This window comes from Bactrocera tryoni, chromosome 2, assembly GCF_016617805.1.
Source record: "Bactrocera tryoni isolate S06 chromosome 2, CSIRO_BtryS06_freeze2, whole genome shotgun sequence".
Classification (NCBI taxonomy): domain Eukaryota; kingdom Metazoa; phylum Arthropoda; class Insecta; order Diptera; family Tephritidae; genus Bactrocera; species Bactrocera tryoni.
This window is the reverse complement of record NC_052500.1, coordinates 29590962-29733058: the sequence shown is the minus strand read 5'-3', so window position 1 is coordinate 29733058 and position 142097 is coordinate 29590962. Positions and strand designations below refer to the sequence as shown.

Genomic DNA, 142097 nt, shown 5'->3' with positions numbered 1-142097 from the left:
ATTTATATCGCTACCACGTCGCCGATGATGTTGACGAATACGCTCCTCTTCCTCATCTTCATCGTCTTCGTCATCCACATAATCATCCTCGTCCTCATCGTCATCATAGGCGTCATAATCAGTGCGGTTGGGCGAATAACGACCGCTGCGCGGTGGTGGTAAATGCCCACTACCACCACTGCCGCCGCTGACCGCACCCGGTGGTGGTGACATTAGACGTCCCAGTGGCGGTGGACGCATTTCACCCGGTGGCACAAATGGCGGTGGCATGCCCATAAATGGTGGCGGTGGTCCCATGAATGGTGGTGGCAGGAATGGCGGTGGTGGCAGTCTACCTAACAACGGCGAACCGGGCGATTCCATATGTATGGGCGAATTCGCATTATTTAACTCCCCAGCAGCCATTTTTTCAACTGAAAGTGGGAAAGAAAGCGTTTTAGTTTGCAGAACAAATGATATTTTCAGCGCATATATACAATTAGCTTCACCAGTCGCGCCCCCAGCCAAGGAAGTGAGCTTACGACGCAGCGCTGTGGCTTCGGCGCGCGCCTCCTCATACCGACGTTCTGATTGACGTGCCGCCAGCCATGTTTCATGTGCACGATTCTCCAAAGTCCCCGTTTGCGCTTTGTGTGCTGCTAGTTGAGCTTCGATTTCAGCGCGCAGTGCATCGTTTTGCGATCTGAAATGCAGACGTTTGGTTGCATGCAATAGTTTGAGTAAAAAAAAGAAAAAAACAATTCGATACACACTTTAATGCTTGAATTTCTTGTTGCATTGTGGTAACGCGATCCACGGTGCTGGTGGTTTCACCTTGTTGCTTCAGCCACATGGCTTCTTTCAGACTTAGTTCTCTATAAGCAAAAAATAAAAATATAAGATATTTCATATACATATACAGTTATAGTTTAATCGTACTTTTGCAGCTGGTTTTCCTTCTCCTTGAAGTAGTTGGACAACACTTCCAAACGCGTCTGTGCCTCTAATTTATCCTTTTCCGATTGATGGAAATCATGCTTCAATTTCTCATTTTCACTGTTAGCTAGCTGTAATTGCTGTTCGAACAACTTTTTGGCATCCTATATCGGGAAGAAATTTGTTAGCGTATTTTAAAATACAAAACAAGACAAAATATTCACTTCGGTTGCACCGAAGCTGTAATACCCTTCACAAATACAAAATATTCCTTATTAGCATTTGATTTTAATCGATCAGTATGTATGACAGCTATGTATATGCTACAGGGATCCGATCAAAACAACTTGACTTTCATCGTCCAGTTTATGTGGCAGCTATCTGCTATAGTGGTCCGATATCGACGGTTCCGACAAATGAGTACATTCTTGAGGCGAAAAGAACGTGTGCAAAATTTCCGATCAATATCACATAAACTGAAGAAGTAGTACGGACGAACGGACATGGCAAAATTGACTCAACTCGTTGTTGTTGTATCGGATACCTAATCTCCGTTAGGATGGTAAAGATTAGATAAGTAGTCCATGAGGTTTCTGTTTCTACAGGATCGGACCATAGGGAGAGCATGCTAAAGGTGGCTAGTGAGGGAGAGGGAATCGATGAAGGTCTTAATGGCTCCACTGTGAATGGCAGTCAGTGCATGTCGGAAATTGGTTGCGTCCGAAGTCTGCTCGGCATATTGTTTTATGTCATCGACGTCCAGATTTCTGCGAAAGCACCACAGCAGAAACTGCTTGGAAAGGAGTTCGTTATGCTCCTTAACTGGGAGCATACGGGTCTCACTGTGCAAGTGTTTGATGGGTGACATCAAGAGGCATCCTATACTTGTCCGAAGTGCAGTGTTCTGACATGCCTGTAGCCTCTTCGTTTGCGTATCACTGCATCTAGGCGACCATATTGGTGCGGCGTAGTTAAGGACCGGCCGGCCGATTGCCTTGTATGTTGCCAATAACATTTCTTTACCTTTTCCCCATATGCTGCCGGCTAGCAACTTGAGAATTTTGTTGCGGCTCTGTAATTTGACAATAATCGCGGTCGTGTGAGGTGTGAAGGAGCACAGGCTGTGAAAAGTCACAACTAAAATCTTAAGATTATTGACAGTCGGAATTTTGACGCCATCGACTGCGATATTAAGCTCAAGTATATACTCCTTCGTCCAGTTCGTAAATATGGTCGCTGTGGATTTGGAGGGGGAAAGTGTTAGGTTCCGTGCAGTGAGGAAACGAGAAAGGTCGGAGAGGTAGTTGTTTACTTTTGAACACATCCCATCGATTCCAGTGCCCGACGTCAATACCGTGCAATCATCAGCGTACGAGGTGACTAAAAGATTGACTCAACTCGTCATACTGATCGTTTCTACATATATTTTATATGGTGTGCGACCCTTCCTAATGGGTATTACAAACTTCGTAGTAAACTTAATATATTCTGTTCAGGGTATAAAACCATTTCACATTCATTACCGTTTCTGTATCTAATCGATCTTTTAAAGCAGCGTACCGCTTTTGCACATCCAACAGTTCGGCTCGTACGTTGGCAACATCAATAACGTTGTTGATATTCACACTTGGATCTCTACGTACTGTACGCAAACACTCCTCCAAAGCCTACAAATATGGAACACATTATATTCAATATTTTTCTAACAGCAAAAAAAGTGATTCGAAGGATAGAGATCTTTTACCTCTACTTTCGCCAAACTCGTCTGATACTTCGTGTGTTCCGCCTCGAGCTTTGAACTGAGCTCAACTAATTCACTTTGTAGACGTTTTATCTCAAAGTTCTTGCCTTCGAGCGCCTTCGTGATGTCTTCTTCGAACTCGCGCTTCACTTCCTCCAAACGTGTTTGTAAATTACTCTTTTCCACTTCGAGCTCGTCGTTATCTTGCTGCAACGACGCAATTTCACCGCTAAGACGTGCATTCTGCTCTGCAATCATAAGCTGTAGTTCGCTATTTTCGCGACTTTTCTCGGCCAAGTTAGCGTTTATATCGAGTATAGTTTCTAAATATACCAGAAAAATTCAAAAATTATTCAAATATTCACTGGCGTAAAATACAATTAACGGTACTTTGTTGTTCATTCAACTGCTTTTGCAATTCCTCAACGCTGCTGATAATAGATTCGTCACCGGTCTGATTGTTCAATAGTTCTGAAACGATTTTATTCAACTCCAGTCCGGCTTCGGCTGCATTTTCTAGTTCCTAAGTTAACAATAAATTTCAATACATATATTAAAGACCTAAGGTATGCTTAGTGCTTCTTACCTTTTCTAAACTTCCAACTTGTTCTTGCAATTGACGTTTTTCCAGCAGTTCCTCCTCCAATTCCTGCTTCAACGCTATTACCATATCGTTCGAACCGAAGGAATTATCTTCAATGCTCGACAATTTGTTACGCGTACCCATCAAATCTTCTTTGAGTATAGCATTCTCCTTGTGTGTCGCCAGCAAGCTGCGCTCCAACGCATTCAACCTGCCCAACAGCTCGCCTTCGCGACTGCTGTTGCAGAAACAATAATACACGAACAAAAAGAAAAGGCACGTGACCGACACTGTCGCCAGGCAGGCCAATAATTCACTCATTTCAAACATTTTATTACCAGCCACGGTCAACAACATATCCATGGACATGTTAGTTAGATCCAACTGACAGCCAGCTATTGAAGAAGACGATGCCGCCGCATTATTTAATTCACGCAACACTTGCGATGGACAATCGTTTGGTGAAAGCTTCTCACAATAGTCAGCATCTGTAACAAATAAAATTTTTACAGTTAATTTGATTTATCAAAGCACACTAACACATTTCAGAACTTACCGGCCTCCTTTGATGTTTTACTTGTTTTGGCTCGATCAGGATAGAGTATGCGTTGCAGTTCTTCATCCTCTACATTAGCATCTTCCTTTTTGCCATGCGACAAGAAATTATTGACAGTGCCTAGTATAGTAGCGAATAGGCCCTGTTCCTGCTCCTTAGTTTCTTGCTCTGGCACATTATTTGGCACAGCGTTTGTTATTATCCTTTCATTTTCTTCGACTGGCTCAGATGTTTTTGTTGTGGTTTCATAATCTTCTATTGATGGCAGTGGCATAGGTGTTGTTGTTTCATATTTCTCTACTGGTAGAAGTGGCACTGATGTTGTTGTTTCATATTCTTCAATTGATGGAAGTGGCACTGATGTTGTTGTTTCATATTCCTCTATCAACGGACCTGCCGCAGTTGTTGTTGTCTCGTATTCTTCTATAGGCGGTATTGGTGTTGAATGCAGTACTGGTTGTTCTACCTCATCAACACTTGGTGGAATAGGCGTGGTGTGGGACAAGTTTTCCTCTACCGCGGCGACATCTATAACACTGCTTTGACTATTTTCCTCAGCTGGTGTGGCTGTGGTTTCCTGGTCGGAACTTGCATATAAGTGGCTTTTGTGTCGACTTTCTTCATCTTTTTTCATTGACTCGACGTATTCATCAGATGCATCGTTGACTTCGTTGCTTTGCTGAGGATCATTTGATGAAGGGGTTACAGTATCTAATTGCTCCGTTTCCACTTCACTTGTCGATGATTCTGTAACCGTTTCGTAGGAATATACACCTGTTGGTGGCTGGTTTAACCTTTGCTCATCGATCGGTTTGGGATAATAGGGTGTATGTAGTTCTTCGTCTTCAGACCGTTGACTTGCTGCTACATCCGCTGCCTTTGTTGTAGACTCTTCCGACTCTTGAGGAATATTAGTTTGTAGCGGATCTAGATGTTTGTGTTGATCTTGTGGATTATTTTGCTGTGTACTCGTATCAAGATGTTGGTGTTGCTCTTGTGGATGATACTGATATGTATGCTGTTGCTCTTGTGAGTGCGTATGGACATGTGTATGTTGTTGCTCCTGTTTGTACTTATCCTGAGGTTGATGTTGAGTTGATGTTTCAAACATTTGTAAAGTAGGCACATTATGTTCAGCACTTGATGCATTGTCATCGACTTTTATCTCGCTCGTAGTTGCAGATGTTGATTGGGTGGTAGTTTCTATAGAGACGTTAGATTGTAACTCGGTTTCGAGAGCTGTAGTATCTGTCAATGTATTAGGAACTGGCAGCCTTTCACTTAATACGCTAGGAACTTCTTTGCCGGTTTCATTCGCAATTGCACTTGCCGACGACATTTCAGCGGAAGCTACTTCTTGTGGTACGGATAACTGTTCTTGTGGCAAAGTAACCGATTCGGTAACTGACTTCTCCGTTGTCGTTTCGGTTCCGATAGTCTCATTTATGACAGTTATGTTGTCGCCCAATGATTCGATCGAAAGCTTTTCCTCCATTGTATGAGATTCTGTGCCATCACTTATATATAAATTTGATTTCTCAGTTTCGGAGGAATCCTCTGCCTTATTATCTTCATCGGGTTTGTTAAAACCTTGCGCATTCAAAAGATCCATTTGTTCAGTCAGCGAATTTGAATCGTTGCTTTCTTTTTTAGTAATCTCATCACCATTTTCACCCAATATGGGATCATCTTCATTTTCTCCGCTATAGTCTTCCTCTTCGGCATATTCATCGTCTTCATCTTCAATATTACCGTCATCATCTGCGGATCCTAATGTAGGTAACTCGCTCTTTATATCTTTTGAATCCTCAGTTATTGAAGTATTCTGTTGTTGAGCAGTATTATTAATAATTTGTTCAGGTTTAGACACTTGCTTTTCAACCTCTGAGGTTTCGTTACTGTTTTCCAATGGTTGTTTTTCTGCTACCTCAGCATTATCAGGACTCTTTTCTAGGAAGTTATTTTGTTTTTCAATCACTTTTTCTAAAACCGGTATTTCTGTACCATCAATAATTTCAATATTAGATTGCACAGGTGTCGCTTGACTTATATCTTCCTTAGTAGGTTCCCTCTCCCGACTTGTTAGAGGAATTGATTTTTCAGTTTCTAATTGTGGCGACAATGGTGCTGTGGGGGTTATCTCCACGTCTTCTTTTTTTATTGAAATACTTTCTGAAGGTTTTAGCGTTGCAGCTGGTGTTGGTGTTGCAGTTGAAGATATTGTTTGTGAACCAGTGACAGGTACAGTATACAATAAGTACTTATCTTTCACAACTACTCTTTCTTCCAAAATATACTCCTTTGGTGCGTAACCTTCTCGTCCATTTACTTCGATACCCCAAAGCGTGGGATCTTTACCAGCACTTTTCGATTTAATTCGTATTTTAGAGTTAATTTTAAAAGACACCATACCTTCTTTCCCTGCTCGATAGGAGATCTTACCAGTTCCATGAGAAATAATGCCTTAAAAAATTTGTAATTACTATATATTTGTGTGCTAGAATAAAGTAAACCAGCCTTACTTTGACATTGTGGATCCGCACAAAGCCGTAAGTCAGAAAGACCCTCTACTACCCAATTTGTCGGCATAAGAATGCTGCAAACGCCCAGAAAAATTAGTGCAGAGTTCATTGCCGAGCATTTTCGTCTGCCAAACATTTTGCATTGTTTTTATCGAATACCGCACTTTTTGTGTATTACTTAAATTATTTATTACTTCTATTAACTAACTTATTACTTTAACGCAATTGGTTATTCTTCTAAGCAAATTCTCTTTAACTTTCTTCTAAAAAATCAGCTTAATTTGTAGGGAAAATATATGAAAATTTGCTTCAGTCGTTCTTCGCCACATCATCTGTAATCGTTTTGTCAAATTTGCCTATTTCCATACAGTGTTGCCAGAAATAAAATTAAAAGGATTTAATAATTTTTTTTCTGAAATGTAAAGAAGAATTTGCTATGAAAAATTTCTCGTTTTTGTAAATTGATGTCGGGAAGGAATTATATTTTCTGATAGTCCTTAAGGTTTCAATAGCAACAGAAAAACTTCATATATTTTGTATGAAATAAGTAATATTCGTAACTTCTTTGATGTTTATATATAGCCCCAAAATATAGAGAATATTAAAAGCCTGAAACGAGATAGAAATGGAGATTGCGACATTTGCCCCGCCACATATTAAGGCAAGTTCTCATCCGATTTTATCTATTTAACACTCAAATATATGTATGTATATATCTTAACTGTCAAAGCTATTGCTATTGCCAAATCTATATGTGGGCATTTGTTATCATAACATAATCATTTGCGCAAATGCGTAGGGTAGGTAGGTTCGAGATGATGTAGCGCATGTTTTCAGCTCTTGAACTGTTTAAATTTTTATATGGATGAAAAAAATTTATGTGGAAAATAAAAAAATGAAGAAATATATTTCTTCGATATATGTGTAAATAGGATATGTTGCCTTTTCGAAATTTTCATAGAAATAAAAGCTGCGCTGTCAAACTGCTGAAGTGACAGCTTATTGCTTTCAATTTATGGCATACTAATTAGTATTCCATATATTGCTTTCTTTAAGCAATATGGAGTCTCCATAGGCAATAGGCACGGCAATACAGTTAGTAACAATAAATATTTGCCTGTCGAGATGCACCGTTAATTCCTGATATATGTGAAATAAAGTCAAACGGAAGTTCGAGAATCTTTATATTATGGACACTTATGGGGCTAAGAACGTGACCATTTTTCTCCTCGTTTCAATAATAAATCTAAAAGGAAGACCGCTATTTTTGGTAAAAAGGTACTGGAGTCCCCATATTCGGAATAAGCAAGCTTAGACAGTATTAGTCGGATTTTGACAATTTTTAAACTCGAAATGACACAGCTTAAAGCAGAATTTGTGCAAAGTTTTATTATAAATTCAATGATTTGTATACTGGAAAGCGAAAGCATCAAATGAAATTTAAAGTTGTGTCACATGGGAAGTAGGTATGGTTATTATTTTATATCGATCACTTTCATACAGTAATATTTTAATATTTGGACAATGCTTTGTACCGAATTGGGTTAAAATCCGTTGATTCCGTCCGGAAATATGTTATTTCACCCAAAGGCCATTCACATTTTCCAAGTTTGAAATCGTTTCTAATTAAACCCTGTCTTACCATTCCGAGAGTACTTTTTAATGTATCTGACGGGTTTAGCTATTAACCATTATATGGGGACTGGGCGGGGTTATCACCCGATTTCACTCATTTTCACACTGTCGGAAGAAATGCTAAATAAATTCGCTCTGGGCAAATTCCATTGATATAGTTTAAAGGGTTTGTGAGATTTATTCATTCATTCATACATATGTGCATTAAGCTTATTAGTTGGCGGGGTCATGCCCACATTTTACAAGTTTTCAAACCACAAAAGCCCCTCACTGCTGCAATTCGCTTTGTATCTTAATTTTGGACTATCTGCAATATCAACCTCCCTTGGGTGTTAAGTAATATGTATGTGTACTACATTTCATTAAAATATCTTAAATTTTACTCAAGTTATTGTTGCACGGACAGACTGACGGACCGACAGCGCCATAGAACACCAATTTGTATAAATATTGTTATTTATTATAATTTCTCAAAATTTTTAAATTTCAGACACTCGGACCACAACCTATCGTATTTTTAATAAATTTATCGATTTCAGATTTTACAACGGTATCGAAAATTTCGCTACCACTTGTTAGTTGAATGTTTTCCAATTGGACTCGTTTATCAGTATTTGACTTGATTCCGATCAGAGTTCACTCAAATTTATTCCATTGCAAATTGCTGAACAGTTTATTAACAAAGGATCATACGCTACATATTTTTTTACCTATAATAGTGGATTTCAAACATAAATAAATTATTTCAAATAAAAATTAGAAAAAATATAATTAGAAATGGCGAAAAGTAAAGTATATGTTGTTGGTGTTGGTATGACAAAGGTAAGTAAGTTTTGAATTGTAGTTAATGCACTTATAATTTTTGCGACGATGAACTTTGTACGAGAATGCGATTAACCACGTAAATAATGGAACAAGTACTTGTGCAATTACTACCAACAACAAATAGCAGCATAATGAACATGGCATTTTCCACTACAACAAATGGGATTAGTGATAATCTGAATATTATTTATTTTTAATAAACACAAATATCGCATGTTTGTTTACAAAATTCTATGTATTTGTAGTATTTTTTCTACTTTACTCGCGTAGACACCGCCTACGCGATTATAGCGGAGTTAACATTTGTTTTATTTCCAGTTTGAAAAACCGGGTCGGCGTGCGGATGTATGTTACCCAGATATGGCAAAGGAAGCAATTACTAAAGCTCTACAGGATGCAAAACTTAGCTTTCCAGAGATACAGCAAGCGGTCGCCGGGTATGTCTATGGAGATTCCACCTGTGGACAACGTGCAATATATGGTGTCGGTATGACGGGCATTCCAGTCTATAATGTCAACAATAACTGTTCCACTGGCTCCAGTGCACTTTATTTGGCTAAGCAAATTATTGAGTCGGGTAACACTGATTGTGTACTGGCTGTGGGTTTCGAAAAGATGGAGCGTGGGTCACTATCCGCTAAAGTAAGTCAAATGTAAAACACATTTATACATGCATATGCTTGTACTATACATCCCAATCATAACCACATAACTTGATATGTCTTTGAACAGTACTTTGATCGCGTTAACCCCATGGAGCGACACATTACTGAAATGTCAGAACTTACTGAAATTGGCAGTGGCCCAATGGCAGCCCAAATTTTTGCTAATGCTGGAAAAGAGCATATGCGCAAGTATGGCACAAAACCGGAGCACTTCGGTAAAATCGCTTGGAAGAATCACAAGCATTCGGTGAATAACCCGTAAGTTTTCATTAGTTATTGTTAAACACTTGAAATCAAAGTACAAAAGTCAATTGTAACTTCGGTGTACTCCACTGAGTACTCTATCTATCTTATCAATGATACTATATATAGTTTGTACTTTAATCTTTTTTCCTTTACCCCCCATGAACTTTTTCCATGTGCAGTTATTCTCAGTTCCGAGATGAATACACGCTGGAGCAGATTATGCGTTCGCCGGAGGTGGTAGAGGGAATACTTACAAAACTTCAATGTTGTCCCACATCAGACGGTTCGGGCGCTGCAATTTTAGCGTCTGAACAATTCGTACGCCGGCATGGCTTAGAATCACAAGCTGTGGAAATCGTAGGCATGGAAATGGCTACCGACCCCGAATCTACTTTTGCTGACAAAAGTCTCATAAAAATCGCCGGTTACGATATGACACGTTTAGCAGCTCAACGTCTTTTTGCTAAATCGAACTACAAACCCCAGGATGTAAATGTGGTTGAATTGCATGATTGCTTCTCAGCAAATGAGCTGATCACATACGAAGCCTTAGGTTTGTGTGAGGAAGGCAAAGCTGGTGAATTAATTGATCGCGGTGACAACACTTACGGGGGCAAATACGTCGTTAATCCCAGTGGAGGATTGATTTCCAAGGGACATCCTTTGGGCGCCACCGGTTTGGCACAGTGTGCGGAGCTATGTTGGCAGCTGCGTGGTTTGGCTGACAAACGACAGGTAGCTGGTTGCAAGCTGGCATTGCAACACAATTTAGGTCTTGGCGGCGCAGTGGTTATAGCTTTGTATCGCCTTGGCTTTCCAGCAGCAGCCGCGGGAAACGTTAGTAACAATTTAACCGCAGCAAATACTGCTGCCAATGGTGAGGGGTTTCAAGTAACGCCATTGCTTAAACTACTAGAAATTGCCATGCAAGAAGACAAGGACAATCTTATTGAAAAAGTGCGTGCTGTATATGGTTTTAAAGTCACAAACGGTCCAAATGGCCAGATTGGCTTTTGGGTCATTAATGCTAAAGAGGGCAAAGGCAAAATTATCTTTAATGGCACTGGTAAGTAAAAAATCGATATTGATATTTGCATATAATTAATAATATTTGTTGTTTTTTTTTCATAGATAAATGTGACGTTACATTCACCATCAACGATGCTGATGTTACCGAATTGCTCACAGGCAAACTGCCGCCGCAGAAAGCGTTTTTCCAAGGCAAGATTAAGATTCAAGGCAATATGGGCATGGCAATGAAACTTTTGGAACTACAAAAATCAGCACAATCTCGCATCGATACATTGCGAGCAAAGTTGTAAGAGATCGGCTTTGGCTTGTTCGATTCAAACATCAACATTTTTTATTTCACAATAAGTTTGTGAAGATTATTGCGGATAAGGGTACAAAGCAATTCCATAGTTATACTCATATGCAATTGATGACAATTATATATATATAATTTGTCAGGGAGTGTTTATATATAAATGTTAGAAACATGTGTTAAACACGTCATATTTTCTTAACTGTACATTATACTTATTGTTTTTATGAACTACGATCAAGGTGAAATAAATGTTTTACGTAATACAAATCTATATAAAAACGTTAATTTTACTTTATGCAAATGTCTTTAGGTTTTTGATAGTTACCTTGTTTTTTTTCCATTTTCGATTAAAGTCCATTGGACTGAACTTATGAGCAGCTATTGTGAGGTGACATCAACGGAAACGAGTTTCCTGCAACAATTCAACTAATACCGTCAAAGTTTGTTAACACTACTTTACAACGTCAGGTGAAAGTAAAATACAAGCATTTATTGGACTTTATCTTAAAATAAGAATTTAACTTATACGTTCATCATAAAAAAATATCATTTTCAAAGCAAAATCGGTTAGTCATTATTCCGAAGTTAAAGACAACCCTCACTATTTATTACCAGATTTGCCTTTCTTCTAGCGATTTGAGCCCCTTTAGTAGTACAAATTACATTTCATCGACGTTCGATAAATAGGTGTTGGATGCTTAAGTCTGAGGGAATCGCTGAGGTGAATTTGCTTACAAGTGTAGTTGTTATAGCGATTATCTAATTGCCGCTTGCATGGTAAAATTCAAGTTGGTTGTTGTTGTTTTAACAGAATATCAAACCCCGTTAGGATGGTAAGGGTTATCCATGTTGTCGTCGACGTCATCTAGCGGGAGACCCAGGAAACGTGCTGTTTCGACGGGGTCGGACCAAAGGGGTGTTAGATGAGTGGCGTTGGCAGGGCATGCAAAGAGGTGGCCACTATCATGCGGAGACTCATTGCATGCAGGACATAGATAGATGTTGATAGCTCCACTGTGAATGACGGTCAGTGTCTGTCGGAAGTTAGTTGCGTCCGAAGGTTGGTCGGCGTACTGTTCGATGTCGTCGTCGTAGTTGAGGAAGGACCTCTTGATGTTCCTAGGGGGCGGTTCCGTTTCAAGCAGGTAGCTGCAAGGGTGATTTCTACGAAAACATCCTAACAGGAACTGCTTGGAGAGGAGTTCATTATGCTCCTTAACTGCTCACTATGTACATAGGTGTTCGATGGGAGACATCAAGAGTCTGTAGTTTCCATATTGGTGCGGCGTAATTGAGGACCGGCCGGACGATTGCCTTGTATGTTTGCCAACAACGTTTCTTTGTCTTTTCCCCATGTGCTGGCGGCTAGCGACTTGAGGATTTTGCTGCGGCTCTGTACCTTGGCGATAATCGCAGTCGTATAGGCAGTGAAGGAGCATAGACTATCAAAAGTTACACCTAAAATCTTAGGATTATTGACAGTCGGAATTTTGACGCCATCGACTGCAATATTAAGCTCAAGTCTATACTCATCCGTCCAGTTCGTAAAAATGGTCGCTGTGGATTTAGTGGGGGAAAGTTTGAGGTTCGGTGCAGTGAGGAAACGAGAAAGATCGGAGAGGTAGTTATTTACTTTTGTACACATGCCATCGATTCCATTGCCCGACGTCAATATCGTGGAATCATCTGCGTACAAGGTTATGGAAACCCCATCTGGTGGCTGTGGGAGTTTCGAGATGTAGAAGTTAAACAGTAGCAGGGAGAAGACACACAACCTTGAGGAACCTCCTGTTTAATTCTTCTCATTTTAGATGTTTCACCTCGAAATAGTACGGATGATTGTCAACCGCTCAGGTAGTTCATAGCCCACCTCTTCAGTCCTGGAGGAAGCGTAGTTTTTTTGATATCCTGCAGTAGAGTTGTGTAGTTGACTGTGTCAAAAGTTTTTCACAAGTCCAACGCTACGAGGATCGTTCGCTCACGGGGTGGTTTCTGATTAAGGCCACTAACTATCTGGGCATTTATTTCGAATAAATCAATGTTGGTGGCCCTTATTTGGGATCTGTGATCAGCATGGCGTAAGATGTCGCGCTCATTAGCTAAAACGACTGCTTCGGCTGCGAAATTGGAGCGGATTTCCGCTATTCTCCCAGCCGGGATGAAGCGAGCGGTAGCTGCTGCAATCACCTTGTGGAAACAACGTTCGCCAACGGATATGTCAGTACAAATGGATAGAGCGTTGAAGGTGCTCTCAGTAAATTCTGTGAAGCCGACCCAGTTAGCTTTGTTATAGTTAACGAAGGTGCGGTTGTCCACAGAAACAAAATCGGGAGGTTTCTCGATCGAGATAATTATAGGCAGATGGTCTGATGCGAGAGTTAGCATAGGTCGGCAGGTTATGCTATTTATCAGACCGCCACTAGCAATGGTAATATCGGGCGAGCTATTACAGGTGCCAATAACTCTGATGGGGGCTTCGTCATTTATTCTGTAGAATGTCAAATCGTCAATCTGTTCCGCCAGCTCCATTCCCCTACGATCGTTTGACAGGTAAGAATGCCAAAGACCATGGTGTGCGTTAAAGTCGCCTAGTACCAAACGGTTTTCACCACGAAGTAGCGCACCTTTATTCGGGTGATATACTGTAGGGCAACATGTAACTGGGCGGATGTACATATATATTAAATATTTCGAGCTCGACATCGCCTGACCGGATAGCTGTACCCTGACATTCTAGGGTAGTATCTCTGCGGTCAATGTCTTCATCGATTAGACGATACTGCACGGTATCGTGCAATATGAAGGCTAGGCCACCACCGTTATCTCGCTCGCGATCCTTACATAAAACGTTGAAACTCAGAAGATCTGAGCGGCTGTTTAACTTTTTTTTGGACTGCAGCTATCGATACGCGCTCCCGGTTCATAAGTGTAACTATCTCCTCGATCTTACTCTGGTCGCGGGTGTTCGTGGGTGATCCTGGGGGTGAGGGAGTGCCGTGTAGGTGGTGTTATACAGCTAACCCGCAGGGGCGGTTGTCGCGCCGTAGTGCTGCTTGGGCCTCTTAACTCGTAGGAGGATACGGAGCAACCCTGCTGCAAGGCATTGCTCTAATGACGACAAGCAAAGATTAACACTGACTGATCCAAACGGGGTTAGATCGCCGAAAAAACAGCTCTTGGCTGGATAAAATCCGGGTCGATTCCGGTGCGTAGAACCAAGTTCAAGTTGGTTGTTATCGAAGTCATCTAATGCACAGTAAACAAGTTGTTTTGACGGGGTATGAGCTTAGGGAGATAGTTATTAGATGAGTGGGATTCATTGACCATGCAATGAGGTAGTTAGAGTCATGCGGTGGGTATTTGATATGTCAATTTCGCAGAGCTACGAGCTTAATCTGCTACAATATTCAGAGCAAATTTGCGCATTGCGTCCAATTATGTTGCTGTTGTTGTTGTAGTGGCAGAATGACAGTCCTTGGCTGGATAAAAGGCCGAGTCCGTTCCGGTTATGTAGACCCGACTACCAAGGGTTGTTACTTCGGTCTAAAACGAAGCTATGATACCCTTCACAAGTGCATTTCTTAGAGCATAAAAGATAATAAAAAGATTTCTTCTTTCTTTTCTTCTTGATTAATAGGTCAGTTTTTATGGTAGCTACATACATACATATATGCTACAGCAGTCCGATCTGAATAATTTCTTTGAAGATTGTAGCTATACCTTATATAATAATCTATGTTAAATTTCGTAAAGATACAAAAGATCTCCATACTACGTAGGTATGGATTTTGTTCAGTCAGTTTGCTATATGTAATGGTCCGATATCAGCGATTCCGTAAAATGAGCACCTTCTATGGGGGAAAATAACGTGTGCGAAATTTCAGATTGATATATTGAAAAGTGAAGGGCTAGATATAGACAGAAAGGCCGAGAAATTCCCCATTACCAACATTCCTCAAAGACGGAACTTCCAAACAAAATCTATTCCTATACCTGATATGAGAACGTTGCAATTCACTCCTGTCCGACAACTCTAAGAATACATTTTAAATACTCCTTATGGCCACGCCCTCATATGTATATGGACAGCTACCTCAGCCGGTCAAAAACACTGCGACGGTGAGTGTTCGGTATAAGGAATTTAACTGTTTACTTACATATGTACACTCGTGGCCACGCAAACCTTACCACTTAATTTTTCAAGTATTGTGCGTATTTGATTACATTTTATAGCGGTACCTTTTGCGGTAATTTTTTTATTTGGAAATAAGTTAATGGCATGAGCTCGAAATGTAAGAGACTGATATGCGATGAAAAAATGATATTTTTTATTTTGTTTTTATTTTTTTTATTTATTTTTATTATTTTTTTTTATATTTTTTTTATTTTTTTATTTATTAATATTTTTTTATTTATTAATTTTTTTTATTTATTTATTTTTTTTTTATTTATTTATTTATTTTTTTTTTATTTATTTATTTTTTTTTATTTTATTTTTTTATTTGAAATTAATATTATATTTTATATATTTCATTTTTTTTTTTTGAAACACGAAGTTTAGTAGGTGTATCACTTTAAAAACAATAAAATCGGCCGTTTTGTATAAGCACAGAAAAGCTAATTTGTGTTTTACTCATTAAACGTAATAAATTAAGAACTATAATTATAATTATAATTTAGTTTACTTATGCGTTTTCTTGTGGGTATTACAAACTTCATGACAAACTAAATATACCCTGTGTAGGGTATAAAAAAAACAAGCATCTGTCATATTAATAAAACTTTATTTGCTACTCTTTCTTCTATATTTAATATATGTATGTAAGTATATGTATATGCAATATAAGTATATATGTATACGTAGGTCATTGTTTCTGTACAATATGTGAAAAAAGATGCAAGATTCATACATAACTGTTATAACATCTATTATGTCTGCACGTGTACGTGTACGTGTGTTTGTGTATTTTTAATTTATGTATATCGTGTATACAGCGAGCATTATATACCCAAAATATACAACAAAATATATAGGTACAATGCATATGCAAATGTAAACATACATATTTATACATATGTATATATGTATGTATATAAGTATGTGTGTCAATTAACTGCCACACAGAATATAACTAAAATTAAACAAAATATGATATTCTCATGGTTTTTAGCCGCTAATACATTTTAACAACAACTTAAAAGGCCTAAAAATACATATGTATGTAAGTCCTGCAGTAGCGACTTAAGAAGCCTTTGCCTAAGTAGCGCAATTAAACAATTTATTATTTTTACTTGGTCTGCATGTCAGCTATGTGAGTTTAACTTGGTGCAAGTGCGCTTATTAACATATTACGAGAAAAAAATCATGGACAACCCTCTGAATATACATACAATTATGCATGTAGATGTGTAAGTACACACTTGTTCATTTTGCAGCTGTTTGACTTTGCAGTTAATCATTACTGTTATTTTTAAATATGAAATTCGCTTGCCAAATATCCAGAGAGGAATTTTCAAAAGTTTTAAATCACTCTATACTTATACCGTTTTTCAACGATCAACTGGACTTGCAGATTTGTTTACTTTCGGAAGTGCTGCTGCTCACTGCCCCCGGTGCTAGCGAGTGCTAGCGTTAATTGCTTCTTCATTGATATCCTTATTCAAACTCCATTAAAATAAACTTTCGAATCCAAAATAAATCGGATGCATCTTTGCAATTAAAGAATCCACATTCTTCTCGCTCACAATGTGCAGAATAGCGTGTAGCTGCACATATGGAAATTCGCATGAATCGCGCGCAAATAAATTAAGGAAAGCTAGTATCTTACAATGCAAGCTAAACTATTCATAAATATGTTTGCATAGTATATGTGTATGTGAAAATTTTCCAAAAAAAAATAATAATATTTACAAAAAGGCTGCAAATTGTAACAATAGTTGTTTTTGTGTTGTTTGTGTATGCACGTATTGGTTTGCCAGACAAGCACCAAGCTCGGCATTAAATTCCCACAACAGCCGGTTATACATTACCCGGAAATTATCCGGTCAAGGGGCTGGTATTTCGCGGATCTAACCTCGTTTGGATGGTTAAGTATGGCGAATCTTGATTTCTGTAACTACTGCTCAGCGCTCAGCTGCTCAAACACACACAATAATAACGCTTTTCATGTTGACATTCTTAGTGGAAAAGTTCCTGCCTGTTGTAGCGAGACGCTTTAGTGTAACGATGATGAGTAGTTGTGTGTGTTTGTTGCCGATGTGGCTGCCGCATTGCTGTTATCCATACTGGCCATGATTGAGCTGACCAGATCAGCTGGGGCGGCGTTCGGCGGTTTGCTTATCGCACCAACCTTGATGATTTTGTGGTGTGTCTTCCGTTCAACTTGTTGTTGTTCTGTAGCGCCCGTTGACGCCACTCTTATGTTGACGCTACTGTTATTGCTCTTTGCTTTAAGTGACGCCTGCGGCACTATTACTACGGTTCGCGTCGTTTGATGGTTGCTGGTACTTGCCAGGGGTGTAGCTAACAATATTGTTTTGTTTTCCAGTTGGACTATTGGTGGCGGCGGTGGTAAAGCTGGCGTTATTTCCGGCGGCAATGGTGGGAAAGTCGCCCCAGCTTTTGCTGTCACGATCGGTAACGCCGTAGCTGCTGCTGCTACTGCTGTGTGTGGTGGTGCATCTTCTCTGAGTTCTTCGGAGACTGTAACCTCTTCTTCATGATCGATCACCAGTTGCGGTGGACAAATTGTTCCTGGTTCAGTTATGACTGAAAGTATGTTTACGTGGTCCGCGGTTTGAGCAGGTAGTGTGCTTTGTGTCACTGTTGTTACGCCTGTGCTAAACAAGGTCTCGGTTGCATAGTTTGTGGGGCGTGGTACGTTGGTCGGCAGTGATTGCACCGACTGAGGCATTTGTGGCGGCAGCGGTGATGGTGATTGTGGTTGAACGTTTGATTTTGCTGTCTTGGCGTTGGGAGTGTTGGTGATAGCAGAAGCGGTGGTGGATGAGGAGAGAGCAGAAGGCTCATCGGATATTATTTGTACTTGAATTTTGATCTCGGGTTGCTTTTGATTCAGGCTGTTAACGTAAGCCTCACGATGTGTAAAGGGCGTTTGAGGCACAAGTGGCAAGGGTGTTGCAGGCACTGTCGGCTCCGGCAGTTTGGGTATCTTTTGTGTAGCGGATGACGTGGACGCAACCGTTGCTGCCGTTAAAATAGTTGGCGTTTGAGGTGTCATTACCTTTAGTATTTCGCTGTTTGATTTTTTCACATTTTGTGCACTTGGTGTACTGGTTGGTGTTTGTGATTTTGCAACTGTGTTTAAGAAAGTATTTTTGGGTTGTGTATCATTTGGTATGTCGCCATTAGAATTAAATTTATGCGTCAAAGAACTGCTGATGTTGTTCGTGCTGCTTCGTCGTTCCTGTTTCATAGCCTCTGTGTTATCTGTATTATCCTTGGACTCTTTACGCTTTTTCACGTGCTTCTCAGCAGACGAAGCATCCGTAGCAGTAGTGCTAGTGTTGCTCGCGCCGCTGCTGTCGGTCTTCGTGGTGGTGGGCACATTTTCTTCTTCATTGCTTGCCGCCATTGACTTGTGTAACTTATGTTCCAACACCATTTTGCGCATATCGATTCTGGCATCGTCTCGCACGGCTTTCCGTTTACGGCTTGTGGTGGACCCACATTCCGAACCATCCTTTGAGTTTGAGTCCTCCGTGCCACTCTCGCTGGAACGTCGTTCTTTGCCGTCGATGTCAGTTAGTTTTGTCTTCTTTGCTTTACCATCATGAGACCGTTTACATGGTGTGCGCTTGCCGCCATGATGCTCATCTTGTGATATGGGATGAGGCAGCAGCGTCTGCTTCTCTTTATAGTGGGGTGGCTCTGCCAACACTGGATTATTCTTTTCATTGATTACCTCCTGACCTGGATAATACTGACGCAAACGTAAGTGCCAAGCTGTGGACATAATAAATAGTTAACATTTATTAGTTAAAGGGAAATTTAAATGTAAGAATTAATACTTCTGTGAAGGTTTTCAAATGCCGTTTTTCAGTATAAATTAGAACGAGACCAGAATAAAAACAGTCGAAATATTAAAGGTACTGAATACATTACAGATTTAAAAATTACAAGAGAACTATATATTTATTTGGGCCACTAGTTGTGATTTTGACCTGAACGACGGTAGTTGCTGTTGTTATGTTAGCGGCTGAAAGCATTTCAAAAAGTATTTAGGTTCACATTCCTTGGCCAAATTGGAATTGAGGTCCGCTAAGGTTATCGAGACCAGATTGTAAACAGGTGGTTGTTGTTATTGTAATGGTTACTCAAACCCTGTTTGGCAGGAAAGGCGTCATTTAATTTTCAGCCAAATCCTCTAACGAGAAACCCATGAAAAGATGCAGTCGGACCATAGGGAAAAGACTCCGAGATGAGTTGCCTATATAGGGCAAGTAAAGGTTTAAATCATGCAGAGACTCATTACAGGCTGGCCATAGATTAAGTATGTTGGGTCGATTCTGCATAAGTAGAAGTTTAACCCGCTACAGTACCAGAACTAATTGGCTCTGGTGTCACTCTAGATTCGCGTGGCAGTTCGAACTCTACTTCTACTATGGTTGGTAGGTCCGACTTAAGTCGTTTGGAAGAGATTTGATGAACCAGGAGAAAAGGTTGTAATTTCGGTGCCACCACCATCACTCGCGAAATCTCGATGCCTGCATAGAACACTATAGTTAATTTCTTATAGAAATAATGGGATCAGCTCATTATCTTAACAACATAACTAAGTTAAGTTACGTTAAAACTTCGATCGTAAAAGGGATCTCAATTGATTGATTGATAAACGAGGAATGCACCGCGACCTTAGGTCTATTGAGCCCTCTTCTAAACCACAAAGGCTCACCTAGCCCCTGCATATTGATAAAGTCCAATATTCTGCTGCGTGCTAGCGAAGCGATGTGATCCCTATTTGGAAACATGAATCGAAAGGCTATGCAGTCAATTAGCAGGTCTCCCGGGTTTTCAGGCTCCCTGGTTATTTGGTAAGCTCTATAAGTTTTCTCCTACCTGCAGCCGACTGAATTTTTAATGTTACCGCTTGAATGCCTATCGGACAATGTTAGTAAGCATTGAGGAGAGTACACAATATTTATCTTATCTTATCTTAGTAAGAACTCCCACGATTGCGACAAAATGAACTTTGCTAAAGACAAGTAGTTCAGTAAATCTTCTACGTTCCTCAGGAGCGGGTCGTTAAACAACTCCTGCTAAGCGCATGCGAAAACCCTAACTTAATTAGACAATAAACAATATTTATGACTCACCAATACTGGTAACTGCTGTAACCGTCCGAAATTGGTGTATAATATTTCTCGGCAAAAAGTATATGTCATTATCACATAGCTGTATGCGAGAGTAACGAATTCCCTCACGACGCAATTGATTTAGCTTCGCATCCTCAATCCACTGCACACATTGCGATATTGGGGGTTCATGCAAATCAAGCTGTAACATCTCCACCAAGTAGTTAAAGTCTTGAGCAGCAAACGCCACCACGTCTTTAGTGATACGATTGTTATTATATGGTTGGCCACAATGTACCGCTTTAAGTATACCTATAATAAGTTAGGTTATTAGAGGTGCAATAAGGAAATAACAATGCAACATATACTAACCCACAGCAGCAGTGGTATTTCGTTCATGACCATGCCCAACATGATCTGCATGCGCTTTGGTGCGATCTTCAATCATGGTCTCCCGTGCTTCCGACAATCGTGGAAGATACTGCAGATTGCGTAGCTCATTTATACGTGTACTAAAAGAATAGTTAAACAAATTATATTGTTGCTGGTTGAGATGTTATAGCAGAAATTTACCGTTGGCGTTTCATTGGCGTTTTACTATTCAGTTCAGCTGTAGGCACTAATTGCTCTCCCGCGCGCACCCACAATATTGGTCCATCATTAGAAAGACGAGGATCAGTTTGCAAAATAGAATATGATCCCCAAGGCATGGTCTGAAAGAGTTCAAAAAATATTTTAATTTATTTGTTATTAATAAGAATCAAAGATGCCATTACCTTCTTAAGAAATGGATTCGACTCAATGCGGCCCAATAAGTCGGGAAAATATCCACCCACTTCCTCGTGCACCTTACCAACTAAACTTATTTGATGCAATGGTCCATAACGAAACGTTCCTTGAGAATAATTTCGCACCACCTATGAAGATAAGCCAAACAATAAAGAAAAGCAATATATGAAGGATTCTTCTTACAAACCTGCTCATTGTATTGCGACATTGTACAAGTTTCAATATCGGAATTTCTCCCCAGAACACCAGCTTTTACCGTCAACGTTGAGTAATTCTCCGCCATGTGTTCCAATAGATCGGGTAGATAACGTGCAGCATCGTGCACTATTCCCATAACATGCAAGGCATATCCCTGATCGTCTTCTGCAAAGCATACATCGAAAAACTCCTCCACCAACTCTTCCATTTGTTCCGGCGTTAATTGGTTCAATTCGTCCTGATACAAATGTACCACGGAGGCGCCACCATTTGGATGCACTTCCACTTCAAATAATCGTCCATATTTCAAATGTTCCAATCCTTGAGGTGGACGTTCAAGCCGCCTTCGTGGGGTACTTATAGAGAATGGCTCACTCTGCTGAAACTGTGTTCCAATACTGGCACGGCGTATCTTTGAACGTTTGTAGCATTTAGAGCAATCGCGGCTGCGCGAAGATGACGATGTCGATGTAGACGCCGAAGCTGAAGTGGACGAAGATGAATGCTTCGTAGTTGAGGTTGTTGATGACGTTGAATTTTTGCGATGGTAACTACTACTTGATGAGGAGGATTTCCGTGCACTCGAATTATTTGAATTTATAGTCGATGAATGTGCACTACTACCAGATGGTTTTGATATCGGAGTGGTTTTTAATGGATGTGAGATCGAGCTACTATCATTAGTTTTTTCTGCTTTAGACTCTTTTGTTGCAGCACCCATGACCGGTTCACTGCTAAAATTCAGTTGACGTGAAACATCGTCGCGAGTTTTTACTACAGAACTATAAATGATGTCATCGCCGGCTGAGGCCCCACTCATTGCATTCCCATTGTATTCGGTTTTAACTTTTTCTATCACAGTTATATCAGTTTTTAAAGGTGATATTGATTTTTCAGTTTTAATGGTATTGGAATTTATCTCGCCGATACCGTTAGGTAATTTATGTATTGCAACATCATTATTCGTAGCAACGAACTCGGAAGAGGCCTTTTTATCGTCCATTACGTCTTCCTCTTTTTCGATTTTTATATTATTAGGTATTACATCAGTTGTTGTTGATGGGTTAGGTTCATTATCCATTTTCATGTTATGTGGGAGCATTTCAGTTTGTTTATTTTCAGGTTCTTTCATTTCCATTTTGACTGTATTCCCGATTGGAGGAGTAATTTTCTCTGTTTCAATTTGCATTGAATTGTTTTTCTCTGCTTCGGTTTTTGTAGATGACAACTTTTCTTGGGGTGTGAGACTAAATTCTTTTCCACTCACAATGCTATTTGATCGACCGTTCGATTTTGTACAACTTGTATGACTTCCGCGACTACTATCTGAACTACGTCGCCTATGCTCGTTCAAGGAACTTGCCGAAGATGTTGCTGAGAGTGACTGTTACATTATAAAAATATATGGTAATTAGGAAATTATATACATATATATTATTATAACAATCTACCTTATCTTTGTCTTTTTCACGTTTAGATGATACACTGGAGGATGTGGTAGGCTTAGGCTTCTCGTGCTTATTGCTGCCTTCTTTAATTTTATCACTGTTACTACCGGAAGAATTATGAGATCTCGAATGCAAACTATGCTCCTTGCTGGAACGTTCTTTGGTAGAGTTTTTATCCCGATTTCGTTCTCGTTCCCGATCTCTATCTTTATCACGTATTTTGTCCTTGTTACGGTCTCGGGCCTTATCACGATCCCTGTCGCGTTCTCTATCTCGATCACGATCCCGATTACGTTCTTTATCTTTTTCGCGGTCACGTTCACGATCCTTTTCTTTCTTTTTCTTTTTATGATTTTTATCTGTAATGATATATATGTACATAGTTATATCCAATTAATTAAATTCATGTAAGATTTCAAATTACCTCTTTCAATGCGACTTCTCATATCAACTTCCGTGGCGTTTATTGAACCTCCAGTTATTAGTGGTTGTGTATCGTTTTTTGCTGCCATTGGATTTTTTTGCTCTTCCGCTGCACCTTGCACAACATTTTCAACTGTTATATTCTTTACACCATTGTTTGCAATATTTAACTGCCCGTTTACAGGTTCTTGCAATTTCACCTGTGTTGATTTTTCTTTGTTTTCCTGTAGCGGCACAGTAATTTTAGCGCCACTTTCAATGTTTTCACATTGCATGGTTATTGCCTTTGCATTTATAGTTTCTATATTTTCCATTTGTTTTTATATTTCTGTATACGCATTTATAATGAAAGCTGTTTACTCTTCCACCTTGTTCATAGGTAAATTCTATAATTTGTAAATATACACGCAAGCCGTACGAGAGTTAAGAACAAAAAATCGATGAGTTTACCGCCACTACGTTTCTTTTTTCTCGGTCCGTATTTCTTTCTGCTGCTGCGCTTTTCACTGCGTAGTTTTTCAAAGCGCCAATATCGGGAACTCGGACGTGAGCGTTAACACGACGATATAAAACAATTCGCTACCCGTTTGACACCTCCGCTTGCCAAATAAAAATGCCACATGCAATACAACCACAGTTCTTTGTAATTACTTGCGCAAAAAATAGATTGAACTAACTACAACATATCTTTGGGATTTTCTCCCCACCAATAATTGCAGCTGAACTTATTTGTTCGAGAATTCTTTAATGCATTTGCGGCTGCTATGGCCCTATGATGCCGTACGTATGCGCTGCGTTGCTATAACTTCTGCTACGACCTCTGCTGCTGCATTGAATTGTTTTCGTTTTTGTGCCGCTGCTGATTCAGTGGCGCAAAATACTACAACAGTTTATTGCACCGAGAGATTAGTTTTTTTAGAATTCTTATTATAAAATGAATCTATACACTTTTCACCAAACTCATATGCTAATTTTATGTCTTTTACATATTTTTTAAACAATTTTCCACACGTTTTTCGCACATCAACACAATTTCTTGACCACGAACTTACGAAGCAAACTGCGATGTTCGGGTCACGTAGTTGGTATGCCCAGGATTGCATTTTTATGAAACCGAATACCCATAAATACTTTAAAACCAGTGGTGAATTTGATTAGATCAGATATTTATATGAAATCTTTTAAAATAATTTATTTATGGTAATTATTTTCTTTTAACTTTTTCTTTGATTTAAAAGTGTAGTTAGTGTAATTGTAATGTAAGATGACAACAAACACTGCTATTTGCGTCTTACTTTGAAGATATTCTCGACAATACGACATTTGTACAATTTGATTAAATAAATTGGAAAGATATCAGAGTCAGAGAGAAAAGACCCTATTTCATACAATGATGTCAAATAATGTATTTTTCTACAGCAGGCATTTAAATAAAAATAAACGGTACAGAAATTGTTAAAATCACAATACTACTGTGGCAATACTGTAGTGGTGAAAAAGTGGAGTATGTAGTGCGATGGGTGCGCGAGATTTCGAAGAAATTATTTAATGTATTTTTATTACAAATTCAATCGAACAAAAGTTGAGATTATTATATTAAGTTAAGAAAAAGTATTTTTATACATTTAAGTTTGATATGTAAATCGTAACGTTGGATTTTACGTCGCATCGATATTTTCTCGGTTAATGAGTTCACCCAACGTCCATCTACATGCGTAAATATGTGTGTGCTTCTCTCATATCACAACCTTCTTCAAATGTAGCAGCAGTAGCAGTAGCAACACAACAATTTTGCCATTTATAAATATCCATCTTGGGTCGTAGACGGTCGGGCTGCGGATATAGCAAATCAAGAGCAATAAAAAGCAACGTCCAAAAACATTACTTTCATGGTGCAAGTGTGTTTGTGAGTCTCATTTACAAAAATTTCATCATTCGCGAATTGTTGTTAATTTCTACTTAAACACCTATTATAAGCAACCAATTGAAATCAATGCTGTATGTTTGTAGTAAGGTGATCGTGGCCGACATCTCCTTAGAAACCAACGTCGGGTCGGTTACTCTGTGAGACCTCGAAGTAAAAATTTGTGTGTTTGTGTCATACATACCATTCCTTAGTTCCATAAAGCAACCGGTCAACAATTAGTATTTTGTAATTAATGTTCTGCATATATATACGTAATAATGGAGCGCAAATTGTGAATTATAAAATATTACAAATACGTGTTGTGACAATACACTTGTAAACCGGCATAAACAAACGGATTGCAAGGAGCAATCACAAGTAGTTGAATTGCAGAAAATGCGTTAATATTTGTGCATGTTCCCTTCACGATGATGTCAATGCAACAAGCTATCAGGTGAGTTTCGCATGGCAAGAGGGGTTTTATCATATACATATGTATATATGTACATATGTACATCGCTAAGTTCATTTCTTTATTTTTTCTTGTTTTTCCAAACTCCAAAGTTAAACGAAAATGGCCTTATGGTTGTTTATCTTATCTCTATTAAGAAACATAATTCGACTAGTACACAGACAAACTATGTATGCACTTCTGTATCTACATGTCAAGACTTACTAATCGTGCTAATTTTTAATTACGTTCATGCTACTAATCGCAAAATTATCTATCCACAATTATTTTTAAGTCAATAATAATAAAGCTTTTATATAAATTATTATAAAAAATCAATCCTAAGTATGTTGTTTCCTAAAAATATAAAAATTGCGAATAGGTATTAAGTCCGAATACCACAAATTATATAGAACACGTAATTTCTGCTTGATTTTGTATCTCAGTAGCTCTGCATTTTGTTTTATTTTGTGGGTATCTCCTCTTTTTATCTTTTGGAGCTTGTTTGCGTCAATTTGCCGCACTTAAAGAAAAAGAAAACATAAGAGACTTCTCACAAAAGATTGAAAACCAGTATTGCAGGCAAGTGAGTGATGAGTGTTTAGTGGCAGTTTTTTTTTCGGTGATTAACTTTATGAGTTGATGACTGGAAGACGCACATGTAGACATATTTATATACGTACATATGTATGTATGTACATATGTATGTGAAGAAATATTTATCATAGGCCAAATTTTAAAAAATTAGCTAGTAATATGTGCGCGTTGATGTTATAAATACTCACATTCAACAGCACATTCAGAAACATAAAACCTTAAGCATATACATATGTATGTAGGAAAGATGGTGTCGACCTTGTACACCTCTTTTAATTATGATACCTTATACTCGGTTCAGTTATATGAATCTTCGTTATATTTCATTGTTTGATAAAACAATGCAGCAGGGCAGTTTTACTTATACTCGTTTATATAGACATCACCACCCATTATGGCCATGAGGATTAGTTAGTTTTACAACTTCCTTTGAGGCAAATTCCGTAAATATTTACGCATAACGAAAAACTACGTTTATACATTATTTTAAATGTACACAGAGTTTTAGCAATCAATATTGTACATGAATATATCAAATCTACATATCTTCATTCATACAAATCCAATTAGAGCTTGCACTTGTTAGACACCTGGTCAAACTTGTCATCTTATTTGCAGTGAGCAACAAGTTTTTAACCGTCTGAGCATATCAAATTAAAATTATTTCAAATGTTTCTGTAACGGCATAAAATATTTTCCAAATAATTTTTGAAATGGTGCTGATAAATTGCGGTGACCGTTATTAGTCAGGTTTATTATCAAATTAGAACAGATTTGCTAGTTGTCATAACAGCAATCCATTCCCATTTTCAATAGAATTCATGGAACAAAACTAAGAAACTAACAATTTCAGAATTTTTAAAATTTATATACATGTATGTACATACATATGTATACAATATTTTTAAAAATAAGTACGCAATTCAGCGTAATTAATAATATTAAAACCTCATATATCAAATCTCTAGCACCATTTTCATGACAGCGAAAACCACTAAAAATTCTGATTCCAACAATAAATTCATAATATGAGAATAAATATATAATAATTGGGGTACTCACAACGTGTCATAAAGCATCGTAAAATCATAAAATCATAAATTTGTATACTAGTTTAAAAAATTTGTTGTTGGATTGCATACTAAAGTAAGTTTACGCAAATACAACTCTGAGCGCTATGTTTTCGAATCTTTATAACTTATAACTTTATGAGACCTCTATTTGAAACCCCTAAATATGTATTTTTGACATCTACAACAACTGTCAGATTCCTCGACCCTGAATGGTTCTCTCTATTTCACTAGAATGAATACGCTTATAAGAAATTTAAAATTATCCTCAACATTCAAGAGAGCCTTTCTACAAGGATTTCAGATAACAGCTTTAATGTAATATTCAATTTGATCATATTTTTATTATTATTAATTTTGATTTATTTTAATTAATATTACTTGGTGATATTTTATATAAATATATGTATGTATGTAAGTACATATATGTATACGAGTATATCTTTGACTGCTAATAACCTACTTTTCGTCAAATCTGTAATCTTTATAACGAAATAGGTATATTTAACTACCAGAAAGCAGTAGATAGTACAATAAAAAGATTGTACAAAATTCCTACAATAAAACCGTTCTTACTTTTTATCTTATAGTACACACTCTTATCAATGCTAAAATTTGCGTTTTTTAGATTTACTAAGTTCATTCTTAGTTGTTGTTATTGTTGTAGCGGCAGAAAAAATTTCATGAAGTAATTTCGAGGCATGGTATACATAATAATAGGTTGTCAAAAAAGTCTTGCGGTATTTTCGCTAGTTGGCGCTGAAAGGCATCGGGTCATGCTATACCTTTTTGGAAAGTTCATATCACGCGCTAACACGTGTTTGATTGATTGTCGTGTCTTTTAAGTCGTTCGTGAGTTATTGCGTCGCAAACATGGAGCAAAATAAAGAGAAAATACGGCATATTTTACAGTACTACTACGATAAAGGCAAAAATGCATCTCAAGCCGCCAATAAAATTTGTGCAGTTTATGGACCCGATACAGTTTCCATTTCCACCGCACAACGATGGTTTCAACGTTTTTGTTCTGGTGTAGAGGTGGTCGAAGATGCGCCAAAAATTCAATAAAAATACCGCAAGACTTTTTTGACAACCCATTATATTTTATAGGGACTTCCGACATCTTTTGTGGGCGTTTCAAACTTCAAGGCTGTTAAGTTTGCCTTGTTCAGGATATAGTAATATTGTTATTACCTGCATGTTCAATGATATTTAGGTAAATAAAATTAAATGAATCATTAAAGTAAATCATTAACGCTAAGTGAGTCGGTTGTTTTTACTAGTTTGAAATTTCATAGGATATGATCTTCAAAGTAAAAGAAGCTTACAAAAAGTAACTGTGATAAGCCGAAGGATTTAAAATATTTTTTAATATTACATAAAGTTCCTCATTTTTGAATATTTCTCCGCTTGATGTCAAATATTGAAGAAATCGTTCATATGTAAATATGTATGTACATTTTTGTGTGTATAAATTTTAAAATGAACGTGACAAAATGAAGAGAATTGCCGTAACATTTTGATTTAAAGTCGAGGGCAGAATTTGCACATTCATATAAACCCCAAAATATTTTAAATTTTTGTTAAAAACGAATTAAAACGATTACTCAGAGTTTATGGAGTTCTAACTTTCATCCGCTTCACACGTGCGAATACAACATAGAGCAAAATGTCGCACTCTCACAGAACGAATGTGCTTACTTTGATATGAAAAGCTGTGAATCGTGTTTCACTAGAAGTTTGTAAAGTGTAATAAGTACGTTCGGATGTCGTAGTAAGACAGGTTCGATGTAAATTTTGCGTACCCCGGTTGCCTCGGCTGGGATGGCTTTCAGTGTCTTCAGACGAATTGCTTCACATAGACGCCAAGTAATATTACTTATTACTTATTGACCGCTTAATGAATTCCGCTAAGGAACTAATTCATGGTGAACCACATCACAGCATCAATGTCGTTTTTTCGGTTGGAGCTCATTTTTGGATTCCGTAAATTGTTGGACAGGTTCGAAGTTTCGTTTGATGAATGCAGGCTCCTCAGTAACCTTAGCAATCATCTCTCTTGCGACCTTAATTCAGATCTTTTGGTACAAGTCTAACTTGTCACGGATGCATACCTAAAACATTAACCAAAATGGGTTGAATCAAACACAGGTTAATAAACGAATAAGTACATAAGAATATTCGATAAAAAACATCTCCGGAACATTTTCAACGATTCTGTCGACGTGATTTCATTGGAACACAAAATTTGGAGCAAACTCGTTTTTGTTTCTGACAGTAGTAAGAATCGTCAGACAAACTTTTCGTGTAGTTGACAGACTGTGCCATTTTCTTAAAATTCAATAATATTTGTATTTAGCGTCGTTTTCTGAAAGCATTGTTATCTATTTTCCAGTAGTAGCTTCATCATAATTGTAATCCATAAACATTTCCATTAAGTTGGCTTACTGGCGACCGAAGAATCAACAAAAAGTTCCAAACAACTGACTTCCAGGTTTTAATAGTTAACAGATAAAACTAATCGAATTAGATATAGGGTTATATCTTCTTACGCGGTTATAGCCGAGTTTACAGCAGCGCGCCAATCGTTCTTCCTTACCGCTGTTTGGCCCCAATTGAAGATTCCAAGTTGGAAAATGTAAATCCAACCAATGAATAATATATAAATGATCAGGTTGATGAGATGAGTAGAAATTAGAGTGATTGCCTGTCGGTCCGTCTGTGCAAGCAATAACTTGAGTAAAAATTCCGATTTCTTAAGGGATCATTAGGGTAATCTGGCCTGTTTTTTTGACATTTTTTTTTCATAGACATATTTATTCTACAATAGAACTTTTTTCAACTTTTTGGAGTGTATAAACAAATTTTTTCGGAATTTTTTGATGACATCTGTCGGAGAAATGGCTGGGTGAATTAGATCCGTTTTTTCACTGGAGTACACGATTTCTCATGTTTGGATCATCTGATACAAAATATATTCCAATTTATTCTTAAAAAGTACGTGAATGGTTATCGTTGCTACTAGAATCATGAAAAAATTTTGATAAATAAAAAAGTAATTAACGTTTTTTTTTTTTTAATTTTTCCCCCATGTTTTTTTACATAAACATTTAAAAAAATTAATCAAATCGGTTGAGTAGTTCGATCGGAATTATGTTCGCCAGTTTAAAAAAGTGTGTTTTGAGAAAAACGCGTGTGCATTCCGAGGGCTCCGAACGTCGAGCGGTATTATTATTTTTGGGCCTTTTTCGAAACCTTTTAATAGTAAAGTGGGTTTCCACATTAATTCTAAAAGGAAACAGAAAATACAAAAAAAAAAAATTTTTTTTGAAAAACAATTTTTTTTTGGAAAAAAAAATATTACCCTACTGACCCTTTAATGAAAATTGGTATTCTAGGCAATAAACAAAGGATGAGTTCGTATATGGGCGTAATCGGACCACTGCCACGCTCACAAAACGCCATTAAATGAAAATTCACAAAATGCCATAACTGAGCACTAAATTAAGATATAAAACTGGCCCTGCTCTCTAAGAGGTTTAATGCATATATCTCCTAACCCCTTTAAGATATAATGTCTGAATTCGCTCACGACTAATACTAGACTAATACTATAAGAACTTCTACCGACTCTGTAAAAATGGATCAAATCAGGTGATAACCCCGCGTGACACCGCCCACATTTCGGTGAAACCCCATATCATGGGGGCTGCTCGACCGATTTTAACCAAATTTAGTATACAATATTATCTTGAGATTCCTATGTTTCAATACTAAAATGAACAAAACCGGTCTACAACTACGCCTACTTCCCAAAAAACTAAATTGTAAAAGAAATTCGAAATTCTGGTTGACTTCATACCGTAGATATCGGCAAACATGTAAGTTATCTTAATACCTAAAATTGACAGAGCGTGTTTTTCTAATAACGGTTTATATTTTTGCCTATGATGAATAAAATCGAGTGAAAACTTGCACTAGACCCCATATAACTAACCAACCTTAAGGTATTTCCCTGCTTTTGATCCTGGCAAGTTGCAAGAGTATAAAATGTTCGGTTACATCCGAACTTAGCCCTTATTTACTTGTTGCACATACATACATATGTATCCCAGCTATCATTTTTTGTTCAGGTTCGTTTCAAATCGGTAGTCCATCCTTCCGTAAGTTTTGACGACTGGGCTCCAAGCGGAAATTGAGTAAATCATTTTATAGTCTACCATCAACCTTCAATTAAACTCTGATTTAGCTCTCTGCCAAATTGCGATATTTGTCTACAATTGCTCACTGCCTGATAATTTGTATAATATAATTTCCAAAATCACTCATATTTGAGCAACCGTCCACCTAACTAGGCATACTGCGTATTTTTGCAAAGATTATTTTCGGTGAATGTGGTAGATAGTATAGCAATGTTTCCTATAAGACCATACCTGCCTTATCGTTCGTATTGATACCAGCCATGTAAAGTAACTTATTTATCTAGCTATTTATTTAGCGAATTCAAAATAACCAAAAGTTCACAGATAATTTGTTGATTAAACCAACATAAAATTTTTACATACACATATACATTTGTATATAATATTTACATATACATATGTATAGAGTTTTCGGTTGAACACTTTTTTAGAATAACAAAAACTATTGCTGGGAGCTCGTAGTTCAGTAGTTTAGTAAAAAAGTTAAATCCAATTCACCGCGAACTGCTGCCTAAAAATCTAAAATATTTTTAATGACCTTGATTAATGCTAATACGTGCTATTTCAAGCTAAGACAGTTTAATATTTTTGGTTACTGCCTCAATTGCCCGTTAAAATTGTACTTATGTACTTTCTAAATACTTGTATATATATATGTGTGTGTGTGTGTGTTTAGAAGTAGGGGACGTTATTTCAATGTCTGGTTGCAACCATCTTAAAAAGTTCTGGTAAACTTTACCGAAGGAAGGAGACTTGGTTAAGTTAACCAGAACTTAAATAATAGATGATTGTTAACAAGACGTTGAGAAAACGGCTCAATATGACTTAATCTAAATACGCACTAAATGCTAAAAAAATCACAACTCCAAAAATGGCAAATGTTCAGGAAGTGAAAAAACAGTTCCTGTATAAGTTATTGACATTTTGCAGTCAAATCATTGTCCTTAAAGTAAAATATCTTCTTTGAAGCGTGTCTTACTCAAATATTTTTGATTTTCTAAAGGGTGATCCATTTCGAGGTACCCTAATTTTTAAAGAAAAAACACAGAAACATCAAATTTAATCAAGAATGTTTATTATTTTGAAGATTATCTCTTTCAAATGTTGGCCGCGGCTACGTCTTATGTAGATGGTCCGTTGAGTCCAATTTTCGATAACTCGTTCGAGCATTTCGACTGGAAACTGGTGAATGACACGCGGGATAATTCGCCTATATAGCGAGTTCTTGCATAAACTGCATTTTGTACGCTTTCAATTTCAGATCTCGGCGTAAAGTCGTTCCATACGTCAGTTCAAGTTGCTGAACGGCGCCGAGTCGACTTTCCACGGTCTTCGTGTACTCTCTTAGCGACGGTTGCTATATTTTAATCATTGCGTGTTAGGCGTGGTCTATTCGGTCGAATATTATCCAATAATGAATGCTGGGTATGAAGATGGTTGATGGTCTTGGGCATAGTGGGCTCAGTAGGCCGATTATTATGGAAGCGCGCGAAACACATTCTTTACAGAACGTGAATTTTCATAATAAAGTTAACGATTTGTAAACGTTGTTCAGGTATAAATCTTTCCAAATGCCAAAATATACTGGACAAAGATAGCATGACAGCAAGACACGACTTGCGATCTGTCAAAAACAGGCTATTAAAAACAGTACTTCTGCTTGGATCCCCCGTTTATTTAGCAGAAAACTTAAGAGACATTTTCGAGTTAAGACATCGAATAACAGTGTGATTATCACAATTATTTCACCAAAAGAGACGCATTTCAAATAATACAAATAATTAAATTCGTTTTTGTTTAGATAAAGATACAGAAATTCGTAGAATACAGCAGACAATTTACGATTTATTTCAGCAATAAGGACACAACTACAAACAGTATCTTTTGTTGATACTGCTCAGGCGCGGTAAACGACGTCATTAACTCAAAATAAACTTAACGGTGATTTTCCAGTTAAGTAAAGTAGCGATAACAACTAGCAAATTCATATCGCACACTAAATACCAAAGAATCACAACTCAAAAATTATCAATCATTTTGAACGATTGACGAATTGTGTGAGATCCAACATGAACAATCTTTTTTACAGTCAAATGTTCACGCTATATTGAATTTATGCTGGTCCCACTAATGCCTATAGTTGTTTCAATCCCATGGAAAGTCACGTGACGATCTTGCAGTATCAGTTTGCGCACAGCTTCAATAATTTCCAACAAAAACTGATTTTTAACGACCTTTACGAAATTCGTTTTGGAGTGATCTACGACCTCGATCCGTATACACAGGTATTTGAACGAGCTTTATCGCGAAAAATTTAATAAAGTTCATCGATGCACTTTTGCTGAAATAATCTTCATCGAAAGTTGTAAAAAATAGTCGCGGAAAATGTTCGAGCTTTAATTCCATTTTTCTGCCGAAGTGTATATTTTAAGTTACTGTAAGCAGTACAACTAGCGCTCGTGTGTCAAAACGTTCTGAGTATACACTTGTGGTCAATAAAAAGGCACCTCCAAACATAATTGAAATAAGATAAAGTTTATAAAGCTAGAATATTAGGGCCATTTTTATTTGTATCGTTCCTCCTTTAGCCTCAATAACTGCCTTAATTCCTGAAGTCGTGAAATTCACTGGGTCCTCATTTTATTTTCTTATAGGCCATACCAAACCAGTTCTAAAATCCTTAACAATTGTTTTTTATTTTTTGGCTTCTGTTTAACAAGTTCACATTTCATTGTGTGCCATAAGTGCTCAATAGAGTTTAAATACGACGAGTTTCCAGGCAAATTCCAGCGTTGAATCGTTAAATCTATTCAAGCTAATTAGGATCATATACACCTAAATTTGTTTCCAATAGAAGATAGTTTACAAAAATGGTGATGCGTTTTTATTGACCGCAAGTGTATATAAAATCAAAAAACTAGGGTTGTCAATACAACAGTTTGCTCATATAAATTACACTTCTACTCGTATAAGAAGTTCTCCAATTTTAGTAATTCTATCAATGAATCACCTAACTAACAAACTACCCAAATATTTCTTATTTATGTTAAGTTTCAGCCTAATCACTCATTCATTTTTGAAATGCTTACCCACGCCAAAAAAGCATTATTTTTTTATTATAGATTTTTTATCGTTACCGAATTCGCATGTGCTTGTTTATTATTGATAAAAAAGAGCGACGTGAGACCCCTTCACATTTCGTCCACATTAACAATGACTATTTTTAAAACAAACACTTGTGAAGGTAATAATTTCCGGCTCTTCAATGACTACTTGATATGTCTATGCTAAGAAATTTTATTGTATCTGATTACCAATGTTCATATATACAAGGTCTTTCGCAAAAGAAACGGAACTTTTTAAATATAACTGTTTCTGGTGGCGCCACCTATGGTGGGTATATGAAATAAAAAGTTTGATTGGATAACTACAATCGATGTTATCGATCAAAAAGTGACAGCAGCTTTCGGTCATCGGTCGTAAAATGCATTTTGAACAAAGAGCAAATATTAAATTTTGTTTTAAGCTTGGGAAAACGTTTACTGAAACATTTAAAATGATGAAACAAGTTTATAGTGATCAGTGCCTATCCCGTAATAATGTGCATGAGTGGTTTAAGCGATTCCAAGAAGGTCGTGAGGACCTCTGTGACGATCAGAAGTCGGTCGTCTTCAGAAGTCAAAAATAAAGACAATGCTGATTTGTTTTTACGATTCCGAGGGTATTGTACACAGAGAGTTCGTCCCACCTGGCCAAACGATTAATGCTGTGTTTTAGCTTGGTGTTATGAAGCGTCTTTTGTCACGCATTCGTCGTGCTCGACCACAATACCGTGAAGCAGGGTCCTTGTGCCTGTTGCACGATAATGCGCCGTGTCATCGGTCGATGCTTGTCACTGATTTTTTGACAAAAAAACTCCGTATTAACCATTAATCACTCACCCTACTTACCTGATCTGGCACCCTGTGATTTTTACCTATTTGGAAAACTTCATTTGCCCATGAAAGGACACTGGTTTGAGGACATTTAAGCTATCCAAAAGGCGAAGACCTTTATTCTCAAGAGCATTCCGAAAAATGACCTTAAACACGCATTTGAAATGCTAATTGACCTGGCTAAACGCTGTATAGAAGCACAAGAAAACTACTTTGAATAAAAAAAATATAACTTTTGAAAAATATTAATTCTTTGTTGTTTTTTTTAACAGTCCTGTTTCTTTTGCGACAGACCTTGTATATATATATATATACCATCCGATTAAATTTGACCCAGACTGCAAATAAAATTACATGTTTACCTATATTAATACAAATCTCTATTATCGTCTTCAAAAAAGGCCTCTAGCCAATACAAATATTGCTTACGCTTAATCAAATCTTCCATATACTTGTTATAAGCCTCGGATGGGATAGCATTCAGTGCCTTCAGCCGATGCCGGCGCATTATCCTGGTAGAAAATACATGTATTTTCTGCTTTATGTAGACGCCTCAAAACTGACAAACAGAATTCCTTACCGACCGCTTTACCTTTTGCAACGAATTCATGGTGAACCACACACGTACTTCGATGTCTGCGTTTCGGTTTCACAGTTTTTAGCTACATTGTCAAAGATCTCTTTTGCGACCTCTACTCGATGTCGTTTTTGCAAAAGATTAAGGTCTTTTGATACGAGTCTGACATTGACACGCTTTGTACCCAAAACATTAATCGAAATGTGTTGAGTCGATCTATAAGAGATTCTGCTACCTTCTAACGCCAACATGACACACTATTTCTGTAATTTTTTCGATGTTATCGTCTTTAAAAGAAGTGGAAGGATGATTCGCATGAGACAAGTTTTCGATGACTTTACGTACTTCACAAATACTTTGTACTACTCAACTACTTATGACCATGATAATGTAGACTCCCCAAAACATTTTCAACGATTGCGTAGCCTTGATTCTGTTGGAAACACGAAATTGACGACTCCAGGCAATTATGGAAATATTAATATTTATGAACCTCTCACTAAAGCTACCGAGCAAAGCAATTCTAAATTACTTATTATCTCTTTTGAAAAGAAAATAGTCAATGTACTTATATAAAATCTACACAAATGTTTCTCAGTGATAAAGGAATGCTTAATTACACCTGTTGAATACACGAAATTGACGACTCCAGGCAATTATGCAAATATTAATATTTATGAACCTCTCACTAAAGCTACCGAGCAAAGCAATTCTAAATTACTTATTATCTCTTCTGAAAGGAAAATAGTCAATGTACTTATATAAAATCTACACAAATGTTTCTCAGTGATAAAGGAATGCTTAATTACACCTGGTTTTTGTCTGTTATATTGTGAAGAATTAGATAATAGGTCGCTTAAAATATTATTGTTTGGAGTAAAACCATAGATGCATAGATGCAAAGAGGCCTAGTAATGATTTGGAATTCGTGAATTCCTTACTATCCCTGGTTATAAAACCTAAAACTTTGAAAGCCTGGAGGGTGATCTTATAGATAAGATGCTTGTTGAAAGTCAGTTGATGATGACCAGGTCTTTTACGTGCTCGACTTCGCTTATTGTCTCATTGTTTAAGTTACGCTATAGTTATCCGGCGTTCGAGAGTGCGATCGTGAGTACTACTTGGTGTTCAAATCTAGTTTGTTTTTGTAGCTCGATAGTTTGTCTATATCACTTTGGAAAACAAAGGTGTCTCGCTTACTAGTTATCGTACTGAGAATCTTCAAATCATCTGCATAAAGCAGATATTCAGACTGAAAGTTATCACCAATATCGTTTGCAAAAATATTAAAGAGAGTTAGACCCATGCTTGGTAAATAGATGCCCATCAACTTTAATTTGACATTGCCGAACAATTACTCGAATGCCGTATCTGCTTTGTTTATTTAGAAGGATAATATGGTCCACCCTATCGAATGCTTTGCTGAAGTCCGTGTAGACCGTATGAACAGCAAGACCATTATTTAGAGTTTCGGGTAGATAATTTACATAAAAGAATAAATTGGAGGTAGTGGACCTCAGACGAAACCTTTGTAATAGTCGCCATTGATGGTCCTTTTTCAGGGTAATCAATAAAAATTATTCCATGAGCATCCCAAATTACAGACTCCATAACATTGCCAGCCGACTGTGGCGTTTGTTCACACTTTAGAGCGGGTTCAATGTGCAAGCCACTCGAATGACTGTCGATTGGACCTTGGAGTGAAATCATGGAGCCATGTTTCATCCTTTGTCATATATCAACCTAAAACTCGGGTTTATTACGCTCGCACAGAGCTTTCTCATACTCGAATATTCTTGAATGATATGATGTAAACGTTCAGTGAATATTTTCAAAGTGCCTGCTATCTCGAACAACTTCACATTATGATCTAATTTATTTTGTGGACTTTTTTTTGATGCTTTCGTCGGTAACGTCTTTGGGCCGTTTACTGCGTTCACCCTCTTCGGAGCTCATTTCTTCACGTCTAAACTTAGCATGCCAATTCTTGATGGCCTGAGTCAGTATCCGGAAACTCGTCATCAAGTCAAGTTTTTATTTAAACTGTATTTTTTTTCTTCAAAAAGCAATATTTTATCAGCATATGTTTTATCAAGTTTTTCACAATAACAAAAGTTGATTCTCTCAAAATGATATAATTCACAATCTAATGGTCCGACAGATGTTAATTTTATACCCGCGCATTTTGAATTTTAGGGCTGACTTGAAATCATATCGATGAAATTCTGGTAGCAGCCTATTGTCGAAGTTGACCTCCTAAGTTTGTTCCCAACGCACACTCAAAGTACTCATCTAAGGTGATCGCCTAAAATTTAGACATATTTTTATGCACAATGTTTGTAACACCGCAGAAGGAAATTTCGAAAACAATATGAAGTCTATCAATAAATGATCAGCGTGACGAGATGAGTTGATTTAGCCAAGTCCGTTATCCGTATATATGTATGTATGTACATGAACTCAGTTTTTCAGATATCGATCTGAAAATTTGCATCCGTCCTATTTTCCACAAGAAGCTGCTCATTTGTCAGAACCACCGTTATCGCAAGACTACAACATATACATACATAGCTGCTATGTATATAAATCGGCCGATGAAGGGTATTATAGCTTCGCTGCAACCGAAGTTAACGTTTTTTCTTGTTATTTCCTAAGATCTTTTTTGTTTTACCTAAAATGTTTTTTGTTTGTTTCTTTAAATACACAGTCAAAGAAGCAATAATGTATAAACCTCCACTTCAAATTTCCACCATACATTTGTAAAAGGTGTACAATCTTGATTTATACATAAGTACGTACATATGTAGCTACATACATATGTATGTACAATTAATAGATACGCGTTCTTATAGCCTCATCAAATCAGATGGGGAAATGCTGGCAACGTGTAGATTTATCTGCGGTCAATGTACCAATAAGACCATGCGGGTGTTTTCTTTAGAGATTTAAAGTGGTAAATATACATACATACATATGTATGTATGTAAGTTCGATATGCCATATTATTTGCCAATAAGCTGATGGTGGGCTGTTATTTATATTGGAGTGAGGGCATAGAGAACTTAAAAGTTGGCGTTGAGGAAAGCATAAGGTTTGGCGTATTCAAACATGTAAATATGTATGTATACATGATGCATGAGTGTGTCTACGAGTATGTTTTTGATTGCAAAAAATCAAATTTTCTCAAAATCAATAATAGTTCTTAGCAAACACTATATCGTATTTTTTGTAGTATGTACCTAAATAAGAAATCATTTAATGCCTACTTTATGATTCTTATTCACTTTGACAGTTGACTGGTTCGGGTAGGCGGTAGTTTGACGTTTGGCAATTGCAACAACTATGTATATCGGTCAGATTGAAATTCTACCAGAAATGTATGAACGGAGGGATTTGTTGCCGTCGCTTAAGATCACTAATCAAAAAAGTAAAACTTTGAAAAATTTAGGAAAATGCGAAATTTAAATGTACAGTACCCCGCCAACCCATTAGAAACATGGTAAATAAATATAAAAATTTACGAATAACGTACTGGGGAAGCTTTCCACTGCCTAAGTATTAAATAGGCTGTGTACTACACACTATAATACTCTTTCAAATATAAAATAAATATACCGTTACAATTAGCGGAACTTAAATACGAAATCATATTGAAATGCTTGCTCCACTTGGAATTAGTATTTGTGATTTCTGGCTCATCAGAAGTAAATTGTATGGCGTAATGGAAGAAATCGAATTTTTTTCATACGTGTTTAACTATAATTTCATAGATTCCAGAGTTTTATTTGTTAGGTTAGTATTTTTTGAAGCTTTCTGAAGCTTTATAATACGAACAATGAAAAATATACTTTTTAGGAAATAGGTAAAAAATCGGGCATTTCAAAGAAAACACAAAGTGCTATTGCGGCACTTTTAAAAGATAAAAGTACATCCTACAGAAAAATAATAAAAAAAATTGGAGTGAGTGCAGCTACTGTTACTCGAGTAGCGAAAATTGTGCACACATTCAAATATTGGACCGTTGGTCGCACAAGTATGCGGCAAAATGCTGCCCATAATGGGAAAATCTCTGAGCGCATTACACGTAAAGTAAAGAGGTTCACTCTGTAATCGCGAGTAGTAAGGGTCAAACTCCATCAGAACTACACAAAGGTGGATTGAAACAAGGTAAACATAAAAAGTTATGAACGTCCCCCAAAAGCCCTCTATTCAAAGTTACCCTGCTATTTAACATTGATTTTAACATGATTTTCTCATTAACAAAGATTAACCACGAATGCTGGCTAGAACCAGTGACAGAAACCAGTCAATTTGTGCGACGTAGACCGTGTGAACGTTATGTGGGGAACTGCATTCAAAAAACGGTCAAATATTCCACCAATGTAACGATTTAGAGCTGCATGTTGGTGGAAGGTCCTGGACCAATTTATTTTGTTGAGGGAACGATGACTAGTGAGCAGTACACCAATGTACTTCAAGATGCTTTTGTACCATAATTGGCAACACTGAACCCTTCAGCAGCCCAGTACACTTATACGCACGACGAACCACTGATATTCTTCACAACTTGGATATCAATATATTACCTTAGACGGGCAATTCACCCGACCTAAACCCCACCGAAAACTGTTGAACGTTCCTTAAATCGAAGGTATATTTCCGAAGAAATCCCGCAATAGCCTCATTCAAAGATAACATAAAGGATGTGTGCCTAAATGATCCAGATTTAAAAATAATCCGATCCGGCTATAATAGAAAATGTTATAAAAATGCTAATTTTGAGGCGATCTCAAGCTGGAATAAGTTGAGCATCTCTTTATTCCTGCCTTGGTAACATCCGTGTTCACACAAAGCCTCTTTTTTGCGAATCTACGACGAACTCAAATTGTCGGACTCGGAGCGACACCAAAAGAGAATTTGCGGATAATGAGCGACAAAAGAGTCCACGTGTAAACGCAGTATTAAGGGATCTTTGCAGCAACAACTTGCTAAAATATTCTCTCACTACCCCTTTTTCTATTACTTACCCATCCCATGCTGGCAACCATTTTTATCGATGATTGAAATTTGCTTTGCATAAAAGCTTCATGGAAACCTTCGAATTTTATCGAGCAACTAAAAAATCAAATTTAATATTATCAAGCACTTCTTGTTTTCAGTATTTGATTGCATGATGTCAATAATTGTAGAAATGTGTTTATATTTACATACTACTATGCAAATACCAGCATAGGTACATAAATATAAATTGAAATTTGTACAAAAACAAATAAATTCCTTAAGTTCAGTGTGTAAATATAAACAAAAATACATACATATTGTATACACATAAATATGTATGTATAAAAATAGTGCATAAACAAATTTGCACAGTCTTTTGACTTTATACAGTCATGTGAAAAATAGTTGGAATAAAAAAAAATAAATTATTTGCGTAAAATCAGATTAGTGTTTTTTTTTACAAAATGATTGATGTTCATACTAAAAATTGTCTAAACATTTACACCCACAAGTGCAAAGAAAAAATGAACAAAATTAGCACTCGCAGAAAATTGACATGTTGATAACATTTGTCACCTAATTGAAGCCGATAAATTGCAATGCTACGGAGGCTGCTATATATATTTCTGGCCTAGGCAACACTAAGTGTTGCTAGGTGCAATCTGACATTTCCATTGGAAAGTTTGACATTTTTTAGCATAACATCACTCAGAACGTTTTGTCATTTAATCGTGAATTGTTTTATTTACAGGGAATTAAAAAATTCATCTCGGCTAAAAAATGGAATTAATTCGTGAACATTTTCGTGCGATCATTTTTCACAACTTTCGACGTGGATTATCACGACAAGAGTGCATCGATGAACTAAAATCTTTGTATGGCTATGAAGCACCATCCTATAGCACTGTGAAAAACTGGTACAACGAATTCAATCGTGGCCGACGCTCGCTCAAAGACGAATTCCGTGAAGGTCGTCCAAAAACAGCCGTTATGCCAGAAAACATCGATGCCGTACGTGAACTGATAATGCAAGACCGTCACGTAACATACCTTCAGATAGAGGCATGCCTATGCATTTCTCCCACCAGCATACATTCGATATTGCATGAACAAAAAAAGGCTCGTGTGGATTGGTGTAAATAAATGCTGAAAAAATACGATCGCGGTGCTCCAAAAGACGTTTATAAGATCGTCACAGGTGACGAATCACGGATCTATGCGTATGAGCCCGAAACAAAACAGCAATCGATCGTGTGGATCTTCCAAGACGAGCCAAATCCAACGAAAGTTGTTCGTGGAAGAAGCACTTCGAAGCAAATGGTCGCCTGTTTCTTCGGCAAAACTGGTCATGTGGCGACTGTTCCGCTTGAGCAACGCAGGACGGTCAATTCTGAGTGGTACACCACCATTTGTTTGCCTGAAGTCTTCGGAGAAATTCATTCAATTCGGCCAAAACGTCGTCCGCCGTACAGCTCTGACTTGGCACCCAATGACTTCTGTTTATTCCCACACATCAAGAAAATAATGCGTGGTCAACGATTTTCGTCGCCAGAAGACGCTGTTGAAGCATTCAAAAACCATGTTTTGGAGGTGTCTCAATCGGAGTGGAAAAAGTGCTTCGAAAATTGGTTTGAGCGCATGCAAAAGTGTATAAATCTTGATGGAGAATATTTTGAAAAACAATGAAACCATTTTCGTTGATAAATATTCCTATTTTCTTTATTAGGCCAGAAATATATATAGCAGCCCTCGTACTAAGATAATTGAGCGAAATCGGCTCATATACAAAATAATATCTATTTATGCATCTGCGTGTTGAGTGCCATGCGCACATGTCCGATGGCGGCACTCGAAGTCATGCTGGATCTCACACCGCTTTACCTAGTAATTAGTCGGGTTGCAGAACACACGCTGCTCCAAAAAATAGCAGAAGGGTTTGGCAGAGGTAAGGTAATCTCTTCCCAACGCATGAAGCAGTTAAGTGGCGAAATACCTTTTTGGCTCTTCTCCCAAGCAGTAAGGCTGAATGGAATGATTCCGCTCTCGAGCAACTGCTTAGGGATAGTACAATCAAATAGTACGCTGGCGGCTCGAAAACTTTGGAGGGAATTGTCGCAGGAGTCGCAGGACCACACACCAAATGGGTAGTTTTCCGAGCATATTCCAAGCAGAAGTCTTTGTTATAATTCGGTGTTTAGAGATTAACCTTCAACGCAACTATCGCAATGAACGTGTAGTTATACTCAGCGGCACTAAAAGCGATCTCTTCATACGATATCAAATCGCTATTGGTGCAGGAGTGTATATGTTTCCAAAAAGGGATCACAAAGCCTCAATAGCACCTAGCAGTATGTTGGAATTTATCGATTTTTCAGATCGGACCACTCTAGCATATAGCTGTCATACAACTGATCGATCAAATGAACTTAGGTTATTAGCCATAGCACCGCTATAATTGACGAACATTGAAATTGACGAGCTATTTTCACGAAATTTGTTCAGATCGGACCACTATAGCTTATACGAGTAGCTGCCATACAGACTGTGCGATCGAAATAAAATTCTTATATTGGCGTATCTGTGAAGGGTTTTATAGCTTCGATGCAACCAAACTTAACTTTTTTTCTTGAATTAAATATCCGATGAAGTACAATTGATACAATATGCATATACCTAGACACTTACTGTATATGTCCATATATAAATTATATAAAATCTGTATATATAATTATAAACGCTCAAGTTTGGTAAGCTTAATGCTTAAATTTGCCATTAATTTTTTCTCTTAAATGTTTCGCATTGCTTTTGTTACGCTATTTACTATTCAATACGCCTACTTTTGTAGTTGTGCAATCGAAATATTTTAAATAGTTACCATAACGGTACATGTACTGCTTAGTGCAAGGTAAATAACGTGAGTCAGTTAATTAGTTAACAGTTGTTCAATGAAAACATATTCGACACGTTGTGTTTTATAATAATATTATTGCCGATTTTTAGTGCTTACATATTTTAAGTTTGCTTCAAATAATCTGAACTGTTTTTCTTCAAGATGTATAATAGGAAAAAGCACCAGCTATACATCCGTCATGGTCAATTTAGACCTTCGCAAAGCTGGAAAGTTAAAAATATTGTTAAATGCCTTAAAGCGTATTCAACATTTAAAACTGTTGCTAATGTTGCACGCAAAAATGACCCCGGAAAACTTCAGCAAGACTAGACCGGTGGGTCATCTCCCGAAGACTCTCAAAAATAATTCCGCACAAGTGGTCCTTTCTTGCAAAACCTCAAGATGATGGTTGAAGATTCAATCCTCGATATGTTTCATGCAGTGGAACATGAAGGAGAATCAATATTGATGTGGGAATATTGCAGTGGGCTAACGAAATTGGCAAAGTCAACTAAAAGGGTTTCCAAAAAAAATTTTTCGAATTTTTTGGAATATTCATCTTCCAGTCCAGCAGTTACTACGGGATTGAAATAATATTTTAATATTAACTGTGAAATACTTGTACTACTAGGTGCAAAACATACATAATTTATTCAAAGTCTATGTCGTCCACCTCAAACTAATCCTCCTTCGCCCCAAAACAGTTGTGCCTTTTCTAACCCTCGAAACAATTGTTAAAGTCAATTTCCGGAATAGTCTTCAATGCGCCTAGCGATTCATGTTTAATCTCTTCAATTGACTCAAAACTGTTTCCTCGAAGCGGTCTTTTCAGTTTACTGAATAGCCAACACACGCAGTTAAATTAGACGAATATAGTGGTTGCGGCACGATATTAGTTGAAAATTTGTTTCACGAATCAATGCTTTATGGACAATGCATTTCGTGGTGCAAAAACCAACTGTCTTCGGCCCATGATTCCGGCCTCCTTTTACGAATAGCTTCGCGCAAACAATGCATAACACTCAAATAGTATTCCTTGTTGACAGTTTGGACGGTCGGAAGGAATTCGGAGGAGGATGGATGGAGTCGTGTGTAGAAGTTCACGCAAGTGAGGAAAGTTCTCTGAGCGTCATTCACTTGGAAGTGGCCATAAAAGGTTCTTTTACGCATGGTCAAGCATATATTATTCTAGTCTTAGACCAAGTATCCTCTGGCTAGCCAAACATATCCTGAATTTTTAACCTCCACAATATTCGGCCGACTGATCGTCTGCTTCCGGGTCGTAAGCATTGATCCAATACTCATCGTCACTAATAATACGTTTCATGACACCCTAGTAGTTGGAAAGCATTTTTTGCTCGCATTAGTATGTATGTATATATCAATAAATGTTTATTTTGTTGCAACTGTTATTGTTATGCATTAACGATCTATTACTGAATATTATACTGTGAAGTTTTTACTATAGTTAGTTTTGCGATGTTAATAGCCTTTGCCTTTGACCAGAAGTTTCAGAAAGTTCCAATTCTAGTCAGTGAATGTAGATGACGGGCGTAACAACCACCAAATTCACATAAAATTTATTTAAGTTTTTTATTTAAGACCAGGCTAAAGCTCTAAAAAAGCTTAAAGTATCATTACCATTTATTGTGGAAGTAAGGTATCGAATTTAATATTAACATTAACAAACCTTCGGAATCAACTTTTCATCTACGGGCGATATGACGACTGCAGACTCTTCACCTGCATAAGACTTGCGTATGTTTTCATCTTTACATACATTTTCCGTAACGTTAGGACACTAAAGTGCACGTTAACCAAAAAACAGTTTTGATTACTTGAATATCCTGGACTGGCCTCACCGCTTAAGCAAATTATTTTCTTCCATTTGTTAATTTGAATAAAAAAGAATGATCGTCAAACAAACTACTCTTGAAATAAGTAGCTAATTAGGGAACTACTGTTCAACATATTCACATGCGGTGTGGCCAACTATTTTTTTCGGAGGCTCTTTGCCAATATTATCTGAAGGAAGGCGAAGTGGATTCATCTCGTCTCTTTTTATTCTATATCCTGGCTCTTGCCAGACTGAGCTTGAAATATCCCAGTAGACACATCTTCGGCGAACCTAGCGAAGTGGTTTGGGCAGGCCGGCTTGGATTGATATTAACCGCCTTAGCAAATATGTGGAAACCTCAAAACGCTTCGTCGAACTAAGTATGAAGATGATGATGCACTTTTAGAAGTTTAAGGAAAACACAAAGAACGAAGATCTGTCTAAGTGAGATGCATCGATTAGGATCAACAATAACCGTAACCCTAACCTAACCTGTCAATATATGTATACATATACATGTGTGGAGGTGAACAAGTAATTAAATACTTAGAAACTTAGAGAAACTACAAACATAAATACAATATGTATACTTGTGGACACACATATATGTATGTATGTATATAGCGTTAGCCCGTCCCTCCTGTACGTTTTAGATGTACATATGTATATAGTATATTTATTGACTAATTAAATAACTAATTTACTCTGTTTTTATTTTCTAGGTAATTGGCATCAAGAGAAACCCATTCAGCTGCCGAATATAAAAATATTCGAAACACTTATTAATAATATGGAAAATGTTTTAAAAGCAGCTGGCTGGAAGCACTTAAGACTTGAAAGTCAAACGAAAGAATCCGCCGAAAGCGAATTCGATAACGCAGCTGAAAACTACGAAATATAGACGATTTAAGAAAATCTCCACAAAGAAGTCAGCGCTTGGGTTACATCATATCTAATTGAAATTCAACATAAAAGACAACGACATTCCGGCTCGTTAATTGAAAATTCAAAAGCAAACTCAGGATCACAAGATAAATTAAAATAAATACATAAATAAACGCCACGAAATCAAAGACTTACTACAAACACAAAAAAACAAACGCGAAACAACATCTCAGCACACGGCAATGTATGGAAAGTGTTGGAGTTTAAGTAGAACTATTTGTAGTTATAGCGATTTGAATGATCGCCAGCAGCAATAAATCTAGAATTAAATTAAATTCTGTGGGCCAAATTAATAAACGGAAAAACCACTTCTAAAAATAATTAGTAGCAAAGTAGCAAATAAAAACACCACCAGCAGCTATGGGCAGCATACATAATATAAGATTTGTTCGCTTTCTGCTCGTCGTAAGCATAGTCATCCTGACAATTTTCATCTACGCCACATATTCATCAAATGCGACGCTTACACCACCGCATTCGCACTCCATGCGTGCCAGTTCGGTGACAGATGTTGCGGGCGCTATTGCGCAACAGTATCAGCCGCTGATAGCAGCGAATAAAAGTAAATTTAGTAATGATGCTGCCGACAGTGGTTTTGAAGTAAGCAATCGCCTGGACGCGCCTAGAAGTGAAGGCGATATTTCGCTTTTGAAGTTGAATAAAAAGGCAGCTGTTATGGCTGGCGCCAGCACAGGTTCAGGTGCTGGCGTGGTGAAAGTGCCATTGGCGAGTGCCGCCAAGAAACAACATCAGCATCGCGAACCAACGATCGACGTGGATGCTCCAAATGATGAAGCGCCCGAAGACGATGAGATGGAGCGTTTCGGCAACGAATTGCTTGAGGATATGGAAGTGCAAAATGTTGACAACGCTTTAGGTGAGTTGAAACATATACATACATATTTATCTACATAATGACATGCATTGTCTGCTTTTTAGTTTTATAGTGCAATGATAATTATATAGTCCATGAAAATTTGTATATTTTTATATAATGTAATTTTAATCCCAAGCATGTAATTCAGAATAAAAAAATTAGAATTAACTTATTTCGTGTTTGCCTACTTCGTTTCTATACGTACCACTTCGAACTGACAGGTGGGCTGAAAAGTTTGTAAGTTGGTACATCGTTGGTACTACTAATATTAAATCCATATTATTTTTAGTCAGCTCTTACTTTTAATAGATACGTATACAAATTTGACAGCTGTCGAACTATCAGTTTATGCTATTTAGCATTTTGGGTGAAGAAACTTTTGTTAGTTTACAGAAATTGGATCAAAAAGAATTTCGTGTGTTATTAAAGCATTGCTTTTTTGGAAAAAAATACCGTTGAAGACAAGGTTTGGATTGATAAATATTTTTCTGCACCAGGGAAATCAACCGTTTAAAAGTGGTTAACTAAGTTTGAACGAAGCGAAATGGGCAACGAGGACAATGAATGCAATGAACGCCCAGAGGAGGCTGTTAGCGACGAAAACATCAAAAAAGTGCTCAATATGAGTGTTGATTTTGTGGAGTGTTTGAAACTATTTAATCATAATAAAGCCGAATTCTGGCTTCGATATGTGGCAATGGATGAATCATGGCTACATCATTTCACATCAGAGTCCATTCGACAGTCAGCCAAGTGAACTGCACATGATGAACTGACCCCAAAGCATGGAAAGACCTCAAGAAGATCGGCAAGGTTATGACATCGGTATTTTGAGATGCACGTGGTATAATATTTATCGACTATCTTCAATAGGTAAAAACCATTAACAGCGATTACAAAGCGCTTGAAGGAAAAAATTTGGGAAAAAATTTTCTCATTTGAAGAAGAAATCCTGTTTCATCAAGAAAAGGCACCGTGTCACAAATACAATGTAAAAATTGCATGAATTGGGCTTGGCATTACTTCCACATTCTCCCTATCTGGCCCTCAGTGACTATTTCTTGTTCTCAGACCTCAATAGAATGCCCGTTGGAAAGATATTTAGCAACAATGAAGCGGTAATCGGAAATATTTTGGGTTTTAAAACCCCCATTTTATTATAAAAATGGTATTAAACATTTTTTTGACCGCTGTAATCATTGTATCGCTCTCGAAGATAGAAAAAAAATTCTATGTTCACCTATGAACTTTTCACCTCACCTGTTAGAGTTTGCACGGAGCCATCATCTTCAATACTTCAAACTATAGAGCACTGGTCGGAAAGCATTCAAATAGAAACGACTCATATTTTATTAATTCTTAATTCGAATTTTGCGGTTAAAAACTAAATTTTCAATTTTTACTGTAAAATAAAAAAAATAATTTTCAAAATTAGATGTTCTGTTGTTGTGGAAAATGAGATTTTTAATCCAAAATTTTTGAAAATTAGCAATCCTGCATATATTGTATTATCTCTACTTGTGTTGAGTTAAAAACTCAATTTATGTTTGAAAATGCTTTTTTTTTACATTAAAAAACTTTTAAATGTGTATACATACATTTAATACTATTATCTAACATACTATAATCTAAATATTTTTTTTGATTATGTATTTTGATTATCTTCCAATTTCAGTGGTCGGTAGCATAGGTTACCCAAACGCTTCTAATGGTCAGCCAAATAATGTTGGCGCTCCCCTTGAGCAATCCAAATCGGAGTTGCAAGGACAGCCAGATCAGCTTAAAAGCATCAACGCAAAATCCAGTGATAACGCCAACAATATAAACAAAATACTAGATTCCGAGGTCATGATACCGACATCGAATTTGCAAAAGTTTATCGAAAATGCAGATAAGATATTGAAAAACATCACAGCAGCACCGGCGGCGAATGAGAAATGTGAGTAAATGAAATACAAAAACAAATGTGCAATATTATAACATTCTTATTTCATATTTTTTGCAGCTGTGACAAAAGATTCAAATGGTGGTAGCAAACAGTTAGCGGAGGAAAATGCGATCCCAAAGGTTCCTAAAGCAGAAGGCAACGTTGCTGACAACGAAAACGATGATGATGATAATGATGTAAACAGTGATGTGGCTTTGCCACCATCCGTAGTGATGACTATCAAACGTCCTGATGGCGCTGTAAAACCACAAAAACCGAGCGAAAATAGTGCTTTGCCCAAAACTATTGCAAATAAACCTAAAACTCCGCCGAAAGTGCCACCTAAGATAGTCCATCCAGTACCACCCAAAATCATCGATCATACTAAGGGTATAGCTACCAGTGAAATCTACGAGTCTGGACATTTAAACGAGGAAATAAATTTTGCTAAGATTTGCCCGAATGAGGGTGAAGACTTGAAGTTACTGATACTTATATCGTCAGCATTAAATCACGCTGAAGCACGCCTCGCCATACGACAGACCTGGGCACACTATGGTACACGGCGTGATGTATCTATAGCATTTGTGTTGGGGCGCTCTACAAATGAAAGTATAAGCAAGGAGTTGAGTATTGAAAATTTTATTTATGAGGATATGATTCGTGGAAACTTCATCGACTCTTATACAAATTTAACATTGAAAACGATTTCCACTTTGGAATGGGTGGATTTGCACTGTCAGAAAGCTAAATTTATACTGAAAACCGATGATGATATGTTTATAAATGTACCGAAATTGTTGCAATTCATTGACAGTCATATCAAAGATAAGCGTGTCATATACGGACGCTTGGCGAAACAATGGAAACCCATACGTAACAAAAAATCCAAATATTACGTATCAACCGACCAATTTAGTCAACCACTGTTTCCACCGTTCACCACCGGTCCGGCGTATCTCATTACAAGCGACGTAATACATTTGCTCTATGAACGATCGCTCCATCAGGTATGTAGCTCGGTTGGCTTTTATACATACAGTTGCCCACAAAATAATAGAAGTGTCAATATTAAGAATATATTTCGGTCCATAACTTTTTTGTTTTACATGCAAATGACGAGGTACTATAGCAGTACATATGTATAACGGGATATTGACATCAGACCACAAAACAATATTTTAATGCGATTATTGTTATTCTCGTTCAACTTTGCTTGTTCTCGTGTAATTCCTTTCTGCAATAAAGTAGGGATGTTAGACCTTTCTAAAATAATCTTGCATCCATTACGGGCAATGCATATACAGACATACCTTGCCGGTCCCAATATGGTCGCCTGGATGCAGTGAAACGCAGGCGAGGAAGGTGCAAAAATGTCAGAACATTGCACTCCGGACTACGACAGGATGCCTCTTGATGTCTCTCATCGAACACCTGCATAGTGATGCCCGTATGCCCACAGTTAAAGAGTATAATGAAGGAATTTAAGGAGCCGACGGCATAAAACAATACGACGACCAGACCCGTCCGTTCCCACGACAGTCGGGTCTACGTCACCGGAACGGACCCGGATTTTTATCCGGCCAAGGACTGTCAACTCGGCAGAATTCTGCCGCTACAACAACAACAACAACAACAACCAGACCTAACTTCAGACTTGCACTGACCGCCGCTCATAGTGGAGTCATTAACACATTCACCGACTCCCTCTCAGTAAATGGTGTACTTGGAGTCAAGCCACTACCCATTGCAGACGAAGAGCTCTAGTTGCCGCGAGAAAAGAGAGTAAGCTTTGCATAGTTTCGTTCTGGATACTGTAGCAGGTTAAACCCCTACTTATCCAGAATATACCCACACAGCTCAAACATATGTCCAGTGTGCAATGAGTCCCCGATCACACTAGCTAACTCTTTACATGCCCTGCTAAACCTACACATCTGACACACTTCTCTCTTTGAAACAACATGTTTCCTGGGCCTACCGTTGGAGGACGTCGATGACAACCTAATCCTTACCACAACAACAACATGCCCATCTAAGACACAACTGAGAAATTTGTGCTTTTTTTGTCAGTTAGGAGCATCAGCGATGAATCAAATAACTTTTCATATATTGGTGTTGGTTCAATTCTATTGATTGAACACGCTATGGATCAAGTGGTGTGTCAAAATATTAGATGACGTAAAGCTACCATGTACCTAATGGAATATATCATTTGTATGGACATACCAACAAGACAATGACTCCAAACATAGCAACAGGTGCACAAAGAAGTGGTGTAGAGTCAACGGAGTTCATTTTATGTCTCAGTCTGTTCAGTCTCCTGACCTCAATATTATAAAAAACCTCGGGATTGATTGAAAACAAGTATTAATTAATGAAAACGAGCCAATTAGGTGGATTTCTGGCAGTTAGTGAAAGAAGTTCGGGAAAGATCGCCATTTAAGCATTTGTAGGATCTTATAGACTTTATTAAAATACCAAAAGCTATTGAAAGAAATATCAAATATTTCAATAGTCTATAAAGGTTTGAAATAATTTTTCGTACTACATTGTTTTAGTTGAAATCCCAGAATACTATTATTTTTATGTGGAACTGTAAAACTGTTTATCTAAAATAAACTGTGATATAAAATATGGAAATATTAATACATAAGTTGAAAGATTATTTTTGTTAATGTGGTCACTTTTTTTTTGTTGATAACTGTACATAAATACATATAAATATGTGAATACAAACAACTAACTGTGAAAATAAATTTATTTCAAAGGTATACCTGAAGCTAGAGGATGTGTTCACAACGGGAATTGTTGCGCAACAGGTTGGTATTAAACGCGTACATGCCAATGAGTTCCTTAATCGACGTATTGCATTTAATCCATGCAACATACGCAAACTAATCAGTGTACATATGGTCAAGTCAAATGAACAATTTGACCTTTGGAAGAAGTTACTGGATAAGAGTACCAAGTGTAAATAGTATTTTAGATTTATTCATTAAAGTCATACAACATTTATTGCTAGTTGTAAAAGTATTAAATTAAGTATATATGTATAGCGGTAGGAAAAGACCTTAGAATATTTTTTATTTAAATATTATATTTAAATATATAAAAGTATAACATTAAATTTATCTATGTAAAAATATATATGTGAAAGTATACAATACACATGTAACAAGTAATAAAGTGACATAAAATATATACCTTAGGTTAAACCACTGAAAAATGCTACTTATACATGAATACATGAATGTGTATGTATTTGTTTTCTAGACTTAACATACTCGTAAATGCATTATAAATGCCATTACAATATTTATAAATTAAGTATATGAGTAAATCTATTTCATATGGTAATCTTATTTTAATTATGAAAAATGATGTGATGTACCAGTATATGTGTGTACATAAAATATACATACATATTAGAAGAAAGTGTGAAAAACGAATTTTTTTGAATGAAATAAATCCTTAAACGTTAATATACATATATTTGAAACGATGAACTTTTGTTTAGGGTTTTCACAAGTCTCATAAAGTTATAAGTTATAACGATTCGAAAACATAGCATTGAGAATTGTAAATGTGTAAACTCATTTTACAACAATTTTTTTAAACAAGTGTAAATATTTATAATTTTACGATTTTACGATGCTTTACGACGGGTTATGAGTACCCCAATTGTTAAAAAATATGTTGTTGTTTTTTTTTTTTTGAATTTGAATATGTGGATTTGGGATTTAAACTTCAAAATAATGCCGACTTAAACATTAATGGCTTTAGCGGTCTGACTTCTGCTAACTACCATCCACCCATAATTATTTCGATCGAACCTTTATTTCTGTGGACTAAAGCCACATATCTGTTAACTTCAACAAAGCTAACTGAGTCGGCTGCACAGAATTTACCCTAAGCACCTTCCCCGCACTATTTATGCCTCGGAACACAATTTAACTACCGCTTTACATGCCCAGCGAGCACCGTTCTCACCACCGTCGGGTCTAAGCAAACGTAACGGATCCGGATTTTTTTCTGGGCAAGGACTGTCGACTCGGCACCATATCTCGAAATTACTTCAGCGTGGTTTTCTTTTGCTACAACAAAAAAATGTTCCACTCATCCAACACCTTCTAATCATGGTCCGACCTCGCCGAAACAGTATGTTCTTGGGTCTCCCGTCAGATTATATCGACCTGAACCTTACCAACGAAGCAGGGACTAGATAACATACGCAATCATTCGCCATAATTATTCCCTCAAGGTGTTCGCAACTGTTACCGCCTCTCCTGGGTAGAAGAAGCGTGGTCTTCCGACCTAATTTCCCAGTAAAGCAGTAGTTTTCACAAATGAGCGCGACACCTTACGCCAACCCATGTGATACTCATATAAGTGATCTAATTTTGCAGATTCAGCAAATGGTCAATGAGCACAAGCGGACGAATTTGGTAGATCACTTGAAGTCCTCTAAACACTATTGTGGGTAAGCTCTGAAGTACAAAGCCTTGTCTATACAGAAGAGACATGACGATCGGATTGAAATTCAATTCAATGACCATGCCATTAGGTTACACTGCACCATTCTACTCACAAGTCTAAAAGATATGTTATGCGGGGGCTGTTTAAAGTTTCAAAAGACAGCGCGCCACTTGCTGTCACCGATTAAGAGGTTTATAGTGCCATCAGCAAGGGGAAATGGTCGAATGGAAGAAACATATTGACACTAAAGCATCGACGGGAGTAAAATACCGAAACATGGTAATTAATCTGTTGTTCACCACTCTTCATTTACCCCCTGCATGCAAAGCTGGATGAGCGTCTACCCATTTCCACAGTAGTGAAGACACTTGAGGTCCTGTCACCTTGCGATCCTATTAGCATTGGGCATGCCAAAAGCTTTTGACACATTCAATCACACAACGCTATTGAAGGGCTGAAGTGATGAAGTCAACCATGTCTGATCGTTCGCCAATCATCAATATTATTTCGAAGCGAAAATTCTAAGTGAGAAGAGTTATACAGGGGGTTCCTGGGACATCAAGATGTCATTCCTTAATTACGTTGGCAACAAATCACTACCAATAGAAGAAGAAGAGTTCGAGCTAACTCGTTCTGGAGTGACCATTACGCAACTTAGTTCTGAATACTGTAGAGTGTTAAACTCTTTCTTATGCAAAACCGACACATATGTATGTCACATCTTAACATACCCAATGAATCCCACTCATCTAACAACCCTCTCCCTACGGTCCGAAACAATACGTTTCCTGGGCGTCCTATAACATGATTTCGATAACAACTAACTTGAATCCTGCCAACCAAACGTGCTCTACGTAACCGCTACAACAATACTTAGCATTTAAACAATAACATCAATAATAATCTCTCGAAATATAGAGGAATAACCAAGCATATGAAAGGAGGAACGTAACGGTTTAATATGAATTCAGATTTGCCTCTTTTTATACATAATACCTTTCACTTTATTTGGTATGCTACTGTTAATAGAGTTTGTTGTACAAAAATTGCCACGTCTGTGATAAAAAGGGTGCTTAAGATTATTTTCGTTCTGTCTTCTGACTGATTATTGCTCTATGTATGTAGTTCTTAAATTACTATTGGTAATAAATGAATATTTTCTACCGCTTGATACTGCAAAAACCTAGTTTTTCTACCAATTATCACATTTGTAAATTTCATACACTGGCTGTTTTAACATGCCTGTTCTCAATCGCTTTATATTTTTCTTCTACACATCATTTATCCATATTCCTTTTAACGACATCTTTCAGTTAAACGATTTTCTTTCGTTATTCAGTTTGTCTTGTATCTCTGATTTGTGTTGCGGAAAACGGGAAACAGCGGAAAGTTCTTTCATAGTTGGTTGTCTACGTTTTATACTCACTGAAAAGAAAAACTATTGGAAAAAAATTAATGATAACATTTGGAATTTGTTAAAAACTTATTTAAATGGAATACAAAAAGCTTTGTAGTAACCAAAACAAATATTGAATCAAATTCGTGTAGTACCCTTGGAGAAAAATAATTTTCACATTTTGGTTATTAAAAAAGTAAAGGCAGAAAGTGCAAAAATGGAAGTGGCTAAAAAATTGGTAAGTGGTTACTAGTCGCTGAAAGAAAAAAAGTAATTTATTGCATTCGCAAAGACCTACGCAAACGTATATATATGTATGTACATAGAATATGGATGAAAAATCAAAAGACGAGTATTAAAAGATTTGGACTGAATGATTTATCAAATATCTAGCAATGGAGCTGTTTAGCTCGAAGATTTAGCTGTACTGTTATAATATTAATAGTGGAGGAAATAAGTGCATTCATAATCCACTATTTTCATAGGAATATTGTGAATGCATAGAGTTACCTTTTGTAATAGTCAATCATAAAACTGCTTGCGAGTAAGTTTTTCTTATCTAATGTACCTACACGTACTGTAATGTAAAATTATAATTTTAGCTATTTATCTAATTAAATGCAGTAGGCATGCATTAATATATAATTATTCTTATAAATCTAGAATTTTTAAATGGTTATGTGAATAAATTAATTAAATAGCCTTTTTTATAAAAAAAATGACGTAAGATTAATTACTTTTGTTTAGATATTTTTCATAGATGGAAAATTGCTTAAAATGTCTAATAAGACTTACCGGTAGCATTAAAATTTATCTATTCGTTCCGCCATCAATGCACCCTTTGTTATAATGTTCGTACATAAATTCTAGTGTTTATACTGTTTGAACCAAAGTTTAAAATATGGATTATTCAATGATCACGCTTGGCTATTATTGCGCGTGTAAAAATTTAGCAAAGGATAATAATGGGCTATTAAAGTAAAATTACCCACTTAAGACCAGCAAATATTTTTATGCCTTTATATTATATCTATATATAACATATTAAACAGGACTTGGAGCAAAGCAAAATCAAGAAAGCTTCTATTTTTATTTATTATTGACACGTTGATGACTACGCATCAGTTTACTCCAGTTATGCTTGCTTGCAAATACATATGTACAGCGGCAAGCTACGTCCATAGGTATGTACATATGTACATATGTACATATGTTTGTATAGTGGTATGTTGAGTTGATGCGTAGCTTTTGCTACATTTATATTTTCATGTGGTACGAAATTTTCGGCAATCAAATAAGACAATATAAAACAGTTGCATAATTGTATGTTAAATTAAATTTGCTCCAAAAACTTAGCTCTACGTGAATGAATCTTCATATTGAGTATTGATTCTAGGCTTGGAGATTTTGCCTGGAAGGCCCATGGCTTAGATGTCTTATACCACTAATGTTGGATGACTGCAAAGTCTAGGATTAAAACAAAACAAACGCTGCATTGAGCGGAATTAATTCAAAACAGAATAACATACTTCGAAATACATTTACGTTTATATTTAGTATAAATAACCGAATAATTTTAAAGCTTTTGATTGAATTTACAATGTTAAGAGTTAATGATAACAGCTGAGGTCGATTAGATAATGTATTACAGGGCGATTAAAGTAAATAGATTACGGTATTGACTAGTACTATTTCATTATTACTTGTAACTGTATACATATGAATAGTATCGCTCTACTCTAACGGCTAATCAGAAAGCCTGATAAAATTCACTATCCTTTTCTGCGTTAGGAGTTTACGATCGCACAGAATAATTTCACAATATTAAGAGTTTGGGCTTAGCTATTCTGCAATTATGTCTACCCTTTGTTTAATTGAATTATCGAATTTCGAGTTTTCCTTTTGAACTTTATTTTGGTCTTAGTGTAAAAACCTCTAGTACATTAATTTGCATGTATTAATTATTGAAGATATAACGGGTACAGGGTTTTAATGACCCGTTCCCACGGCAGTCAGGTGTACGTAAACGGAACGGACCCGAATTTTTATCCGTTCCCACGACAGTCGGGTCTACGTAACCAGAACGGACCCGGATTTTTATCCGGCCAAGGACTGTCAAATCGGCATGATTCTGCCGCTACAGCAAAAACAACAACAATGCCACAATGCTATTTGGGTATCTAACAGTCGAAGGGTAAAATGAGTTATAAAACCGCTGTTTGGTAACCCAAGTTCCTTTACTACATCGTTTTCTCTGCTTTTCCATTTTGGAGGTACAATACAAACTCACTTATACATTTTTTGTACCATATATTTATATGCTGCTATCTTTAATATAACGTCAAAAAATTGTGTTTTCCAAAGTTATGTTATTGAGAGGGTTTTTCCCAGAAGAATACTGTGATTCAAAACAAATGATTTCTTGCAGAATTTTGTATGGCAAAAATCGATTGAATTAAATGTTTTGCTTTTTGTGTTCATTTGTAAAAATTACATATGGTATATGTTTGTGTCTACATAGTTATTCATTGAGTTTTGTGATTGCTTTTCCGTCTTTCTAATGCATTCAATCATGACACAATTACCGTCAAAACAACGGACACGTTCATAGCGGGTGGAAAAAGGGTTACGCTGCAAGCCATTAAATCTCTTAGTGCTTATAGACTTAAAACTACGAAGGTTCGTCAAAAAGCGCTTCCCCGCAGCTTACATACAAAGTACGATTTGTATGATTTAGTGAATTATCTGATAATTTGATTGATTTCCTTTTGTGGCATGACACAAACTGCTATATGTACAAATGCAATGGATAACATGATGCGTACTGTTCCACATACAACCGTACACTACCACTAAATATTTGGAATTTTATATATGTGTTATAAACACTATAAATGTGGATCAGTTTAAACTCTTTTAGGATATTTATATTGTTTTCGAGATGGAAAAATTAAAATAAAATTTTAATAAAAAAAAACGTTTTAGAATTTAGGTTTTTTTCGCGTTAGCTTATTTATGATCTTGAATGATTTTGACTCAATAATGAATCATTTTATAAAATATATGCAAAGGTGAAGAATATAATCCAGCACATACTAATTTTAAATACGCAAGGGAGTACCATTTGACTTCACACATTTGTAAAAACACTTTCGACGATGGTGTACTATTGATTTGTTAAGAACTATGTGCACGCCATTGTTTTTTTTTTTGTTTTTGCTTTCTTTTTCCATTCAGTGTTATTCTTGCAAATTTCTAGTTCTTTTATTGCCTTTCGTCGACACTGTATTCGCTAACATTAGGCGAAATAAACATTTTAAGCTTTCATTTAGAAAAAAATACGCTTCACCGAGTCCGTGTCACTATGTCCTTAGGAAACACTTTTAACTAAGAAATTGAACTGTTCAAATAGTGTGGTGCATAGTTTAAAAGGTGCCTCATACATAATTGTCATTCAAGAATAAAATGTGTTGAAATTGGTAATGCTGATGTACGGAGGCAGAGGTCGGTGTCAGTTGATGTACTATTCTACTTGAAAAATGAATGAGAATTCTCATTTGTTGTGTGTACGTTTGATTGATTAAATATCACTGCGTTGTACGTATGTATACAGTCCTCACATTTATTTCAATATTATGATAGCAATTTTCGATTATAATTAGTTAGCTTAAAAATTTAAAAATTAAAATTTCCATTTAATAAATGAATTCTTCTAATTCGCAGGTATAATATGCCGCTAAAAAATGTCAACATAATGCCATACAAATTTTTAAAATTATATACTGAAAAATGGAAACAATATCCAAGATTTCCCTGATATTGGTTCTATTCTTAATTTTTGAAAATATTTTTGTTGTGGATGTGAATGCAGTTTCGCCGGCTGCCAATGCAAATGAGAACTACTATAAAACCACAAATGTCGGTCTTGCGGCTGCCGCTGTCGCCGCTCCCGCAGATTTAGTCGCAGATGAACCATTTTTGCCTAACCTTCAAGCTGCGCAACAACAACAAAATGCAGCGACATCCAAACCACGGCCACAGATAACTGATTCAAAATTACCGTCACTTTCTCTCTTTCAACAACAACAACCAGCCTCATGTATATCGACATTCGTAAAAGAAGAGCAGCAAGTGCAACGGTCACAGAAGAAGTATGAGCACGAAATCAACGTATTGGGCTATAAAATTCAAATACCATCCTTTGTAATGGATGGTATTTCTCTGCCATCAGCAGGAGATACAAATAGCAACGTAGTTAATAGTGCAGATGTAGCCACTACATTGGAACAGACTACTGGTGGCGGGGAAGATGTGAATGTATTCAAATTCTTCTGCGAGAATACCACTATTGCGACTGTCAATACGGAGTTGCGTTCGAAAATGTACATTAAATACGCTTATATACTTCTGCAGCATTGTTATCCTAATGAGGAAGCGCAGTCTCTGCAGTTGCAACAGTACGAAAGCGTGCGACACTTTAAGTGGACGTACAGTAATGTACATGACCTACAAATGGATACACTTTTTTCGAACTACAAATCCAATTTCGAGTACTTGGAATCTCTGGATCTAACCGCAAATCAATTGGAATGTGCACGCTGGGCTCAACCCCAAACTGTTCGCAGACTGAGAGTTTTGAAGTTAACCCGCAATGGCATAGACACTCAAAATTGCGCACTCTCCGAATTCCAGCACATGAATCATTTAGTTGAGCTGCGATTAGACGACAACCGCATACATATTTTGAATCAGCAATTCTTGGGTCACCTTAGCGAACTAAGAGATTTGAATTTGACAAGTAATCTGCTAAGCGATTTGCAGCGTAACATTTTCAATGGCGCAATGAAGCTGCAACGCCTTTATTTGGCGCACAATCGTTTGACGACTTTGCCCTTTCAACTTTTTCAGAGTATGCGTGAACTGCAAACGCTCGATCTCTCGTATAATGGTTTACTCTCCTTTCCGGATAATTTCTTCGCGTTAAATAGCGAACTACGAGAAATGTATCTGCAAAATAACGCCATGGAGACAATCGGCAAGAACACATTTCACAATTTGCGGAAGTTGCGCTATTTAGATTTGTCTGAAAACAAAATAAATAGCATAGACCGCAAAGCCTTTGAGTCACTCTCGAATCTATTTATGTTAAATATGTCGATGAATAGCATTAGCACCATTTCCTCGATACTTTTTCATCCGCTAAACAATCTACAACAGCTCGATTTGAGTCACAACAAATTCACCCAATTGCCAAGCGGCGTATTTATGTCGCAACGTGCATTACTTGTTCTGCGCATTGACTCGACACCACTGGAAAGGATTGGTAACTTTATTTCCCGCAACAGCGACTACGTCGATTCAAAGGTGTTGTCGAATTTGCGTGTCCTTTCCATGCAACACAACAAACAGTTGACACAACTCACGCGTACAATCTTCCGTAACACGCCCAATCTGCATGAGCTTCTATTGGCCGGCAACGCATTGCAACATTTGCCCACTGAAATCGGACAACTGCGTCAATTGCAACGCTTGAATGTGCGTAACAACAAGCTGACTTATATACCAGAGAGCGTGAAATATCTGCCGAATTTACGCTTCATTCACATACGACACAACGACTACATATGCGATTGCCGAATGTTCTGGTTGGGTGAATGGCTAACTAATAGCAGCTCAACGCTGCGTCGTCTACGTGCCACCTTATATAAGAGTAGTGTTATGTTGGCAGATACATCAGCAATGGATATGGGTGATGACATAGATGAACTCATTGAGTCACTGACTTGCCACCATGGTCATCCCGGCGATATGGTGAATGTGTTACAACATCTGCACTGTTTGAAACCGGTTATACTGGAGTCGTCCGACTCGAAAATGCACAAACTACACTCAACGGCGAAACTAGAGTGTATATTTTCGGGCAGTCCTACGCCAGATGTAATATGGGTAACACCCACAAATCAGATTTTACGACATCATGCTGATCCCGACAAGCGACCGGTTATTATTAACCACAATGATAAAGAGCTCGGGCTCGGACATTTGCCGCTCACATCGCTAATAATGGAGGATAATATGCTGAATATTAGTTTGCAGACAGCCGATGTGATGAATCGGGTGACTTTGATCGAGAACGGTTCATTACTGGTGCACAACATATCGCGTGGTGACAGTGGACTCTACACCTGCTACGCCTACAACATAATGGGTAATTCTTCGGCGTTTATGAGGTGAGTGCAAATGCCACAAACTGCATCCTCTTAAATCACCACTTAAATAATGTCACGGAATGTGTTTTAAGCATGACATGACATACATACATACATATGTATGTACTCTGCTGTTTAGCAGAAATGTTAAATATTCAGTGTTCATGTGTTGACGGACTTGTTTATGGTCCTAATTACCGAAACCTTAAAACATGATTTCTTGAAACAACATTGCTTAAAAGTATCAGAATAAATATTTCTTAAATTTGAGAGAGGTAATACACTGGACTTATTTAAAAACAAGAAATAACGTTAACTTCAGCTGCACCCAAGCTATAATATTATTTACTGCATCTCGTCAAATACAAAAGTTGTCCATACAAGGACTGAATTCCGATCGATCAGTTTGTTTGGCGGCTATATGATATAGGAGTTCCATCTGAACAATTTCCTATAACGCCTATAACAATAAGTTGTTCCAAATTTCGTGAATATATCTAAATACTGAATAGGGCTAAATCGACTCAGCTTATCATGCTGATCATTTATATTTACATTTATGGGTTCTCCGACGTTTCCTTCTGAGATTTCAATCGGAATCTATTGCATAAATTACGTTTTCAACTTATTGAGCAAATCCAAAAATGGGATGCAAGGGGGATATTGGTTGCAGCATGGTGTTAATCGTAAATTTAGAACATTTGCAAATCTTTTAATAGTTGCGTACTCGTAACACCTACCATATGAATTTAAGAAAATATTTGAATCTCTCATATACATATACATATCTAAATAATAACACTATGACACCATTTCACTAAGTATGTACATACATATGTATCAATTCTATAGTTTTGTCCCGATATTTATAAGGTGTGTGTTAATAATTACATTCACATGTTTATAGTTGGATTTACATAAGTATATAGTACATTGCCAGATGTTTGCAGTTATTTAGTAATTAATGTGACTCTTACAGAATTTACATCGATCCAATCGTCTTCTATCGTATTAAAATCGAGAGTCTTTTATCGGGTACCGCTGCTGCCACCGCCTTTCTTTTGTTAACGCTGATCGTGCAAGGGCTTCGTGCGCTCTTCTCCAAGTAAGTATGAAATGAAATCGCTTTATTTTGAGATTTATTGTCATTTTCGGCTTCTAATTTGTTCCTTCGATCAAATTTATTGCAGATGTGGTATATTCGATAGATTCTATTGCTGTGTGCGCAACAAACAGTCACCGAGGGCGCGCCAAATTTATGCCATGCTCGATAGCATTGAGTGCTACAAAAGTCAGCAATTGGAGCGACTGCGCGAGAATTATGCGCAACAAGTAAAGATTTACAATTTTTTCCGAAAACGTTCCTTATAATATTTGTATCGGTTTAGGTGCATCGTATACGAGAGAATTGTGTGCAACAAGTTGAATGGATTCAGAGTAGTTATACATCTCAGGCCAAATATTTAAAAGAATTTAGAGACATGGGTTCCACTCATCTAACAGCACTAAAGGATCAATATTACGATCAAGTAATTTGCGCATCATTTCTGCCTTTTTCTATTGCAATAAATCTTCTTTTATTTTACTTGCACATAGGTGAAAAAGGTTCGTGATTATTCCACGGGTCAGTTGAATTGGGTGCGCGAAAATTACGTCTTCCAGCGTAACAAAATTCGTAAATTTAGCGCACATCAAGTTTTGCGTTTGCGCGAAGGCTACAAATATCAACAACAGTCGCTGAATAAAGTATTGGAAAATCTTCCAAGTTTTTATTTTGAAAATTGTCGCGGTCGCTGCGAAGAGGATATAGCTGAAGGTTAGTATGGCTATATTTTTATTTGTAATTAGCATATTATGCACTCCGGTTGTACCGAAGCTAGAATATGCTTCACAAAGTTTGCGTGATAGTTTGCCACAAAGTTTTTAATACCCAACAAGAAACGTCGGAGACTCCATAAAATGTATAAATAACTGGTCCGCGTGTCGGGCTAAGCCGATTTTGCCATGTCTGTCGCGAACTAGTTCCTCAGTTTTTGAGATATCGATTTGAAAATGTGGACGCGTCCTTTGCCCCAAAGAAGCTATTTATTTCTCGGGAACACCGTATCGCACCACTATAACATATATATATATATATATATGTATGTAGCTGCCATACATACTGTTCGATCAAAATTCTGTTCTTGTATGAAAACTTATTTTATATGTGAAGGGTATTATAGCTTCTGTACAGCCGAAGATAACGTTTTTTCTCGTTTTTTCTATCATTAGATTTAACAAGAAAAACTTAATTAAACCTTTCACTCCCTTCTAGATCTTTACTTACAATTATTCTTCTTTGTAGATATTGAAGTGTATTTCAAGAGTCAACTAGGCGATCAGTTCAATCCTAGCGCAGCCAAGGTGAAGAGTTTGAAAAACAAATTGGCTGTAATGGCTTTGAATTCGGCGAGCAAAGCATCGGTATATTATACACCGCCCGAAGATGATCTAAGGCGATCAAGCCTTCAGTTGCAGACCTCTCCTATACACATCAATTATATTAATGAAAATTTGGACCATAAGAAATTCGAATTAAACGGAACGAAATTTGGCAGAGAATTCCTCATGAATACCCCCATGCTGTTTGGCAGTTGTGGCGACGAAAACTATGGCAACGGCTTGACATCACTATCCAGAGCTGAGATCACTTTAAGTCAATTGAAAATAAATGATAAGCATCCGGCGGGTGCGGATAGTATTGAAGATAATAATTGTTATGACGCCACATTGGCGATTAAGTTAGAACCAATGAAAACTGCCGAGATGAATCAAAATGGCCACAAGCATGAGCAGGCATATGAGCGACTGACAGCAAATGCAATACATGGCAGCAGCCGACGGCACGCAGACAGACATGCAGATAATGCTGCGGGCGGAGACAACAATATAGAATTGACTGAACTCTGCGATTATAAGGACATGAACGATGTAAAGAGCTCCAAGTCGTGTCCGGCCATTTATAAAGTTTCCAAACAACAAGATGGCTCAACACTGCATGAGCTACTGACTGATAACCAAAGGGGGGATGGAAATTCGAACAGCACACGACTAAATCATGTCGGCGAGCCGACTCACATACATGAAACGGAACTCTTCCATAGAGCAAGCACATCCGGCAGTAGTGGCAAAGGTGGACGCAAGCTTTGCAAGGAGAAGTTGAACATCATATTGGACGAGAGCGGTAAATCCACTCTTTATAATGGCGCACCACCATCTGAGGTGTGCGGTGGTGCGCGAATAAAGGATACTAAATATGCTTCATTCTCCACGATGGCATCGTCGTCACAAAGCAAAAACAGTTTGCCAGATTTGAAGGCGTGCGACGGTGGCGACAATGGAGCGGGTGATTGTAAGTACAAGGAAGAGCTAAACTGCAGCGATTCGGTTCCAGCTTCATCGTCTGGGTCGATAACAACATCGAACTGTGACAACATTAGCTTCAGCAGTAATTCCAACAATAGCAGCTGCAATGGCAACCAACGTAGTGTAGATGTAGTTAATCTTACTTAGAGATTCATATTTTTAGCCATTATCTAATGCATTAGAAAAGAAAATGTTACATATTTAACAAAAACAAAGCAAAAAAACCAGAAAAACTATAACAGGAAATCAATGAAAAATATTTATATTATGGAGGTGAAGTGAAGTAATTGTAAGATACAACTGAATGAAAGATTTATATTAAAATTTTTGCGCGAAAGCGAAGTTATTATGAATACAACATAAAGGTAATATAAAAGTAATAAATTAGATGATTTGTTTGCTCTAAAAATAAGACACAGATAAATTAAATACTATTTCGCAAAGTCACACAGCAAAAGTGTTGTTATACACATTTTAGCATGTATAAAAAAAAATTTTAAAATAAATGCAATCATTACATTATTTCCAACAATTGCGAAAATGAATGGCGAAATTATACAACAGAAAGCTAACAGCTAAATGTATGGATTTTGTGAATGAGCGTAACTTCATTTGTACTTTTCCTTTACATACTGACATATACTATATGTATATATGTATGCAGGCATATTATTCTAGATGAACTTTTGTGAGGTGCAAATGAGCCAAAACTTGTATGCCCATTTGTACCTTGATTTGGAAATCATAAACTGGCGTCCAATGAGGCCACTTCAATATAAACAAATAAATAAATTCAACATTCATCAGTGCTTTACGTTAGAAATCCAGTGTGAAGATTATTTTATTTGCGAAATAATGTGCGCTGGGATTAAAATCTAAAACAAAAATTGTTAAAGGAGGCTTAAAAATAGAAAAAATATAACGAGTATATCGTCACCTGAAATGCAAAATAACGTATCATCAAAAAATTCGAAATTGAGTGTCTTATTGATTTCGCTTCACTACTTCAAATTTCATACATAATATTACATATGTTCAACATTTTCAGGTTCTGCGGTCAGATATAAACCAGTTTTAACCAATATTAAAATTTTGTTTCACTCATGTTCCATTTTATTTCATGTTTCATTCATGCCACCGTAAATATCCGAAAATGTTGTTACGTTATTTTGCATTTCAGGTGACGATATAGTAAATTTCGATATCCGGACATAGTTTTGTTATATAGAGCATATGTGGCATATGACTACGTTAATTGTAGGCGATGCTGTGACCTGGAGGGAGAGACGCAGTATGTATTATTACTATAATAATTCGCCATGCCGAATTTTTTCTCACGGTTTTTCGTAAACCAATTTACCTTTTTAACGGTTTTACTTTTTTGCAATTGTTTTTAATTTTAATTATATAAATTTTTTGCAATAAAATGAAAATTCCATACGTAAATACAGGTACATTGTAGAACATGTTATCGTAATACGAGTTTGAAAATGGCGAAGGAACTAGAAAATCATGTGCTCAACCTGGACCCAAACACAACGGTCAGCGTAAATCGAGGCCTCGGACGCAACAAACCTTAGACATGCACTAACTGCCATTCACATTGGAGCCATTAAGGCCTTGGCGTACTTGGAGTTAAACCACCACCTACTGCAAACGAAGGGCTCATGTTGACGCGAGAATCGAGAGTGACACTTGCGCTGCTTCGGTCAGATCCCGTCGAAACAGCACGTTTCCTGAGCCGTTGTTTCACCTCGATGACAACTTATTTAATACTTACCATCCCCATGGGTATTTGGTACAAATTTTAGGAATAACCAAACAATTTTATTTAAGTATTAACTGTTATATTTTTAATAAATGATTTGCCAATCTACTTCCTGGTAATCAATATCACTAAACATACATATATACAAATTATTTGAGTTGAAACAATTAATACCAGCCGTTTCAAACCCTTTTATTTAAAATACATACTATTTATACTTAAACTCAGACTACATAGAAACATACAACTAGAATAAGCGATTGGAAACTTTCATAGCAGTTCATATTCATTTATCGTCATTTTGGCGTGCAACTCCACGTTGACGTATACGTTCGAGCAGTTCCGCTTTCCACCACTCTTCCGGCACTCCGTTGGCCCATTCAGGTACTACAGCATTAGGTAGTGTTATATTTGCCATGACATTTAAAATCTAAAATTTATATAAAATAAATACTATTTAACTTTTATGAATTTCAATTATTACCTGTGTGGTTTTATTATTATCTAATTCTAATTGTAATTCATGGGGACGTGGTTGACTCCAAACTTGTCTTTCGATTTCAGCATCAGCACTCTCTACCGGTGGCAAATTATCATTGATAGCAGCATTCTCAACAGCATTCACGTTATCAACATATTGCACTGTTTCTTCAGAATCCTCATCTATAGAGTCATTGTCATCCATTGATACATCGTTGAGATCGTTAACATCGTTGCCCGTCGCCAATGGCTGGTATCCATTATATGCATCCAGTGTGTTCATTTCATTGTCGCTATCATCACTAGGCACTGGAGGATGCTGAACATTTGTCTGTATTGCATGTACGTCTTCCTCGCCAGGATCTCCAGGCAGTTCAGGTGCTCCCATAGTTTATAAATGTATCTAATGTAATGAAGAATTGTTTGTAAATTAATAAATTATCTGAGTTGGACCAGCTGAATATGACATTTCAACTATTTATCTTTTGCCATCTCTGCAACCTAGTGTTGCCGGCTGATTCTTATTGGAATTGAACCATAGAGGATTAATAATTGGATTTACACAATTTGTTTTAAATAAATTATAATTTTTAAGGAGTTCCCAATACAAAAGGATTGTTCAAAGTATCGTAAAACGAAACATAAATAAATGAACTAATGTGTATGTTCGTAAAGACAATTTAAATTTCATCACGGAAAGATGTACACAAGAACAACTTTTACAAATTATTCAATTTTATTATCAAAATAATGTTCTCCAATTGCAACCTTTTGTGCGTTTTTGCCATTTTATGGTCGTAATAATCATCCACCTAAGCTCGCTATTCGTCGAATTTTTGAAAATTTAGAGCGTACATTTTTTATACCCTAAACAGGGTATATTAAGTTTGTCACGAAGTTTGTAACACCCAGAAGGAATCGTCGGAGACCCAATAAAGTATATACATATATAAATGATCAGTATGTCGAGCTGAGTCGATTTAGTGATGTCCGTCTGTCTGTCTGTCTGTATATACACGAACTAGTCCCTCAGTTTTTAAGATATCGTTTTGAAATTTTGCAAACGTCATTTTCTCTTCAAGAAGCTGCTCATTTGACGGAACGGCCGATATCGGACCACTATAACATATAGCTGCCATACAAACTAAACGATCGGAATCAAATGCTTGTATGGACAACTTTCACGGTTGACAAGATATATTCACGAAATTTGATATAGATTATTTTTTAAGGCAACAATGTAATCTCTAAAAAACTTGTTCAGAACGGATTACTATAGCATATAGCTTCCATACAAACTGAACACATACATATGTATGTAGTTACTAACAGAAATGCACCTGTGCAGGGTATTTAGCTTCGGTGCAACCGAAATGAAGCTGGTGACACCGTTACTGCCAATGAAGAGCGGTGTAGATCGATAATAACCAACTTTTCATAGCCGCAATTGGAAGAAGTTGATCTTTACAACATACGGTTCCAACGAGACGGAGATACGTGCCACACAGCACGTGCAACAACCGAATTATTGCAAGAAAAGTTTGGAGAATCGACTATTTCAAGAAATTGTGACATTGAATGGCCTCTAAGGTGTCGTGATTTAACACCTTTAGATTACTTCTTGTGGGGTCATTTGAAGTTATTGGCCTTTGGCAATTAACCAGAGTTTCTTCAAGCTTTCGAAATCAATATTGAACGTGCTATTCATGACATACATACATATTTATGTACGATTTGATTTAATGGAAAAAGTACTAGAAAATTATTCGTAAAATTCGTAATAATCATCAATTCGATCCAGCAAAAAAGTCGTTGAGTCATTTGAATTATGGTATATTCAGTATTGTAACATCACATTAAATAAATAACACATTTCCGATCACAGAAAAAGTTCCGACCCTCTGGTTGTCGTTTCTACATCAACCAAATATACATATTAAATTTAGTCTTTTCGGATGAGTTTATATCAGATATATCTCGGTTGGAGATGATTTTTATACAATTTTTGCTGATGAGAACTAAAAGTCTACCACCCTTAATAAAAGTAAAGAAGATACAAATTTGTTAATAACTATCCACGATTCCATCGAACAACGAATGTTGAATTCTTTCGCAATATTTTTTATTACAAAGTTTTGCCAACACCAATATTTCCCTGGCTTTGATGCTTACAAGTTGCGAGAGTATAAAATTGTAACTTTCTTTAAAGATATTCAATGTATCAAACTCCAAAATCAGAAAAATATCGTAGACAATTGCTCTTGAATAGCTTCCTGATCTTGCCCGTTAAACCTACTATAACAAAGGTTGAACGATAAATGGCGGCAGACGACTCAATTTCGCCGCATAGTATATATCGTCACCAGTCCAATATCCAAGGTCCAATAAAAATATTTTCGTCTCCTCGCAGAATTATTACACAGAAATATGAAAATTCAAACGCAATTAAATAACGAAAAATTCGCCCGAATGTAGTTTTGTTCACTTAAATATTGTTCATAACGTCTCAAACTAATTTAGATAGATTTAGAGTTATATATGTATGTAAGTATGGTATGGTAAATGATCAGGAGGACGATATAACATGATTCCTTTATGTCTCTCTGTTCATTCAAGCAATAGCTTAAGTAGGAATGTATATACAAGTATTTTAAGAAAAGTTGGCACAAGCGTTTTCCTTGGCGATTTAGGTTGGTAAAGAATATGCGAAGTTGAACTTTTGGCACGCCCACAAATTGCTGTTAAACGATGTCAAAAATGGTCGAAATCAAGTTGAAAAGGTATAATTTCGTCTAATACGAATTTTGCCACAGAGACATCGTGATCCCTCTTCAGAAACATGGATCCAAGAGCCTTAATCCTACCGCGCAGTCTATTAACAGGTGCTTTGGAGCTTCCGGTTTCATGTCGCAGAACTGACAGTTTGTACAGGAGTCTACGCCCATATTGAATAAGTGCTTCTTGAGTTAAGAATGGCCAGTGTAGAATGCGACAAGTGGTTTGTTCCGCGGGAGATTGATTACGTTTTTAAACCTTCTCAGATTGGAGTTATTTCCTCTTTGCGAAACAGCTCCTTTATGGTATGAGGACAAACCGTCATAAAGGGTTCTGGTCCCACCATTTTAGTGAAAGCTCCAGAACGGCCAAGCTCGTCAGAAAATTAATCAGGGGCTCTACCCCTGAGACCAGGCACCCAGATAAGGTGCACTCGGTTGTGAACTGATAGACTGTTCAGCCGTTCTATGCACTGCTACACCAGTAGCGATTTAACCGCTAGCTTACTTTGTTCAATCATCAATTAATTGAGTGCTTTTACATTGAAGACTAACACTACTTCCTTCACAATTCAATCAATAATGTAAACCAACAACAATAACTCAACCTAGAAAATTTATCGACAGCTTTTAACAACAGCTTTTATTTTCTATACATTTGTAACTTTAATTAAAATGAATGAAATGCAAGAAACAAGCCAAGTTAATACGGCTAAAACTCAGAGTTTAACAGAAGACCCGCCAAAAAGTCATAAGCAGCGGGTATTTGCGTGGTTAGAACTGATAGAAATAACTAATTTCAACGCCAACCAAAAAGACCCATATATGGAATTAACGCATTCCCGTGACGAGTTTTTCAACTCATCCAAGGAGCCTAAACATATGTTCAATAAGTTTTTAGCCGGTGAGGAAAAATGCATTTATACCATAATTATTGAACAGGATGACATGGAAGCTGCAAACTATTTCGCTGCAGAGCAAATTTGTGTGTTAATAAAACGTCACACGGCGTCAAATGAGAAATACTCCGTGGACGAAGACAGTTATGACTCCGAACGCGAAACGCAAGCGGAATTCGGTTATGACGTCGAATTCGAGAACAAAATCGACAATAAAAAGTACAACTATCTAGCAAAGGGATATATCGATATCCTTCAACTATTCTCCGATGAATGTATATCACTTCAAATGGTTGTATTCCTTTACTCCCCCAAATGGGCAAGCGGCCGCGGGGCAGTCAAAACTATATGGAATATTTATACCAAAATGCCACTTATGAAAACCTTGCGTATTACAAATCTGGCATTCATTAGTCTAGAATCTCTATATAATTTGCCTGATGAGTTGTTGGATATGGCAGATGATACGCATGTGGATGTACTTTTTCAAGCCAAATTTGAAAATGAAGATTTGGTATTTGATGAATTTAAGATTTGCACTTTTAAAGTATTTCGAAAGAATATAATCAAAGATCAGACTATTTACTTCTGTTGGGAAAATTTGCGCAATCTTAATGAACGAAGCCCACCCGACGTTAGAACCGGATGCACGAACAAACCGCAAAACTTTCTAAGGAATCTGTTTTGCACTGAAGACAGTGAATTCAATTTCCATTTCATAAATATTTTCCACGATTATGCCTTAACATCGAATTCGACTGTTCGATTTGTACTCACCGATGAGTTGACGGAAAAGCTCGAGCAGGTTATTGGAAGCGATGAACAGTGTTTAGCTGTAAAAGTTTATAACATTAAGGAACCGGATGAGATACTGCTTCAAGGGGTCTTAGAAGCACACATTTTTCTTTATCCTAATGGTAAGCCTTTTTCACTAAGATGAAGAATGTTTGCTCCTCTGGTATTAAACGAAAGAGAGAAAGAATTCTTAAGCCTACATCACACTCTACTTGTGTCACTTTATGACAGATAAAATTCGGGAATTCTTTAAAAAGAATATACGTACTTGTATAAGTCATTTGCTGCAAGAATGTTGTAAGTTAAATGATGGAAAGGCGAGAGAAACGGCTTTAAAGCTCTTAAATCTAGAAGTGATATTCAAATTTATTTCAATTTAGACTATTTGTTATATCTTTTAATATTTTGTTGGTCTGTCTACTCTACGGGTCTAGATTCCTTATATATTATGTATACTTACGGCTCATTTCCTTTGTGTTCACAGTGAATGCCTGTCGGTTTGCTGTCGCTCTGGATGCCCCGGCCTCGCATGTAAATTACAACGATGATCATGGCAGAACGTTCGCCACATTAAATATTAGTTTTTATTCTCCCATAACGGAAAGTAGGAGCGGGCAATCTATTATAACCAAAAATATTGATAATATTGCGCCCGCCGACGAAGATAAATATGTATGTAATTCGTTGCTGCAGGATAATCGAAGTCTCTCTTTTAAACGGGAGGATGCTTACAGAAAATTCAATCAAGAAATTAAATCCATAGCTATGAATATATTAAAAAATAATATTACTGATTATAATGACAGCAAATCATACGTGTGCTGTGAGCTGAAAATATTGTCTTGGAAAATTACTGATCTTATAGCTTATGATTTTAATATACGAGTTCCGACGGAAACTAGTATTGAATTCACGGTAAGCTTGAATGAATTTTACACCATTGTACATTATACTCATATATGAAATTATACCGCATTCCTTTATTTTTTCTTTTCTTTGGGGCTATTTTTACGTGGCGGGTCCCAAACCCAGCGCACAATCCTAGGGAGGTGTGTTTCGCCTTCTAACGGATGTTCTTTGCCTACCCAGCCTTAGTCTAAGACCGGAAGTCTTGAGCTGTTTGAGCCATATGTAAAAGAATCGTTACTGGCCATTCCCAAGGTGTTCAGAGAATTTTCCTCATTTGTGTGAACTTCTACACATGACTCCATCTTCCTGATTCTGTAGTACTGAACTCAAACGTTATGGATGTAACTATCCTGCAAGCCACCTATCGGTTAAATCATATCTTAATTATTAAGGCCCATTCACATTCAACTTTCGTCGTTTTGCGTGACAATTCATACTTTAATAACGAATCGAAGAAAGCAAAATGCCACAATGAACGCTTCGCTGTCAATGTCTATCTCTAAGATAAATTGCGACTGTGGCTTGACAAAGCGTTAAGAAATGAGTGTTGCTTAACATATTGCTTCGCCTTGCTGCGTTTCGCTTTGATATAAACGTACTCATGCAAAAACATCCATACAATATTTCTGTCAAAACAAATCTCTGACGCAAAGCGAAGCAAAGCTCTAAGATAATCAGGTCCAAGTGACAATTCTAACCGAAACCCTGGCGTTCGTGTGATAGCTCATCATTTTCTTAGGCAAAGGTCTTTTGAGTTGAACTGTGTGTATGTGTTAGTTTCCGGGCTATTTCTTTCATTGTATTGCAATACAATAGTCATGATTTGCTGGGTAGTGGCTATAAAGGAAGAGTAAAAAGCCTTTTTATTCACTGAATATTATTAAGTTGAACAAGAGCTCTAATCGCCGATTCTTGTCGTATGTTTACAGAATTTAATGACACTTGTTTATAAGGAGTTAACACAACGCGTTTATAATATTTTAAATACGTTTGATAATAAGGCTATGTCAATCGATCAAGGTACAATTAAGGAAGATACAAAACTTCAAAGAAGAATGAGTTATATAAAACTACTCAATGAGGCAGGGGACAAGAAACTTGCCAATTTTCTTTTGGAAAAGGTAAATAACATCTCTTTGTATGTAACTACGTATAAAAAATAATAACTATGTACATCAATATTATTGTACATTAACAAATGAGATATTTAATGTTTTTAATGATTTTACGTCTCCTCCATTTTATTAAAAACCTTTATAAGGTAAGACCGCAACCATTTCCTTAAATATATGAATATAACGGTTGAATCAAGTAGAGGTACTTTTTTCAATAGTCTTTTTTTGACAGATCACGCGTAAGTTGTGTCAAGCTGTCAAGTTGTCATGTTATTTCTGTTCAGTATTGCTTGGCATTTTATCATAGAAAGACTCATGCCTGTACAACGTTTACAAAGCGTTCAACTTTATAATCAAAATTCACATTCTGTAAAGAATGTGTTTTGCGCGCTTCGCTCAACTTATGGTCAACATAATCGCCCTACTGAGCATATTCGAAACACCATTACCCATCGGTAGAGCCAGCATTAATTATTGGATAATATTCGACCGAATAGACCACGTTCAGCACGAAGTGAATAAAATATAGCAGCCGTAGCTAAGAGTGTACTTCGAAAACCTTGTAGAGTCGATTCGACGCCGTTCGTAGTAACTCGCACTGACATATGGAACGACTTGGCGCATTTTATGTTGAGAGCTTAAATTGAAAGTGTACAAAATACAGCTTGTGCAAGAACTGAGCCCCCTCGACCTTCCGAAGCCACATAGCTTAGCTGTAGGCGCTCTTGAAAAGTTCCAAGAAGATCTGACGTTTTCAAGCTATATTTTGTTCAGCGATGAGGCCCACCCAGAAAATGGGCAAAATTGTCGCCTTTGTGACGAAAAGCAACCTGAAGAGCTGCCATTTCATCCAGAAAAACACCTGTTTTGTGTGGTTTGTTGGCTGGTGGAATTATCAGTCCATATTTCTTCAAAAATGTTGCCGGTAAGAACGTAACCGTCAATGGCGACCGTTATCGCATCATGATAACCAACTATTTGATGCCTAAAATTGAAGGTCGTGATCTCAGCGACATTTGGTTTCAACAAGACGGCGACACTTCCCAAAAATCACATCAATCAATAGAGTTATTGAGATAATAATGGTCTATTGCCTACCAAGGGGAAATATGAAAAGTCTAAAGTATATTCGGACAGCGCCGCTTCAATTCAGACCTTGAAGCAAAACATCACGTTTGTCATTCGTCAGTCTGTACTCAATGGACGGACTATCTGAGACGAAGCCGCGGCCAATATTTGAAAGAGATAATCTTCATAAAATAAATAATGAACTTTTGAATGATAATAAACATTCCTCATTCAATTCGAAGTAGAGAACCTCGAAATGGATCACCCTTGACTTTTCATGTAATAAAGAGATGTGCTATGGAAGTTTCGGAACCACATTGTGGTAGAAGTCCAGTGAGCTAACTATGAAAACAACCATTTATTGATGATGGACATAATTTTATATGACCATAAAATGGGACACATTTGAACGAAACGGATATTTTTTTTATGTTTTTAAAAATTGGCAATAGAGTCATTTTGTCCTCAGTACAGTACCTAGCTAGTTCATAAAACGAAATTGAAAGCGTATACACGAATTGATATTTGTCGATGATATCAGGACAATGGTCTGTAAAATAAGTTAGTCGATTGTTCAAGGATCAGAAAACAACTCATGAGTTGCACGATATGTACATATGTGTTAGTTTCCGCTATAATTCTTTGGAATGTATTGGAGTTTCGGTAGACGTGAATTGCTGAGTTATTTGAAAGTATCTAAAAATTATTTAATTTCAACACTATGGCGTTGCTCACTAGCCAGTGGTCTTACTTTCCTCTACTAACGAGAAAAATTGCTTACAATTGTTATTATTTTAACGCTTCCAACTTATTTGTAGTTCTCACAAACATATGCCGAAAATTCGACTTGGCACTTTTGCAAATTTCTTTACGACATTGAAAGCCTTAATTTCGACTCAGCGCTCGAGTACGCAAAGAAGCCAGTGAGAGAGGTTTACCATCGCGCGCACTATTATACGTAAGTATGGAAAAAATAATCATTTTATGAATTTTAGTAATTCTCGTTGTAATAACGTAGCGAATTGGCCGGAATTTACCTCAAATACATTCAGTTCAAAAGAAATGAAAAAAATTTTAATGAAGCTTTGCCATATCTGATCGAAATGCTGAATGAGTTTTCGATACAATTTCCACTGGAATTGGAGTCATGGATACTATTGCATTGTATATATAAACAATGCGGTTATTTGCCCGGTATTGAGTTCACTCGTCTGAAGTATGAAAACCTCGTCAGCCAACATTATTGGGACTTCCCGAACATACCATATAGTCGATTCTCGATTTATAACGACGTCTATGTACAATTTTACACAAAAAAGGGCCAATTATTATTTATAATCGTAAAACATTTCCTATGGCTAGGCACTTATATATTTGCCGATATTGTTTTTGATGCTATCTCAGACGAATGCACTCCCGCTGAGAAGTATATGTTTAAAAGCACGATTAAAATACTAACCGATGATTTAACAGAGGACTACACCATGCAGAGTTTTGACGACGATAAATCTATGGTGAGTTCGGTTAAATTTGGTAGTTGACACTAAAATCGTTGGAGCATTTGGACTCTAAGCGTTATAGGCTGATCTAATGTAATTGTTTGAGAAATTGTTTTTGTGAATTAAAAAAATGGGTAATTTTATTAAACAAACCTTTTATGCTCATCGTTTTCCAGAAGTTTCTTGTTGCATTCACGAATGGCAATATCGCGTATTATCGCGGCGAAATTAGCAAGGCATTAAGCTATTATCATCGAATTTTGGATAGTAAGGATAATGAGAATCAATGCCTAAAACTTGGGCTGCTGCGTTACGCCAATTTTCGTTATAATGAGCACAAACTTTTGGATGCCATAAAAGCCTATGAAAAATATCTATTTTTCGGTACCGGTGCCTTCGTGGCATATTACGGACTGGGTAAAGCGATGTACAAGGTAAGCGATTTACAAAACGGGTGGAGAAGTTTGAATTTATTAATTATTTTCACATATGTAGTTAAATCGTTTGCCAGAAGCAGAAGGACATTTTGCTAATGCTACAAACTATCCGCTACATATACCTGATATCTGGGCATATTTAGCTTTGATCAATTTAAAATTGGGAAGGATAGAAAATGCCTTGAAACTATGGAAATATGCTCATGTGGTGAGTGTACTAAACACGTAATGCTACAATAGTGGTTTAACTAGAAACACTTCATTTAAAGATATAATTGGTTAAAATTTGGATCAGTAGCGCTAAATAATTTCAAGGATTTCTACACGATAACCAAGATAACTCTCATAAACCACAATTAGCAATATGATTACCTCTAGCCCATGTAGGGCCCTAGCACAATACACTTTATAATAATTGTCGCAAGTGAACATTCTTTTGAGGGCTGCGAACAGGGTTCTGACCCAGAGAATACGGTGTCGATTTCATGCAATTTTTTCATCGTTTTCTTTAGTTCATGGCACAATTCCAGTGGCGAACGCAGGAAAACAAATTTTTAGGTAAAAAGACAATGTTTCATTATTTTATTCACAAATTGAAGTGTAAACTTCTTTTATTTTGGGCCATAACATTTAAAATCTCTTCCTCCGTCACGTCTATATCTCTATGGATATTCAAGAGAGCCATTATGTTGAGGCGTGCTTCTCCAGTTTTATTTCTTAAATATGTTTTAAGCCTGCGAAGTGAGGAAAACGAGTGTTCACTTGAAGCGCGCAAGTGAACATTCTTTTGAGGGCTGCGAACAGGGTTCTGACCCAGAGAATACGGTGTCGATTTCATGCAATTTTTTCATCGTTTTCTTTAGTTCATGGCACAATACAATTATGTCTCGAAATAATACCTTCTTCTTTTGAGTGTATAATCAACTTTCACAAAGAAGACATTATCTAGTCGTTAAGGTCTTTCAATTAGACCTCGCTGTATTCTACAAGTATCATTATTTCATAGCTTTTATAATGATACATGGTCTTTCAACAAATATTCATAATAATATCAGAAGAGCTATTTACAAAAAATATAAAAATTATAATTTTTAATTCTGTGCAAGTTTTCTTCAGTTTATTTTTTCTCTTCCTAGAATGAAAACAGTACTATTTCCAAGGAAATTCTAACGGAATTGGAAGCATTGGACCATAAAATATTGGATTTATTTATTTGATATTTTACACATTTTACACACAATACATAGTTATTGGACACGCATTTTTATCATCAAAATGTATTTTGAAACGTTTTTCATATGTAAAATATCAACACATTTAAATAATCCAATTAAATGACGATACAAAATATTTGTCATTAATTTTAACTTTTGCTTTGAAGGTAAGGCTGAGAATCGCAACAAATGAAACAGGACAGATAGATTTTGTCGTGATATTGCTTTGGTGAAGAAACTCTTTTATATTTGGAGAATATTGTAGAACCCTTAACTAAAGTGGCCCTTTCATAAATACATTAAATATTAGCTGACCACCGGAATTTTTTACCGGTTGTACTAAAAAATATCTTCATAGCAATTGGAAAAAAATGCATATGTAGAGGGTGATCCATTTCGAGGTATTTTTTTTTTTAAAGAAAAAGCACAGAAACTTAAAGGGGATGTTTATTAGCATTCGAAAGAACATTCTTTGGCATTTATTTTTTGAAGATTATTTCCTTCAAATGAAAAAAAAATTATCTGCCCACCGAAATGTTCTCTCAATAAATCCATTGATTGAAGCGATGTGTGGGCAGCGGCGTCGTCTTGTTGAAACGAAATATCGCCGAGATCATGAGCTTCAATTTCAGGCATCAAATAGTCTCAGCTATATTTTCTTTATTTTCTTCACTGCGTGCTGGATGTGGTCTTTTCGGTAGAATATTATCCAATAATCAATGCTGGGTCTCAAGAAGTGTAACGGTGTTGCGAAAGGTACGCTCAGTGGGTCGATTACCAGATCGTGAGTTTTCGTAATAAAGTTGAAAAATTTGTAAACGCTGTTCAGGCGTAAATCTTTCCATGATGAAATGTCAAACAATACTGAACCAAAATGACATGACAACTTGACACGACTTACGCGTGATCTGTCTGTTTTGTATTACCTTTGAATACCGTTACTTTCTCTACATGTTTAAATTCTTCTTTTAATAAGCGGAAGTAATCAATAGATATTTTGCAGGGTTTGATCGGAAAGTAATATTGCTGATTTTCTTCCGCCGCGACTGTACTTCGGAGCGTGCGCTCACCGACTGAATTCGGTAGAGGGTGTTTCTAGCTAACGAACGAGCACCTGGAGAGTCAGGACAAATATTTTCGCGCGACGTGCTTCTGTGAGTGGTGCAAGCCAAAAATGCAGCGTTCGTTAAAGCAGAGGTACGCGATTAAATTCTGTAAGAAACTCGGTAAATCTGCGACAGAGACGTTTGATATGATCAAGCAGTCTTACCCAGATACTGCTTTAGAAAGAAGAGGTCGCTGATGAATGAGCATTTCAAAGTGAAAACCATGAATTTCTTCCTACTGGACAAACCAAGATGGAAGTCCTCAAGATACTCAAACGAAGGGTCAATCTGATCAGACAAGACATCGCAGCCGATTGGAAGTTGCACCACGACAACGCCCCGGCTCTCACCGCCTTTCTTGTGAACAGCTACATAACCAAGGCCGGCATCCCAACGCTTCTGCACCCGCCCTACAGCCCAGATGTGGCCCTCCCCTAGACTTTTTTGTTTCCTTGCCTGAAAAGGCCGATGAAAGCGGATCCAAGCAGTATACACCTCGGCTCTCAATGCTATTCCGGAGAATGCCTTCCGTGACGCCTTCAATGCTTGAAAATCGCGCTGGCAGCACTGCATGGACGCAGAAAGAATCTATTTTGAAAGTTTTTAAAGAATTGTAACCATTGATTCAAAAAAAAAAAATTAAATCGACTCAGTCCTATTTCCTATTGATTGTTTCGGTAGCGAGGTAATTTATATTTATACTTATTTACTGGTACAATCTACTCAGTTCTTATTACTTCTCATCGAACAAATCTACTTTCAGTCAACACTTGCAGCAATTCTCAATTTCATACATTTTTTTTTTGATAGAGAAGAAGTTGATATTCCCGAAAAACGGCAAAATGTCAGTGCCTGAGGTAAAATTGTAATTTTTGCAAAGATTTCATGATATAAACATTTTTCAAATTTTTTGAAGAATAACTTGGAAATTGTGCCACATCCAAAACGCATATTTCTTTACATACAGTTGAAGATGATAGAGAATCTGCCGACTATGGATGGGAAACTTGAAATACATCTGAGTCAAGCAAAGAATACACTTACCAAATTAGTGGATGTTTATCCAACGGATAATATTATAGACTTGTCGATATTTGATAAATATAAGCCCACATTTAGTCTAATGGTTGAACAAGATAACATTGAAGATGCGAATATATTAAGTGATAATCCATTATTACTAACCCTTTACAATCGTGTAATGGTTCGTGTGCCACCTGACGAGGTGTCCGTGCGAACGAGATCGTTGGAAGATGAAAAAGTAAAGCGAAAAGAGAGTATTAAAGCAAATAAAAGACAACGAAGACGAACACCGAAAAGTATAGAATTAAAGGCTGACATTGAAGAAGAAAAAGTGGAAGAGGAAATCGAAGAACCGGAAATCTATGAGGAGGAATTACGTCCAATTGCACAGGGGCATATCGACCTATTAAGGCTTTATACCAAAAAGCGTGAGCTTGCCACTTTCTATACCATTTTGTATCAGATATCAATTTCGGAAGAGTCCTTCTCTTCATGCACTGCGGCTTGGGAGGTGTACGCTCTGTTGCCGTTACTAAAAGATATGACTTTCCATAATATGGTGCATGTCTCATTTGAGTCCATATTCAATGTTAAACCGAATCTGTCGGAAAATGTAGATTATTTGGTTGCCGATTTCTATTTTGAATCGAAAATTCCAAATGAAAACAATCAGTACGAAAAAGTAAAGTTTTGTACTTTCAAACACTTTAACAAACAACTAGTAACGGCTACTGATGTGCTGCTAGGTTGGGAAAACTTGAGAAGTGCTGAACCTAAAAACTTCGATTGCATCGGCATCTGTTGCCATTTTTCCATAAATACCTTCAATATATTTCGTCATCTGGTGTATGAAGAAAACTCAAAAATCCATGTCAAGAACGTCGATTTCAGAAATTCCGTAATATCCAGCAATGCAACTCACCGTTTTGTGCTCACCGAAGAATTCGCTCGAACTTTAGAGGATGTTTTAGCGTTCGATGAGCAACAAATACTAATTGAAATGTACCATATTGATAACCCAGATGATATTATTGTTAAAGGACATATTGATCCATCAATCTTGCTCTATCCAGAAGGCGAGTAACAACAAAACTCTAAACATTAACTTTTAATTTTAGCCATTTAAATATTTTTTTATTGCAGTTAGCTCCAAAAGGTTCGCGGTAGAGCTGTCTTCTACCGACAACAAACCTGTTAAACATTCCATAAAGCCCTCGTCCGCAAAGTTTAGTTCAATTCGAGTGCTTGAGGAGCCTACTTTTGCCATTATTTCCATATGTTTCGCAACACCGCTGACGGAATCGTTTATACTAACCACCTTGCAAGATACAAAACTTCCGAAGTTTCTGTCAAAGTACAATGAAAATATAAGCTCGCGAATGGAAGCTCATTACGCTTTTGAAAAAGAAATAAAAAAATTAATTTTGTATATCGTGAAAAATGATATAAAGAAACTGGAAGATGCTAAGGGGGTATTATGTTGTCACAAGGAAAATTTAACGAATCAGATTTTCAAGCTTATCTCCAGCGATTTTAATATCAAAAAACCAACAGAGAATGCCATAGAGTTCCATGTAAGTCTCATCTGGATTTTAGACTCAAAAACATCTATGCATACTTGCACAATTCTATGGGTTGAAGACTACTTTCTGCGTTAAAGATATTGGCCAATTATGATAAGCGAAATGTGCTCGCTAGATTTTATGGAAATATCCCGAAATCTGACCTATATGTTTAAAGTAAGGCCAGGGGGCCTTACCTTGTGTAATTATGGAAAGATTTGGTATCGTTTATTAATTGCTATTTGTGGATATATTTAAGAATATTTTATATACTTGTAGAATACAATTAATATATTATATTTGTTTGTTTTTCAGAATCTCATGACTACTGTGTACAAAGAAACTGTCCAAACCACTTATAATATTTTGCAAAATTTAAGAAATCATGTTTCAACATTTTCATTTCCTGAAACTGAAATTGACAATAGAATCCTTAACTACTTTTCGATTGCTCAGTATTTTTCGGTGCTTGGGGAAGAATATTTCGCTAAGATCCTTTGTGACAAGGTAATACGAGTATTTGCGTGTAGATTTTCTTAATGACCCTAACTGATTTTTGTTATCATATTTCCAATAGGCTGAAAAATTGGCTGCGGGAGACACTATTTTTAATTTCTTCAAACTTGTAATGGCTGTGGAAAAACTAGATTTTGAAAACGCGAAGAAATATTATTCGCTCCCGAGTAATAAACAATTTGAACTGGGTCTCCACTTTACGTAAGTTCAAAGTAAATGCATATCTACCTATATTTTTTATAACTTGCGTCTACTTTGTCTGAACCTTCAACAAACAGTTGATAAACCATTTTCATGGAAGAATTATTCCCTGAACAGGGTATATTAATTTTGCACTGATGTTTTTAGCACCCAAAAGAAAACGTCAGAGACCCTATAAAATATACATAAAGATTAGCATGACGAGCTAAGTCCATTTTGCACTGTCCGTCTGTATATATACGAACAAGTCCCTCAACTTTTAAGACATCGATCTGAAATTTCGCACCAGTCCTCTTCTCACCAAAAAAGTGCTCATTTGTCGGAACGCCCGATATTGGACGGCTATAGCATGTAGCTGGCATACTGTCTGAAAGATCAGAATAAAGTGCTTTTATGGAAATATTTTTCATTTGAAAATATATCTTTACGAACTTTTGGCTATTGAAAATCATTTTAAATTTTTATGCATGTTTGTTTCAAATCACAGAGAACTGATTAAATTATATATAAATTATGTGGAAACTTTGGCAAATGAAACGACGTTTAATCAAGCAATGGAAAATTTGATCGTCAGTCTTCGGGAAGAGGTTATTGCCTTTCCAAACGACCTCTGTTACTGGGTTTTGCTGCATTGTATTTTCAAATATTGCAGTTATTTGCCAGGAACTAATTACACCCGCTGGAAATATGAACAAATAGAATTAGAGGTGGAACCTAAACTACCTGTAATGCCACCGTCTCGTTTTATGTTAATTAATCCATATGAAATAAAGGCGCCAATTACGGTTAAGGAAACATTATTCCTTAAAGTATTTACAATCCTGACCAGATTGGGATTATATAAATTCGCTGTATTCGTTTTCAAAGAATTGGAAATGTCATGCCAACCGTTTGAACGGTACCTTACACTCACCACACTAAAGATACTCTCGAACGAAGTCCTTACCAATTATCAGCCAAAAACGTTTCCGGTTACCAAACCACTGGAAAAGTATTTCATAACAAACATAAATGGTCATCTGGAGTACAGTCGCGGCGCTATCGATTATGCAATACAAAACTACTGGAAACTTTTAATAAATGACCATGAAATATCAAGCAGACATTATTTGTTGGCCTTGCTACGTTACGGTTTCCATATGCTGAAGATAGGGAATTATCAAGAGGCCGTGGAGGCATTTCAAAAATGCGACAGCGATGACACCAAACTTATTGCCAAATTTTATTTGGCCAAAGCTTTATTCAAAGTAAGTTAAATTATATATGTATATATGTATATACATATACGTATATGTTTTCTGTATATGCGTATATACATATATTAGGTCTAGTAAAAAGAAATCCATTCTTTTTTCAAACGATGACTTTAGTAATATGTATCTCGCGACGTATGTGGTAAGTACCTACTAAAAAACCTCTTAGGATGTCCGCAAAGTGGACGCTCAAAGCCAAGCCTAGCATAAATGGGCGTGTTGTCTAGATGGGAAAATAAAGTCAATGCCAAAAAACCTCATTGACCATATTTCCATCTACGGAACGCTGCTGATTGCAACAAAATTGATCCCTTTCTGACGAGGATGGTTACTGGTAATAAAAGTGGGTCACTTACGACATCGCCAAGTAAAAATGGTCGTGGTTGAATCGAAGCTAGGCTTGACTGTTAGGAAGAGTTTGCAACGCTTTTTGTGTGATTGGCAGATAATCGCCTATTATAAACTACTCCTCTAAAACTCTTGATTCGGACTTGTTATGCCAACAACTGGACCGTGTAAAGTACGCAATCGTCCAGAAGTGGGCAACTTTGGGCAATCCAGTAGAAGATTAATTGGGTAACTTCAGGACATTTCCGGGTCACACTCATCGATAGTGGCTTTTCAGAAGCTACGGGACTTTGGTTGGAAGATCCTTATGCATGCAACTTATAGTTTGGACTTGGCTTCAAGTTATTACTACCTGTTCCGGTATATACCGAAAGATCTTATTGGTGGAAAATACGCGTAAAGCGAAGGTTATGAAAATCGACAAGTGATATTATTAACTTACCTTTAAAATGACAACAAATTAGCGAACACAACCGTGCATATTTAACCTCAAGCGGTTAATTCTAACTAAACTAAAAAAATTAAATGCAAAAAAAATGTTTCCTTTTACTAGACATTATATATATGTATGATATATGTATATAGGTATATTTACAACCGTTTTCCAGATGAATAAGCTTGAAGATGCGGAACGCGAATTGGCCACTTGTACAAATTTTAAAGTTCATATACCGGATGTGTGGGGTTATCTAGCGTTGATTAATCTTTTGTTGAAGAGAAACTTCAAAGCCCTCGAGTTTTGGAAATATGCCAAAATTGTAAGTAGCTTAACTATACAGAATATAATGTTCCGAACTAAATAAAAGCTGATTAATTTGCTTTTAGTATCCCGATATTGAATTCAGCAGAGACCTTCAAGAGGATTTAAGAAATGTTGATATCTATGATGTTGTGCTTTATGTTGATAAACCTCCTGTAATTCCATGCATGACATTAACGTCGTAAAAGAAGATTTTCATTATATTGTATGTATTTACATTTTAATTTTGTAATTTATTGTGTTTAATAATTCCTTATATAAATAAAAAAAATCATCTTCCACATTTTTTTTTTAATATATATTTATTTGCAATCTATCAATTGACAATCAGCAAATTTTTTAAATACATTAATAATGACAGGATTGATTGTTCTCCATTGAGACTAATCAATATATTCTTAAATTATTTTATTTGCTCAAACTTCCTAAAACTACTTAAAATCTATAGGGAAGATCCAAATATGAGTTCGTTTTAAGCGTCTAACATCCATACTGTTGTCTAGTAAATTTATTGCCAGTAAGTTTTCATGATTGGACAATCTATCTAAATACTTGTACTTTCGACAAGATTTGCTGATTTCGTCTTTAACAAAAGGTATATTTAATATTTATTGCTGGAGGGGACTATGACACTAAGCATCCTTGGTGGGGATCTAGACTGGGTAACCCCAAAGGAACTGAGCTATTTAAATGTATCTTCCACATGAAAAACTATTCTATAATAGAAATATTCATTACTACAATATTGAACGGCGATTGCTGCTAGCGAAGGTTTCTTGCTATAATTAAGAATCGTAGTCAAGAATTGTCAAGACGTTGCTGCAACTGGTACTTACATCCATGACTTAATAAGCGATATACTATATTCTGACAAAGGTGCACCCGGAAATTATAATAAAACTCTCCAGGTAAGTGATATTTCAAGACCAAGTAAGGAAGTAATAACCTCAGGTGCAACCGAACTTTTATACTCTTGCAACTTGCAAGAATCAAAGCCTGGGAAATACTTAAGGTGTGAAACCAATCATATAGAGTAGAGTCAGCCGTAAGTTCGAAAATTCTGATATGTGTTATATAGGGGCTAGGCCAAGTTTTCGCTCAAATTTATCTATTTTTGGCACAAAGATATACTTTTATGAGTAAAACACGCTCTCTTTTTTTATTGGGATAACTCACATATTGGTTGATACATTTGTATATGCGATACAAAGTCAGCCAGGGGGCCTATTCTGTAACTCGATTCGAAAATGTATTCTATTCGAAATTCGGATCTACTTTATCATTATGCGAAAGTTGTACCACCCTGTGTCAGAAAAAATACGTACAATTTTCGTTTTTGCTTTCTACAACTCAAAAGCTAACGAATATTTTATTCGAAAATTGGCTTGAAAATCCGAAAATCGAGATACAGAATATAAAAAATCTGAATTCGAATAAATTGATTTTCGAATCGAGTTACAGAATAGGCCCCCAGAAGTTCGAAAATTGTTATATTAAGTATGTGGGGGCTAAGGGAAGTATTGGTCCGATTCTATCCATTTTTGACATACAGACATACCATTATAAGAAAAAGATTATCCCTTAATTTCAGTTATATGTATGTACATATATATCACACATTGACTGACATTTTCGATCAAAAGTCAACTACAGGTACCGGGGTCTAAATATTCGGTGCCTAGGGGTTTGAACCGTTTTTATTGGATTTAAACAATTTTTGGTCATAAGGTGGCAAACACTAACGTTATATTAATTGCTTCTTGATTTGTGTACTGCAAACTGAACGAACCAAGGGGAATTTAAAATTGTGCTATATGAGAAGTAGGCGTGGTTGTTGTCCGATTTCGTCCATTGTCACAATGTGACATAAGAATGTAAGAGGAATGCCACGTACTAAATTTTGTCGAAATCGGTGGGTCGGGTGCCAAGATTTGGGATTTCACGAAAAAGACCGCGCAACTCTTAATGGCCAGTTATGGCCTTTATTTGTTTTCGGTTAATGGCGATTAATGGGCGTGGCAGTGTTCCGATTACACCCATCAACGATTTTTTTTTTGTACTAAGGAACCCACATACCAAGTTCCATCAATTTATCTCAATGTTTTCTCAAGTTAAAGCTTGCACGGACGGACGTACGCACAGACAGTCAATCGGATTTCTACTTTTCTCGTCATTCTGATCATTTATATACATATATATATCGTCACCTGAAATGCAAAATAACGTATCATCAAAAAAATTCGAATTGAGTATCTTATTGATTACGAATCACTACTTCAAATTGCATACATAATATTACATATGTCCAACATTTCCAGATTCTGCGCTAATATATGAACCAGTTTTAACCAATATTAAATTTGTTTTCCCCTCTTTTTCCATTTTATTTTGTGTTACATTCATGCCACTGTAAATTTTCGAAAATGTTGTTACGTTATTTTGCATTTTAGGTGACGATATATATAACACCATAGATAAATCGCTTAGTTTTAGGTGATACGTACAACCGTTAGGTGAACAAAACTATAATACTCTGTAACAACTGGTTGCAAGAGTATAAAAAGGTATTTTGCTAAGTTGGTAGGAAGACCTTCGACCTCTTCAACTGATGAAAAAATTAAAAAAGTGAAGTATATGGGCTTGAAAATCGTCAGACAAGTGTTAGTGAGATGGTAAGAGAGCCCGACATCTCTCACGAGTTCATTCCAATGAGTTTGATGGATACAGACGGTCAATAAGCAGTTCTGTATGGCCGTATTGAGGCGCTTGTGTGAGAACATCCGTCGAAAACGGCCGGATTTGTGGAAGGTCAATTCATGGACTTTACACGATGATAATGCAAAAATCCAAAAACGCTTCGTTTGGCTCTGTGTGATTTTTTCTTGTTCCTATTTCTATTTTCTATTCTATATCTACCTCGGTTGGTCCATTTCACAGTATTGATGGTGAGGAACTAAACAAACAGTTCGAGGCGGTCACAAAAGCCAATACGAAATGGGAAGCTTACAGCTTCGGCGTGAGATTAAGCGCTTTATTTTTAGATATACGGAAACACCCTTTACAAAACAAAGCAAACATGAAGTACGCTATGATTGAAATATTAAAAGGAAAAAATATATACAGAATAGCAAATACCGAACATTAATTCGGTAAAATATATTTTTTTTTATTAAGTAAACCATTATAGTAAGGGAAAACAGGCAAAATGGCATCAAGTTCACAATATAGAATTAAAATGGTTAGTATCCTTAGCGACAAGGAGCTGTTGCGATATCAGGAAGTCTTAAAGAAACGCACACCGAAAAAAGGTAAATCAAAAACACCATATCAGTCAGTGGAATCGAGCCCAATATTGGAACAAGAAATTGTGCCGGAGTCGAGTATTGAAAAGACGGGATCTCCTAAAGTGTTTATGTATTTACAACTTCAAGACATCATAAATGTTCCGTATGCTGATAATAAAAGATTCTTCATTAGTTTGCGCCACAATAATACAAATTATGCCGACGAAAAGGAGTTGGATGAAAACTCTAGATTAAGCGCCTTCGCCATACCGATCGAACAATACAATATGGATGTAGCTAATGCGTTTAGTGACGAGCCGGTCGCTATTATTTTAACGGTAGTTTCAGAAGAGGAAAATGACGCTACCGAAAAAACAATTGCCCAGGGCCAAATTGATTTGATACATTTTTTCACAAATAAGCGCACAGTAGTTAGTACCGAAATTTTATTGTACCCAACATCATTTGAGCATATTGATTTGGAAATGGGAACTTGTAAAACCGTCTGGCATGTGTATTCTCTACTGCCATTAATGAGATATGAAGATTTTAATAATATGGTCTTCGTAACAATCGAATCCATATATAATGCGAGCGCTGACATCATGGATATGGCCCAGAGCTTGGGTGTAAGCCTATCATTTCGTTCCAAATTTCCGAATGAAATGAACGAATTCGAAACGACAAAAATATGTACCTTTAATTATTTGGACAGAGGTCTAATCATTGACCAAGATACCACATATCGCTGGGCCAGTATTTCTATGGATGCATCACACAACTTGGGTCAATCAACGGATTGTAGTATATCTCTTTATAAATTATTCAGTGACTTATTGTGTACAGAGGGTGTAGATTTCAATTTTGACAGTATATCTATGTCTAAAGAAGAAGCATTAATTTGTAATTTGCTACGTCGCTACATCTTGGATGAAGTTTTAAATAATATACTGGAAGCAGTGATTGCTTACGACGAACAGGAACTTATAATTGAGGTGTATGACCGCGCTAAACCAGACTCTATTCTCTTAAGGGGCAGTATAGACCTATCAATATTTCTATATCCAGATGGTGAGTAGAGTATTTAATTTACAACTAGGAAATATGTAGAAAACTTCGGAACACTTATAATAATTTTAAACTTTCAATTCCCTGCTACCTTGGTTGGTACCTTTATTACTTTTAAAATTTATTCCTGAGGAATATAGATAAAGAAATACTAACACTGCTCTCACCTGAAATTTAGAGCCTAAATTACCCATCTGACTTTGAGAGTTGACTGAATCAAATAGGTTTGATATTAGCAATTGAAACGGTCAGATTGAAGTCATGCCAAAAATTAGGTGAACCGAGACATAAATCACCGTGTTAGATCACTAATAAAACATGAAACGCAAAGAACGTAACGGGAAAATTTAAATTTAAATATTCCTTGTCACAGTCAAATCTAGCCTAAATGCTTGCTATGTATCCGACCGTGTTCACACCCTGATTCTTTTATCGCATTAGTCGACCCCTTTTTCTGTATTCCTTTCATATCTCACTCTCATATTCTTCTACGCTTTGTTTACGGCTTCTTCCTTTTCCTTTTTTAAAATATTTGTATTACTTGTATAACGGGTGATCCAAGTAGATGTCCTTTTTTCAATAACTTTTTTTTGAAAGATCACGCATAAGTCCTGTCAAGCTGTTGTGTTATTTTTGTTGAGTATTGCTTGGCATTTCATCGTAGAAAGGCTTACGCCTGAAAAACATTTACAAATTAATCAACTTACGAAAATTCATGTTCTGTAAAGAACGTGTTTCGCGCGCTTCGCTCAACTTATGGTCAGTATAATTGGCCTATTCACAACAGCATCACCCATCTTGAGTCCCAACATTGATTTTTGGATAATATTCGACCGTAAAGACCACGTCCAGCACGCAGTGAAGAAAATAAAGCAGCCGTAGCTGAGAATATACAGAAAGATCGCGGAGAGTCGAGTCGGCGCCGTTCGCAGTAACTCGGTCTGACGTATGGAAGCACTTGAGGTATTTTACGTCGAAATCTTAAATTAAAAGCGTAGAAAATACAGCATATGCAAGAACTGAGACCGTTCGACCTCCCAAGCGACATCGCTTCGCTCCGACGTTTTCGAGCCAAATTTTGTTCCGCAATGAGGCTCATATCTGTGGATATGTAAACAAGCAAAATTGCCGCAATTGGGACAAAGAGCAATGTGAATTCTTCAAAAATGATGCCGGTGTGAACATGACCTTTAATGGCGACCGTTATCGCGCCATGATAACCGACTATTTGATGACTGAAATTGAAGCTCGTGATATCGGCGAAATTTGGTTTCAACAAGATAGCGTCACTTCCCACACATCGCATCAGTCAATGGGTTTATTGACAGAACACTTCAGTAAGCAGATAATTTCACATTTTAGGCCGGTCGGTTGGTCACCAAGATCGTGTAGTATCACAACGGTAGGCCTTTTTTGTCGAGATATGTAAAGTCTAAACTCTATGCGGACAATGCCGGTTCGAAAATTGGACTCAACGGATAAACCATCTGAAACGTAACCGCGGCCAGCATTTGAAAGAGTTAATCTCCAAAGAATAAATGCCAATGAATGTTCTTTCGATTGGTAATAAACATTCCCAATTAAATTTGCAGTTTTTGTGTTTTTTCTTTAAAAAAGTAGGGAACCTCGAAATGGACCACCTTTTATTAAGCGTATTAGCATATTTTACATACAAAAAGTAGATAATAAAATTAAAATTTCCAAACTTATTGTAAATATAAAGTTGAATTCGAGTGCAATTGTAAGAATGGGAAGAATTTCAAAATGGAAGAAAAGGAGGAAAAAGGAATTCGTCTTTCCTCGTCGTTCTATCACCTACAACAAACCGGTTTGACCGACAAAAAGTGTCCTTACCTGAAAGTAGTCAAAGAGTGCCACCCAAGCACGAGTGCCAAGTCTTTTCGTCTTTTCTTCCAACAAAAAACAGTTTGGGCGCCGAAAGAGTCCATGTGTGAAACGCCACAAAAAAATGGTCGATTTCGAAGGACATTTCATTTAAAATGGGAAAAAAATGATACTTCTCATCATAAACACATATTACTAGTGCGTAGATTCCGAGAACACCACTTAATGGAATTTGATATGAATAATATTTTCACTATAGGGTAAATAAAAGTAAAAAACCTACTTCGGCTTTTGGTGTAGGTGGTTTTAGAAAGAATACCTAAACATTTCCTTTGAACGAAAGTACAATGTAATTTGAATTTGTCACACACACTTTTTCAGTTCCGACGAAGCATCATATTTTAGAGTAAAATATTAATATTTCTTCGTTTTAATATACCAAAATACATTAATGTGTATGTATTCCTAATAGTGAACTCCTGTCGTTTTGCCGTACATTTGAAACCTGTCGAAGTGACGACCTTTTCCAACGACGAAACCCCTATAAATCCCTACCATGAGGAGGGCAAAATCACATTTGGGATCGTAAATATCTGCATATTGCAGCCCATAACGGAATGCCAAATGACACGCGATATTTTTAGAAAGCACTTAACACCTGAGGAAATGAAAACTTGCGCACCTAAAACTTCTGCGGCAGAAATAATTCCAGAAAAAGGCAAAGTGGACATTTGCGAAGAGAACTACAAACATTTTGATGCGCAAATATACACCCTTATTGATTACATAATAAGAAAGGAGATACAACAAATCGAAGATTCAAAGGGATTCCTATGTTGTCAAAAGAATGAGTTAACTCAAAAAATTATGAAATTGATTGCTTGCGATTTCAATATTCGTGTGCCAACCAAGAATAGTACAGAATTCGCGGTAGGCTATCTTAAACGTTTATTTACGCCAAGAAGATATTATCTTTATTTTTAGAATCTGATGACGTTCGTCTACAAAAATTTGGAAAAAAGATGTTTTGAAATTTTGCAAAAAACTCAAAAACCCAAAACCCCTCTCGAGGCCGGTCTCCATATCCAAAACATAGCGTTATACATGAGCATAATAAAAGTGTTGAATGAAGTTGGTGCGGAAAATTTGGCGAATATATACAAAACAAAGGTCAGACAAAAAGCCATATCTAAGTTTTTTCACTATTTGCTCCACTACTATATACAGTTATTAAGTACATTATCGAAAGATCAGTAGTTTTTGACTAGTAGTATGAAGTATTATTTGACTCTTTAAAAAATTATTGTTTTCTCGATATGCACACACATCAGGTATGATTTCTATAATCGATTAATCGATTAAGGGGTACATTTAGTGTGGCAGCCTAAAGAAGGCGACTTTCGGAAACTTAAAAAAAAAAAAAAAAGAAAAAACGGTCCCTTCGGTTGTATAGAAGCTATAATACCTTTCACAAATACAAAATATTCCTTGCAAGAACTTGATTTAAAAATGGTCAGCTTGTATGACAGCTATATACTGCAGAGATCCGACCTAAATTATTTCTTCGGATATTGCATAGTTGCCCTGAAATATATTACATGCCAAATTTCGTGACTATAATTCGCCAAATATCTGGGTGATCCAATTAGATGTATTTTTTTAATAGGCACTTTTTTGGCAGATCACGCATGAATCGTTCCAAGCTGTCATGTTATTTTTGTTCAGTATTGTTTGGCGTTCATCATGGAAAAACTTACGCCTGAACAATGTTTACAAATACCCCATCTTGAGACCCAGCATTCATTATTGGATAATAATCGACCGAATAGTCCACGGTCAGCACACAGTGAAGAAAATATAGCAGTCGTTGCTGAGAGCGAAAACCATGGAGAGTCGATTCGCAGTAACTCGTACTGACGTATGTAACGACTTGGCGCATTTTAACTCCAGATCTTAAATTGGAAGCGTACAAAATACTACTTGTACAAAAACTGAAGCCGCTCTTGAAAAGTCCCAAGAAAATCCGACGTTTTAGAAACAAATTTTGTTCAGCGATAATACCCACATCTGGCTCAATGGATATATAAATAAGCAAAATTACCTCATTTCGGACGAAGAGCTACCTGAAGAGATTCAAGAGCTGCCATTCAATCATCCAAAAAAAAAAGCAATGCCAATGAGAACGTAACCGTCAATGGCGACCGTTATGGTCTCATGATGTCAGTTATGATATTTGATGCCTGAAATTAAAGCTCGTGATCTCGGCGACATTTGGTTTCAATAAGACGACGCCACTTCTCACACATCGCATCTATCAATGGATTTATTGAGAAAACACTTCGGTGAGCAGATAATGTTATATCACACCGTTAGACTTTTCCCTGTAGGGATTTGTAAAGTCTAAAGTATCTGCGGACAATCGCTTCGATTCAGGTCTTGGAGCAAAACAACACTCGTGTCATTCGCCAGTTACCAGTCGAAATACTTGAACGCGTCATCGAAAATTGGACTTAACGGATGGATCATCTGAGACGTAGCCGCGGCCAACAATTAAAAGAGATAATCTCCAAAAAATAAATGCCTAAGAATGTTCTTCCGAATGATAATGAACATTCCCTATTAAATTTGAAGTTTCTGTATTTTTTCCTTAAAAAAGTAGGAAAACTTCGAAATGCAAATCTTTTGTTTTCAAGTAATTTCCGCAGCAAATTCAAGACAAACTGATGTAGTTGAGTGTGCTCCTTAAATTGTATTTGATATAATAGAAAATCAATCGCTTTTGGTATTTTTAATTTTGTAAGCTTGTCATGGTGTCTATCATTGCTTATTTGGATGTATGTATTCAATTGCAGCTGGAAAAACTGGAAACCGCTGAGTTTCATGTAGAAGGCTACAAATTCTTGTACAACATGGAGAAGCAGAATTTTGAGGAAGCTAGGGAACATCTTCGAAAACCGCTGGAGCAAAGATTCACCTTTGGAGATTATCATGAGTGAGTAGATATACTTTTGCAGCTGATTGATTCCAAAAGCTCAACAACTGTGTGTTCACAAATATTTAGAAGAAGTCTTACACTATGTAGTTACCAAAAATTCTACAACAATTTGTTCATTGGAGTTTCTTGAACCTAGCTTATCCATTATACAATGAAATTTCCTTGCTCTTAAAATTCATGAAACTTCAACTGATAAAACAATGAATTAATTGTTGAAGATTGAGGCTTTTATATTACATATTAGCCCTATGCTCTCCACTACTACAAAAACAACGGTTTCATTGGGATTATTGGTTCATAACATGTGTATTCCAAAATAGCAAAAATATCTTTTGAGGTGTTTTCTACGGTCGTTAACGTTGCGTCCCATACATTCGATTGATGACCGCACAAGTATTCATCTAATACAAACATATTAAATATTTACTATACATACATAGTTATTGTTTTAGTTATTCGCAGCTTTTAACGTTTGTCTTTACTTCCTGTTGATTTGCAGTGGTCTTTTTGATATTTACATTTCCTACGTAGAAACCTTGTTGACTGAAACTACCTATAACGAAGCTCTTCAATATTTACTTCGTGCGTTGGAGACCTACTCAAGCCGATTTCCCAAGGAATCTTCAACGTGGATTCTCTTATACTGTATATACAGCGAATGTGGCTATGTGCCAGGCATGAGTTATACTCGCTGGAAATTTGAGAATTTGAAAAAAGAGTTTACCAGAAATACTCAGCTGCCGTTAAGCCTTTGGGATCTTTATTGCAACCAAAGTCTTGAGTTTACATCTAAAAGGACAACGGAATTTTACAAAACCGTCCAAGAATTCTTGGATCTGGGATTGTATAAGTTTGTACAAATAATTTTTGGGCAAATTTTAATTGAATGTACCGAAGCGGAGAAGTATTTCGTTACGATCACTTTACAAATTCTACTTCGAGAAATAACGGACACATATTCGATGCGAACATTTCAAGGACTCCAAACGGTAAGAGGAAAGAGAGAACTTTAGATACGTACAGAATATATTAGATTTGTTCGTCTAACGGTAGATCGAGATAGATGTATGGTTATGTAAATATGTATATGAAGAAAAATCGGGTTGATAGAAGGGATTGATACTATGAGTAAAAATAATGAGTAATGTCTAATCAAATTTGACACGGATTGGTTCATTTGAACTGCGTGCGCAAACAAAATCGATAAGCATTTTTTTCCTAGAGTGGTACCACCTTTTTCATGTTCATGTGTAATTCCATATCTCAGTTAGTGCATGTGAGTCGACTTTATCCCGGACATAAGCATTTCAGTAGATCAAAATATTCGTTGGAGGTCGTGAAGTGATCGGAAACTTGCCTCATGCCAGTCGTCCATCAACTTTTGTTAAAGACGATAACAAAAGTTAAAGAAACTGTACTTGAAAACGTCTATTGGACAAAAGAGTAATAGCAGAAGATCTCAATATCTTTTGTGGTTGGGCTCAACACATTTTGATTAATGTTTTGAGAATTAAACTATTACAGAAAACGATGTTGATGACGAGTAGAGGTCGCAAAAGAAATGCTTTACAACGTATCTGAGTACCCAGCATTCATCAATGGCATCATTAGATAGATAGATAAAAAATAATTGAAGTTTTGCACTGCTATCTATGGTCTATTGTGCCCTCTCGTATATCACGTATGGTCTCAAAGATCCAGCACTCTGAATAATTCCAGGAGCTTGCTGGTTGCGACTTAGATAATGTAATCCCTGTCGACGTAGATGGGACCTAAGGCCTTGACTCTGCTTCTACAAATTGCTGGGCAATCTAGAATCTAAATAATCCAGGAGCTTGCTGGTCGCGACTTATGTAATGTGATCCCTGTCCACGTAGATGGAACCTAGGCCCTTGAGTCTGCTTCTACAAATTGCTGGGCAATCTAGAATAAGTTGTTCTGGAGATTCCTGTTCCATGTCGCAAAACTGATAGTGTGCTCAAAGGGCTATGATCATGTTGGACAAGTGTTTCCTGAGCCTGCAGTGCCCCATATAGAGCGCGACGGAACGGTTGTAACCTCCCAATAGCAGATTGGCTGCCTGCTGGCAGTGCCGTTCTCTCTCCCTCTCTCACCTCTGTGCGGAGCAACTCCTTTATGATGTGGGGCACCACCGCAATGCATAGTTCTGAAGTCATCATCCTAGAAGCTGTCGTAGAGCGGGCTAGTTCTTCGGCCAGCTCATTGTCGGCTACCGTTTTATGTCCCGGCACCCTGATCAGGTGTATCCGGTTGCAAACTGACAGGCGGTTCAGCTTTCCTATACCCTCCTGCATTAAGCGCGATTTGACCTCATATGCTGAGATCGCTTTTAGTGCCGCTTAACTATCGCTGAGTATAACGATACGCTAGTTGCGATAGTTACGATGGAGATTTGTTTCTGCACACTGTCTTATATATAGTAAAGACTCTGCTTGAAAGATGCTCGGAAAACGTCCCACTGGTATGGATAGTTTGGTATGCGGTCCCGATACGCCCACACCAATGCCTTCGGGCGACTTCGAGCAGTGTAATGCGACCCCTTAGTAGTAGGTCGACCGGGGAATCCGCCTTACAGCCGAGAGTAGCTTTAAATTTCTTTGTAAAGTTTACCCTCTTCGCAACGTCGTCCCTTGAAAAAAAGGGTCCATGGTGTGTCTTCGCCTAAGGCCTTCATTTGTTAAGACGACATTATCTTCCTTTTGTCAAAACCTTCTGCTGCCATGAGCAGCATGGTATGTTTCGCTGCATGTTTGATCACTAGATTCAACGAGCTGCGGTTGGGCAAGTGCGCATTGCCCCTGAATCGCAGACGCAGGTAAGTCTTTTCAGCCGAAATCGAAAGAACTAAAATTCGCTGAAGGCAATGACGGCCATTCCAGCCGATACTTATAATAAATTAAAAATTGGATTAGAAGCGTTTGTATGCTTGTATTGGCGCAGGTACCTATTCGAAGGTTTCTGAAGGAAGAATAAAGATTTGTATTAAAATACGTTAAATTTAGTATTTTAGTTGTATCACACCGAATAGAAGAACCCTGTCGAAGCCCCTCGTTACGGGGATATACATTCCTTTGATACCTATATTGACATTGCCAAATGAAAAGAATATAAAAATCGAACACAGCAACAAAGTTAAATTGACAAATCTAAAGAAGTTCTAACAACTGTTGCACACTTAATCTGTTATTTTTGGTTTTCAGACAATTTTCCAATCACATATTAATGGACATTTGCATTATTATCTTGGCGATAAATCTGCTGCAAAGAACTGTTATGCTGTAATTTTGCATAACACTGAAAACCTGGATGATGTCGGAGTTTTCCAAATGAGCATTTTGCGTTATGCCAACAATTTACTTGAACGGGGCAAATATGAGAAAGCAATCAGTGCATATGGGCAATGCACGAGAATCAGCAGTTGCCGCGTGAAGGCGCTTTACGACCTTGGAAGGGCCTATTATCGCGTAAGTAGCTTAATGGATTTGGGATTGTTTTCAGAAAACACTAATTCACCAACTAACAATTCAAAATATAGTTGGGAAAATATCAAGCGGCGGAAGAAAAGTTTTCGTCTTGTACAAATTTTGGCATACATTTACCAGATGTTTGGGGCTACTTGGCTTTGACTAATCTCAAAATGAATAACACATTTAAGGCTCTTGAATCCTGGAAATACGCCAAAATCGTGAGTAGCAATTTTACAACAATTTTTTTCCAATTTTTATACTTTCGCATAACGGTTGTTTGTATCACCTCGAATAATGGAGATATACATATGTATATAGGGTTATGAATATATAAACGATTAGAGTGACGAGTGTGATTCTGGGTGACTGTCTGTCCGTCCGTCCGCCTGTCTGTGCAATCGATAACTTGAGTAAAAAATGCGATATATTGACGAAACTTTGTACACATGTGTCTTGGGATCATGAGAACGTTGGTGTTGCCAAAAGGCGGCATCGGAACTTTGCCACGCCAAAAAACGCAATTAATCGAAAACATATGAAATGACATAACTAAGTTCCACATTAAGATACAAATCTTTGTCTGCCCATATACTACAATTTTAAATTCCTTAGAGTTCTTTCTGCTACATTATAAATATAAAGCGTTTTCGAAAAAAAACTTTGCACAAACTGTGCTTGTAAGGCGTTACATACATCGCACGTCTAAAACTGTCGAAATCGGTCCATAACTTTTCAATTCCACATATACCAAACCAAATGAATTATCCAATAACAAAAATTCCGTCGAAACATTTTCTCGAGTAAAAATAACATTTGGCAAATATCTGAAAATATGCCTACGTCTCTAATGTTCGCCAATTGCGAGAGTATAATATGTTCGGCTACACCCGAACTTCGCTACCTTACTTCTTTTGTTTGGTATTTTTAGAACCCGAATAATGTGATAAGTGAAGAAATTTATAGTGAATTGAAAAAAATTGATTTGAATGAAGTAACATTAATTGTTGATGCTCCTGATGCAGCAGTCAATAACAATTGCTATAAAAATCCTTGAAAAATATAAATACATGCTTTAAATTCACTGTTTGAGGAATTGTACATCTTATATATTTAATGTATATAATATATTTTAGATGCATAGTGTACATATGTATGTATAAACTTATACTAGCATTATAAAAAGACATTTGCCATGAAATGCTCGTATTTTAGTTGCTTAATACATAAAACCTGAAGATGCACTATCGTTGCCACCACCCGTGGGCACAAATTTGTGGTATGGTGTAATAGACGTTTTTATATCTAGACTTTCTTCAGTTCTCAACTCATTTACTGCATGTTTCAATTGCAACATGCACTCCGGATTTGTACTCACTGAAAGTTGAGAAATCTCTTTTTCAAAGAGTGTCGCCATCGCTTCGAGCAGATCAACAAAGCCAATGGATAGTGCAGCGCGTCGTATGCGGTTTAATTCCTTATAGAAGTGCTGCGTCTTCTCTGGCATTTTCTTTGCATGTCGCAGTACTTTTTGCACGTCAGACTGCAAACTTACTTGTTTTATCCACACCACACAACTTTGAGAATATGAACGCTTTTCGGCCTTCACTGGAAATGCGTTTGTTTCGCCTGGCAATAAGTCTTCAGCAAATCCCAATAACTGCAGGTCCCCCAACCAGGGAATAACATTATTACCGGGTGGTAAAATGTTCAACATTAAATTCGACTTTTTCTTACTATCCGCATAGGAATAGATAAAGCCATACCAATTATCATTTAATAATACCAATGCAGCTAGATTTTCAACTTTCAAAGCGCCATGGAGCAAAACGCACATCGATTCTTTTTCAGCTGCGGTTGCTGATGCAGCGCTGCCAGTTTTATTAACGTTGGTTTCAGTATCTTCGCTGCTTTCATCGCCTTCTTTAATGTCTTTCGTATAGAATTCTCGTATTTCTTGCTCTAATTTTTCATACTCATAGTTTGGTTGGTTTACGTCTAATGTTGGTTTAACAGTGGCACCAGCGCTTCCACTCGATGAAGATTTTGAGGAACTTGATTTTTCAGACGAACGACGTGCTGGCTTTTCTCTATCCACTTTAGGAATAATTAAATGTCGGCTTAAGGAAACGGGTGAACCAATTTCGGAAAGGGACAAAAACCCACATATCTCTATTTTCTGCGAAATTTTTAATTCGGTTTTCACTCCATTCTCCGTTTTATATGGCAGAGGTCGGGGCCATATTACGACCGGACACTCCAACCGGAAATAACCACCAGCTTTAAGCGTAACTTCATAAGGCTTAAAGTTGGCCTCACAAACTCTTTCAATTAAATCGAACATAGCAGTGCGACCAAGCTCACTCTTATGGCTTGAATGTGTTCCCGTTGTGGGCGTAGATGTGTTGACGTTGGCATTTCCTGAGGGCTTATTGTTATCATTTATATTTTCCGAACCCTCTATAGTCTCTTTTACAGCTTTCGGCATATAAAGTTGGCCTACGGCAAAAGTTAAGTTTTAAATAAATCTTAAATTATCTTATAAAATTACCTTTAAGACCGGTGAAATCGATAAGCTGCTGATATATTGGCAAAGAACGCGTGAAGTAATAATCACTTTGAACTCCCATGCACACAAAATTTAACTTAACTGCCTTCAGTTGAGTTATCCAATCGAACTGAGGATCATTTTCTTTGTCGACATAACTGTGGAAAAATCCCTTGAGTGCAGTACTTCCAAACCTGTAAATTTTATACACAGACTCTTAATTTTCTTATCTTAAATATTTTGAAACTATTTTAATACTTACCCTAAGCCACAGTCCGTGAACACTACAACTTGAGAATAGTTTTGAAAGCCCCAATTGGTCGACAATATACTCGCAACATTTTTCAACATACTTATGAGGCAAAGTTTGTCACCAGGTTCTATTTTCTTTAGAGCTTGTCGAATAATGTCATAATCACGCGTAAAATCTACCTTTACCTCGGATGTTGTGGAGTATACAACTAGTGAAACATATTCCAACTTCGATGTGGCAGATAAATGTTCTAGCAATTGTGATATACCCTTGACGGCTAACTGATGGTAAGTAAGTGCATTTTCTTCACTCCGGCCTGGTATTTGACGTTGCATAGACAATGACACTGTTGAAGAAATATTAATAATTATTGCTCTTTTCATTAAATCTTACTTATACGAAATTTATTTACTTACCATCTAAAGCAATAATAGTGGGCATCTTATCAATTTTAGTTGTGTTTAACTGCTACTTTGATATTTACCCAGTAAGACTTTGAATTCCAGGAGTAACTTATATATGTACGTGTATATATTGGTTTCAAGTAAGGAAATGTCTTTGGGTAAATAATTTGTTTCACTATATTTAAACAACTATGTTCATTAATATACAGTTGTATTTTGTGTACAAATTTTAGGTTTGTTTCATAACTGCTAGTTGCTGCTAACTGTCAGAAAGAACAATATATGCTATTTATCTCACAAAGAGCGAAATAACGTAAATTAAAGAAACGGAAATCTAGAACCTAGAAACTAGTAGAAATTTATCAAGAAAACATCAAAATGTTGTTTTTAATAATCGCTTCATATCAACACTTGAATACTGATCATTAGAATTATTATTTTAACAATTAAAAATCCAAAAAAAAACAGTGTTGCAAATACAGGATACAATTTTCAAATAAAAAAAATTTCATTCCAAGCATATACATATATATATAATTTAAAAAAATGTTTTAGAATGTTTGCGTACTTCTTGCACTAGAAATCGGAATTAAAAAATTAAATTTTCAACTCCCAAATTATGGACTATAAATATAAATTATAAAATAGCTTTTCATCATTTAATTCCATAACCCAAATTATTGAATTGAAACAGTGACAACCCTAATCATGCGACAAATATCGTTTGTCAGCACTTGTGTTTAAACAGCTGTTTTTCATATGGTAGTAAGTTTTTTCTGCTAGCAGAAATTCCACTCTCTCTGCTACCTACGCTCTTAACTTGTGCTCTTTATGTTTTTTGTGCTAAGAAACGCTTTTGGCAAGCTAGTAATATTTAGCAGTTATGAGACAAACGTAATATCTCATAATATATGCAGAGCTGCCAAGCCTTATTACATACTTAATAGTTTAAAATTTACTGTTGGCGATTGGTCACCCGTTGCGATACATCTCCGAAAATACGTAATAGTGCCCATACACGAGCACACAAGTGCGTTCGATCGGTATGAATTCGTTTGCCCATACACGACACACAAATCCATTTTACGTTCGTTCTTCACAGAGTTAACATGTGCGACAGGCAAGCGGAACAAGTTTAACTAGAAGATAAATTAATAAAAAATATGAATCTCTTTGAATTTTTTGTTTCTGATAGATATTGCGACCTGCATCCTGCCCGATGCGAGATGCATCGGGTAATTGCTTCCCAAAGGCAGAATATAAAAGATTTCGTATCCAAAAAATTTGTGAAAGATATTCAAATATATAACTATAAAGCCTAGAAATTTCGCTTGAATCAATTATAAACATGTTCGCGCACCGATCGTAAAAAATCAAACATTTTCGCGAACATGGATCGGTACGCGAACAAGCCCATACACGATAAACCGCAAGCGCACACATACCGATCGAACGCACTTGTGTGCTCGTGTATGGGCGCTTTAAGGCAAATCGTAGCATCTATACGTTTTATTAGCCAATATAAATATATACGTATATACCGCGATAGAAGATGTCCTATGTAAACTCCTACTCATATTTTATAAATAGAGTCCATACGTCAATGTAAATATATGCTGTTTTGAAATATTTTTCATTAACGTTTTTTAAACTGTTTTTTAATCGAAATATATTCAGCATATTAGAAGTTAGATTAATACATAATATTTATATTTACCATTGTAACAAATTGGCTATGTGTATAAAAAGAAGTAAGCTAAAGAAAATGGTCCTAAAGCCTTTATTTGCAAATAATTTGTACATTATAGAATTTTCTATGGAGTTGCAACGAACAATTTCCTCCACAAAAGGCTTCCAAAGTATTCAAAATTATGAGAAATTCGAAAGCATATCCTCAAAATATTTTAACTCTAGACCAAATTTTAGTAATAAAAAGAAACTGGGCTTAAAACAGTGTTATCTATATTTTTTAATGGATCCGCGGAAATCCCGTAACCTTCCAGTCAGCGCTAAAGAAAATGTGATTATAATGTGACGACGAGAATCCTCTTCTTATAAGATGTATTCAAAAACGGTGATTTTAGTATTTTCCAAGAAAAACCAAACTATTTTATTCTCTTCTCCTCCTGGACCTTTTCCAAAATAATGAATAAAAACTAATGTCATATGAAAAGTCACCTTTTTTGAATTTGCATTATTATTACATGACCAGACGTTGAATATGTTTCTTTGTCTTAGAGTCTTAAAGAACTTAAAATATGGCAACGGTTTTTGAATTCGATTTTCTACGTAGGAAAAGCAAAATCGACGCGCCCTTATTCACATTTACATAATGCTATCAAAATATACAACAAACAGGAACTTGATGATAAAGGTTGATACCATATTTTTCGGAATATGTACTTGTCGATATACATTTGAACCTTAATATATAAAAATTGTTGTGCCCGTATTATAGCCGAATGTCTAAATGCAATTGTAAGCGATATCCAAGCGCCTAAATTTAGTAAGGTAGATCATATAATTGATATTTGGAGAAATGGTTTTGGTGTCGTTAATCTACACGTCTTCCACAATATCTTGCCATATGAAGCATACACTCGAGAGGTTTGTATCTAAACTTGTAAGAGTTTTAAAACGTTTAAAGATTTTTGCATTTCTGTTTTAAGGCCGCCGTCATAGATGCAATAAGTCTCCCTAATTTAACAAACCAGAAACGTGGAGTTTACTACGGCCCACCAAGTAAATGGACGGCCAAAGGAAGAGAACGTCTGGGAATAGCTTTGCTTTATCGGGCCATGAAAATATTCTTATCGGAAGGCGAAATTCAGTTATATCCTTTTGATTTAGCTTAGTTACAAATTCTGACTATAAACTCTACATATATGTATTTAAAATTTGTAACTCTTATTTCTTTGGCGTCGTGTTCTAATACCGAGGGATAGAGGAGTAATTCTGTTTCAGTATCCAACGGCAACTATAATCTAGTAGCCAATCGTAATATAGGTTAACACACTTTTCGCACATTTTCATATTGAAATTGATGCAAAATACGGATATATTGTTTTATTTGAAAAAAAAATATATATATACATATATGTATATATGTATTTTAAAAATCACGACTTATAAGTTAAGAGATTTGTGTGTTTACATTTATAACAAAAACTATTGCTGCTGCTTGTCATATATATGCTACATATTCATTTTAACTCGAACTCATCTTCAGTCTGCGGGTCCAGGAGTTTTGGCATTGTAATCGTGCCAAATTCTACAAGGAATAGAAGGCATATTACCTTAGCAATCAAAATCTGATATAATTCAATTGGTAAACAAAATTTTTCAAAGCGCGCCCTCTAGAATTTTTTTAACTCCTATTCTATGATATTTATTTGCTGAACGCATTTTTTGAACATTTCCATTTTTCTATTTTACCGCCACTACATTCCAAACTTGCAAATCAAAAAGAGATAGATGTATATATTGCATGGTAAATATAACACTAAACACTTCCTTGTCGATTAACGTCGTTGATTTTGGCAAGAGCGTTTTGGTTAGAAGCTAAATGGTTATATTTTTTGAAGTTGTGAAAAATACATACAAATATAAAGTGTAATGCCTGAAAATTATTGCAAAATGCACTTAAGATTGTGAGCAAAGACAAGTTGTTAAATTCGTGTAAAAGTTAACAGGGTAAGACGCGTTAAAGATATTTGGAAAAAGTGTGTTTGGCTGGTGGCTGGGTTGCGTTTTGTTCGTGTTCGTGTTGTCGTTGTCGTTTGTGGTGGCGGCGGCGTGTGTGTTTATTGCGAGACAAATGCGTTTTCAGCCTTGCTAAAATCCTAAAAAAGTGCTACTATTAATTACCAGTAAAGAACTCTGCATTTATGTTATTTTTTTATCTTTGCTTATAAAGCCCAAATTATTCTAAAAAAGCAAAGCCATTTATAAGGGTTTATTTGAATGATTTCTTGCCTTTCCAACTGTGATCCCAAAATTTGATGAAAAATGAGGGAATGAATGAATTACTCTTTATATTAGCCATCAAAATGTTTTCTCGAAGTGTTTGATGTATTGTAAACAAATAAATATTCCAAACATAAACTTGTATAAGAGTGCATCGCCCATTATAAATGTTAATAAAAGGACCATATTATATCTTTTGTAGGAATTTTTATATCAAACATTTTTATAAAAAACACTTTAAACAATTACTATATTGTTGGAAAATTAATTTATTTAAAAAAATTATATAGTTAAAGACGAAATCCTTTCACCTACGAATCTGGACGAAATTTGGAAATAATAAATGACAAGATATTTTTGAGTGTGACTAAAAATGAATCCCTCCGAGCTGCGTATGATGTGGATGAGTCACTATAATCCTGAACGCATCACAGTGGAGGACGCACCCTCATTCTTTGGGCATCCATCAGTGGGACTTTCTGTAATGGACGATTTATCCTCACATCAACCAACAATGGTATGTATAGCACAGCCTTTTAAACTATGTATTGCTTCACAAACATGTTTCATGGTTATAATACATGCATACATACATATGTAAATAAATAATTGAGCGATTGTTGCATATGGATCATTTAGAATCGAGTACATTTCATTTACGATTGAATTTAAAATCTTCAATTGCAACTTATTTACTATAATTTCACTCATTTATTTCTCAAAATCTTTCTTTTTCTTTTCATATGTTTTTTTCTTGCTGTGTTTGATCATTTACTCCTCCCCAAAAATAAAAAAATAAAAATACCTGAAACTACCGCAATTTAAAAAATCTATTTCGACTTGAATAATGTTGCGTTAATTATTATATACAACCACTATAAAAATGTAACACAATATATCTGCGGTATCAACGGACGTATAAACAAATATAAATTCGAATGCGATTGGTTTTCCTGTTTTGTCTAATAAAACTAAAATGAAAATAAAAAGGATTTGAATCCAATGATGAGTATTGTTGGGGGGGATTTCAGTGGTCAGGCGGCAGCAGCAGCAGCGGCTGCATTAGGCGTACAACCGACAGCTCTAATTGCGGCCAATTCTAACGATATTTACGGTCTAGCACAAGTAGGTGGTTTGCATCAACAGTTACTTCAACAATCGGCCGCAGCTGTTTTTCAAAACTACACAGAAGTTATAGACGATGATGATGGCACTGGAAGTGGCGCAATAGGTGCTGACAACAGCGGTTGTGGTAATGTCAGCGTAGACAAATCATTAGCAACACAATTTGTGCATAACGATGAGCCACAACCAATCTATGATCAATTGGATGATGGTAGTTACGATGGTGGTTTAGCGCCAAAACAGGAAATTATAAATATTGATGATTTCGTTATGATGACCGATTCTAATTCATATGATGGTACAGAATTTATGGCTGACGAAAGAGAAGTGGCAGAAGGAAGTAGTGGTGGCGTTGATATCTCCCATGCACATGGCATGGATGAGAATGGTGTCCTTGTGCCTTTGGATAGTGGACACAAATTAATAGGCGATAGTGGCGATGAGGTGATGGTGCCCGCCACCACAACCGTAATGCAAGCAACAGCGGCAACCTCATCAAGAGGATTTGGTGGAGGTGGAGGAACGGGCCACCATCGCTCATCGCAACGTAAGACTCGAAAAATAGAACCAGTTAACAGGCCAGGACTGGTGCTGAAGACACCAATAGCATATAAGGGAAACATAGATCCATCGGTTATACCAATTCAGAAAGACGGCATGGGTATGTTTTTTTTAATTATTGATTTTGAAAATCAATTCATTTATTTTTCGTTTAATAAATTTCCACTTTATATATAGAGGTTAAAATAAAATTAAAACTAAAAGTAAAACAAATATTTATAATTAACTTAAAAGTGGTAAATTGTAGCAACGCCATAGTCGTATATTTAGCATTATAGCAATCAACAATTAGATTTTGTATAATCGCTGCCCAATGTAAAGGAAATCTGCGTTAAGAAATCATTGAATGTTTCCTATTCCATATGAGAACTGAAAACTTTATTATTAATGTAAATAAGAACACAAGCAAGTAGTGATATGTGATGCACTAATTAGGGTGCTTTTAATCCATCAGTGCGTTTTTTAATTTGATAAAAAAAATAATACATAAAATAATATTAACATCGTAAACTCTTTTGTAGGTTAGTTTTTCATGCTTTCCCTAATAGGAAATAGCGTTAAGTTATTTTTTTCCTTTAACTTACGCTTGCTAATACTTTCCATATCTTTTTTCTATATTTTTTTCAGCCGTCTGTGAGCGTTGTGGTGCAATCGGTGTAAAGCACACTTTCTACACCAAATCTCGACGTTTTTGCAGCATGTCCTGCGCTCGTGGCGAACTTTATTCTTTGGTAGTAAACAACACTAAAATGGCAGGTGGTGCGCAACAACAGCAACAGACGATTTCCAACTCCCCCGTGCAAGATCATATCGATGGTGTAGCTGGAAGTAACAATGGTAATAGCAACGATATACAACAACACGATACACAACCTCAACAATCTGATATTGAGTTGGCGTTACGTGTTGCTCATATTAAGAATTCGAATTATCGTTTTCGCATCACAGACCAATCGAAAATTACACAAATCAACGGTTTTGGCGAACCTGTCATGTCCGCCGAATTGACAGGAATGGATGGCGCAAGTGCACTAACAGGTCTAGGTAGTGAGAATGGAGCCTTGTGTGGTGTAAATGCAGGTGGCTTAGTTGCTACGCCAAAGGCACTTCAAATGTACCGTGATGTTTTACCACAAGAAGACCTGCCACAAATTCCAAAATTTGAACGTTTACCAGTTTCCTGCCCACAAATGGAAAAAATCATTAGTATACGTCGTCGTATGTATGATCCGTCGCATTCTTTCGATTGGACGCCGCGTTTGTCGCATCCGAATTTTTTCGCTGCACCCGTTACTTGCTTTCCACATGCACCCGGCTACGAAGTTTGGGACAGCATTGGCATTGACATGAAAGTTGAGGTGGAGAATACAGATTGTGATAACACGGAAATAGTGCAGCCCGGACAGACGCCACACTCGTTTTGGGTTGCGACGATCTTAAATATTTGCGGATACAAAGCTCTTATGCGTTACGAAGGTAGGTAACCCCGTATGCCGAAGAATTTTGAGTTAAATGAAATGCAACATTTGAGAAAGATATTAATTTCGATTTTTTTTTTTAAATCTTTCAGGCTTTGATGAGCCAACACATGACTTCTGGGTAAATCTATGCAATGCGGAAGTACACTCGGTTGGTTGGTGTGCGACACGCGGCAAACCTCTAATACCGCCACGTACTATCGAGAATAAATACAAAGATTGGAAAGATTTCCTCGTGGAACGATTGTCTGGCGCACGTACACTGCCTTCCAGCTTTTACAACAAAATCAATGACAGCATGCAGTCGCGCTTCCGACTGGGCTTGAATTTAGAGTGTGTGGATAAGGATCGAATCTCACAGGTTCGCTTGGCAACGGTGACAAAAATTGTAGGCAAGCGTTTGTTTTTGCGGTACTTTGACTCTGATGACGGTTTTTGGTGTCATGAGGACTCGCCCATCATACATCCGGTCGGTTGGGCGACTACCGTGGGTCACAATTTAGCGGCACCGCATGATTATTTAGAACGAATGTTGGGTAAGATTTACTCTCGGTGTACCTTATATATGTTTATTGCAGTAATAACTCTCTTTCTGTGTTTACACTGTAGCTGGCCGAGAGGCAATGATTGAAGTACATGAAGATGATGCAACGATTGAGCTTTTCAAAATGAATTTCACTTTCGAAGAATATTACATGGATGGCAAAGGGAATGGTTTTGTGGAAGGCATGAAATTGGAGGCGGTCGATCCTCTCAATCTATCATCGATTTGTGCTGCAACCGTAATGGCGGTCCTTAAATTTGGCTACATAATGATACGCATCGATTCTTATCAACCAGATGCAACAGGGTCAGATTGGTGAGCTCGAAGCTTGTCAACTACTACGTGTATAATTAGTATATATTTAAATGTTTTTCATTTGCAGGTTTTGCTATCACGAAAAATCGCCCAGCATATTCCCAGTAGGCTTCTGCGCTTCAAACAGCATCACTTTAACACCTCCCAATGGCTATGACGTCAATACGTTTAGTTGGGAAAAATATTTGCAAGAAACGGGTAGCGTTGCTGCTGGCCAGCATTTATTCCACCGGATTGTGCCAAATCATGGATTTCGGGTAAGTCAAAAATATTATACATATAAAAAGTATGTGTTTAATCTGTCATTCATTACCAATATTTAGGTCGGCATGAGCCTCGAATGTGCTGACCTTATGGACCCGCGTTTGGTATGTGTTGCGACTGTATCACGCATAGTCGGTCGTTTGCTTAAAATACACTTCGACGGTTGGACCGATGAGTATGACCAATGGTTGGATTGCGAATCACCAGATGTTTATCCAGTAGGTTGGTGCGTACTGGTAAATCACAAGCTCGAAGGGCCGCCGGTGCCTGTGCAGGCTACAGCCAAAACGAACACCAAAGCGAAAAGTCCGAAAAAACGCAAGAAAAAATCCACTGCTAAAGGCGTGGAAAATTCAAATACAGGTATATTAAGAGCTTCATACCAATTAATAAAAGATTTCTAAAACTTTTTGTTTATTGTATATGACAGCCAAACCACGTACGATTGCTTTAAAAACAAATCCGCATCTTCCGAAGTTGAGTATTAAACTCGAACTTAAGCCAGAGCATCACAATGCCGCTTTCTACGAGGATAATAACGAGGATGATGACGATGATGGCGACTATGAAGAGGACAGCACCAGTCATCGCTCCGGTCAATCCACCCCACTATCACATAACGATGGCAGCCAGCTGGCTTTGACGGAAAAGATCACCACAGCGCAGCAAACATCCATGACTCAAGCGTCCGCGCCAACGCGTGTCGGCAACCCAGCAGTAAAGAAGTCGGTGTCACCAGCACCGCCGGTTGTGGGGCGCAAAGCTACCAGCTACATTGGGGTAAGTTTAGTCTTACTATAGACGCTACAAATTTTACTTATAATCTTCTCTGCCCTCGATTATTGTTGTAGAACTCATCCGTCTGCAATAGCAAGTACATTCCGCGTCTTATCGAGTCCTCTTCGAACGAAAACAACAGCGGCAGCAGCGGCGGCAACAATAACAGTCAAAATGCGGACCCACAAGCAGACCTCATACCCGATACGTGGAATGTATATGACGTTTCGCAATTCTTACGCGTCAATGATTGTACGGCGCACTGTGACACATTTTTGCGTAATAAAATTGATGGCAAACGTTTGCTGCAACTATCTAAGGATGAAATAATTACTTTGCTTGGCATGAAAGTGGGCCCAGCGCTTAAAATATCCGATTTGATACAGCAGCTTAAATGCAGAGTTAACCCTGGTAAATCCAGATTGCATAAGGCAAACAAAACGTTTTTATAGTGCCTTTTGAAGCGATCGCATCAAAGAGTAACATCAAAACCACCTAAGCCAACAACTTTTCGTCTTAAGCTCTCACACCTAGCAATTCGTCACAATATTGTATCGTATCTAATATGATTACTGTAGCTCTTAAGTATACCAAATATGTATATCACGAGATAACACAGGCATTGTACGAAGTATGAGAGTGTCTCATGTGCATGCTGCACTTCATAAAAGCATGATGTGCGTTGGGTTACAATGATCATAGATGAGTTTGCTGTCAATTGGAACATTTTAGAGTGAATGAGAAAAATTTTTGTTAAGTTAAATCAAGCTGAATTAGACACAAGGATTCAGCATCAGCAAAGTAGAAGTTATAAGATACGGAAACCAGTAGGAAACTTAACAATGAAAATTTGAAAATATTATTAGTTTTCTGTAATGACGTAGAATAGATACTTATTTGATATAATTTTCACTTCATACATATTTTTAATATCTAGTACACAATAACTTTATTTTAGTTAAAAAACGCAAAGAAAAGAAAACTACCTTATGTATAAATAATTTTGTGTATTTGTATTTTTTTCTGTCAATAAGAAAACGTGGTGCACGAAAAATGTAACACATTCGTAGACTGAGAACAATTATTAAATGAAAACAGTAAACATAATTTATTACTACAACAATTGCATAATTACAATCAATTACCACTGCAACAATACAATGTTTTCTACCGTTAGGCATAAAAAGCTTATTAGATATACTCACAACACAGACCCACACACACACATACACATACAACAATAACCACGCAATATAAATGCCTTTTAAAAAATCAACATTATAAATGATAAAAACATAACCTCAAATGCAAAAAAAAAATTAACTTTGCAACATCACTTTTAACTCCCAACAGTAAGAGTCGCGTTGCTTATTTGCTCATCGTATATAATATTTTATAGATTTTTTTTTAAATCAAGTTGTTTGAAACTAATGTATTTGCATACTGAAAAGTTTTGTGTAAATATTTTATATGAAACAATTATTTATTGGTTAAAAAATTATTAATTTTAATTCATTGCGTTTTGCTAAATTAATCACATCCCATAAATGTGTAGTGGTAAATATAATTAATGGTGGTGGTTTACAAATCTCTTGTTTAAGGCCGATTTTCAAAAATTTAAATTTCAAGTTCATTTCAAATTTACTGTCGCACAATCCATGCACATTTTATGCTTTCATCATCTTGGAACTCAATGCGCTGAAGTAAAGCAGCTAAAAAATATATTTTTCTCAATTTCGGCAAAAGTTTTGCGTTCGGTTTCTTTGCTGATCCGAATTGCTTTAAATACTTTGACAGATTTTGTGTAATGTATTGCTCAGTACAAATAGATTTGGTCGATAAGTAAACAAATCTTATAAAACCCACCAAGTTGACTTAGTTGCGTTAAATTTTTGTTTTGTTTTTGTAAATATCGCTCAACACCTTTTACATTGAAGTAGAAATCCTTTAATTGACTGCATAATTATTATGTTTTGTTGTTGGATGAGTAAACACTAATATAGCTTTGTGTAATCCGCATATTATCGGCCCATACTCCACTTGCTCTTGACTACATATCCTAAATTAGTGTAATTAGAAGTATCCTGCGAAGACGCTACTATAAAATCGGCGCTCGCGATAAGTATCGTCAAAATGGTTTAAGAAAATTGATTCTTACATACATATGTATGTATGTATTAAGATACGTACAGATATGCGACGAATTGATTAGAAATATAACGATCAGGGAATAATTTCAGTTTTTGTGAAACTCAAGTGCTATTGTAAACTAACTACCAATCAGTGTATACATACGTACATACACAGAAGCATAGATGCAATTGGCAAGTCTGCTGCAGTTCCACGCAAGGTTAACATTTATGTATGTGTGTGAGAGTTAAATCTTTTGACAACTTACTCCCTTAGGATAGTGAATAAATAAAATAATTAAAGTAAACAAAACAAAAAATAACAAAAATTATAGAATATAACCACACCGCCTCATCAGAGTAGAATGCTAGAGCGATAGAGCAAATCATGAAACAAAAACAGATTTAGAATACCAACAGCACACCAGCTTAAGTATACACACATATATATGTATGTATAGAATTAACAACAAACTAATTGTAAAGATTAAAATATTAATATACACGAGTTTATGATTTACACGATTTTAACACTCTTAATTTGTATAAATAAGAAAGACGCGCAGCACACCCCCCACACTCCCTCCCAACACACACACATGTAAGCAGTTGCATGCCACCGTCTGCGAGCGAAGTGGGGTGTTCTCATTAGCCACTTATTTGATTTACTTGTAAATAATCTACAAAAAAAAAAGAAGAAAACAAAAAACAAACAAACATTACGATTACTTTATATTATACTTTAAAAATAAAATAGCGTGTAATAAACAGCAAACTACTATAAAAGTCATGATGTTACCGAACAAATGAACAAACAAGTTTTTTATAAGAAATAGCAATAATTTATGCGTTTTGTGGAAGTGAGGATGGCTTTGGTGAGTCCTTGCGAAGGCTGAGAACTAAAGTCTTTAAATTTGATAAATGCGAAATGCGACGATTGCCTATCCGTAGCAGAGTGCACGAGTGGTTTCAACGTTTTCAAAGTGGTCGTGAGGACATAGTAAATGACGATCAACATGTGGGCCAATCGAAATCCGTGATAACCGGAAATTCCATCGAAACTGTGCGTGAATTCATCAAAAATTAGCCGAAATCATCATTGAAATTCATGGAAATCGAATTGAACATCTCCAAAACATCGATTTATCGCATTTTCTATTCTTTGTTGGGATATTCAGTTTGAATTTCTGCTATAGCATGTAATGGAGCAGCGTTTGGATGTTAAGTTCAAGTTGATTGTGATCAAAATCATCCAACTCAAGGCCCTGGAAACGTGATGTTTCGACTGGGCTTTAACATAAAGAAATGGGGTGAATGGGAATTCATTGGGCATGCAAATAGGTAGTTTGATTCATTCGGAGACTCGTTGCTCGCAGAACATATGTATTTATTTGGTATTTCGTGGTCAATAGTTTAGCCTGTTGCAATATCCAGAACGAAATTACGCAAAAGTTACTCTAGATTAAGACCACAACTCGAGCTATTTGTCTGCAATGGGTTGTGGTTTGATTCCAAGTGCGCCATTCATTGGGAGCGAGTCGATAAAGTTGTTAATAGTCTCACTGTGGCGCTGGCGTTCAGTGCGCTTCTGCAGTTAGTTGCATTCTTATTCAGGTCGACTTACTGCTCTATGTCGCCGACGGCTCCACTTCAAGCAGCTGACTGCAGGGACGATTTCTGTCAAAAACATCACAGTAGAAATTGCTTGGAGAGGATTGTTTTGTGTTCCTTAAACGGAAGCATACAGATGCTCAACTTAACTTACTTAGAATTTCGACCTACCGCTTAGATAGTTTATGGTCCACCACATCAGTCCTTCAGTAGAGTTGTGTAATGGACTGTTTCAAAACCATTTGACAAGTCCAACGCTACTAGGATCCTCTCACACCGTAGTTTTCGAACGAACCACGAACTTCTTTATTGGCGTAGACACCGCTTACGCGGTTATAGCCGAGTTTCCGACAGAGCGTCAGTCATTATTTCTTCCATGACCCAGCCAGCGTAGCCTCTGTCTCTTAATGCGCTGAACTATGTCAATGTCATCGTATCGTACAGCTTATCGTTCCATTGACCACGGCATTCGGCGTTGACAATGCGCAAAGGACCTTACATCTTCCGCAGAACCTTTCTCTTGAAAGCTTGTAACGCCGACTCATCAGATGTTGCCATCGTCCATGCCTCTGGACCTTATAGTAGGACGGGGATTATGAGTGACTTGTAAAGTTTGGTCTTTGTTCGTCGTGAGAGGACTTTTCTTCTCAATTGCCTACTCAGTTCAAAAAAGCACCTGCGTTGTAATTCGATGCTGCTGTTGTTGGTGTTAATGCTGGTTCCGTCGAAATTATCGACGACTGTTTGTTTGATGACAGAAATTTTTTCTTCTTGCCTTCGTTTACTACTAGACCCGTTTGCTTCGTTTCTTTGTCCAGCCTGGAGAAAACAGAACTAACGGAGTGGTTTTTTATGGCCAATGATATCGATGTCATCGGCGTAGTCCACGAACTATCTGGTCGTTCATAAAGCTCAGTGCTGTGCATTTTACAGACACCATATTGATGTTCTGCTTAACCCATTCGGTAAGTGAAAATCGGGAGTAACTAGATCGCCAGTGTCTTCACTACTAGGGAAAGGGGAATTATTGGAGGACAGATTCCCCTAAGTTGGCGGGTTTCCAAGGGTGAACAGCGAGAAGTTGAGGACTCTGATGATGGTTTGAAAAGGTATCGACATTACCTGACCGGATAACTAAGCCCTGGCATATCAGATTAGGAGTCAGGCTGCCTAGTTGAGCTCCTTGGGTCTGTGTTGGCCTCAATTTGTACAACCGTAGAGGCTAATGTATTAGTTGTGTGTTGGCAACATGGAACCACATAACGTAGTGCCCAAGTTGAACTAAATGTCAGCACGGATGAGCAGGATGATGAACAACCCCGCTACTACATGTTGGTTCATTGATGACAAACTGAGCCTAAAACATACGGATCCAACAAAGTTAGATTGATGAAATAGCAGCCTTTGACCGGATGAAATAAGATTTAAATTACGGGAACGTAGAATCGACTCTTAACTCGGCTATAATCGCGTAAGCGGTGTCTACGCCAATTAAGAAGAGAAGAACCGACTGTTGTGAGAATAGCGAGCAACGCATATCTTATTATCCATTTCTTACCATTCACTTTCGGGGCCGAGCATATATGTACATATGTATGTTATATGTAGATAATAGTTCGTTATTTTATAAAATTAAAGTTTTTTTATGTTGTCCAAAATTTTTTTTTTTGTATTGGGGTGGACACCGCTTACACGGTTATAGCCAAGTTTACAACAGCGCGCCAGTTGTTGTTCCTTTTGGCTGTTTGCTTATCCGAGGATGTTGTTTCCATTTCATTGGGGCGTTTTTTACGTAGCGGGTCCCAAATTCAGTGGAAACCCTGCGGAGGGATGGTTCGCCTCCTCTTTTTAGCTCGCCTTCTTTGGGTATCCAGTGGATACTTGGCCTAAGATCGGAAGTCATTAGCTGCTTGAGCCATATGTAAAAAAATAATTTCTGGCCACCACCAAGTGAATGGAGCTCAAAAAACTTTCTACCCTTGCGTGAACTTTTACACATGACTCCATTCTCCTATATAGTATATGTAAAAACGACTAGTGACTAGAGTTTGGGTTGTAGTTACTTTGGCAAATAACAGTGAACGAGATCAACAAGAATTATTTTATGAAATTATTTAATGTTGGTTCTAGTGATAGAAGAGTTAGAAATATCAGTAGAAACGGATTGATTTCTTTTGCGATAAGCTAACCAGAAACTTTCTTTATGAGCGACCACAAAACCCATCTTAAAGTGGAAGGACAAAAATGTTATGAAATGAAGCATTTATTAGTTTTTGTTAGGAGTGTCTCTTAAATAGGTGCTGTGCTTGTGGAATTTTTTTTATTCATACAATGGTTTATACAATTTTAGTTGGCTTAATTCAAAATATTTTTTCATAATTTTTGATTAATTGATTTATATAAACTACTCTATATGTTTAATTTAATGTCATTTCATATTATGCATTGTGTATAAGAGTTTGTCTACGTGAACGTGAACGACTTAAACGACATTGATAGGCGTTATGCAAACGGTATTGAAGTTCGGGTTGACCAACCTTTTCAGACACCCAGACCTTTAGCTGTTCAAGGGGCATGAGTCTAATGTTCCATGCTTCGTCCACATTTCTGGCATCGCCCTCGGCACATTCAGCGCATTGTGTAGCCGGTACTATCTGATCAAGTTCCGTCGGCGCCTCAATTACTTTGTATAGATCTCTCACAAGATATACCGTGGTTAAGACACCACGATTTTTTTGCCGCTCGATTGCGTATATTGCACAAACTAACGACTGTATACGTTTCTCAATTAATTTCATTTGTTCGCGCATAGTCTTAATGTTGATCTCCTTGTGATCGTCGAAATCGTCTGCCAACAGCGATATATCTACAAGTGTTTGATCACGAATCAATTGCAATCCCTCGAACAATTTTTTGATACGTTCATCCTGTGAGGCGGCCTTTTTTTTGAGACTTGCATTATTCAAACGCTTTGTCTTCAGAACATTTTTTAACTTCTCGATTGTCTCGGCTTGGGATTTTAGCACACTTCGATTGCCAATCTTTAGGTCCTGTAGTTCACCGAAGAGACGCGCCACAGAATTGTTCAATAGTGTTATACGATAGCTGATTTCATTGGAGTGATTAGAGAAGGAATAATAAAGGCTTTCCTGTTCTTGGAATTTGTCAATGACATGTTTAATATCTGACGCTTTGGTGTAGTTTAGAATTTTCTTTAAAATCTTGTTGTAGAGGTTAAGTTTCTTTATATATTTTTGTCGACAAATTTCACGGCGTTTAATTTCCTTGTATGGTATGGCAGTTAGTGATCGTTTTACAAATTTCTTCTCTTGGAATTCCATCATCTTTTCGTTTGCAGTTTTAATACGTCGAAGTGTTTCCATTTCAACCTTTCGTTTCTCCAAATCATGCACAAAGTTTTTACTTTGATTATCTAATTTCTCATACATATCGATACCAATTTCAATTTGATCGAGTGCAAAATCAATGAGGTCCGTAAGGTATTTATTTTCGCTGGTCAATCGTTGTATGTATTTTGTGTAAAATGAATAATATTGCCTACGATCGTTTATCAGTTCACAAATATTTAGACGAAGCTTCTCACTTAATGCGGTCAGCTTGCATTCCATCTGGATCTGATTTTCATATTGGTCCTCCAAGAGTCGCAGTGACCGTTTGGCAATTTCTAAATCCTTTCGACTCTTTTGGAATTGTATCATATTCATATGACAGATATCCTTATTCATTACACCCAATTTACGATCAAGATTGTGTATATATAACTTCATTTTTTGAACTTCCTCATTGAGAGTCACATTACAATCAATGAAGCATTTGATAGAAGTAAGCGCTTGACCATTTTTGACCTCATGGCATTTTCCTGACGCGTTCCAAATATTTGTTTTTAGCAAATCTTTCTCGGCTTTCATTCTCTGGCACCCATGTTTATAGGCCTCAATCTGAATATGGTTGTTTCGTACATTAGGCAATCGCGCCTCTAAGACCCTTCTATATTGGCGTTGTCGGGCTTGAAGTTCTGAATTTGAATGCTTACAAAGCTTTAAAAATCGACTTGCATCGAAGTCTTTTATAGATTTTGTACTCATAATTATATTCGATATTGGTTGGTATACTAGTATAGGAATTCACGAATTTAGAATTAAATGCAGAACTCGTTATATTATTTATTGAATATTTTCTAAATTTCGTGAAAAAGACTTAATAGATGTAATGGGTATTCAATTTGAAATGATTTTATTTTCAAACCTATGTATGTGAATTGTATTATTGAAAACAGTAGAAATTATTTTCGATTACAGTCATCATGGTTACAGTGAAAAAACTTTGGGATTAAAAGAAATGTAAAACAAGAAAAAACTTTAACTTCGACCAAAACGTTAACACAGAAGCTATATTACCCTTCACTGTTGCTTCTGGGAAGAAAGGGATATAGTTGAGTTTTTTTATTTTGTTGAAGCCGGAAGTCCCACCGAAAGCCAAAGACGATGTTCACAAGAATAATATTTTATCACCCAAAGCTGTTTTATGTCAGTGAGGGGGCGATGAGGAAAGACGAAGTACACTGCTACGCAGTTCGTCATTCGTTTTAATTTTGAATTTCTTTTCGTTGCAAAAGCGTTCGGTTTCATATGAATATTTGCATTATTTTCGGAAATTTGAATTTTATTATATATTTCTTGTATGTAATATGCAATTATGTATTTAAATATCCATATTATAATAGAAAATAAAATTCTCATGCATCAAAAACTTTGCATAAACCTAGTTATAAAATTATCAAAAAATGTATTCTTCGTTAAAAGCTAAATCGATTATAACCTGGTTATCGATTGTAAACTTTTGAGTGCAGTTGTTAGCACAGCTGATTTTGACAGATTTTTTTTATCAGTGAACAATTTGAAAATTTGGTGGCAAATCCACGTATATATTAAGGGAGGGTTTAATTAAATTAGGTGAAATTTGAAAACATTAACAATATTTAAAACCGTAAATATACTTCTGTAATTCAAAACCATTGCCGAAGGTGATTTAAAATGAGTGGGATTACGATAGCTATAAGCGCTGTAATCGCCGCTTGCGCTTATCTTTCTACCATTCGAATGATCCCGAGGTTCAAAGATATGTTTATTAAAGCCGGCTTGTATGGTAAAGACCTCTGTAAGCGCGAACAACCACAAATGTAAGTATACAACGGTGATTTCTTAAACTATGTTGAAGGAACCAATATGACTATTCATTTAGACCAGAATCATTCGGGGTATTAATTGGATGCGCTTTTCTTGTGGCTATGTTTCTTTTTATACCGATTCCATTTACATTCGAAGAGGCTGCATTGCTTGACGTAAAGACAGGCGCCAAACCTGCAACTTTTCCACATGAAGAGGTAATTAAACAAACGAAAAGGTCGTTTTGCAACATGTGAAGCTAATAACAAGTCATCTCAACCTTTACTTATTCGTTAACAGTTTGCAGAGATGATTGCAGCACTCTTGTCTATTTGTTGTATGATTCTGCTAGGCTTCGCTGATGATGTTTTAGACCTGCGTTGGCGTCACAAGTTACTTCTACCAACGATGGGCACATTGCCCTTACTAATGGTTTACTATGTGAATTTTAACATTACAACAGTAATAATGCCAAAGTTTGCTAGACCGCTATTGGGCTATTCGTTGGATATTGGTAAAATAGTGTTTAAATAAACTGAAATACCAGCTATACTTATGTATATATGTTTTTCAGGCATTTTCTATTACATCTATATGGGTATGCTTGCCGTTTTTTGCACAAATGCAATAAATATCTTAGCTGGAATCAACGGCCTAGAAGTTGGACAATCCATTGTGATTAGCGCATCCGTTTTATGCTTCAACATCATTGAATTGGCGCTTGGGCACCAAGTTGATTGTCATAAGTTCTCGATTTATCTAATGCTTCCATTTTTAGCGGTTTCGCTTGCGCTTTGGAAGTATAATAAGTGAGTACACTTTACACACTTTAGTAGAATAGATTGTTATATATTATTTTATAGGTTTTCATTACAATTCCTATTTTATCCAAAACTTGCTTTTATGCAAACTGAACCCTCAGAAGCAAGTGTTAGTATATACAACTTTTTTATTTGAAGAATTAGCTTAACGAAATTTGGCATAGATTATTGTCCAAGGTGACTGTGCTATCTTCGAAGAAATTGTTAAGATCGAATCAATGTATCATATAGCTGCCATACAAACTGATCGTTCGGAATGAAGTTCTTGTAGGGAAATTTTTTTTTATTTGACTAATGCAATTCCACCATAGTCGAATAAATTTTTTAGATCTGTTCACTATAACATATAGTAGCTGTCATGTATGACATACATACATGACTGATCAAAATCAAGATAAAGATCTTTTTATGCCATTTCATGGCACAAAAAAAAAAGAATTTAACGGCTTTTATTGTTTCCTTTTTAACTTGTTCCTAACAACCTCAATTTAAATTGCAATTTGACAAAAATGTGTTATACGGAAGCCACATTAAGTGAAGCATGTTTTATTTATCGAATTTTTTCTTAACTTAGGTACATACATACATTATTATTAACCATGATAATACATTTTGAGTTTTAATTTTATGATTTTAATGGATTTATATCAAACGCAAATATGCATTTGTTTGAAATTCATTACTGGTGCTATAAATGGTGTTACAAAATAACAAATGCTTTTGAATGAGATATAATTGGCTATGAAATTATAAATGTAAATCTCTTGGGATGTACAAAAAATTCAGCTGAAGAATGCTAACAATGCTTGAATTTCCATAAACATATTTAATAACTAAAAATAAAATAATTTTAGTTTCGAATCCCAATAACTTTATCACAGCATTTCATATAAAATTTGAATCGTCAATAATTATAATTGATTGTTAATAAGCTATGCGTGATCTACCAAATTCGTAGATATAATAATCTGTATTCTCAGTTTTGATAATTATAAGAAAATGGGTATAATACATAATTCATAGCATAGTAATTATTTATATATTTATTTATTTTACTTAACAAAGGTCATCGTTGATATGTGTTTACTGCAACATTAATAATACTAGTGCATATACCAATCAAAGTCATCGGTAATGTATGAGAAAATACAAGTACTTTATAAATTCAATTTTTGAGAGTTCTGCAGATTCATATGATTTTTTTTTAATTTATTATTATTTTTTTGTTTTTGATAAACACATGATTTAAATAAAAAATACCACATCGATTATTTGCATTTTCTTGAAGAAATTCTTTCCAAACAGCCTAGTTATTATATCATAGTCCAATTATGTTTTATTTTAAATGCAAATTGTAGGTTATTTTGGGAATAGAATAACTTCGATTTAAACTTATTAGGCACAAAAGTTTAATAACTTCTTATGAATACATATATGTAGCTGAAATGATGATCACGCTATTAAAGATTTTTCACAATCCATTACACTCCGGTCTATGTTTGACAAGTAAAAAAAAATTTTTAAATTTAATTTTTTAGGGGCATTTTCTTTAAATTTTCAAACTATCACTTAATTAAACATATTTTAAATGTTTCACAATTTGGAGCGGTTAGTAGACGCCAAGGCAAGAATATTGCGACATTTCTCACTTCTTAGTAATTGCCGGCTTCGTATTCAATGTCATCATCAAATGACTCGAATAAATTAACTAATAGATTTCCATATTTTGAATTATCTGTTTCTGCCAATGCGGGGGCATAGTATTTATCCGAATACCGACGATTACGCAGAAGCTGCATTTTCCCGTCAACGTAAACACCGGTTGCAATAAGTTTTTGCAAATATGCCGCATCAATATTGTGGTTACGTACAGTATCCGCAAATTGAACTTGTGTCAAGGAACTAGTTTCAGCGTGTAATTCGGCGACAATTTCTTCTGGCTGCTGGCAGTATTTGCAAAACCATCCGCCAAAGTGATTTAAATCGCCGACGACAAAAGGTGCTGGGTGGTTACTTGCTGTAAGGCTTATTTCAAATAACTTTGCTGGATCACTTTCATCGCCATTTATTTGGCTTGGGTTGTCCATATGGACAAAGGAACTTACAAGACCATTAAGATAAGTTTGTTTTGGATGTTGCCAATAAAAACCATAGACGACATACTTCAGTCGAAAAAGTACATTACGTACATCCTTTGCATAATATTTAAGAAATTGCAGTGCTTCCGGTGATGGTAACACACGATCGTCTGTATAAAGTAGCAGATCGCTTGGTTTTAGTGGTAATAGTTTGATTTGGTTCTGCTGCAGCTGTTGATGGAAATGTGCATACGCCTGTTTGATGGTACAATTTCCTTTTTTATTTAACGTATGCTCTTTGTCACAGAGGTAAATCATATATTTATTAGTTGGGAGCGTTTCTCTTAACCAGTGTTGAATTGTTTGGAAATCCTTTCGTGCTGGTTTTATATATATTACGAAATAATCAACTACATCGGCGAGCATACTTATTTGTAAATCCAATAAATCCAAATTAAAAAAATTTCCTTCCAACAAGTGTACTAATCGATTGGGATTCCGTGTCTTAGTTGGCTCTTGCAGTTGAAAATGTGATTTTGACGTTAACAATGCACGCCACATAACTTCTGGTTGACCACAATCACGCCCATGCCAACCAGCTCGACACTTGCATTGTGTGTTCTCTTCCTCCCAAGAAAGTACAACGTCCTGTGCAGCTTCATCATTCGATATTTGAGATTGTTCGTCAATACTTCCTTTACGGAAGCACCACAATACATCGTTGTCCAACTCAGGCAAAAACCCGCTTCTATTTCTATATTCTATGGTTTTATTCAGTCTGTTCAGTTTGAGATAAAAGTCTTTTTTAAAATTGCTTTCTTTCCCTGATTGACTATTTTCGATCACAGCTTGCGATACTTCCTGCTTTGATGCTACTTTTCTGTCCGCAGTATCGGTTAAACTAATGTTTACGGAGTTGGTTATAAAATTAACACGTCTCATACCCAGCAATGCTCCTCTGCGTGGCTTATTAACTAAGTTATTGGTATTAATTGAGAAGTCTTTGGTGTCGCCATTATGCGCAGTTACCTCATTTAAGCTGGTATTGAGGCCATCGCCAAGCTGTAACAGCCACAGGCACGAAATGAAACATATTTGGGCAAGTACCAATAAAGTTAGAAGTAGTTTCTTAGTTAATGTTGTCTTGCCTCCAGTTGTAGTTGAACTTGCAACATCTGGCATTTCAATGTCTGAGTACAGATGTTGGTTGTTCACGAGGCGTGTTGTGGCATTTGCTCCGTTGCGTTGAAACATTTGTCATTTGTGATACATATATAATGCAATAGATATCACAAAATATTCACTCTACATAATATGATCTAATTTTGCCTAACGAGTTTCCAATTTTTTAAGTTAATTTGCATTTATTTTTCTCTGCAACATTTTCTGCGAAAACACACCCAAGAAAATCTTCCACTTCTTGACTGCAAAAGGAATACGAATAAGATGACGATAAACCAATCAGCTGTTGTCGTCTGTCGGTCTGTTCTTCAGCAGCTGACAATGGGGATTTCAAAAAGTTGTTCTCTTTTTTGTTTTGTTCCGTTTTTCCATTCATTTATCAGAGAACGTTGAATTCAAGGGTAAATGGTAAATACCTGTAAATAGGAAACAAAGTAAAACGACCATAGTTGTAAACAAAACATTGGAAATACTTTATAATGAAAAAAAAAAAACAAAGTGTAACTTCTAATTATGATTAAATTATATAAATACAATTCAACGAGCGAGGCGGCGAAATCTTTATATTCGCAGATGTGATGAAAAAGAGAATATGTTGGAAAGAGTCTGTGTAAGAATTGATTACAGTGTATTTAAATCCGTGTGATGGATTGGTTAATGGGGCAATTGGTTAACTTATGCAAATTGATTTCCATTGTTCTTTTGTTAGATAGTACGATCAAAAAGGCCTCATCCTCTAAAAAGCTTCTGAACCCCAATTGAAAAGTTCTTAAATCTTTTCAATATAAAAGAGATGGGCATTGAAAGAAATCAATTTTCAGTTCATAAAAGTTAGTGTACACCATATAGTAAAGTTTAGCTGTTGTTGTAACGGCCATCGACTGCAATATTAAGGTCAAGTCTGAACTCCTTCGTCCAGTTTTTGAATATGGTCGCTATGGATTTAGTAGGGCAAGGTGTTATGTTCCGTGCAGCGAAGGAGCGAGAAAGGTCGGAGAGATAGGATTTTACTTTTAAGCACATGTCATCGATTCTATTGTTCGACGTCATTATCGCGTATCAGCATACGTACGTCCCATGGACCGCAGTAGTGCGTTGGCAGCATGGGGCCACGTAACTCGTGGTTCATTTCCGGCCTGACCAGGTATATGGCTTCATCCATTGCATGTATTACATCAATCGAGGTGGAGTTTGGATGGAGCCTTTTAGCGCAGCCGCGGCAGAAAAATTCCTCCGGGCCGGGGTTCGACTCAATGCCAGCACGAGTCTGGGATATACGGTGCAACTCTTCTGCAAGGAATTAGATCACCAAAAAAACAGCCCTTGGCCTGATAAAATCTTGTTCAATTTCGGTAACGTAGAACAGGCTGTCGTGGGCATTGTAGTAAAGTCATAGTTCGTACTCGACCCCGAATGTCTAGATAGATAATGCAGAAGGATTGGTTAAAGCTCAAATTGGAGCTACTATATATTTTGATTTAAAGTAGTCCCAAATTAGTCCTAATATCATGTTTACATCTTTTTTTATGGAAATATCAATTTACAAATTGCAGGTAAAGTTTGAAATTTTTTTCCTAATAATTTTTTTTCTCATTTCCAGATATCCGTCACAAGTGTTTGTCGGCGATACGTATTGCTATTTTGCTGGTATGACATTTGCTGTCGTCGGAATATTGGGACATTTTAGCAAAACTCTCTTACTCTTCTTCATACCTCAAATTTTAAACTTTTTGTATTCAGTGCCGCAGCTTTTTCACTTCGTGCCATGCCCCCGACATCGTTTGCCTAAATATGATGCTAGGACAGATTTACTACACATAAGTACGACGGAATTCCACCCGGAGAAATTGAACAAGCTGGGATTGCTAATGGTGCTTGTGCTGAAAAAGTTGAAACTAATATCGTGGCAACAACAAAGTGACGGCCGAGTGATTACCAATAATTTTACGCTCATCAATCTGGTTTTGGTTGTATTTGGACCCGTACACGAGAAGGTTGTTACGCAATTTTTGATGGGCCTACAAGTGATCTGTACCTTATGTGCAATGGTTATACGATATCCTCTGGCTAGCTTCTTTTATGATACCTAATTTATAAGATGTATTCCTAATTTTGTACGTATGCGTACATATGTATAGTACTTGACTAGGTATTTTGTCAGACGATTTGTATTTTTGTTGAGACCAAAAATTTAAATAAGTGTATACTATAAGAAGTCTGATTGTAAAACTCTAAAACTAGTGTAAGTTAATTTCAAAGTGCAAATACAGAAATGGAAAAAATTGTATTTGAATATTTCTTACGCCGAACAAATCCGAAGCATTTGGATAAGGTTGTGAAAATTATGTGAAACACGTGAAATTAGATGACAACTCCAGTACTCTTCATATCGTATCGGTTGAAATCGGATAAATACTAGCTTCCATATGTTTAATATAACGGTCTTCAAATATAATATTCGATAGGGTTTATGCTCTACTCGTACAAAATGACGGGCAATCTATGAGGTATCTTAATGAAACTCAGATATCATCATTTTTCTGGTAAGTAGCTGTAGTAGTTCCATTCCTTACTTGTTTTTAATAATCTTAACTACCAGAGAATCAAAAAACTCTTGACATTTCAGACTTTTCTTGATATTTTTAATACTTTGTGCACTATTCAAAAATCATTATATTTTCTTATGCTTTCTTTTACTTTAATAGAATTTCTTCAAAGGAACTTAATTTCTCCAGTTTTACGCATCAAATAATTGTTCGTAAATTCATTGAAGTCTGAAGAGTTTTATCCCGTTTTGCAATGAGTATGTCGGACATATCGACAGAATCTGAGCTAACCGTAGCCGAAGAGGAAGAAGATCGTATAAATATCGGAGTGAGTAAAAAAAGATGTGTCAACTAAACCCATTATGGTTCTTATGTGTTTACATAGCTCTATATTGGTGGTCGCAATGCAGCTGGCCAACGCCATGGGCGTGGATGGGCCATACTTCCCAATGGGGATCAATATGATGGGCAATATCGTCAGGGAAGGCGTCATGGCATCGGTTTGTACGTATTTAAAGATGGGTCACGCTATTACGGCTGCTATCGTTGTGGTAAACAAATTGAAGTGAATATTTTTTGAAACGACCAAATCTATATCTTAAATGGAAATACGACTTCGCTTTAGGACATCGTTCCGGCCGAGGTATTTTCATCTATCCCGACGGTAGTATGTATGAGGGTTGTTGGCGCAAGAATATTAAACATGGCAAAGGGCGCTATAAGTACGTTAACAATGATTGCTACATGGGCAACTGGTACCGCGGTCTGAGGCACGGAGTCGGTGTCTATTGCTTTAAGTCCGAAGAATGCGGCGAGCTACGTTTTAAAGGCACATGGCGTATGGGTGTTCGTGTGGGACCATTTCAAATATTTTATGGTGACGAAGATCGTTCAACTATTCTACATGGAACCTGGGACAATGAGTACCCACAAGGTCCAGCTGTGTTCACCTTTGATCAACGTTACATGCTGATGGGGTTCTTTCAAACACCTGGTATGACGTATAAAGTTAAGAAAAGTGAGGGCGACACTGAAGAGTTCGGTGGCGAAGTCGAAACCGAACGTAATGAGAATGGTGTGTACGTCGATGTATTACCATCCCAGTGGTTTGCTCAAGATATTTGCTGTTATGATTATGCTCAATTGCCGCAAGAGCCTGTACCATTGCCTTTGTCTGATTCCGAGGTGTCTGTGTGTTCGTTAAGTACAGTGCCGACCGAGTTGACGCTACAGCGTAGCATTTTATATGTTGGTGAAGCAGAAGAAGAGGGAGAGGGTGAGTGCGTGGAGTGCATACCATGTGAGGGTGTTAGTGAGAGTGAAATCGAAACGGAAAGTGAGCGCATCTGCAGTCAGCAAGCTGATCCCTGTGCTATCGAAATCATTAGTGAGCCAAAGGAATGTTAATATTCAAATAGTCACTAATATTCCCTGTGATATTTTTTTATTGTTATTTGGGTATAACCCTGATCAATTATGTTATAAAATTAAATGTTAAATCCCATTAATGTAAAATTGAAAATTAAATTTTTAAATCATGATTTTGGGATTGAATTTTGAATTTGTATTTTTTAATTTTGATTTTGAAATTATACATTCATAATTCCGGTCTATGGATTAAAATATTAAAAATAAATTCTTTATACATTTTTTGAAATACCCCCATCCGGTATTTCGGATTCAATATTTTTTTCAATCTGGTATTTGTGATTTTAACTTTTTTTGAGGTTACAAAAAACAAAAAAGAAATTAATTCAAATTTTTATTAAATTATATTTAAATTCATCACTTGTAACCCTGCTGCCTTTTGATGAGACAATTCGCAGGAAAAGTGAAATATGCAAATTATACTTTTTAAACTTTTTATTTTGTGTTTTTATCAAATGGTAGTGAAACAAAGCTTGCATTTAATGCATTTTCTGGATATCGTTTTATAAATTCTGCGCAGCGCATACATTCCATATTTTACTCAGAAAGTTGCCAGTAGGGCACTGCCCGCAGAATTGAGTTTGGCGTAGACGCCCGATTGAGGAGTGTTAGTTAATTCACGTATTTTGTCCATAACATAGTCAACCGATACGACAATAGCAACCGTCTCCTGACCGAATGGCGTAGTTGTTAAATTACCAATGGCTTGAATAGCACGGTAACATGCCTCCAAGTCAATAGCCCATTTCAGCAATTCGACGACGCCTTCGGTTACTATACGACAACATTCACTTTTCGCCACGCTTAGTGTCTGAGATATTGTGACATTTAAGTAGAATGTTGCGATGGCTATCTGCAAATTCGCACTACCACTTTTAATTTGATCAATGTGTGCCGCTATGGCAGCAAAGCGAGGTTCGATTTGTTTCCGACCAGCTTCGTGGCGCATCATATTCGCTAGGCAACGTACTATCATTAAAGTATTAGCGGCAGATGAATTCAATTTTGGCAGAATGTTATCTAGGAAATTGTATGAGTTCAAAATCGAAAATATTGGCTCATGACGTATAGCCAGACGGGCCACATCCAGAACGGGAAAGAGGATGTCTGAAAATATAAAATAATTTATCTAAACACATATTATACTTTGATTTATGAACAAACCATTAGGCCAACGCAATAAATGATGCAGCGCTTCCACAGAGCTTGTATCCACTTCTGGAGAAGTTGTTGTTAGTGCAATAATCGCGTTTAATAACGTATCCGAAACTTTTTCGCTCTCATTGGTCAGTTTATTATTGAATTCCCTAAGTAAAAATTACATTTGGGAATCGTATTATATACATTTTATAAATTTAGCGATCGCATTGTCTCACTTCAATTTCTCCAACACTTTGGCGGGATCACAATTGTCAAAAGTTACGTAATTGCTGACGGGAAAATGTTTTTCACTGCCTAAAAAATAGATAGGTGCATTAAGGTAACGTTCAAATACAACTCTTTAAATTATACCTCTAATGAAATTAATTGCTGGTTTTGGTTGTGAATGCGATGCAGCCGTGGAGTAACTCGAACCACCAGTAAACGGATCAACATTACCTGCTGCATTTAAATTTTGATTGCTACTACCAGGTACATATCGCGATCCACCCGTGAAGGGATCCTGGTAACCACTATAAAAATAAGTTTTAATATTAAATGCATAAATACTCTTCTGTTATGAGGTTAAAAATTATTTACTGACCTAGCGGTCGACTGAGATAACACGTTGCCAGCGCTTTGCGAGTTTTTAATTATGAAATTCGCAACTTGGTCTAAATAGGCTTGTGGTAGGTTGTTTCGATGTATAAATGTTTGCGCAGCTTGCCAAGGATCTTCACCTCTATTGTAGGGCAGCTTAATTGGAGGTTCAGTGTCTGAGATGTCTACAGAGAAAACAAAGTCGTATTCCTGCAAACAAATTAATTGACAAATTGAGCAACTATTTGAAAAACGTTATTCTATAATATACAAACCTTTCCTTCGTACAAGGTTTTGCCGGAAGAGGCTTGAGATCCACCTGAAGCACCTGTAACATCACCAACTAAAGTCCATTGACCCAACTGCCAAGCGTAGCACTTTACCGAACCATCCTGGTGACGCACCATTTTTGTTTGACCTTCTCGTGTCCCGTTTGTGAGTAAAGCTTCAGGACCAGGTAAACTAGTGAAATTTTTAAACAAACATGTGAGATATTAGCACATAATACAAACATAATTTAAGTGCATAATTTGCTAACGATTTATCTTGTGGTACTGACGGAGCTGAACAAAGTGGATTTACTCGTTGTCATGGAATATAACTCGTTTTAATGTCACGTTTTTAGCAAACATAAAAGATAAATTGATATTTCTCCAATCATCGTTTCAAAGTAAGAACTTAGCTTCTTAACATTAGCACGTAAATATCTAGCATGCTTTTATATTGGTCAAAAAAGAATAATACGATTTTCGGCAGACTTACAGAAATCGCCATTATACCTAATATGCACTAGGTTTGCCACGAAGTTTGTTACACCCAGAATAAAAAGTCGGACATCATATAAAGTAAATACTAATATAAAAGATCAGTGTGACCAAATAAATCGATTTAGCTATGACCGTCTGAGTATATATTTATACGCGAACTAGTTTCTCAATTTTTGAGATATCGTTCTGAATTTTGTTCATTTTTTGGAAAGTCTTTTTAAAGTAATAGACGATTATTGACCCGGTAAATGGATAAATTAAATCATTTTCAAATCACGAATGCTAATGCTTTGATAATAAAGCGTATATTTCGAAAATTACTGGAACATTATTTTGAATACGAAAGCCATTAATGTCTATCACAATTATAATTTGACTTACTCAGTCTTTTTTATTCCGCCAATTACTTCTGACATTTGAATCTTTCTTGTAGCCACCGCATGTTCAAATGCTTTACTGGACGATTCATTTGCATACCGTGCAGGATCCTTTGTGAATACACGAACCACACCATCACTTGAGCCAGTTACGATGTCACCGTTCTTTAAGCAAGTTACAGACCATACGGATTGTGCAGGATGAACAATGGCATCTCCCAATTCTTCGCCAATCGACAAGTCCCACATACGTAATGTACTATCTTCACCACACGACACTATTACGTTTTCACCCAGTGCAGAATTCGGTGCCACCGAATATATGTAATTTGTATGTCCACTCAATTCTTTTACACATTCACCATCATCATTCCAATATTTTATAACCGCATCATTGGCACATGAAACAAGCGAGTTATTACTCATAGGTAAAATACCACGAACACAATCCTTGTGCCCTTTTAACATGCGCAGTTTTTCGCCATTGGCATTCCAGTAATATATGCACTTATCTGCTCCACCAGTAATATATTTTTTTGCCTCGACGAGACAACCGACTGACCATACTGCTGCTTCATGACCACGCAACACTACCGAAGTGACATCGCCCGTCTCTTTTATAGTCCAAATACGTGCTGTTTTATCCCAACTGCCGGTAATAAGAGTCTTTGGCTCCGCTCCAGCCGCAATTGAACAAACTGTGGAATCGTGCCCTTTGAGAATTAGTATGGGTACAAAACCGCCTTCTTTGTAAATGGCGACGGTGGCATCATTGCTAGCTGAGCAAATCCATTTTTCAGAGTCAAGGTAGAAAACAAAAGCTACAAAGTTTTTATGATCTTGAAAGGTGACGGATTCTGTGTAGTCTTGCCTTAAAAAGGTTAAATAATCGTTTAATTGAAATTTAATGCAAAATTTAGTTTACCCCAAACGTTTCCATAATTTAACTGTCTTGTCGCGAGAACCTGAAATTATTATTTGTCCTTCCGCAGTTTCCCAACCGGCAGCAACTGAGCGTACATCCATTGAATGGCCATACAACTCGCAACTCAGTTTATAATCGTTTAAAGTCGCACACATTTTCAAAAGAATTACTATATGTTATCTTCTTTTAAATGTATTTATCCCTGTTAGCAAAACTAATAATATTATAGACAACTTAAAAACAACTATTTATTGTTCAGTTGCAAATTTGTGCAACGATGAGCCGATGACAATAGAAAAATTTCCAATAATCAAATGTCAGCGAGTTTTATTGGCACACAAATATACATGGCGGGAGCAAGTGCGACATCTAACGCTTATTAGCTGTGATTCATTGATATTCCTTCTAGTGATGTGCAGAAAGCAAAAAATTATGTTTCCAACACAAAAGTATTCGTTTAAAATCGGCTGGTGGAGCAAACTTTCTGAAGCAGAGTTCGACAGTCGTTGATCTCTAAATAAGCGTCCAAATTATGGTAAATGACACTCAAAAACAAAATTCCGCGATGTCTGAATTTGGTATCCCCGCAAAACTAATACGGCCGTGTAAACTGACGCTGAGCAACACGAAAAGCTCCGTCAGAATCGGGAAGGACCTCTCCGAGCCGCTCGACACCAAACGAGGTTTCAGACAAGGCGATTCACTATCGTGTGACTTTTTCAACCTGCTTCTGGAGAAAATAGTTCGAGCTGCAGAACTTAATAGAGAAGGTACTATCTTTTATAAGAGTGTACTGCTGCTGGCGTATGCTGATGATATTGATATCATCGGCCTTAACAACCGCGCCGTTAGTTCTGCTTTCTCCAGACTAGACAAGGAAGCAAAACAAATGGGTCTGGCAGTGAACGAGGGCAAGACGAAATATCTCCTGTCATCAAACAAGCAGTCGTCGCACTCGCGACTTGGCACTCACGTCACTGTTGACAGTCATAACTTTGAAGCTGTAGATAATTTCGTCTATTTAGGAACCAGTATTAACACCACCAACAATGTCAGCCTGGAAATCCAACGCAGGGTAACTCTTGCCAACAGGTGCTACTTCGGACTGAGTAGGTAATTGAAAAGTAAAGTCCTCTCTCGACGAACAAAAGCCAAACTCTATAAGTCGCTCATAATTCCCTTCCTGCTATATGGTGCAGAGGCTTGGACGATGTCAACAACTTATGAGTCGACGTTGCGAGTTTTCGAGAGAAAAGTTCTGCGAAAGATTTATGGTCCTTTGCGCGTTGGCCACGGCGAATATCGCATTCGATGGAACGATGATCTGTACGAGATATACGACGACATTGACATAGTTCAGCGAATTAAAAGACAGCGGCTACGCTGGCTAGGTCATGTTGCCAGCTCCGAATGGACGAAAACACTCCAGCTCTGAAAGTATTCGACGCTGTACCCGCCGGGGGAAACAGAGGAAGAGGAAGACCTCCACTCCGTTGGAAGGACTAAGTGGAGAAGGACCTGGCTACGCTTGGAATATCCAATTGGCGCCACGTAGCGAAAAGGAGAAACGACTGGCGCGCTGTTGTTAACTCGGCTATAATCGCGTAAGCGGTGTCTACGCCAATTAAGAAGAAGAAGAAGAAGACACTCAAAAACACCGAAGCATCACAAATACATATGCTTTACAAGAACTTAATTTTGATCGGTCAGTTTGCATGATATAGGGGCCGATCAGAACGATTTTTTTGGAGACGGTACCGTTGCCTCGTACAATATTCTACGCCAAATTTCCTAACATGATTTTGCTTGTTCAGTTTGCGTGGGAGCTACATGCTACAGTGGTCCGATCTAAACAATTTCTTTAGAGAGTTGCTTTAATCAATAATTTGAGCAAAATTTCAAGAAGATATCTGATCATCAGTTTAAATGGTAGCTAAGTATATGGTAGAGTGGTTTGATTTCGGCGGTTTCAACAAACGGTCAGCTTCTTTCCGAGATAAAGAGGTGTAAAATATCAGGTCGATATCTCAAAAAATGAAGGGCTAATTCGTGTATTCACACATAGACGGACATGACTAAATCGACTCAGCTCGTTTGATGGTCATTTATACATATGTTTTATAGGATCTCCGATGCTACCTTTTAGGTGTTACAATATAAACATAAGTAAGCTGTTGGTGGTTTAAGTGCAGCGTTGAGACAACATGTGCAACTTAAAATCACGTCACAGGAGTGTCGTTGCTAAAGCGTAATCGGAATGAACGCCTGCTGGATGCTCTGATATATACCAGTGACCAAGGTACAGTTTACGAACCTGCCCTGAAAAAGGCGTGTGATCTACAACGCCTATCTGGAGAATGACTTTCGGCCACAATGGTCTTCAAGTTTCACCAAGATGTACATATCAGTTTATATCAAGTTATGTTTATGGACATGAATAGCCCTTAATTATCATATTGTCGATTGCTCTGTTGCGAATCTTAACTTCGTGGTCGTCCTTCAGTCTCACTAAATTTTCATCTGTATTACATACTATTGAGTTTAGCCACTATAGGCGGTGTAGTTGGAGAGAAGTACGCCTTTGTGGTTACTCCAAAGTGGTAGAGACCCCAACGTTTATATATTTTGAAACCGTTATTTTAGTTTTTATAGTGCAATTCGAACTTCTTCTTCTTCTTTATTGGCGTAGACTTCGCCTTTGCGGTTAAAGCCCAGTTCACAACAGCGCGCCAGTCGTTCTCCCTTTTCTCTGTTTGCGCAAATTGCAGATTTCAGTCGTAGCCAGGTCCTTCTGAACTTGGTCTTTCCAACGGAGCGCAAGTCTTCCTCTTCCTCTGCTTCCTCCGGCGGGTACTGCTTCGAATACTTTCAGAGCTAGAGAGTTTTCATCCATTCGGACGACATGACCTAACCAGCGTAGCCGCCGTCTCTTAATATGTCAATATATCGTCGTATATCTCGTACAGCTCATCGTTCCATCGACTGTGGTATTCGCCGTTGTCATTGCGCAAAGAACCATAAATCTTCCGCAGAACTTTTCTCTCGAACATTCCTAAGGCCGACTCATCAGATGTTACTATCATCCATACCTTTGTACCAAATGGCAGGACGGGGATGATGAGTGACTTGTAGAATTTGGTCTTTGTCCGTCGAGAAAAGACTTTACTTCTCAATTGTCTACTCAGTCCGAAGTAGCACCTGATGGCAAGAGTTATTCTGCGTTGAATTACAGGCTAACGTTGTTGTTGGTGTTATTGCTGGTTCCAAGATAGACGAAAAATATTTCGTCTTGCCATGTTCACTACCACACCCTATTGCTTCGCTCATTTGTCAAACCTGTAGAAAGCAGAACTAACGGTGCGTTTGTTATGGCCAATGATATCGATGTCATCGGGGTACGTTAGTACTTTTACATCCTTGTAGAAGATTGTACCTTCTCTATTCATATTTGCAGCTCGAATAATGTTCTCCAGGAGTAGATTGAGAAAGTTGCATCTTAGGGAGTCGCTTTGTCTGAAAATTCGTTTGGTATCGAACGGCCTTGTCTGAAACCTCGTTTGGTATGGAACGGCTAGGAGAGGTCCTTCCCGCTCTTAATGTATCTTTTGGTATTGCTCAACGTCAGCTTACACAGCCGTATTAGTTTTGCGACAATACCAAATTCAGATATAGCAGCATCAAGGCAGCTCCTTTTCGTGCTGTCAAAAGCAGCTTTGAAATCAGCGAATAGGTGTGTGGTGTGGTCTGCTTTCCACGGGTCTTTTCCAAAATTTTGCGCATGGTGAATATCTAGTCAGTTGTTGATTTTCCAGGCCAGGTCCAATCAGTTTGTTGACGGTGAGCTTTAATCTTCCACACAATACGCTCGAAAGAGATATAAGAAAGAGATGTTGAGGAGCCCTATCCTACGGTAGTTGTCGCAGATTGTGGGGTCTCCCTTTTTGTGAATTGGGCAGAGCACACGTAAATACTAAACGTCGGGCATACTTACGTTCGACCATATTCTACGAAGATGATGATGATTTTTCGAACGTTCTAGAAATTTTCAGTTACTTCAGTTATTCTTAATGCGTTGAAGTTTCCAACTGGGTGCGTGATGAAGGTAATTATGAATTTTCTATTTCGTAAATAAAATACTTGAAAAGTTCACAAGAACTTTTGAAATGAAAAAAGTGCTTTAATCACTTAATTATGTCAGTCGGGTGTTTATGTAAACAGACATTATGTATGCACTTCCATACGTATACATTTCGTGTATAAAAGGTGCACACGACATCCTCAGCCAATAAACTGAAGTTTTAACGTTCCGTCATCATCAACGTAATGTTGTATTGTCCGCGTTTGAAAAACGGCAAGTTGATTCCACTTTCTTGGCCCGTTGCAGCCTATCGACTTTTGAATCATATTTGCTGGCCACTACGGGATGACGCAGGCTACCTGCTGCGGTTGTACGACCGCTTCTTTTGGGCGTTCGGTTTCTTCATATTCATGCAACACAACGACGCTGAGCTGCGTTATATAATTGTCAATAATAATAATCTGGATGAAATGCTAATTTGTGGACCAACTTATCTGGTTCTAGTTGAGATTCATTTAAGGGCCTTTCAGTTGGGTTTAAAGAAGGAGGCATTCAAGCGTTTCCTGCAGAAGTTTTACGCAGAAATCTATATAGACGAGTGAGTGATAAACGCGAATGTATACATACATATGTATATAACTTTATCTTCCGCAGGTCATCTTATCCCAAACTCTATGCGAATATACAGAAAAGTTTACGTCCAATTTGGTTTTATTCCCTATTATATTTTAGCACTCTATCGTCTTACGTAATAATGCCGGTAATTAACTATCTGAATAATGTCAAAGCGCCGCTCTATAAAATGTATTACCCGTTCGATATCACACCCAATCCTATTTACGTGGCCATTGTATTATCAAACATTTGGGTAGGTTTTACCGTGATCACAATGGTCTCTGGCGAGGACAACGTCCTATCCGAAGTGATGCTACATTTAAATGGACGTTTTCTGCTATTGCAACAGAAATTGCGTCACGATGCAGAGCGTTTGTTGCACGTAGTAGACGATAGAAATATTGCTGATGGACTTCGACGTCGGATTATTGAAGCCATTGAAGAAAATGTTCGCTTGTACAAATTCGCTGAAGATTTTGAACGTGAATTCTCCTTTCGTATTTTCGTCAATTTGTCCTTCAGTGCTGGGTTGCTATGTGTACTGGGCTTTAAGGTGTATACGGTGAGTAGCTTAAGTTAAGAGCTCAATCCTAACACGGATACGGAGCAGATCCTATGCATTGTATCGCTCCTTTATCCCCTTCGTTCTTGATGGAGCAGATTTATGTATTTTCTGCAAGACGGAGATGATGAATGACTTGTAGAATTTGTCAAGAGAAGACTTTACTTCTCAATTGCCTACTCAGTCCGAAAAAGCACCTGTTGGTGTTAGTGCTGGTTCCAACATAGACGAAATTATCTACGACTTCGAAGTTATGACTGTGACCAGTGATGTGGGTGCCAAGTCGCGAGTGCGAAGACTGTTTTTTTGATGACAGGAGATATTTTGTCTTGCTCTCATTCGCTACCAGTTCCATTTGCTTCGCTTCTTTGTGCGATCTGGAGAAAGCAGAACTAACGTCGCGGGTGTTGACCCCTATGATATCAATAGCGTCGGCGTACGCCAGCAGTTGCACACTCTTGTAGAAGATTGTACCTGCTCGATTAAGCTCTGCAGCTCGAATTATTTTCTGCACTAGATTGAAGAAGTCGCGCGATAGAGAGTCGCCTTGTCTGAAATCTCGTTTGGTATCGAACGGCTCGGAGAGATTCTTCCCGATCCTGACAGAACTGACATAATCACTATTTCAAAGAATCTTAAGTTTAAGCTGTGTGCATGTCATATAGTCAGTTTACAAAGCCTAGATAAAAAATGATTGATTGAAGGTATTGAGAAAATAAGCTTCAAAAAAGATGTAAGACTTTGAAAAGTAAATGAGATAGTATCTAGAAATGTGAAAGAGCTTTTCTTACCTTCAATTTACAAATTTACATATATTTACTTCTTTTCTTCTACATTTAGAATCCGATGGCTAGTTTTGGGTTCATATTTTGGATCTGCGCTAAAATAATGGAAATGATTTTGGTTGGCCAGTTAGGCTCGGGGTTGATTTACACAGTAAGCAATTCGAAAATTTATTGGAATATTGACTCTGACAGAGAGAGGTCTCTCTCATGTTGCCTTTTATTTAGACTAATGAAATGAGTTCCACTTTCTACGAATGCAATTGGGAGCTGGTTTTACTAAAGTCTGGAGATACGAAAGCAAATGTGCGTCTAATGAAAACTTTGCTTTTGGCGATCAGTACCAGTCAGAAACCATTTGTTTTGACCGGTTTCAAGTATTTCAGTGTCTCTTTGACGGCTGTTTTGAAGGTGAGTAGCGCGGGTGTTGAACTTTTATGAAATCTTAACATTGTTCTAACAGATATTGCAGGGCGCTGGTTCATATTTTACGTTTCTGACATCAATGCGCAAATGAATGCGATGCACGTCATATTGATTTTCAATTAATTATTTATGTATGTATATATAAATAAATTTTTTGCATACACCTATCACGATTTGCAAGCGTTGCTCGTTAGTAAGTCTTCATGATGAAAAACAAAAATGTGATTGCTAAGCGCATAAACTAAGCGCATAACTCAATAACACCTGGACCAATTTGGCCAATTATTCTTTTTAAATGTTCGTTGAAGTTCAAAGATGGTTTTTACGCCAAGAAAATTTCGAATAATTGCCGGAAACCCCCTAAAAACAGCCCTTTTCTATTTCCCCTACAAACGAATGAATGTTTGTTTGTTAGCAACGCTAAGAGATCGGTTGCACCAATCTTGATGAAAATTTCAGAGGTTGTTCGTTGTGGATTGGGGAAGGTTTATAAATAAAAATACCTTACACTTTTCATGAGGAAAAGTCGGAAAATTGGACAATTCTAAGAAGTAACTTTTTTCCATACACATTTTTTTTTTAATTTTTGTTTCCTTTGTTTTTCAATATTTTGATTTGTAAATTATTTGAATCGTTCAATTTCGGACGCGTGCTTTTTTAGTCCGGCTATTCAAAAGAAAAATTATTGAAAATTATTCAGTGAAAACTTTATGTGTGTTTCATACAAAGCGATCAATTACAGATTGAAATTTGTTACGATGCCACGAAGAGGTCGCGCTAATATCGGTCGGCGTTCTTCTTACCATCAACGTATGACAGCCCAAGCCACTTGAACGAGTACTTCTAGGATGCAATGACATACGTGCGGAATTATGGATCGCGGTCAATCAGCAAGCGATCGTCACGATGTCACAGCACGATTTTTCAAACAACAGCTACGATGTTTGATGAATTACCTTGAAGCAGCGTATGATATATAGGTTGTCAAAAAAGTCTTGCGGTGGACCCGATACAGTTTCCATTTCCACCGCACAACGATGGTTTCAACGTTTTCGTTCTGGTGTAGAGGTGGTCGAAGATGCGCCACGCTCCGGAAGGCCTGTCGTCGAAAATGGCGATAAAATCGCTGAATTGGTCGAAAGAGACCGGCATAGTAGCAGCCGTAGCATCGGTCAAGAGCTGAGCATGAGTCATCAAAAATTCATTTCAATTTCAATAAAAAAAATTCAATAAAAATACCGCAAGACTTTTTTGACAACCCATTATATGGATGTACTCTGTTGAGTTGCAAAAAGAGGTTTGCCGCACGCACACATTCTTCTTTGAATGGTGGTTACACCAGATCAATGTGATGAAATCATTTCTGGGGAAATTCCTCAGCCAGATAAAGATCCAGTATTATACGAAGTGATGAAAACCAATATGGTTCATGGACCTTGCGAACACCATAATCCCACTTCGGTTTGTATGTCTGACAATAAATGCACGAAACACTATCCACGTGCTTTTCTTTCGGAAACGCAAACTGGAAAAGATGGACATCCACTCTATCTGCGTAGCTCACCAGACAACAATGGCAGAACATTCAGCATTCAATTTAGAGGAGTGAATAACGAAGTTGACAACACATGGATCGTACTATATTCACCACTATTGTCTAATTCACATTCAAAACTCATGTCGATATTGAATATTGCAGTTTGGAGAAATCGAACAAATACATTTGCAAATTCGTCACCAAAGAAAGCAGGATAACGATTATTGGCCTCTTGTAATAAAGTGCTTTGTAGGATATTTACTTTTGCAATTCATGAACGCTTTCCGATTGTTGTGCGTCTCGCAGTTAATTTGGAGAATGGTCAAAGAGTGTATTTTAACCCAGGGAATACATTACAACCAGTGGAAACACTGTCAACAACAAAATTGACATTGACGAGTAGTTTCTCGACTTGCGTCAGTGATCCGTTTGCGAGAACATTGCTCCATTCGGATGCAATGCCTTGATATTTTACATGGAATGCGCCGTCGAAGGAATAGTTACACAAAAAGCAAGACCAAGCAGTAGATAGGCATTGAGGTGTGTTCCCTACCAATGCCTTTGGACAAATTTACACAATCCACCCGGAAAACGACGATTGCTTCTACTTTCGGTTGCTATTGATAAATTTACGTGGTTCAACTTTATTTGAGTCATTGCTTATTGTGAATGGTACGGTATGTGCAACTTTTTGAGAAGCAAGCCAGCAATTACAATTGCTGGAACATGGAATCAAACGACGGACGTTGCGATAGCAATTATGGGATATGAACAAAAATGACATTGCCGAAGACATTTTATATCGTATTCTCTAGGAATTGGAAATGGCAAATTTCGGTTGATACTTTCAGCAATTTTATAACTCCACCTGCCTTTTGTCAATTCACTTCAACGAAAGATGAACTCATCACGAATGTTTATCCGAATATTGGCCAAATTATCGTAACTGCGGTTGCTAGAGTGCACGCGCAATTTTAGTTGCCAAAAATACCGTTGTTAATGACTTAAACTGGAAGATGCAAAGTCAAATTCCGGGAGATTTGCGCTCATACAAATCGTTCGATCGTCTTGACAATGAAGACGAAGCCGTGAATTATCCAGTGGAATTCTTGGATTCACCAGATTTGGAATTCTTTGGAAAGGCTTAATATGCCGCCGCATCATTTGCGTCTCAAAGTTGGATCTCTCATTATTATGTTTCACAATCTTCATGCGCCGAAACTGTGTAATGGATCCCGACTGATTGTGACGCAGCTATCGAATACAAGGGAGCAGAATGCGTGATTCAACGAATTTCTTTGAGTTCCAAAGATTTTCCATTTCAGTTTAAACGTATTCAGTTTCCAGGGAAAATTGCATTTGCGATGAAAATCAAAAGGACACAAGGATAGTAGCTAGAAGTGTGTGGTATAAATCTTGAAATGCTATGTTTTTCACACGGCCAGGTATACGTGGCGTGATCACGAGTTGGAAAAACATCTTCTCGGTACATTTACGCACCAGAACAGAAACCAAAAAATGTTGTTTATTAAGCTGTGTTACATTGGAAAAAAATGTAGAAAAATGGCAAATAAATTAAAGGAAAAAAATCGTGAATAAATACCTGATTTGCAGAAGAAAAAAATTCTTTTTCATCAGAATAATGCACCGTGTCACAAGAGCAATTTGACAATGGCTAAAATCGATGAATTAAAGTTCGAATTGTTGGAGCATCCACCGTATTCACCAGATTTGACCCCCAGCGACTTCCATTAGTTGCCAGAACTTAAAAAAATTTATGCGTGGCAAGCCTTTTTCATCAAATGAAGAGGTCATAACGGCTGTTGAAGCATATTTTGCAGACCTTCGAGATTCTCACTTCAGGGATGGAAACCACAGGTTGGAGGATCGTTGGAGCAAGTGTATTAATGTTCAGGGAGATTATACTGAAGAAAAAAGTGTATTTTGAATTATAAAATTGTGTTATCAAACGACAAAACAATTTTTTTTTGGAATTTTTTTGGAAAAAGTTTTGTCAAAACCCGAAATTAACACCTCGGATTTGATCCTTGCCAGAGTATAAAATGTGCGGTTATACTCGAACTTTCCTAATTTGTATAATATAGACTCCTGAAAGAATTTCCCTGTCTTTGACCATTGCATATTGCGAGAGTATAAAATGTACGATTACACACGAAGTTTTCCCTTCCTTAATTGTGAATATTTCTTTTTCTTACAAAGGAAGCTGATTTGCATTGCATGGGAATTTCTTATCATTGCTTAAACAGGCATTATTGTCGGCACATACATACCATATACATATATACATACATATGTATTAGTTTTTTGTTTTTTGAACTATTAAATTTTTTCAGTCCCGTCACGAAATTTCCTTGGAAATACCCTAAAAAAAATTCCTTGAAAATTTAAGACCTTAATATTAACATTAAGAACTGGATCAAGGCCTGTAAAAACTTTCCATAGAAAATACACTACAATCGTGAGTTTTTATCTTTAAATTCCTACAGATTAGAGGTATTTTATGGCATCGCTTTGACTTTAGACGCATATTTCTCAGAATTGTTCACTCTACAAAAGCGCCCAGTGTAACAAAGTTGTAACTTACACCGGCGAGGTAGTACGGGGCTCTAAACCTGATTTTTCCATGAAATTCGCATTTTTTTTGTATTTATCTGGTAAATGACAAGAGCTATAGAAAAAAGTTAAATGGAAATTTGATTTGCTATAAATAAGGTTCGAGGTCGAGATCACTATCAATAATACTTCTCGAGATATTCGGCTTTTTAAGTAAGGCTTTAAGAATTTTTATAGATGGTATGTATTAAAAAATCTATGATACGAGTAATTGCATACAGCCTTACTTAAAAAGTTGAATATGCAATCGTTTCTATAAATAAAGAGTAGAAAAACAATATTCTAATACAAAATTTTTCAATCTGCAAAAAGGTTCAGTTGAATTTTTTTTTTCATAAAAGTCAGTTAAAGTTCTACGTCGGTTATAATGGTATATACTGAACTCATACAGTACACCATGTCGTATGAGCAACACAGAATGAATCAATCACTTGTATGAACGCTCAGATCATTTGATGAACTATAACTTAGAGTGCGTATAACTTTAAGATAAATGTTTTTAAGGCAAAAATTAACGAGAACTTTTATGTAGAGCGGAAAATTTTACATTAGCATGTCACTTTTTGAAAGTTGCAAATTTACTTGCTTAAAGCAAAATATCAAAAAATCTCAAGAAAGAAATATATATTATGCACAGTTTAAATTGAATAAATGAAGACAAAAATTTAAAATCCAGAGTGCATTTGCACAAACAACAAGCTACTTGGGAAATAACAGACACCCTAATGTATATACATATAAGCATGAATGTGGTGCAGCGGCTATTTCCTGCCGCGGAACGAGCTCACAACAGAAATTTCAACAGTGGTTATACACTTAGTATGTTTGTCGTTGGTTTTTGATCACATGCGTCCACTTTCCTCGGACTTTATAGCCGGTTAGTGAAATGAGATAAATGTATGGCTGTAAATATACGCTATACATTTTTAAGAGCGCAGCTTTTGACTCATTGCAAATTGTGCTATATACGAGAAAAAATATTCGCATAAAATGAAGAAGTTTTATATAACGCAATGAGAAGGCATAAAATACATAATAATTATATATGATGTGGTTAATTAAAAAACCACGCAAGGTCAGAGTAATTTTTTAGATATGAATTCTATACAAAAGTGGGCAGAGATATGGTTGCTTAAAATAAT

At 36.8% G+C, this 142097-nt stretch overlaps 17 protein-coding genes across 18 annotated transcripts in view; 10 read left to right on the top strand and 7 right to left on the bottom strand.

Moving 5' to 3' along the window:
• LOC120769229 (transport and Golgi organization protein 1) overlaps window positions 1-6652 on the bottom strand; it is a 9565-nt gene extending 2913 nt beyond the window's left edge. The window contains exons 1-10 of the mRNA XM_040096126.1: window positions 6318-6652; window positions 3796-6258; window positions 3243-3727; window positions 3047-3179; window positions 2660-2979; window positions 2439-2582; window positions 919-1079; window positions 753-854; window positions 477-682; window positions 1-413 (exon numbers count right to left, since the gene is read on the bottom strand). The exon at window positions 1-413 is cut by the window's left edge and continues 295 nt beyond it. Of these exons, the coding sequence (XP_039952060.1) occupies window positions 1-413; window positions 477-682; window positions 753-854; window positions 919-1079; window positions 2439-2582; window positions 2660-2979; window positions 3047-3179; window positions 3243-3727; window positions 3796-6258; window positions 6318-6453 (4563 nt within the window). The 5' untranslated portion in view covers window positions 6454-6652. The remainder of the gene's footprint in view (window positions 414-476; window positions 683-752; window positions 855-918; window positions 1080-2438; window positions 2583-2659; window positions 2980-3046; window positions 3180-3242; window positions 3728-3795; window positions 6259-6317) is intronic.
• Window positions 6653-8555: 1903 nt separating this feature from the next.
• LOC120769242 (sterol carrier protein 2) lies at window positions 8556-11057 on the top strand. Its single transcript, XM_040096142.1, has 5 exons — window positions 8556-8774; window positions 9096-9419; window positions 9510-9700; window positions 9868-10754; window positions 10820-11057. The coding sequence occupies exons 1-5, from the start codon at window positions 8730-8732 to the stop codon at window positions 11008-11010; spliced, it is 1638 nt and encodes a 545-aa protein (XP_039952076.1). The 5' UTR covers window positions 8556-8729; the 3' UTR covers window positions 11011-11057.
• Window positions 11058-17078: 6021 nt separating this feature from the next.
• On the bottom strand, window positions 17079-24248 carry LOC120769230. The gene is made up of 8 exons (XM_040096127.1): window positions 23190-24248; window positions 22769-23124; window positions 21307-22701; window positions 21107-21247; window positions 20904-21043; window positions 20703-20842; window positions 20352-20642; window positions 17079-18981 (listed from the first exon to the last, which is right to left on the bottom strand). Exons 1-8 carry the CDS (start codon window positions 23500-23502, stop codon window positions 17231-17233), a joined length of 4527 nt encoding a protein of 1508 aa, XP_039952061.1. The 5' UTR covers window positions 23503-24248; the 3' UTR covers window positions 17079-17230.
• A 441-nt stretch (window positions 24249-24689) lies between these two features.
• Window positions 24690-52842, top strand: LOC120769238. The gene is made up of 5 exons (XM_040096137.1): window positions 24690-25548; window positions 46377-47476; window positions 49152-49415; window positions 49482-50413; window positions 52175-52842. The coding sequence occupies exons 2-5, from the start codon at window positions 46960-46962 to the stop codon at window positions 52382-52384; spliced, it is 1923 nt and encodes a 640-aa protein (XP_039952071.1). The 5' UTR covers window positions 24690-25548; window positions 46377-46959; the 3' UTR covers window positions 52385-52842.
• A 2390-nt stretch (window positions 52843-55232) lies between these two features.
• On the top strand, window positions 55233-65715 carry LOC120769231. Its single transcript, XM_040096128.1, has 7 exons — window positions 55233-55516; window positions 59002-61508; window positions 62467-62592; window positions 62678-62819; window positions 62876-63016; window positions 63084-63303; window positions 63832-65715. Exons 2-7 carry the CDS (start codon window positions 59068-59070, stop codon window positions 65037-65039), a joined length of 4278 nt encoding a protein of 1425 aa, XP_039952062.1. The 5' UTR covers window positions 55233-55516; window positions 59002-59067; the 3' UTR covers window positions 65040-65715.
• Window positions 65716-66801: 1086 nt separating this feature from the next.
• On the bottom strand, window positions 66802-67598 carry LOC120769247. The gene is made up of 2 exons (XM_040096149.1): window positions 67145-67598; window positions 66802-67090 (listed from the first exon to the last, which is right to left on the bottom strand). The coding sequence occupies exons 1-2, from the start codon at window positions 67526-67528 to the stop codon at window positions 66947-66949; spliced, it is 528 nt and encodes a 175-aa protein (XP_039952083.1). The 5' UTR covers window positions 67529-67598; the 3' UTR covers window positions 66802-66946.
• A 2944-nt stretch (window positions 67599-70542) lies between these two features.
• LOC120769234 lies at window positions 70543-77886 on the top strand. The gene is made up of 8 exons (XM_040096134.1): window positions 70543-71730; window positions 72093-72523; window positions 73447-73638; window positions 75519-75658; window positions 75719-76214; window positions 76376-76633; window positions 76695-76844; window positions 77773-77886. The coding sequence occupies exons 1-8, from the start codon at window positions 70590-70592 to the stop codon at window positions 77851-77853; spliced, it is 2889 nt and encodes a 962-aa protein (XP_039952068.1). The 5' UTR covers window positions 70543-70589; the 3' UTR covers window positions 77854-77886.
• A 1899-nt stretch (window positions 77887-79785) lies between these two features.
• Window positions 79786-98375, top strand: LOC120767744. Its single transcript, XM_040093955.1, has 17 exons — window positions 79786-79813; window positions 79873-81055; window positions 81123-81553; window positions 81857-82048; window positions 82119-82258; window positions 82746-83505; window positions 84468-84617; window positions 84685-84800; window positions 87557-87564; window positions 87811-88974; window positions 91289-91746; window positions 91801-91986; window positions 93669-93808; window positions 94311-94800; window positions 97033-97296; window positions 97368-97517; window positions 98228-98375. The coding sequence occupies exons 1-17, from the start codon at window positions 79799-79801 to the stop codon at window positions 98351-98353; spliced, it is 5973 nt and encodes a 1990-aa protein (XP_039949889.1). The 5' UTR covers window positions 79786-79798; the 3' UTR covers window positions 98354-98375.
• Window position 98376: 1 nt separating this feature from the next.
• On the bottom strand, window positions 98377-100735 carry LOC120769239 (integrator complex subunit 14). Its single transcript, XM_040096138.1, has 4 exons — window positions 100514-100735; window positions 100107-100443; window positions 99848-100038; window positions 98377-99795 (listed from the first exon to the last, which is right to left on the bottom strand). Exons 1-4 carry the CDS (start codon window positions 100536-100538, stop codon window positions 98516-98518), a joined length of 1833 nt encoding a protein of 610 aa, XP_039952072.1. The 5' UTR covers window positions 100539-100735; the 3' UTR covers window positions 98377-98515.
• Window positions 100736-102198: 1463 nt separating this feature from the next.
• Window positions 102199-103356, top strand: LOC120767742 (ankyrin repeat and LEM domain-containing protein 1). The gene is made up of 5 exons (XM_040093953.1): window positions 102199-102252; window positions 102310-102521; window positions 102740-102875; window positions 102960-103108; window positions 103171-103356. Exons 1-5 carry the CDS (start codon window positions 102237-102239, stop codon window positions 103354-103356), a joined length of 699 nt encoding a protein of 232 aa, XP_039949887.1. The 5' UTR covers window positions 102199-102236.
• Window positions 103357-104022: 666 nt separating this feature from the next.
• LOC120769233 (polycomb protein Sfmbt) lies at window positions 104023-110687 on the top strand. 2 transcript variants are annotated; one of them, XM_040096133.1, is made up of 11 exons: window positions 104023-104194; window positions 104758-104984; window positions 105458-106253; window positions 106781-106990; window positions 107102-107629; window positions 107724-108167; window positions 108241-108490; window positions 108558-108747; window positions 108814-109117; window positions 109185-109534; window positions 109606-110687. In XM_040096133.1, the coding sequence occupies exons 2-11, from the start codon at window positions 104841-104843 to the stop codon at window positions 109981-109983; spliced, it is 3594 nt and encodes a 1197-aa protein (XP_039952067.1). In that variant the 5' UTR covers window positions 104023-104194; window positions 104758-104840; the 3' UTR covers window positions 109984-110687. The 2 variants fall into 2 exon arrangements, with proteins under 2 accessions (XP_039952067.1, XP_039952066.1); XM_040096132.1 differs by lacking the exon at window positions 104023-104194 and having other exon boundaries at window positions 104841-104984; window positions 106781-107629; window positions 109606-109983.
• Window positions 110688-115561: 4874 nt separating this feature from the next.
• LOC120769241 lies at window positions 115562-117858 on the bottom strand. Its single transcript, XM_040096141.1, has one exon. The coding sequence runs from the start codon at window positions 117375-117377 to the stop codon at window positions 115710-115712; it is 1668 nt and encodes a 555-aa protein (XP_039952075.1). The 5' UTR covers window positions 117378-117858; the 3' UTR covers window positions 115562-115709.
• Window positions 117859-118147: 289 nt separating this feature from the next.
• LOC120769244 (UDP-N-acetylglucosamine--dolichyl-phosphate N-acetylglucosaminephosphotransferase) lies at window positions 118148-124825 on the top strand. The gene is made up of 5 exons (XM_040096144.1): window positions 118148-118471; window positions 118534-118675; window positions 118758-118971; window positions 119032-119266; window positions 124139-124825. Exons 1-5 carry the CDS (start codon window positions 118326-118328, stop codon window positions 124626-124628), a joined length of 1227 nt encoding a protein of 408 aa, XP_039952078.1. The 5' UTR covers window positions 118148-118325; the 3' UTR covers window positions 124629-124825.
• Window positions 119789-122811, bottom strand: LOC120769240 (beta-1,4-mannosyl-glycoprotein 4-beta-N-acetylglucosaminyltransferase). Its single transcript, XM_040096139.1, has one exon. The coding sequence runs from the start codon at window positions 122608-122610 to the stop codon at window positions 120931-120933; it is 1680 nt and encodes a 559-aa protein (XP_039952073.1). The 5' UTR covers window positions 122611-122811; the 3' UTR covers window positions 119789-120930.
• A 289-nt stretch (window positions 124826-125114) lies between the features above and the next one.
• Window positions 125115-126581, top strand: LOC120769245 (radial spoke head 1 homolog). Its single transcript, XM_040096145.1, has 3 exons — window positions 125115-125412; window positions 125470-125635; window positions 125710-126581. The coding sequence occupies exons 1-3, from the start codon at window positions 125338-125340 to the stop codon at window positions 126489-126491; spliced, it is 1023 nt and encodes a 340-aa protein (XP_039952079.1). The 5' UTR covers window positions 125115-125337; the 3' UTR covers window positions 126492-126581.
• Window positions 126582-126929: 348 nt separating this feature from the next.
• Window positions 126930-130612, bottom strand: LOC120769235 (phospholipase A-2-activating protein). The gene is made up of 8 exons (XM_040096135.1): window positions 130322-130612; window positions 129401-130267; window positions 128528-128714; window positions 128257-128462; window positions 128025-128185; window positions 127889-127967; window positions 127677-127819; window positions 126930-127619 (listed from the first exon to the last, which is right to left on the bottom strand). The coding sequence occupies exons 1-8, from the start codon at window positions 130474-130476 to the stop codon at window positions 127054-127056; spliced, it is 2364 nt and encodes a 787-aa protein (XP_039952069.1). The 5' UTR covers window positions 130477-130612; the 3' UTR covers window positions 126930-127053.
• Window positions 130613-134623: 4011 nt separating this feature from the next.
• Window positions 134624-136911, top strand: LOC120767740 (odorant receptor 74a; the record flags this gene model as incomplete). Its single annotated transcript, XM_040093950.1, has 6 exons — window positions 134624-134997; window positions 135054-135576; window positions 135761-135865; window positions 136417-136512; window positions 136587-136769; window positions 136822-136911. Coding segments are annotated over 6 exons (1335 nt in total), but the record flags the coding sequence as incomplete, so codon positions are not given.
• Between the last annotated feature and the right edge of the window lie 5186 nt (window positions 136912-142097).

Bases quoted from the DNA above. Each gene is read 5' to 3' on its own strand.
- LOC120769242 (XM_040096142.1), top strand. From the start codon at position 8,730: ATGGCGAAAAGTAAAGTATATGTTGTTGGTGTTGGTATGACAAAG. The intron at 8,775-9,095 runs GTAAGTAAGTTT...TTTTATTTCCAG, and splicing joins TTGGTGTTGGTATGACAAAG to TTTGAAAAACCGGGTCGGCG. The intron at 10,755-10,819 runs GTAAGTAAAAAA...TTTTTTTCATAG, and splicing joins AATTATCTTTAATGGCACTG to ATAAATGTGACGTTACATTC.
- LOC120769230 (XM_040096127.1), bottom strand. From the start codon at position 23,502: ATGGAAAATATAGAAACTATAAATGCAAAGGCAATAACCATGCAATGT. The intron at 21,248-21,306 runs GTTTGTAAGAAG...TTATCTTCATAG, and splicing joins TGTCGCAATACAATGAGCAG to GTGGTGCGAAATTATTCTCA. The intron at 21,044-21,106 runs GTAATGGCATCT...GAACTCTTTCAG, and splicing joins CGAATCCATTTCTTAAGAAG to ACCATGCCTTGGGGATCATA.
- LOC120769238 (XM_040096137.1), top strand. From the start codon at position 46,960: ATGGGCAGCATACATAATATAAGATTTGTTCGCTTTCTGCTCGTCGTA. The intron at 47,477-49,151 runs GTGAGTTGAAAC...TTCCAATTTCAG, and splicing joins AAATGTTGACAACGCTTTAG to TGGTCGGTAGCATAGGTTAC. The intron at 50,414-52,174 runs GTATGTAGCTCG...TTTATTTCAAAG, and splicing joins ATGAACGATCGCTCCATCAG to GTATACCTGAAGCTAGAGGA.
- LOC120769231 (XM_040096128.1), top strand. From the start codon at position 59,068: ATGGAAACAATATCCAAGATTTCCCTGATATTGGTTCTATTCTTAATT. The intron at 61,509-62,466 runs GTGAGTGCAAAT...TGACTCTTACAG, and splicing joins AATTCTTCGGCGTTTATGAG to AATTTACATCGATCCAATCG. The intron at 62,593-62,677 runs GTAAGTATGAAA...AATTTATTGCAG, and splicing joins CTTCGTGCGCTCTTCTCCAA to ATGTGGTATATTCGATAGAT.
- LOC120769247 (XM_040096149.1), bottom strand. From the start codon at position 67,528: ATGGGAGCACCTGAACTGCCTGGAGATCCTGGCGAGGAAGACGTACAT. The intron at 67,091-67,144 runs GTAATAATTGAA...TATAAATTTTAG, and splicing joins ATAATAATAAAACCACACAG to ATTTTAAATGTCATGGCAAA.
- LOC120769234 (XM_040096134.1), top strand. From the start codon at position 70,590: ATGAATGAAATGCAAGAAACAAGCCAAGTTAATACGGCTAAAACTCAG. The intron at 72,524-73,446 runs GTAAGCTTGAAT...GTATGTTTACAG, and splicing joins AAACTAGTATTGAATTCACG to AATTTAATGACACTTGTTTA. The intron at 73,639-75,518 runs GTAAATAACATC...ACTTATTTGTAG, and splicing joins CCAATTTTCTTTTGGAAAAG to TTCTCACAAACATATGCCGA.
- LOC120767744 (XM_040093955.1), top strand. The intron at 88,975-91,288 runs GTGAGTAGAGTA...TATTCCTAATAG, and splicing joins AATATTTCTATATCCAGATG to TGAACTCCTGTCGTTTTGCC. The intron at 94,801-97,032 runs GTAAGAGGAAAG...TTTGGTTTTCAG, and splicing joins CATTTCAAGGACTCCAAACG to ACAATTTTCCAATCACATAT.
- LOC120769239 (XM_040096138.1), bottom strand. From the start codon at position 100,538: ATGCCCACTATTATTGCTTTAGATG. The intron at 100,444-100,513 runs GTAAGTAAATAA...TTTCTTCAACAG, and splicing joins CACTATTATTGCTTTAGATG to TGTCATTGTCTATGCAACGT. The intron at 100,039-100,106 runs GTAAGTATTAAA...TAAAATTTACAG, and splicing joins TTCACGGACTGTGGCTTAGG to GTTTGGAAGTACTGCACTCA.
- LOC120767742 (XM_040093953.1), top strand. The intron at 102,876-102,959 runs GTTGATACCATA...CCCGTATTATAG, and splicing joins ACAGGAACTTGATGATAAAG to CCGAATGTCTAAATGCAATT. The intron at 103,109-103,170 runs GTTTGTATCTAA...TTCTGTTTTAAG, and splicing joins ATGAAGCATACACTCGAGAG to GCCGCCGTCATAGATGCAAT.
- LOC120769233 (XM_040096132.1), top strand. From the start codon at position 104,841: ATGAATCCCTCCGAGCTGCGTATGATGTGGATGAGTCACTATAATCCT. The intron at 106,254-106,780 runs GTATGTTTTTTT...TATTTTTTTCAG, and splicing joins AATTCAGAAAGACGGCATGG to CCGTCTGTGAGCGTTGTGGT. The intron at 109,118-109,184 runs GTATATTAAGAG...TGTATATGACAG, and splicing joins CGTGGAAAATTCAAATACAG to CCAAACCACGTACGATTGCT.
- LOC120769241 (XM_040096141.1), bottom strand. From the start codon at position 117,377: ATGAGTACAAAATCTATAAAAGACTTCGATGCAAGTCGATTTTTAAAG.
- LOC120769244 (XM_040096144.1), top strand. From the start codon at position 118,326: ATGAGTGGGATTACGATAGCTATAAGCGCTGTAATCGCCGCTTGCGCT. The intron at 118,676-118,757 runs GTAATTAAACAA...ATTCGTTAACAG, and splicing joins CAACTTTTCCACATGAAGAG to TTTGCAGAGATGATTGCAGC. The intron at 119,267-124,138 runs GTGAGTACACTT...TCTCATTTCCAG, and splicing joins GCGCTTTGGAAGTATAATAA to ATATCCGTCACAAGTGTTTG.
- LOC120769240 (XM_040096139.1), bottom strand. From the start codon at position 122,610: ATGTTTCAACGCAACGGAGCAAATGCCACAACACGCCTCGTGAACAAC.
- LOC120769245 (XM_040096145.1), top strand. From the start codon at position 125,338: ATGAGTATGTCGGACATATCGACAGAATCTGAGCTAACCGTAGCCGAA. The intron at 125,413-125,469 runs GTGAGTAAAAAA...GTGTTTACATAG, and splicing joins AAGATCGTATAAATATCGGA to CTCTATATTGGTGGTCGCAA. The intron at 125,636-125,709 runs GTAAACAAATTG...ACTTCGCTTTAG, and splicing joins TTACGGCTGCTATCGTTGTG to GACATCGTTCCGGCCGAGGT.
- LOC120769235 (XM_040096135.1), bottom strand. From the start codon at position 130,476: ATGTGTGCGACTTTAAACGATTATAAACTGAGTTGCGAGTTGTATGGC. The intron at 128,463-128,527 runs GTTTGTATATTA...ATTTGTTTGCAG, and splicing joins AAACCTTGTACGAAGGAAAG to GAATACGACTTTGTTTTCTC. The intron at 127,620-127,676 runs GTTTGTTCATAA...TTATATTTTCAG, and splicing joins TTTATTGCGTTGGCCTAATG to ACATCCTCTTTCCCGTTCTG.